Source organism: Telmatherina bonti, assembly GCF_933228915.1.
Source record: "Telmatherina bonti genome assembly, chromosome: 8".
Classification (NCBI taxonomy): Eukaryota; Metazoa; Chordata; class Actinopteri; order Atheriniformes; family Telmatherinidae; genus Telmatherina; species Telmatherina bonti.
Genome location: NC_136626.1, coordinates 11,655,662 through 11,799,840, shown reverse-complemented (window position 1 = coordinate 11,799,840; position 144,179 = coordinate 11,655,662). Strand labels below are relative to the sequence as shown.

Genomic DNA, 144,179 nt, shown 5'->3' with positions numbered 1-144,179 from the left:
GAAACAACACCGCCAGGCGATGACAGCGACTCCAGTCACTCCGCAGCTGATGAGAGACCGGCTGCTTCAGGCCATCGATGGCCAGAGTAATGTGAGTTTGTCGGTCAGTTTTAATGGGAACAAACCAAACAGAGAGAGAAGGGGAGACAATAAAGGTCGAGCCAGACAGAAGTTCCCCCACAGACGGCTGGCGAAGTAGAAACTGTGTGCGACGACTTATTATTTGCTTGCTAATTAACTGGCTAGCATTTCATGTGGGGGAAAGTTACAAATACCAGACATGCCAGAGCCTGGCAACTGCCTACTGGGATTTAACATAATGCAGACAAACTGGAATATCATTTATGTGTAGTTTCACATGTTGCAGTCATGATTTGAGCCAAACTACGACGTGGAGGGCTAATATCTGTCCACTAGGGTCCTGAGGTGGCAAACAGAGGCACCTTTCTTACACAAGCTTATAGCTTACAAGGAGGAATCTGCCTCTTCCTAAACATGTCGTGATGAATATTGATGGATCCAAGTTGCAGCCAAAATACACAGCTCCTACTTATACTTTAACATTGGTATTATACCACCAGCTTCCATGTATGTGTGTATATATATATATATATATATATATATATATATATATAAAAATAAAATATGGGCAAACAATACAAGTAAGTAGTACCTATTTGACAGCATGGCTTGGAAAAACAATCTCCCGACATGACGATTTAAAGTTATGGATTTCTTAAGTCATAACATTTTTTTATTCAGTTCTCTTCTTTTTTCCTTTTAATCCTGGTCAATCTCTTTTACCTTCTGCAGATTCCTGGTTAGTGTTTTTTTGGGTTCTGCATTGTCTGTAGTAGTGTTTTTTTTGTTTTTTTGTTTTTTAAACCAAACAAAAACAACAAAATTTTTCTTGAATCTCTTGGTTACCACTTACTACAAGTTTACCAAGTAGATATGTTAAGTTTATCCACACCAATGCACCACATTAGATTTCAGACATCTACATAAATTGCTTTTTCCTTTTTTAACTTGGGTAAAATGGTACATTTGCATTTCTGTTATCTCAGTTTGTCATACCATATCTGAAACCAGTATCAGTATATCATTTCTAGACATACAGGTGCACATTTGAAAGTCTATTCAAATGTCTTAATCCTCTAAAGCCCCTTCCTTTTTCTTCTTCTGTCCAGATTTAAGCTGTTAAGCAGAGAAAGAAATTTGCATGTGAAAACTGAATCATCAAGGGAACAAAGTGGTGTACAGTTCCACTTGGGTGCTGTTATGGTGTCCATTGATATGTTTCAGGACTGTGCAACTTGTGTCTTCTCAGCAGATATGCAACATGGTGGTGGTTATGGAGGTGATATCTTTTTTGGAGAAGTATCCGATTACCAAAGAGGCATTGGAGGTTTGTTATTTTAAAATATATCATCACTATAATTCACTTGAATCCAATATTTCAGAAGCCGGATCACATCTGGTATTAAATATCGGTTGTGTGACTTCACAGGAAACTCGTCTTGGGAAGTTAATTAATGATGTACGAAAGAAAACAAAGAATGAGGACCTTGCAAAAAGGGCCAAAAAGCTCCTCCGGAACTGGCAGAAGCTAATTGAGCCTGGGAAGGTTGAGTTGCTATCCAAAGGACTCACTGAGGCATCATGGTCTTGCAATGGTGGTGCTCATCCTTGCATCTCCACTCCAGCCGCCACGCCACCATCAGGTAAAATGGGCCCAGAGTTGAAGAACAGAAATGACTTCAACAACTGCTCTCCAAGAGTAGAAAAACCAAGTAACAGGAAACGTAAAGGTGAACAGAAACAAGGACAGCTATTCCCAACCAAGATACTCCAACCCGCTCTCAGTGATAAAACACAAAAGTCAAAACAGCTGCTGAGCAATGGGCTGGGTGGCAGCTCTGAAGTTATTCCAAATACTTGTCCTTATCGTTCTTTGGATAGCGAACTTCCTGAGCCTCTGGACAATAAACTAAGTAAAATCCCCATTCATGCTGTAAAACCTCATCCAAGTGTCCAGGTATCCAGCAAGTCTCCGAGCACCTCATCCTTGTTGAAAGCATCAATTCTCCAACAGCAAGCCAGACAGGAACAAACTGCCTCAGGGGGGCAGTGTCGACCCAGAAGCCCGCGCTGTTCTTTGCACAGTCCTCAGACTTCAAAGCATGAAGCTGTTGTCAAACAAACTGTAGTCCCAGCCCCTGGGCCAAGGTCATCTGCTCAGCCTTTCAGTATATGTGTTCCAGCTATTCAGACTGATGGTTCCTCGTCTGCAGATTTGGATTCTCAAAGCACGGCATCCAGCAAGGCCCTTCATAACTCGATCACCTTACCTTGCAGTGAGGGAGCTGGTTTACAGGACGAGGGTCCTGCTAACAATACAGAAAAGAGGAAAAAACAAAAATACAGGCCTAAAGACTATGCAGTTCATTTAGATGGACAAAATGTTGAAGATGGCACCAGACCAGTCAGGTTAAAAGACAGAAGACTCACATTTGATCCTATAACGGGTCAGATCAAACCCTCTTGCCATAAGAACTCTTCCCAGGAGGGGGAAGCAACACTGGTGTCCAGCTCTGACCTGCGTTCAGAACAGCTGATGCAGAACCCAGCGATTCCTCCCAGTCCATTTCAGCAAACTGACTGGAAAAAGTTGTCAAGAAGCGAAATCATCCAATCATACCTCAACCAGCAAAGCAACATGCTGACTTCCTCAGGCGCCCATACCCCCGGAGCACACTTTTTCATGAATGAGTTCTTGAAAAAAGAGGATTACTCTTTTAAAGATGCAAAGAAAACATACAGTCTGGTTTCAGACATCCCACCCAAGGAATTACCAGGAGTTAGTAGAGAAATAAGCAATGAAGACCTGAATAAATTACACACGCAGCATTGGTCTGGGGTTAATGGGTGCTATGACACAAAGGGTAACTGGTACGACTGGACAGAGTGCATCTCTTTGGATCCACATGGAGATGAGAGCAGACTGAACATACTGCCCTACGTCTGTCTGGATTAAAACAGAAGTCAGGCTTCTTATTGGAAGTTATGATTTACTTTCACTGTGCTGCAGAGTAACTGTTGTGTGAAGTTGCTTTTTCAACAAAATGAAGAAACTGAGTAAATATGCTGCCTATCTGGGTGTTGGAGCACAGGAGGTGTAATGAGCTTTTACACTTTGTTTGCAGACGGCATAGGAAGGAACGTAAAGGCTATGCATCTTTTGACCATTTATTTACTGGAAATATAATTACTGTACAGCTTGAATTTACATGGTGCACAAGCAGCTCTCAACACCCATCATGGTCCGTATAGTGGGGAGATCATTGACAACATATTTTATTCATAAGTTAATATTATGCTGTCTTCAAGCTTTGTGGAATGTGTCTTTATTGAATTCCCCCCTTCCAAGCATGTTTGGTGTAGTGCTTTATATTTTATTTAAAATTTGTGTATTTAATAAGCCTTTGATTTATTTTTTTAAACCCTGACTGATGTGACCTTTTTTGGAAGTTGTATATGTTTCTTGAATGACATTTTTGTTGTTAAAATGAATACCATTATTGCCAGTTCTTAAAACTGACAACCTTCATCTGTTAGTCCACTCATTCAATTTATCAGCATCACTTTTAGAACCGCTGTTCCCACCTGACATGCTTGCCTCACATCAACTTTAAGTAGAAAGACCAAACAAAGCAATCCTAAACCGGTTTGATATTTTCCTGTTTGCTGTTACAGTAGCATGAACCTGTCAAACGTGACAGCAGGGGCAAGATGGAGGGGTGTGGCTGTCATGCATGATATTTATTCATAATCAGACTCCTTTATAATTGTTAGAATTGGTTCAGTGATGCAATTGTTATATTCCCCACACTATCCCTGTTAATGCACCAACTTACTGTACTTTACACAGATAAAAAATGTTCCAAATTGGCACATTTTAACATGATGTGCTGATTTAGATTCTAAATGTGCATTTTCCCTTTACTCTGTATTTGTAAAACATGCATTGGAATAGCAGAGCAGCTTGTGCTCGCTATTTGCATCTTTGTACTGTCAGGAAAAACTGCTAAACAAATTTGAGATGCTGGATAAAGTACTTAAAAGCATTCCATTAGATATTATTTGCCTTATGGAAACATGTTTTCCCTGAAGACAGCCTTAGTCAATGTACATATGTTAAACTTTTGTGTTCAGTTGAATGCAGAAGGAAGCGTTCGCTACCTAGTCCTTTAAGTGGACATGCTCATGTGTTGATTAAAAAAAAAATACTGAAAGAATTGTTTTCTTTTGGAGAGATTTATTTTACATATATTGATACTTTATTTTACAATTTTTCTGCAATAACAGACATTTCTAATGTTATTTTGGTTTAGAAAAGCTGAATCTTTTTCGGATTATTTTCCTTCCTGCTAAACACCTACTTTAACTATAATGGTGAATAAAGAAATGAGCAGCTTTTTTTTTAGGAACATTTTTTTAAGGTTTCGTTTTGTGATAAAATATTTGGTATGCTCATAAAGCATGCCTGGTTTGATAAGAATTTGCTTTTTTTTTTTTTTTTAATGTTTGCATTATGTAAATGTATATGTTATTTTTACATTGTATTTTTTAAAATCGATTATGTAAATATGATTCAAAAGTTCAAAAGGAGTTGGTAGAAGCATGAGCTCATATATAAACCAGCCCCAGTGATGAAGCATCAACAGCAACATAAGTAGCTGAAGGTATAACCAGTCTCTACAAGTTTTTCCTCAAATTCTGTTGGTCCAATATCTAGTAAACCTATTTTTATTTTATTTTTAGAACAATTCAGCTATTTTATAAAGTTTTTTTTTATGTGGTTGGCTTCAAAGAAAAGTAACCCCCCCCCCCCCCCCCCCCAAAAAAAAAAATCAAAGGAATCAGCTTTAGTGCATTTCTTGCTGTTGTGAGCGATATACTGTGTGCAGTATATAATTTCTATATAAAATTACACTTTTTGGCCACAGGCAACCCAGACTTCATGGTTATACACCTCTCCAGGTTGTACCTCGATGTAAAGGTGACTTATCAGGCCTCCCAATTTTGTGTGATGTGTTATAGCAGAAAATAGAGACAAAACAAAGAAGTTCATCAGGTTAAACGCTATTTTAATATATATATATATATATATACATATATATATATACACACACACAGTTGTGCTCAGATTTTTAATACTATTTCATCAAATAAGGGAAAAAAACAGCTGCCTGTCAAATAAGCTGAAATTGACTAAAGTAATAAATAAAACTTTTATGAGATTCATTACATTATTTTCTAATTCTGGTTCAATAGAAATTTTTTTTAAAAAAGCAAACAAATAAGATCATTCATTCATCACTCAAACTAATATTTTGTTGAACAATCCTTTGTTTCTGCAAGAATCAGGTGTTTTCTGTTCCGCTCAGTCAGACTTCTGCACCTGTTGACAGGTATTTTGTCCCACTATTCAACAGAAAAGTGCTCTAATTTCTCCAGGACCAATTTGTTTGTTTGTTTTTTCTTTCTTCAACTCAATTAAATTAAAAACAAAAAAAACAAAAAAAAAAACTGTCTTATATTACTAAATTATATTTTGGCAAATTTTTAGTTTTTGTTTCTTTTTTAAGTCTCCAGTTATTTGAATGACTGTTGTAAATTCAGCATTTTCTTTAATGAAAGGGTATGAATACATATGAGAACAACTGTAGATAGATAGAGGTTTGATTGTTGGGACCAAAAACATTTTAGCCGACACTTAAATCTCTTATTTTGACAGCTCTGACCGGAAACTCGTCTATTGTTGTGTGACGAAACGACGGTGGCCCCTCCCCCGGTGCAACCAGACACTCCACCAGTGACTCGTCACTCCACGCTGGAAGATGGCTTCGGTGGAGCGGACCCCGGTCAGGGAAGGGATCCGGATAGTTGTATTGTGTGTGTTCTGGTACTCTGTGAGCTCTGGAGGCAACGTCATAAACAAAATCATCCTAAATAACTTCCCGTATCCGGTGACAGTCTCCCTGTTTCACATCTTCTCTATCGTCGTCTTCCTCCCGCCGCTCCTCCGAGCATGGAGCGTCCCCAAAGCAGAGCTGCCGAGCAGGTACTACAAATGGTACATCCTGCCATTAGCATTCGGGAAATACTTCGCATCGGTGTCGGCTCATTTCAGCATATGGAAAGTTCCTGTTTCATATGCGCACACTGGTGAGTCCAACAGTTTTGTGTTTATGTTCGTAAAGCCGACCTGATGATGTGTGCGTACCGTCAGCTGGTGTTAGCTCTGCGGCTAACACTGGACAACTGGCAAGACGGATATTTTTGTAGCTTGAGAACCGGGCCGTCTTGTAGGTCGTGAATAGAAAGGCATTCGCGAAGCTAATGATCTTATACTGAGCCATTTAACTGTATTTGACCGGCTTTAGACTCTCTTTAAGAATAACGTGTTAGCTAGCTAGCCAACTCAATTAAAGCTGACATACAACGTAAGAAGGGGAGGATCCAGTCAACCCAGTTGGCATGGCTAACAGGGTTCAGGTATGATCCCAGTCTACAATTCTGATCTCTAATAAAACTGGATCTTTGAACCTAATGTAATTGAGGAGACTGAGGGGGGAAAACCTTCAACAAATCTTTTGATCAGTATTTTAAATGTATATGTTTGATAAACCTGTTTAATTGCCTTGTTATTACAGGTTATATTGTATTTAGCGCTGGAGTTCATGCGCTTTTTGTTTTGTTTTTTAATGGAACAAAAATGTAAAATTTTCAATTTTGTGTACGTATTTTAAATTTTTTTGGCTTTATTTTTTAAACATGTAAACAAACTGAAACTACACTATAAGTTGATACGTACCTTTAAAAAAACTAAAAAATATTAGTATAAACTATTTTAACAATTATTAAGTCCAGAAAGCTGCAGGATAAATAAGCTATTTTTTAAGATCAAACTCGAAAGGCAAAATATAGAGCATAAGGCCAACATGACTATAAAGCTTTTTTAGCACTGTTTAGTTTTAAAGCTTCAGAGCAATTTAACATTTGTGAATCTTGCCATGCTTATTTCAGGTCTGACATTGGCCTGCATGATAAAATGGAGAGATTAGATACAACAGCAGAACTTCTCAAGTGCAGATCTTTTGCTTTGGTATTGCACAAATATTTGCTTTTAACTTGTACCAAAATCAAGTTTATATTTTTGCTTAAATAATTCTCACTTTAGTTTATTTGTTTAGTATGAAACTTATTTTCTCTAATGTCAAGTGTCCATTGACAACATTTCCCATGGTATTTGAACCCAATGATGAAGCCTCTTCTCCCAAGTCATTAAAAATGAATTCCCTTTGTGATCATAGATTTCACTCTCCAATAAATCTTTTTGCCACTTCATGCCTGGTTAACAAGATAAATCCCCTCAGTATTCCTATAACCTCTTGTATCTGTGTTGCCTCGACAGAATATTACCACTGGTTTGTCAGTTCAGCACAGCCCTCCATAATATATCTGTCATAAATGCTTGGAAATTCAGTTTTGCTCAAGTGTTTGTTTGTTTTTTTTAAATACAGATGTGTATGTCATATTTCATGGTTATTTTTGAGGTTTCAGCTCTCAGTGCTGAGAAAATATTTCACATTCTAGTAAGAAATATTTCTCAATAGGTGTTACTTCAAGTTCAGTGACTATAAAGAAGCAGAAGCCTTCAAAACAGAACTTTTGAATACTGTTGTATTTATTTTATTTAATGCACTACTGAGCTTTAATCTGAGTTTTTAGTTAGTTTTTATTTAATTATTTATTTTTTTTTATTATTTTTATTTTTTTATTTTTACACTTTATGCTAATGTCAACTATGAGTGTGTAATTATTAGACTTCCTATTTCAGAGTTACACAATAGCCTTTAATACCCAGTGTAGGAGCCACTGTTTAAAGCTTAATTTTAAAAGTATTATTTTTTATTTTACTGGTTATCTTTTGCATTTGTTTTAAAAGTGGCAAATCCGGTTTTGTTGGTTTTAAAGTCTGAAAATATGTGTTGATTCTATTGAGAACTCAATGTCCCATCAATGTTGTTTTTACACATCAAGATAAACCTAATAGTATGTCAGCAGACGTTGGCAGTACATTTGGGGCTTTGACATAGGAGGATATAGGAGCATGTCATTGTTCACCATTCACACATTTACTCTATTTGTTACTTTTAAATTCTGTCATTTTTAAACTGACAATATCTCTGTTAATTTCACAGTCAAAGCCACAATGCCAATATGGGTTGTACTGCTAACAAGAATTATCATGAGGGAGAAGCAAACTACAAAGGTGAGTAGATGCAGCACATGAAACACAACAGAAAGCTCACTTTGCTCCAGTCTGTGTCAGAGTCAGCAGTGGTGATGTGGCACAGGAGTCCACTGTGCCTGTACTACAGCTCATATTACAACATGTGCAGGGGCTTTTGTTGATGAGACTTTTTGTGGGTGTGTGGAGATCAGGGGAAGATGAGAAGTTCTTATTTACATCAGTGGGCCACAGATTTATCACTTGATAAATCCTTGACTGAGAGATAAAGAGTTACATGCACAAATATTTGTTTCCTAATACAGATTTATGAGCATAAAGAAACATTTTGGGAGGAGATATCTATAAATGAGCCAGTGGTTTAAATTTAATCAGTCGCTTACAAAGTAGAAATATGCAATATATAATATATAAGCCCTATTTAAAAACAAAGTTTTGGTATTTTGTTAAATGTCTTTTAAACACAGTTGTATGTTGTCATCATTAATGTAGGATCAATAGAATAATTTTCCCTGCAACATATTTTTAAAAAAAAATACACTGAACCATTTCCCAGCTAAAGTTATTCTCAATCATTCTGCAAAAGACTGTATTGGAAATTATGTAACTGTAGGGATAGCTTTTCCTGCTAACAAACAAACAAATAGCAAAGAATTTGTCGTTTATAATGCATAATGGGATGAAATACTTAAAATCTGGAGAGATTTTTATTTAAACAAAAAACAGAGCAATGACAGGGAAAAAACTTATATTTAATGTCAAAAATCTTAGTCTGCAGGCAGCAATGCGTTAAAAACACACCTGAGTGGAAAATGCCAAACACCATTTTCACCATTTTCATTCAGAATTTAAACTTTCACTATGCAACAAAACATTAAAGTCGGCGACATGGCTGTCTCCTCAGAGGATTTTTTATTGTATTTACTTCAAACCTCAAAAATATGTCGATTACTTGACATGAGTAACTTGATCTGTTGTATGTGATATGTAGAGCATGCAAAACGACATGCCCAGACACCATCTTTTATTTAATTATTTTTCTTATTAATAGAAAACCTTGTTTTCTTTCAATGACTAAAGTCAAACCACACACTAAAATAACGCTAAGGCGCTGTAAGAAAAGAATCAGTGGATTAAACTCTGATTAACTGAACATTTTTAGTATATTATGAGAAAATATGGTAAAGAAAGACCTTTAACTGTTGATCAGCTGAAGTCTTATCTTAAATATTCATATTTAGCAAGAACAAGAAAAAAATACCTTACGGAGTGACAGCTCTTTAACTTCTCTGTTCCCAAATGTTTGAGTGCTGTTAATAGAGGAGGTGACGCAACAAGCGCTGCTACTGAATCGTTTGGAATTTATTGCTGATATCTCGTGGTGGAAAATCAATTTGAAAAAAAATCAAATATCTGGATTTTTTTGCTTCACGATTTTAAAATAGATTTTTCTTCAAATAAATACAAATAATCCATGATAAATTTGTTTTACAATTTTTATTGTTTTTATTAATCTTTTTGCTTGTCTTCTTGGGCATTAAAGGGGCAGAATGATGGTCTGGCTACTGTATTGTTTTTTTTCCTAATTGAAATTAAGAAATAGAACTAGCTAAAAAAAAGTTTTGTACATTCTTTATTTTGTTTTTAGTCCACAGAAATCAGCAATATCGAAGAATTGTGAGAATCACAATTTAAATCGAATCTGCAACCAAAAAAAATCAGAAGAGAATCGAATCGGGACAAAAACATATCCTTACAGCCCTGTTGATATCAAATGAAAAATTCAATGAAATTTTTATTGTATTTTTATTGTAAAATTAAGAAATGGTTTAAATTATTTGTGCTCCATTAAATTTTATTGTTTTTCCTCCCAACTTTTACTGTAAAGTTTGTTGTCTTCCTAGGATTAGGTTTAGGATTTTTTCCCCTGGCGTAACCTTGCCTAGTTTAGCCTACAGAAACACGTCTCAGGCTTCTTATAATCTAATAATATAACAAAAGAGGGCTCTAGCAAACAAAAGTCTAAATCTTCTGGACAGCACAGAAATGTTTCAGAATTTTTTATTCTGGAGAAACACCTTACAGTCAGTGTTTTTTATGCAAATATGAATAAGAAGTCTTGTGGCTCTGACAGCAACTCGAGATGTTTACCTTGTAGTTAAATATTCCTACAGGATGGGTCCACAGACAGAGTACATGCTGAAGGTGTGTCCCTGTGTGTAGAGATCCTGTTTTTAAGCTGCTGTATAGTTCAGTTATAAAACCACAAAGTTAATGACAGACACTGTAATCCCAACTGACTGGATAAGTTTATTTTTAGCACAAACCAGTGTTTTTTTTCTTTTTAACTCACCTTTTCTCACACTCAGTGGCTAATTTACTTATGTTTTCTTATTTTTACACCTGTTTGCTTGCATGTGATGCCTTATTGGAAACACTTCTCAGTACAACAAGGCAGATGAAGAAGACTGCACCCTCCTCAAATACACTTGTGTAAATTCCTGTGGGAATGTGTTTTAGATAATATTTATATTATATAGGTCAGCTCAGGTATGACACATAATACTACATTAGAAAAAATTCTTTAATGTTCAGTGTTGCCTGTCAACAGAGTTGTGTAAATTACAGTAATAACAAGATGAATTTAACTTGGACAAGATTCAAACTTTAAAGTATGAACAAGTTTTAACTGAGAGCTTCATTGTCTATCCTGCTAAAATACTGCTTAATAGTTAACCAGCATATTAACAGGGCGATGTAAAAGGCCTCCAGCGTTCTCCTTAAGAAGTGTGATTAGGTCAACAATTACTAATTTTATTTTAGCTGTTATGTGTTGTTGTTTTTTCTTAAACAACCACGCTGAGCGATAAAGCAGAGAGTGCTGACCTAGAGCTCAATACTTTGTGGTGCTTTCTCAGTTTTACTGAGTGGGTGCTCTAGTGGGTTTCATAACAAAAGTAAGCCCATTTTAACTTTCCTACACTTATATGCAAATTAATTCTCACATCTGTGGACGTTAGCCCATGCAGTGTTATCCCTCACGGAAGTAAAGTAGATGCAAATTCAGTTTTATCTGCAACTGTATTTGACTAGATTTCTTGTTTTCCATTATTCTTCTAGAGATGCAGATGCGACTTTTCAAATCACAACAAATAAATTGTTAGATTTTTCTTTGCTACCGATCAGCAAAACTATGCCACCATGAAAATGATTAGCTAATGTTACAACTTAGATAAATGAGTTTTATATTTGGAAGGAGGGGAACGAACGTTTCAGCAGCATTTCAAGTTTTTCCGTGTATCTTGTGCCAACCTTTAGTTTGCTCATGATAAGATGCAGCTGTCCTTCCACTGCCACTGTATCTGCAGTCTCTCATGTAAAAGTAGGTGACTTTTCTGCCTGGTTAGCAGGAAAACATGAGAGACCTTTAGCATTACCTGGAACTCTGTTTGTACTATTCAGAATAACCTCAGATCTTTATTAAGTCAAAGTTAACGACATAATCTGACTAAACTAATGAAAAACACAGGTTTTGATTTTTTATTTAATTGCTTTGGAATAGCCGCTCACAGTACAGGCTGGTAAAACTGAGTGAATTTATTAACACATAACTTTTTTCTTTTTTAACAAAAATGGTTTATCAAATGCTGTTTATGAGACTCCTTCAGCCTTAAGAAAGATGATTGTATCGCTTTTCTCAGCCTGCGAGAACTCAAAATATTTATGTTTTTATTGAACAACCTTTTTCAGGGGATGCGTCATCATTTGGGTGAATGGAAGGATTTTAATTTAACTATTCCAAAACATGAGTTTATCCCCTTTCAACCAGTTTGTTTGTTTGGGTATGTGTTTTACCTGCTTCCTGTCATGGACTCGTATCCTGACAGTAGAGAGGTTTTTTAGCATTTTTTTGTGCAGTTCTTGAATTGTTCCTTCAGTTATTGCACACCGATCATGACCTGATGTTGTAAAGCAGCTCTTAATCATGATCCTGCCTCCACCATGCTTTGAAGTTGGAATAATTTGAATTTCTTAAAATGTACTTAAATGTATATCAGAACATTTACTTGTTTTTTGGTGCCCTTCATGTAAAGCCATTCGTGTTGTGGGATTCTTATTGTGAATTAAAGTTGGGATGCACCGATACCAATATCAGTATCAGCTCAATACTATGTGTGTGTACTCATACTTGGTATTAATAAAAGTGTTCCAATACCACACTAGTCAAGCCAGCGCAGATGTGTTTGATGACATGCTTCGGACATATTTTAAAAGAAATAAATGCCTTGAATTTTTTGTTACACTAAAAGCTAGATCTTTGTTTCAAAACCACACATTTATTGTTGTATTTGGGTAAAATGTGCCAATTCAAACTAAAACTTGTTAAAATTGTTAGATCTGTAATGTTATATTTATATTGGTGAGGTAACTTAAGAAAGGATGGATAATTTATTATAACCTAATGAAATCTTACACACTTATAACAGCAATAATAACCATAGTCACAATAATGTTCATATAAACAGATTTGGTATAGACAAATATCGGTATCTGCAGATATTCAGTGGAAAAGTGGATCGGTGAATCGCTAAATTTAAGGTTTTCTATGAACATGTTTGAACTAAGGAATATTCACACTAATTAATCAGAGTTTTGGAATTTTAATATTTCATTATTGGAATAACTATTTTACCATCAGCAGACTAGTTAATTAAATCCCAAATCAGGGCAGTTTTGCATTTAACTATAACAACCAAAGTCCTGCAGTCCTTCTTTATAAAAGACTGAAATGAAAACTGACTAATTTTACTACCAGAAAAAGAAGTGGATGAAATGCTGCCTGCATTTGTTTCCTCAGCCTCTGCCTTCTCTCTCTCTCTCTCTTCTTGTAGGTGTACATATCTCTCATCCCTATCATCGGTGGAGTGCTGCTGGCCACCGTGACTGAGCTTTCCTTTGATGTCTCAGGATTAATCAGCGCTCTGGCTGCCACACTGTGCTTCTCTCTGCAGAACATCTTCTCCAAAAAAGTAAATTATCCTCCTGTTGGTATGCAACAGATGATCTCATGCTCCCCTTTAAAACTCGGTGGATTCTCTAAAGAACATCCGTATGAATCAACAAAATTTCATTTTGAGTGATTATGTATCTGAATGATAGTTTCTGTTGTATTCTGGGTGTCTCTTATAATCTGGAGCAAATTGATCCGTTGCTGCTATTGCAACTCAACGATTAATTCCAAATAAAAGTTAAATCCGCTTTAAACAGATGAAAAATGACCATGTAAACACCTAATTCCAAATGGAAACGATAATTCTGAATTAAATTTAATTCCGAAATAAGTGACTGGTTTCTTCCCATTGTAAATTCGAACTGATTAATTCCTCCATCATGTAAACCAGGGGTGTCGAACTCCAGTCCTCGGGGGCCGGTATCCAGCAGGTTTTCGTTGTTTCCCTCTACAAACACAGCTGATTCAAATAAAATGGATCCAGCAGCTTCTTGTCAAGCTATTTATGAATTCCAGTCAGGTGTGGAGCATGGAAGCAATAATAACCTGCAGGATACCGGCAGCGAAGGACTGGAGTTTGACTCCTGTGATGTAAACGTTAATTCTGCTTTAAGTTACCTTGACCTGTGCCGATGATGACACATCCGTGTGGTCTTCTACCTCCCATCTCTGGTACTTTATCTCCCTGCTCCTCCTCAGTTGCAGAAAAAAGGGAAGTAGGATGCTCGTGTCGAGCTGCTGCTTAAAAAACATAATTAAAATCAACGCGAAAACAGTTCTTATTATGTAGTTTTGTATGTGATTTTCCAAAAGACAAGAAGCAGGAAGAGGAGTTTGTTTATTTTCAGCAGACTTAAGTACGTCACGTCGGCCAGGATTTAAACTTGACTTTGAGGGCAGAACTAAACTGGCATTTCCTGTTCAGGACAAGAAGAAAAATGTAATTTTTTTTTTAATTTTTTTTTTTAAATCATTACTTTTAAAGGTTCTACGCGACACCAGGATCCACCACTTGAGGCTGCTGAACATACTGGGATTTAATGCTGTGATCTTCATGCTGCCCACCTGGGTTCTGGTAGACTTCTCTGTGTTTCTTGTGAATGGAGATCTGGTGAGTAGCAAAGACGGCACTTTTTGGAGGCGTTTCATATTCGCTGTGGTGGCCAGTAAAGTATATACAGAGATGTTTCTATGTCCCAGCTATTTCTGATGCAACTGCTTTCCTTTCAGTCGGACGTCTCTGAATGGACGAGTACCTTCATTCTCCTACTCATCAGCGGCATTTGCAATTTTGCCCAGAATGTCATCGCCTTCAGTGTTCTTAGCCTTGTCAGCCCACTCAGTTACGCCGTCGCCAATGCTACCAAGAGGATTATGGTGATTAGCATATCTTTGCTAATGCTGCGCAACCCAGTCACTCTCACAAATGTCCTCGGGATGATGACGGCCATTGTTGGGGTTTTCCTTTACAACAAGGTGAGTCATCCTAACCGCTTGATGTTAGCTGGTCAGGCAGTAATGGAAAACATAAAGCTGAATCTAGATGTGCTTTAATACTGATTATCCTCCCAAGCAATTATGTTCCTAGCTTCTATGTGTACTTTTCTTTGTCATTAGGCCAAGTATGACGCCAGCCTGGGGAAGAAGTTGCTGCCAAGTACCAAGCAGGATCTGATGTCCTTTGACAACCCAGGGCGGGAGAAGTTCCAGGCCAATGGGTCAGTGCCTTTCTCCCACGGCTTGGAGCAGCAGCACAACTTTAACAACGTGCTGACTGACCACTTCCAGTACAGCCGACAAGCCTACACGGCAAACTACAGCAGCAACCACCAGTATGTGGTGTAACGGAGGAGTCGGCCATCTGTCTGGGTAGCTGTCATAGACATTACTGTGTGTAGCCGCCCTCCCAGCGGCTTTTACACTCACTCCAAACTCAAGACTGAAGGCAAGTGCTGTTTGTCTTGGAAGGTAAAAGTGAGTTGGTTATGGTGAGCCAGAGTTGTGAGCTCTCCCATGCCTGTTCTCATCTAGACTTCATATTCTTACAGCCATGCTGTAGGTCGTTGTTTATTTATTATGTTGGTACTGACTGTATGAAATGGCTTGATGGGAAAACAAAATGTATGTCGGCCATTTGCAGACATAAAAGTGTCAGATTAAGTCGTGATCTGCAGAAATGTGCCACATCAAGTAGACATCTTGGTTTCTTTACTTCTTGGAATCGCATAGTCTTGCTCTCACAAGCAGCCATAAATATTTTTTGGGGTTATATTGTTAATTTTCAGTCACCTGTAGCTGTTAACTGTTTAATTAAGTTTGCACAAAATCAAGGGTCTGTTACATCTGCAGTGAGGAAAGTTGGATGAAAGGCAGTAACATTATTTGAATTTCTGGTTATTCAGATGGTTTTCAGTGAATAAATCTTGATGGGACTTTAGGAGCATCATTGAATGAATTGACTTTGCTTAGATTTGATTTTTAAATATTGATTAAGATAAAAATGAAAACCAAATAGTTAAAGAAACTTAGATATGGATATGTTGTAGACTACTGCTAGTTTTTTTGTAAGGTTATTGTAATTTTGGATGCCTGTTGACAGTTGAGGTGTGATATTAACTCCTGATGCTCTAAACTCAAAATGTTAAGTTCTGCAAATCTTATCTTACAGCAGAAAGACCAGAGTATCTTTACATCCTGACGCTAAAGCTTTGTCAATCTGCCCCAACTCCTCTGCCTTGGTGACACCAACATGTGGTATCGCCCACAAAGTAATATGGGTTTCTTGGCTTCACTCTCATCCATCAAAAAAGGTTTATTCACTGTTGTGGCACATGGAAATTCCCGACTAAGTCCCTGTTTGCAGCGGCATCATGTGAGAGGAAATTTCAGGTCAAGAGATCTCGGTTTAAGTTCATTTTGAAGTTACAGATGGCTGATATCTGTTGCAATCTTACATGTATGAAAAATGAAGTGTTTTTTCTCTGTGGAGCATTGTTGGAGTGTAGATTTGCTCTGAGGGTCATATCGGTGGGTAAACTATGTTTTAGCTGTTCTTGCAGCATAAATCTAAAGCTGGTGCTCCTTCTTGTTTGAGCGTTGTCAGACTGAAGCACCTCAGCACCCACAGAATGGATTGTTTGTAAAATAGGTACACTAACATTTTTCAGACTTTTTCAAACCTTTTGGGATCATTTTCATCTGATAACCTCGTCGTTTCTGCAGGTTTTGTCGGCTTAAACTGTACTTTTGATTAAAACTGGTTAACAAATGCAGACATGGTATGAATTGCTGTAGAACTACATGTAGTAGTGTGAATGAGTACGGCCATGTTGAGCCTCTAGTGCGGCACGCATTGGCACAAGACTTCTTTTGACTGGTGTAAGCTCAGCTGCACTTACTGTACGTCTTTGTTCACACTGAAGTGTCTGATTTCAAGAAAAATGTCAAAATTTGAAGACATCTTCACAGTCCCTGCAAGAAGCTGATACTTGTAAACGCCTTGCACAGCTGGATCAGTGGACTTTAACCTGGCTAGTTTTTAATTTGCTATTGATGAAAACTTAATTCTGTTCAAAAACCTTCTGACAAACTTGTTTTTTTTTTTTTTTTTAAATCTCTGAAAGAAGAGCGAGGTGAGTTTTGTGCTTAGCAAAGGCCAGTGACCTCTTTTAAATCTGCCCTTACTCCGAGTTGAGATGGTATTATATGTTATCATGTAAAAACTTAGCATATCAGTAGATTTACCAAAACAGCTGAAATGTGCGCCTCACACAGGGATTTATTTGCTTCTTTGTCTGAAAGGCAATGCGTAAAATAGAAGTATATCCTCTTTACTGTCAGGCATTAAACAGTTTGAAACCTTTTTTTGTAATGATCAGCAAAGCTTCCAAAGCAAAGGAATATTATGTCTCCTGTCTGGTAATTTTAATAATTTATTTTTGTTATTCCCTGAATTTAAGCTGCTCAGATGTTCTTCTTTCACACAAAGTCAATGTTTGCACATCTTGAAACAAAATATGTCACTTTGATGGGAGCCTCCGTCAGCCATGTTTGTGGATTTCAACACATGACAACATCTGTGTGACCAGGCAGATTGGAGGAAAATGAGGCATGTTTATAATTCGAGGTTTGATACTGCAGTTCTGTGTTCACATCTTCACTATCATCACTGTTTCCAGTGTACGTATGATTATTATCATTTGTTTCTTTTTTTTTCTGCATAACTTGCTCTTTTCCACACTCCTTTCCATATGATTCAGATGCTTGAGGTGCAAGGGGACGTAGTTTAGCAGAAAATATTGTTTCGCTCAAACTCTGATTGTAATAAAATGGCTTTTTAATTACTTTTTTAAAATAATTGCAACAGTCACAAAATTTAGTCTGAAGAAGTTATGTAGAAAAAGATGATTGATTCTGGGCTAAACTTGAAATCAAGTTCAAGTTTTTATTACTATCAATTTGTGTTATTAGATTTATTTGGTAAGTGATTAGTCACCTTTTGCAATAAGCTACAACCTACAAGGATTGTGTATCTGTGGAATGAGCAGCACAGCTTAATGTGTTATTAGTATTCCTCAAAAATGTGCCAAAACTCTTGTAATATCTCCTAAAGCTACTCACTCTTGTTTTGAGATTCAAGTCCTGCCAGATGTGTGAATCACAACTGTATGACTGGCACCTGATGGACAGAAACATCTGAATAAGAGTCTGGGGCCAAATGCAGTCTGGGACTAGAATCTGAGACTTAACTTAATCCTCCTGGATGACAGCTCTCCCCCCGCAGAGCCAGAGTCATCACAGAGGACCTCCAGAGTTTGGGAGGGGAAAGGATGAACTGATATGCTGTCAGTTCAGACTTCAACCCAAGTGAACTCATGTGGGATCCGTTTGGTCCAGTTAGCTAGGAGGTCATTTGCATCTGCAGTCCCTGGGCGGGTGAACAAATGAAAGGTTTATGCAGAATATAAAAACAGGACATTACATATAACAGCCGAGAATTTTATAAACAAAATACAGATAAGAAAATATAAAACTAGAACATATAAAATACAACATTATAGTCAGACAGGTGTAAAAATATAGACTGCAAGACACAAATAGTGAATGTAAATAATATTTAAAGGCCCTGCTAAGTTAAAGCACCAGTCCTGAGTGGTTCCACAGACCAAAACCAGCTGAGGTGCTTCATTATGGTTCCAGTCCTCTGTGGATTTTAGCCAAATTTATTGTTTTTCTTTAAATGACATAAACCTGCCAGACCCTCTGATACGGACAGGAAGAGAATTCCACCACTTTTAAAGAAAACAGTGATTTCCCCAGGGGTCACCAGCACAGTTTTACCTCTATCTGAGTTCAGGCATGCTCTACAAGCGGGGTGTGAGGGGGAGGAGCCAAGCTGCAGTGGCTGTATGTGGACCTGCCACATGCTACGGACATCTCAGACTGTATGATGAATAAAGTCAATAAATGACCAACACGTTTTTTTTTCTTTTGCACTGTGGGAGAGGGCAATCATCCAATCCACTCATCAAATCAAACAAATAACAGGTTTGCAGGACATTTCTGTGTGTTTTCGGATGCTTCCAACACAACTTACGTGTGCTGCTCATTCCACAGAAGCACCATCCTTAAAAACATTATACCCAGTTGTAAAATTGACTACCTGGATGTCTAATATGACACCAACGGGTGCAATTAATGGCAACAAAACAAAGAACCAAACACAAATTTCTTTACTTTTGTTCTCAATGCATCTTCGATTAATGGGGAATATTATTTATAACAAATCATTTTTTTGTAAGTAATAGTGATTAAATAAAGCACCACACATGGGCAATACTGTGAATTTCTACAGTAACAGAAAAATGACTCAGATGTCCTTTTTTTTTTTTTTTTATTGAGTCAAGACTTCTGCAGTACTTGTGTGTCGATTGGCATTTATTTTGAGGCAGATATCTGTTGATGTTGTATTGCATGAAACTATGACGTGGAAACTGTGCAGCCCTTTACATCATGGCACAGTGCAGCACAAAAGCAGCAAAGAAGACTAAATCTTACCATTAAGATCTTTTACAATGTAGCAGATGTCTACAGGAAGTAGATTTTATTTGAGTTTTTCTTTTCTTTTTTTTTTTAACTGTTTTGAAAACCTCAGTGTCGTGTTGATGACTGCATGATATCAGTGTTGCTTTAAGCAGAGCCAGGAAGGGATTAAAAATCTGCCTCTTCTTTATGGAGTTGTTTGGTGTTAAAGACTGGCATATTCCCTCATCTTTATTTGTAACACGTTTGGATCAGGTCCTCCAAGCGCTCATTTCAAGCACCTGTGGCAAACAGCAGATATTTTGCCTCCCCAACACGTTGGATATTTGGTTGGAGTTGGTAGTCTGTGACTGAAATGCAGCTTAAAGATGAATGGAAGTTATGTTAGTTACCAGGAAATATTTTTGCTGAAGCGTCTTCCTAGTTTTCACCATAGTTGTAAGAAGAAAAATCCATAACTAGCTGCATTTTTACCTCATGTACTACTAAACATGAGTTCTGTGCAATTTTGCTCTTTGGAAGTTAAACATAGTAAATTATGTTTTTACCTTATTAAAAGGCCAAATACTTTTAGAAACAATTGATTCAACATTTGCATCTTGAAAAAGCGCTGTTTATAAGACAGATGCATTAAACGGTCCAAGTGAAAAGTGACATATCATGCAGTCTCAGGTTGACAGAAAATTTTTGAGAATATAAAAAAAAATCTGTTGTCCAATTGTAAAAACAGGAAAAAAAAAGGTTGATTGAAAAATAGATTAAACATCTGAGTTGCGTTGTGTTTTAGGAGCAGTTTGATGCTGACACTGGTGTGTTGAGCATTCCCAGAAAAACGAGACACGGACGTGTCAGCTGTTGGATTTCCAACACAATGCAGCAGATTTAATTGTTTTTGTTTGTTTGTATGTCTTCATGTCCTCCTCATGTTGCCAAAAGCACAGCGTAACCCTTCTCATACTGGTGCACCACAGGACAGAGGCCTTGTTTGCAGGTGGGCGAGATGGAAATGTGATAACGTGTAAGAGTGATGCATCACTTTTCACTGTCATTCTTCATGTTTGTTTGTTGGTTTTCCTGTACGGTGAGCTAACTGGGAGAACAAATTGTTGGCTCTCTTGTAAAGCTTTTCACCGTGGGGGTGTAAAAATGATAAAGGTAGTCGGGAGGGGAAGTTCTTTGTAAAAACTTGTATAATAATTATTATTTTTGTGTCTTTAATGGATCTTGAGAGAATTTTTACTTAAACTATGTTTATAGATTTTTATTTATGATTTTCAAAAGGTACAAAATGTACAGACGTGCAGCTATGCATGTTCTTGTCTGCTTAAGTTTAGTAAATATTTTTCAATGTTGGGGAGAAATAAATGCATCATGGAACACAGCCTGCCGATTGTGTTTTCTTTAACTCTAGTCTGCAAAAATGATCAGCTGCTATACTGCTTATGTTTTTTTTTTTTCTTTTATTCTTTTTTTTTTTTTACACCAAATTCTACATTTTGTAAAAGGATACTCATGCAATGTGGTAAATGTTTTATGAAACTACGTATAAACTACAAACAAGAAGCGACTGGTTAAGATTGATATTTTAAAAGGGATAATACGACTGCAAAGAAAAAAACAGCTTTTTTAAAGTTTTTGTTGCTTGAAATTTGGGGGGAAATTATGTAGGAAGTATAGTGACTGCTTTCCAATTTTTGCTTTGATTTTTTTAGTTTTATACTGGATTTTTCCCTGTATCTACTTAAAATGGAAAAAATCTGAAGTGGAACTGAGAACCAATAAATGCAGCCCGGAAACACAAGAGACAGCATTTCTGGACCTTGTGTTTAATTCTTCTTTGTATATTTTTTAACTTGCATCTACCTATATATGCATTAAATTTTATTCCTTTGTCTGTTTTTCAAATCAAATTCATGTTTAATAAAACAAAAATATGTTTAGTTTTCATTTTAACAAATAATGACAACTTAACATTTAAATGAACACTACTGCAGCAAATGTGTTCATGTCAATTATTAGTACATGTACTTTCCTCAACTAATAATTTCAACTGTATTAACTTCAGAGGCTCAGAAGATGGAACAACTCAGAGCAATGTGAATATTTTCCATCATTGCAAAATCAACTAAAACTAAGAATATTGTTTCTGCCAGAGTTTAAACTGGAATGCCAGCCAGTAGGTTGTCCTATATGAGGTTAAACCAGTTCTGGGACACCTGGTTTGATATGATTGTAATCGAAGATACCAAACCAGAGGGATCAGAAAGTTCTGTTTTCTGATGTGTTTTCTGCCCCCTAGCGGACACAAATAGACTGCAGCAGAAATATTAGTACTGCTGGTGTCAACATTTTTTTATTGATGCAAATTTCCATGAATTGCTGTTCTTGGTCATGCTTGCTTTCACAAGCAGTAATTGTGACAAATATCCACTCAATAATTTATCGCAGTCTCTTCCTTCTAGTTTTTGTTTCTCTTTCTAGGAAGCTGTTTTCTGTGTGCTGCATCTTTTCCCAAACATTTCAGAAAAAAGGAAAGGTGGCAGCAAAGTATCTATGGTGGACTTGTAAACATCTTAGACAAAACCTGCAGAAGGAGCTCAGTCTCTGTTCAGATTGTTTCTATATTTTAACTGCTTAGATAAGGAACCATGTATTTGAGCCATTTTAAATTCCTTTGAATGTCTTTATATCAAATGTGAGTCCATCTCATTGTTATGACTCCTGAAAGGATACAGATTCACACAGCACGGTTTGTGCTGATTTCCCTCACAACACAAGTAAAAGATGACACATAGGCTCAGATTAATAGAAAACTTACTTTTAAAATACAAATAGACAATAGCAGCATGTATTATTTTCCAAAATGTGTGTTAAAATACACACATTTTCATCTGAGTTTTTTGTGAAACATGGTCTAATTTGAATTTCTTTCTAATGTTTTCCTTGTTCTCTTTCACAGAAAATTATTTTTTTCAACGTTTAAGATTTTGTTGTTTTCTCATCAAATTAAAAAAAAAACTTGATGTGTTCATAACTGATAGAAAACATTTTTATCTTTCAAAGTCTGATGCAAAGGGAGCAAATAACAGGGAAGCTATTGAAGGTAAATCTCTTGATGTGCATAACATTTTATTTCTGATGGAGAAAATATAACTTCACTGAAAAACAAGCTGTCCTGAAGGAGCCGTGGTTGATAAAAAAAAAAAAAAAAAAAAAGCATTGATTGATATGATAGAGTAGGTATGAGAGATACTGATAAACTAAATTTAACATGGAGGACGAGTGAAGCTGTGACTAAAGCCATGAACAGACTTTATAACAAAAGTCCCAAAATAAAGTTGCATTTGTGTCTCATTATTGCACTTCAGTAACAACATAGGAGTCAAACAGCTTATCTCAGCTCGGCAGGAGGTGCATGCTGCAATCACAGCACTCCTCAAGTTCATTTAATAAATAATCCCACAGGCGCTCTGAGGGTCCTGTGCAGCCGAGGGTCCACACAGTCCCCCTCATCTTTGTGTCTCAAACATTCATACATGTCACACATGTGCTGAGTCTGCATTCAGCAAAGATCCTTTGTGTCTTGTGAAGTGAATCTGACCGTAGCAGAGAGCTGAGTGATAATGTTTGCATTGCACATCAGCTGGGTGAACACGTGGCTGTCCATCATGTTGTCAGAACACAACAGAGTCATGTGTGTTGAGGGTGGTGCAATGCTGCGAGTGCGGCTTTTCCTCCTGGTCATACTGCGTAACCGTCGGAACAGGGACCTCCTGAGGAGGATGTAGATCCAGGGGTCCAGGATTGGGTTCACTGAGGCCGTCCTGATGGCTGCCAGGTCTGCTTTGTGGTTACTTTTTAGGCGGTTAGCAAATACACGCACCTGTGGGAAAACAACAAGAAAATAAATAAACAAACACACAAAAAAATAAATAAATAAATGCTAATCTTAATCATTTAAGGCCTGACAGATGAAAAAAAATATTAGAAAAGTGCATTTTAAAAAAAAGAAGTCTTTATTGGCAATTTAACATAACAAAATAATTAACTTTTTTTTGGGGGGGGGGGAAGACAAGCAGTCTATCAGATTGTGCTCAACAGGATTTTAAGCAAAGTTTTTACTATAAAATGTTGCAAAATGTCTTAGAAACTATCAAATATGTCACTTTGGGGCTCTATGGGGTTCATGGGCGTGATGACTCAGTGTCGTTCAAGAAATGTTTTCCCAACTCAGATCAAATAAAAGTTTTTTCTCCCAGAATGATCAGAGTATGAGAAAAGTCTAGTTAAATGTCATCATCTTCACTGGTTCCCTAACACATGAGTTTGACCATTAGGTGTTCTGTTTGCTGCGTTTATCCAACCAACCAATGCCACGCAACACCCCCCTCCAGTAACTCACCACTAGCGGAGCTGAACAGGCCAGAACCACCAGAGAGGTCATCACCAGCACGGCCATCATCTGCGTCTCCGCGGCGGAGGACAGCGCTTTCCACCTCTGGCACACGCTTGCTCTGGTGACGGGCCGCTGCACCGTCCTGCGGCGCATCAGCAGCAGCGCACCGCACACCGCCAAGTTCAACACGATGGTGACCAGGATCAGGAACAGGCTGACGACGCCATACAAGACGGAATAAGCTGTAGCCACAGGGTCACGTGACCTCCAATCGATGAAGCACCAGGTGCCGGATGGCTGCAGCTCACTCTTCGCCATCCCCATGATGGGGAGGCAGCAGAACAAAATGTGACTTATGTAAATAAATAGAAGGAACTTCTGCGCAAAACGCCGCTTCACTCCCCACCGCTGGTGGGTGTATGGGCAGCAGATGGCCAGATACCGCTCTGCTGCCATGGTGCATATGATGCTTAGCCCAGTCAAACTGAAAAAAAGCAGCAGAAAAGAGTGAAACTGGCAGACATGCCTGTCCATCAACACATGCTTGTCCAAGTAGTTGGCTATGGTGAGCGGGCTGGCCAAACAGGTGCCCAACAGGTCCGTTACCGCCAGTCCGCACACAAGCGTAAAGAAAGCGGATGATTTTCTGTCCTGTCGTGACACTGAAAGGACAATTATTGCGATCACATTCCCAATGGCACCACCAGCAAACATAAAAGTCGGTAGAGCGATTTCTGTCTCAGTCGGACGCTGGGATAGCGACTTATTCACGGAACCAGATCCGTGCGTAAAGTTCTGGCTCTCCATCGCCAAATACTCCCAGAAGTTGATGTCGTTCATTTATTTCCTTTGGTCTATATTGGGTCAAGGACCGTATTTCCTCTTTAACCCCCTGCAACAGATGATAAGAAGTCAACAGGGGAATGTTCTGTGGAAGTGCCATCCCCACTGCTTCCCCCCAAAAAATCAACCATAGACGTGCCTGCGCGCAGCTGTTAGATGAGAAGGGGGTTGTTTCTTATGTCTAGTACCACCCAGTCTGCTGAGTTTTATGGATGGGAATGTTGAGAGAGAGGCAGGCTTAGCTTGGCCTACAGTTTACGCTCCAACTATCAAGTGCAAGCGTCATCACTGATGTGTGATATTTGCTGCAGCTCTAGGAGGTCAATTTGTGAATAGCTGAGTACAGACAGACGATAATGAAAGAGAAGAGGCCCCAGTTTCACATATCTAACCCGTCTATTTAGCAGGATGATGAGTAATCTTCAGAAGTCTTAAAGGAAAACATTTTTAATATTTTTTTCTACTATTTTAAAGTGTTGTTTTTAACCATTTCCTCTTCTCATAATTGGAAATTTCAGTAAACCAGACAGAACAGAAATCAAGCTAAGTCCTAAAATATTCATTTTTGTCAGGAAGGTCCCAAGATAACTGGAAACCGAACCAAACTAAACCCTTGCTGTCTGACCTTCAAAATAGAATCAACAACAAGGTCACAAAGAACAATAATACCAAACTTAAGACGATTTAAAATACTCTACAACGAGGTTGTGCAAATATGACTATCATAAGTCAGTGATGAGAAGAAATTTCACAAAATCAGTTTCAGTCCAGAGCTATGTTAAATTTCCTCCAAGGCTTTATATTAGTGTTGGGAGAGCCTGACTTTCCTCAAGCTAACCACAAGTCTCAATGGGGCTGGTGTCTGGTTTCTGTAGTGGCCAATCTATGTGTGAAACGGATGTCACGTGCTCTCTGACTCCCTCTTAATTTGAGCCCAATGAATCCTGGTTTTGTCAACTTGGAATATTATTTTTCCGCAGGGAAGTTAAAATCTACTGATGTGAGAAGCTTGTCATTCAGCATATTGAGGTGGTCAGTCAAGAACCTGGAAATAAAAGAAAAAAAAAGCCGAATAGCCGAATTTGTAGATCTGTGTGATATCTTGCAATTTACAGAGATAATTTACTGTTATTTTCTATGACACAACAACCTAATCTCAAGGCAGAACATTAAAAATTCTGCTGATAATGAAATGTAGGTTCAACGTCAGTCTGTTCTGGTGACCTGCTGACCTGATGTGTCAGCTTGTTTAGACTCCATTTAGTCTTCCTGGTCTTTTCTATGTAAAATCCCTGAATCACATCACATTTTTGATTTTCTGTACTTGCCATCTGGTAGTGTCAGATTTCATTTTCATATACAATTATATTTATATATAGTTATAATATACAATAACATATCTATAACAAATAGATATCTATATGACGTAGCCCAGTTAATGTTTCGGGGAAGCTGGAACCTATCTCAACAATTAGCAGGCGAGAAGCAGGGTACACCCTGGACAGGTCACCAGTCCAACAGGGCCAATACATGTAGCCAACATATTCATCTGAAAATTCTGTTTATTCTTTCATCCTAACCCCAAACAGCTAGTAGAAATCTAAAAGGTAACCTAAACTAAGACTAAAGCCAGAGGTTTAATGAGTTTTGGTTTTAGAAATGTACTTAACAGCGTAGTGACCCACAAATACAGGTACATCTCAAAAACTTAGAATATTGAAAAAGTTCAATATTTTTTGTCACTCATTTCAGAATGTAAAACCCATATATTATATAGATTTATTACACATAGAGTGAAACATTTCAAACATTTGTTTCTTGAAATCTTGATGATTGTGGCTTATAGATAATGAAAACCCAAAATGCAGTGTCTTACATGACTTAATGCATCAGTGCGGCGTGGCAATGGAAGCGATCAGCGTGTGGCACTGCTCAGGTGTAATGGAAACCAAGGTTGCTTTAATCGCACCCTTTGGATTGAGGAGGATTCTTCAAACCCTCTCCACAACACAGTGAAGAAACAATAAAGCGTGTTCAGTGAGAGGCTTCTTCAGGTCGCTGTAAGACTGAAAAATACAGAAGATTATTCCTGCCAGCAGCCATCAGCCTCCAGAACAAGACCTTCTCTAGTTAATTATCTGCTCCAATATTGAATTTCCGACCCTGCGATGGACTGGCGAGCTGTCCAGGGTGTACCCTGCCTTTGGCCCAAAGACTGCTGGGATAGGCTCCAGCTTCCCCGCGACCCTTCAATGGACTAAGGGGTTAGGATAATTAACATTGAATTTCCCTTTGGGGATTAATAAAGTATTTTTCATTTTTATTCATTTTCTTTTTTTCAGGTCATCTACATAGTTGGGTCTGGTGTCTCTCATCTTCCTCTTCACAATACCCCACAGATTCTCTATGGGGTTCAGATCAGGTGAGTTTGCTGGCCAATCAAGCACAGTGACAACATGGTCATTGAAGCAGCTTTTGGTACCTTTGGCAGTGTAGGCAGGTGCCAAGTCCTGCTGGAAAATGAAATCTGCATCTCCATGAAGCTTGTCAGCAGAAGGAAGCATGAAGTGCCATAAAATTTCTTGGTAGATGCTGTGTTGACTGTGGAGCTCAGAAAACACAGTGGACCAACACCAGCAGATGACATGGCTCCCAAATCATCACTGACTGTGGAAACTTCACACTGGACTTCCAGCAACATGGATTCTGTGCCTCTCCACTCTTCCTCCAGACTCTGGGACCTTGATTTCCAAATGAAATGCAGAATTTGCTTTCATCTGTGAAACAGTCCAGTCCTTTTCCTCCTTAGCTCAGGTGAGATGCTTCTGAGTTTCACATTCTGAAATGAGTGATGAAAAACCTTGAACTTTTTAATAATATTCTAATTTTTTTTAGATGTACCTGTACATCGATACACTCATAAACACATTGCTGAATGTAATGAGGAATATTAATTGACTGAGTGTAATTATTTTAAAAAGAAACAGACATTTGAGGAGGATCAGATTTAAGCACAGTACTTTATCATTCTTAATCATTAATAAATCACTTCAGAATTCTCAGTCAGCAAATCTTTAATTCAGTGTTGCTATTCAAATTAGTCCTGGAGAGGATAATTTTTCTCTCCTTTATATTTCCTAATTTTTCCCTTCTAGATTTGTCCTAATTTTTAGCCAAACCTAACCAGGCAACAGTGGTTGTAAAATGATGGAATGAGATAACATACCTTGTAAGATGGTGTTCCCATCCCACCCTGCTACATGACGTATCCTTACATTCTCTGCAGATGTTTTTTTTTTTTTACATGTCAAACAAACACGTGATTACAGCTATGAAATCATACATCATCACAGTTTACATATTCAGGAGGAAAAGTAATTTAACCCTATCATGCATGAATTAATAAAATAAAAAAGAAATGCAACATTTTTTTTAAATACAGTATTTTACCTCTACAGACATATGCAATAATACTTTTTTTTTTGTTGTTTATTAGTGATATTTAGAATTTCTAATGGTTTATGATTTATTTGAATCTATTCTATTAAATATCTATAAAATATGTAATCACAATTATATTATGTAAATCGTCTAGAAAATATAGCAGTATCATTTTCTTTTACTATTTATCGCAAAGGCAAACTTACGTAATTACGTTATGTTCAATTATATCATATATTTATTTCTTCTGCAGTGATTGGAAACATATTGGATGACTCACTAACATCCACTGAAGTGGTTTATTTACAAAAATATCATCGTCATTCATAAATGTGCAAGAAAAAAAGCCTGTACATAGGTTTCCTCTATATGGCCACTATGAAAGGGTTAAATTATGTCACAAATCAACATGTTTCAGTCACACAAATTTCAGACCTTAATTGCTCTGGCAAACTTGAGACATGTGATAAAATTATACCTTGATGGCGTTAGCTCCTCACACGTTTTACCTGCAGCAATCATTAGTGGTTTTCAGATTTAGTCTGCAATAAAAGTCTAAATTGTGTAACCATCAATAAAATAACCTCAAATATTTTTTTCAGATCAGCCTCATATATCTGCAGTTTCTTCTTTTGTTTCTAATCTGTGAAATATAACCATCTCAGGACTTTTGTTTGACTGAAACAGGGCCTTATTTTCTCTTTTTTATTTTTATTTAATTTCTTTTAAATGTTTGATTTAAGCCAGTGTCTACAGGCAGTTTTTATCAGGAATCCTGTTAAATGAAAACAACTTCGACCGAAACAAACTGAAACATATCAAGTTTTTATCAAAAACTATCTAACAAAAATATTATGTGAAATGGAAACAATTTCTTCCAGTGTTAATCCCACTGCCTTGTTTTGGTTGATAATTTTGGCATGCCAGACAAAAGAGTAGTCCACAGCCCCCACCCCCTTAAAACAGATTTTACGGTAAATGGTTGTGGGGACAGCAGGAACATATAGGACGTCAGTGCACTTAGCCGGCTCTGACTCTGCAGCTATTACACATTCACTACAGCATGACTAATGTTTACAATGAGGAGCAGCAGAGAAGGGTCTCTGTCTGCAGCCGACCTTAAAAGACAAAACACGACACCTATCTGAGAGGTAAGCTGCTCATCTTCGCTGCAGACAAAAAGTGCCATAAAATTTCTTGGTAGATGCTGGTAGATGCTCATCTTCGCTGCATCTTCGCTGCAGACAAAAAGTGCAGCAATGTTAACAGCGATACGGCAGAGCACTGTTATAATTTAATGTTTTCTCGTTTTCTACAACAGAGGCTGCAGTTTTCTGATAATTCTAATCACATGTTACTGAAAGTCTGAGCATATCACGCATGACGTTCTTGCCTCTGAATGTAGAAATATCAGCAAAGGAATTCCAAGAGATCATTTTGCCCCTATAACGTAATGATTGTTGGTATAAAAAGGAGCTGGCAGACTGAGAACAACACAGAGATGCCAGGGCTCGGAAACTCCAAGCTGACTTTAATACCCTTCAGTTCACCATGAATCATGGGATGTTCACATTGCAGAGTTTATAGTGATCTTGCATGTCTAAACACAAAGTATTTATTAAACTTAAAATATATGGTCTCTGTCTGTGGTCTCAGCAGTGCTCAAGCTGTAAAGCATGCTGCTAGGAGTAATCAGCCATTAAAAACATGCCATGATCCCTATAAGGTCAGAAAGGTGTTTTTTTCCCTCTATAAAAAGCATCCCTGCCCTTCCATAACTAATGAGTCAGTGCTTAAAGTCATCCACTGTTGTTTTAACAATAAATGTGGAAACAAGTCTCATTGTTTAGTTATTATTTTCTCATACTGGTGATCAAATTACAGCTGCAGATAAAGGCACCATATCACTCTCTAAATCCTGATTGAAAGTAGATTGAATCTTCCTGTGGGGATTAATAAAGTATTTTTCATTCATTTAATTAATTTATTCATTCTTAAAAACTCCTTTCTGCCGACATGCAGAAAGAAGGCAGAATGCACAGCAAGGAGAAACCCCTCTCTAAAGATAACAAAACCCATCTATGTAGAACTTGAAACCTAAATACTGTATTTCTTCTTTGGCTGATCTGTACAAATAAAAAGAATTAGAACAAGTTTTTCAAGGATGTATGCCAAAGTATTTGTTGAGATGGGCAAGATGTTTAAAAATTCAAAGATATTCCATCATTTTAGTCCAGATGCTTCACTGGTCCAGTAGTAGAAAAATGTAAACTTAAAATTTACATTTTACGTTGGACATTTCTGCTTTGGACAAAGCAGAAATGTCCAAAGTCAGTCCTCCAAGGCCTCTGTCCTGCTGGTTTTGGATTTTTCCTGCTGCAACACACCTGAATCCGGTTAAAGCCGTGTTTCTCAGCTCCGGTTCTTAGGACACCCTGCCCTGCATGTTTTATAGGCAACCCTACTTTAACACACCTGAATGAAATAAAGGGCCCATTAACAGGCTCGAAGAGCTTAATGAGGAAGTTAAACACTGGGTTAAACACTGGGTTAAAGGCTGTAACTGGATTAATATGCTATAATCCAAATGCTGCTCTGAAGAAAACAACAAAACAACAACAAAAAACAAAAACAAAACGAAACAATTTAAACAGAAACAACCAAGCAGTGATATAGACATAAACACCACAGCAATGTTAACAGCGATACGGCAGAGCACTGTTATAATTTAGTGTTTTCTCGTTTACTACAACAGAGGCTGCAGTTTTCTGATAATTCTAATCACATGTTACTGAAAGTCTGAGCATATCACGCATGACGTTCTTGCCTCTGAATGTAGAAATATCAGCAAAGGAATTCCAAGAGATCATTTTGCCCCTATAACGTAATGATTGTTGGTATAAAAAGGACTTCAGGGATTTGTGAGTGGAAGCAGAAATTGAACTGGTGAACTCTGCTATTTCCTGGAATTAAATCAAGAGGATCTCCTGGGCTCTCAAGTACAAGGAAATCCAAAGTCAAGAGATGGTCAGGAGTTACATAAACACAAGTTAGGCTGACATTAATTACAACAATTTAGCAGAGTTTAATATAAAAAAAAAAAAAAAAAAAAAAGCTTACAAAAGTAAAAAGAACAGTAAAGTCAATAAACGTCACTAGATGATATGAAATCACAAATAATGCTGAGAAAGGAAAGAGTGAGATATAATTTACCAGAAAAAGCTGAAAAAGTTTAAAATCAGCAAAGTCAGCTGTGGTTAATGGGAGCTTGGACAGGAATGGACTGTCAAACAGCATATGTTAAAGTGATGTTGATGGATTTATTTCAGAATAATCTAACCTAATTTTTTATTCACAAAGATTTCCTTCACAACAAAAACAAACACAAAAAACTCAAATTCCAACCATTAAAATCAGTTCTTTTAATAAATATAACCCACATTATCCAATGTACTGTCATAATTGCAGGGCGGCTGTAGCTCAGGAGGAAGAGCAGTTGTCCTTCAACTGGAAAGTTGGGGGATCAATTCCAGAAAAAGATTAACAGGCCGAAGTGTCCTATGGCAAGACACTGAACCCCAAGCTGCCCCCTGATGTGCCTATTGGGGGATGAGTGTGTTGGATGAGTGTGTGTGTGTGACTGGGTGAATGTGACAAATAGTGTAAAGAGCTTTGAGTGGTCTGTATGACTAGAAAAACGCTATAGAAGTACAAGTCCATTTACCATAATAAAATAATTTGTTTGTTTAATGACGATATTTGCTATGCATTTAAAGGCACAAACTGATGAAGTCATCTTGCTGAGAGATTAAAATGACATTAACCACAACAAGCCATCATGAAAACTGTAATTCACTGGTGAGGAAGCCTCAGTTCATGCAATGCCAAGCCTGAACGAAGACCATCCTGTTGCAGGCCACCCACGTTCAACATTTCTTACCTCTTACACATGTAAGTACTGTTAAGTGTTTCAACAATCCTAAATCTTTCAGCCAGATGAGGCAATAGAGTGCTGTTTGTTTTTTGGGTTGGTGATTGCTCAGTGCGCACAGTGCCCCTCCACATGTCAAAATATCTGTGGGCAGTCTGGAGCCACACATAACCCCTGATATGTGTTCAGGTGCATGCTTACAGAGAAAAAGAGAGAAAAAGGGCTTCATGTAGACTGCTGCATGACTGTGTTGTGTTTGAATGGCTGAATGAGAAAGGCATGGTGGCAGTGCTTTATCAATGTTGAGCATTTAATAAAGAAAAATAACTTCTAAGAAAGGATAATTAAGGACTGTAAATGGGATGAATAAATTGAAATTCTTCTTTAGATTTTGCAGCAAGCTAATGTAGAAAGGCTAAGACAAAGGATGTGTCTTGTTGGTCCTGAATTCTGTCTGTAGCGCCTGAAGTCAACTGAATGATGACTCTATAGTGCCGAAAACCAAAGTAATAACATCCAGCAAAAACAATGGCTTTTGTCCTGTCTGAATTCAACAGTAGAACATTTTAAATCAGGTTTTTATTTCTCCAGGACAAGTCCGTCACCTCAGTAACTTCTTTATCATTCATTGATGAAGAGCTGAGTGTCATCAGCATAACACCGAAAGTATATCTTCATAAATATATATTTAAGCTGATAATTAGATCTACTTGAGTATTGTTTATTTATTTATAGAGCACATTTAAAACAAAATAGCTAACTAAAGCACATGGCATGACACACAATAAAAAAAGCAACACAAAATATTCCAATAAAAATAATTAAATGAAGGTGAATTAATTACAGTCAAACGTCAGTCAGAGCAAACTGGTCCTCCATAGTTTTTAAGAAAAGTCGTACTAGAATATACACATCTAATTAACAACAGAATACTGTTCTCTTTTGGGTTTGACACCACTAAGCTGTGATCTCTTTTGGAGACCAACGGTGAAAAGAGGAAAGCTAAAAGCAGCGGTTCACAAGATTTCATAGGTCGGTTAGTTTATGGAGAGAGGAGTTCAAACTCAGGTGCCAATTCATTCAGAGCCTTAAAAACATAAAAAAAAAAAAAGATAACACTTCTAAAATTAAATGGAGATGTAGAGAAGCAAGAACATGAGTGATATTTTGTCTGTTTTTGGTACCAGGTAAAAGTCTGGCAGCTGAGTTTTCAACAAGCTGTAACGGACTTTGCAACACTTGGACTAAACTATTAATATATCAGGCCTGGTGTTGAGTCCTTTGTTACTCAGCAGGGTAAACCGAAAAGGCTTGGTGTAAAAGATACAGTGTGAAAGAATGACTGACATCTTGTGGTAAAGATGGGCATTGATGGATGCTGGCTTTCAGTGACCAAAACTCTTCCAGACAAACATGTAATTGTACTGTTTTTAGGCACGCCAATTAGTGCACCACAGGGAACTACTTTTAGCCCCTTTAAAGGTGTTTATTATCCCAAATGATGCTCTTGTATCTAACAAACAAAGCCGGCACGCAGAGCATCTTCACCTCACACACTGAGTTGTTTGTCCTTTCAGAGACACTGTAGCAAAAACAGCAGTACCAACATGACAGCCGCCATTTATGTGACAAGAGTTTAATCTAAAACAGCATAAAAACATAACAGTTAAAGTGATTAGATACCAACAGAAACAGGTTTTGATGGTATCATTTTTTATGTCATTGGCATTTGATTTTGTTCACACTGAGCCTTTGAGTGGGTTTTTGACTGATGCGTTTCCTGCTTGACTTTTTCTTTTAAGTATAAAGAAACACACACACACAAAACAAAAAGACAGAAGCAACAAGAAACAACAGCATAAACTGATAATTCTATTTAATATAATTTTTCAAATTGTAGAAATAGAAAAACTGGAACTACTTTAACATAAAATTAAGCTAAAAACATTCAGTTTCACTTTAGATGAAAGGAATGATCAATAGATCTTGTTTATAGTTGTAAAGCACAGCACCGTGGTGTGCTTCAGTCAGACATGTGTTAAAAGTTTCTTGCTGTTAAGTGAGGACATCATTCCCAAAGCAATTTTAAGGATTTTTATGTAAAGAAATTTTAAAATATGTGGACATAAAACGTCCAATTTTCATGCTTGCTATACATAATACATTAGATCTCATGGTACAACTTTTTACCTCTGAGCGATTCAACCTCAAAATCAAGCAGCTGAAGACAAAGTGGCCAACACAAGTCCAGGTCCAGACCTCTGATCTGCAGTGTCTGTGTGTCAAATATCTTTTGAACTTTTACTGTCACCTTTGGGAAATGTCAACATAACCGTCATCTTTCACTGGCTGAAAATGAAAACCACTCTGTGTTGTAATAAAAGTCTTTGAGATGACCTTTTCCTGACAGTGGTGGTTTCGATCTTGCCTGGTAATGTAAATTAATTTTTGTATTTAATTTCCTCAGGTTACAAGAGTTTCTACTGCACTGCCAGAACTACTGCTCTGACCTAAAAATTCTGGGTTTGTTTACTATTGTAACTTTAAAGCATTCCCTCTAATTTAAAAGAGTTCTTAGGAAAGCGCCTCTTAATCTCAGATAAAACACTTCCTGTTTTAGAGGGGATTTTAACATATCAGCCACGCTTCCTCAGAAAACATTTCTGCATGTGGAAACTTCTTTGCTAATGCATGTTTCTTGTCAAAGTCCACATTTTTTTGTGGCCGTGAATCACTTGCATAATGAATCCTTATACCAAAAAAGGGGCCTGATAATTGGAGAGAAAGCATTGTGTAAACAAAATGTGGACTCCTGAAATGTAATAAAATGTAACTACTGGAAGCACAAAAGGCTGCACATATGAAACAACACGGAGGAAGAAACCTGGAAACCTGTAACACATTTCAACATTATTGTTAAATCACTTTGATTTTTTCTTTATGGCACCATCTATAATCTTTTAACTTTAAAAAACAAGCTAAACCGTTTAGATTTTAGATGTTCAAATGATAAAATCTGAATTTTATTGTGTCGTCAAACTGATGCAGCAAGGACCTGAAATGTTAGGAGTCATGTCTGAAGGACTTGAGGTGAGTCACTTCTCAGCTTGTGAATAACATTCTCTCTGACAACATATAAAACTGAATAATTCAGTCATCTCTGGAGGATTCTCTGTCTCTGATGTGTTTACACTTGGCTCTTTTTTCATACGTTTTTTCTGCTTTTGCTCTTCAAGATTCTATACAATGATATTAAAAACACCCTTTTTCCTTGATTTGCTGTTATGTTGTTTTCTACTACCTACCATCCTTGTAGAGGTTTTCAGCAAGCTCCAAAATGTTGGCATGTCCTTTTTCATTTGAGATCTTTTTTAAGGAAAATAACTCTAAAAAGCCTGTCCTTTAGGGAAACACATGACCTTGCATGCATCCTCTGTAAGGGAAAGTGCTCAGTAAAGACCATACTTTCTACTGAAGCCTCTTCTGCCTTCTAAAAGAGTTCCCATGCATGTGAGCCTCCCAGCGGATGTTAATATATCACCAGTGATTCTGCAAGCTGACCTTTGACTGAGAAGTTTAGGCTATTAGACAAGCCAAGCCGCAGTTTCACAGAAAAGACAAGCAGGTGAGGTTGATGAAACCCTTTCTCTTCTGCAATTTTAATAAAAATCACAGATTCGTTTTTGCATTTCTAATGTTTCTTGCCTTGCACTTCAGCAGCTGTAAATGTTTGCATTTCCGGGATTATCTGAAATAGCTCATTTTAGCAGCAATGCAAAGTGATGACCACCCTGTTTTCACAGGATCCCAAGGCCCCACGCTCTTCATGTCCACGCTGACGGGATCATGATGGAGTCAGAGCAAGCTGCCAGGATTTGTCCGGCACCAGGCCAAGCTGCTGTTGGAGCCGGGCTGCCTTCCAGCACAAGAGGTACGATTCTTGACTACGGTTCCCTGTCAGAGTTCACTCCCACAGAAAGTTATTTCAGACTTGAAGAATACATTTAGAGGAAGAATAAAGTCAAATGCAACTCTGTCATGTGGAGTGAGAGTGTATTCAGACAGAAAGTAGAGTATTAGTATCTTACATTGTTCATACTGTTATTCCCTTCGGACTCTTCCCTGATTCTGCATGCTCTGTACTTTTAAAAATGACTCCTTTAATTACACATAAATACTTAATCACACTACACTTTTATCTGTTCTGTAAAAGTAAACTTTTTCTTTTCTCTATAAAACTAAATTCCACTTAAATAAAGATGGGATTACTTGAGGGCTGAAGAAAAAGCAGCCTTGTCAGTACTGGCATAGTAAATTTGTTATGTCTGATGGGAAATGAGGGGCTTTTCAGGTATGCCTTGCTGTTTTGTTCTTCTTTGTTCCTCCTGAATGTCTATCTGGAAGGTTCCCAGCATTTGTAAGATCATAACAAATATACTTAATAGTACCTTTCTGGAAATCTCTTCACAGATTTCCAGTTTTCATGTGTGTTTAGTTGTTGAACAAAATGTGATCTTACAGGAATGTCCATTTGCAAAACGACACAACACTGGCATGTTAACCATTACCATTTCATTTTATGGGAATATGATCACATCTTTTTCTATTCCTCTTCCTATAAAAAGCAAAGTGCACCTGCAGGAGTCACACTTTTCTAATAACACTCTGAAGGAAGCACTGTAAAAGAGTAATAAAGTGTTTTCTCATCCTTGTGGTTTCTGTGTGCAGGAAGGGTTAATAGACAGATTTGCCCCATACACTTAAATTCCTTTGCAACTAAGTTGCAGTGGTCATTTTTCTTGTATGTTCTTTCAACACAGCAAATTTGCAACAAGCAGATGAGTTAAAATGTATCAGAATATGTGTAAATGTGTGAAATATAGAACAAACTTTTGCCAATCGCCTGTGAGTCATCTGTAGTGAGTTCAACTGCTCAACACTCATAAATCCTCGAGATAAATCTCTCACAGTTTGTTCCACAGTTTGGTTACATATCACTTTAATTGGGGTGTTACAGCTGAAACATTTACAGAAGCCAGAAAAATCCTAGATAGATAACAAACAAGTTCACAAAAGTGTTTGGTGCTGCTAAAAAATGACTCAGCTTTCAAAGTTGTTATCTGCTCAAATGTTTGCACATTATGCTCATCTATCATTGAGCTGCTGAAAACTATGTTGAACCACACTGTGTGTCATGAAATGAATCCACAATCTGGTGTGTAAAGTAGAAGTATAAATAAAGTAGAAGTCCTGCCAGGTTGTTGTATCTATGCATTTAGAACGGGTGTTTTCAGGAACAGACTCGTCTGCCTTGCAGTGGAGCTGAGCTGATTTAATTCCCCTGGTTTAGTGGCTGGTTGGAATAGCTGCTGGACAGGAATTCTACTCTCTACTTCTACTTTATACACTTCTGCAATCTGCATATGTTTGAAGGGATGCAGAGATTTCTGCTGCCAGAGCAGGTCAAAGTTTTTTTTCCCTAATTTTCCATTTTATTGCAGCTTCATCCTGTCAGCATTTTCTCATCATTCCTCTGTCAGCATGATATCAGAGAAGCTGGTTTACTCATGTTTGATGTGGTTTAATCTCATGTTTTAAAAGTCAAGCAGGCCAATGGAAAGACGGAGACAGCAGCCCCCCCACCTCCAAACAAAAAAACTAAAAAAAAACAAAACAAAGGGAAACTTTAGTTATAAGTCTTTAATGCTGTATAATGTGGAGGACATTGACGTATTTGTGCTCAAAATCCTTTTGAAGTAATTCAGTAAAACCTTTGACAGAACAACGTTGCATCATTCTGGAAAACATTTTGTCATTAGTCTTCTGTTGAGATAACTGAATTAATAGGAGGGATATATTGTCTTCTACAACAAATTTAAACCAATGATGATTAATGAACTTAATGTGAAATTTGTTGGAATGAATGAAAGCATGATGGTGGGAAATATTTGGATGATTCATCAGGTAACACACTTCCAAACTGTAAAATTAAGGAAATTGCCTCAATGGCGGGTAACTTGAGTTCTTTTCTCAGTTGCTAAAGAAATGCCACACGCGTGCCACGACATGTGACCAAAGCGAGTGTCAAACGGCAGCTTATAACACGCTTCCAACCACCCAGTTTAGCGAAGAAATCTTTTCAGTGAAAAATGGACGTCTTGATGACAAATTGCCTTCCAGCAATTAAGATCGCCGTCGTCAGAATGATTTAAAATATCACAAATGTTGAATTTCTGGCAAACTGGAATCCTTATCATTGTCTGGAGATACAAAGGTTTAAACTGGCCAAGCTGATTGTTGATTTCTGCACATGAAGAGTTGGCCAAATTGTTTGACAATAAGTCTGGATATTTGATACTGAACTATGACACTGAAGTTTTGAGCATGTCCCAAATCAGCTGAAAACATAAGGTCTAAAGTAAATAAATGAAATAAAACACCATGATTCAGATTTCCACTTAGTTCTAGACCAATGAAGATAAGAGATAAATTAATAAAGATAAAGTAAGAAGTAAATTCTGATTGAGTCACCCTAAAAGTTACCTGCTAAAAGTTAAAAGAGTTGTAAATAAAAGTTAATGAAATCTGTCCGATGTGTTCTCAGACTAGACGTGACACACAACCCCTCCAACATTTATTTTTGTCATCGTGCAGATTCTTATTACTCTCAAATCAAGTCAGGTCCTTAGTTAATATGTTAACGAACTAACAGTAACCCACGTACATCAAGCTGACACAGAATATCTATACTTAGGTCAGTCAACAATATTCTTTCTCACCAAATGAAAGCATTTGATCCATAATTTCATGATGTTTACTCCATGACTTATGTTTTTCCAGTGAGACCTGTGAATATGCATGTGTGGATGTGTGTGTGTGTGTTACCATCAGTGCGTGAAATAGAGGTCGAATGAGGGCAATGTACACAATTTAGGCAAAGCTTGAAATTCCTTTGGTGTTACATACTTAAAATAATAATGATGATGGCATGATAAAGACTCTGGTGCCACAGGAGACAATATTTATGATACACCAGTTTGACTTTTATAATGCCAAAGATATAGAAAATGTTACTGTTTCATACTTTGAAGAGCTGTTTTTGGTATAATACAATACCAGATTTCACACAGTAACATAAATAAAATGTTAATCTTCATGTTCTGCTTTGGTTTACCTTTATAATGCTTTGTATAAGTAAAAAAATAGCTCTACATCCTATAATAAAATAATGTCCTGGACATCTGACGATTTGTTTTAGTGGATATTTAACTTGTAATTGTATATTACTGCACAACATGATGACTTATCATTCTTTTAAGTACTTCACAAGATGATGACTAAAAAGCTTGTGAACTCTTGCCTGACTCCAGCAAAACTGTTCCAACGTTGACCTTTGATATGAAAACTAGCATTTCCCTGATCACTAGATTACAAGTTTTCATTTAGGAAATGAGATGAAACATTGACTCGGGATCAGCTAAACACTGCATTTATGATTTGCTTACATAGAGAAAAACAGATACAGGGCATATAAACACACATTTTCGTATTAGTCAGCTGGAAGCATACCCAAATATTTACTTATGTTGTACACAACTTCACATGTACTGCAGTCTGGGCAAACACACACAGAGATAAACATACACACTATCATCAAGCAAATACAAATTCATTAGCAGCATGAATACGAACATGGCTTAACTGGATTACAGCTCACAAATATTAAGGATTCTCATTACAGTTTAGTCATGCACACATTTTCTTGCTCATAGTTTGTCCCTTTTTTTCTCTCTATGTGATTCCCAGGTACTTCCAGTGACACTTCATCCCGTTTCCATGGGGACGGGGTTCGTTACAGGGCCAAGTTGATCGGTATGGACCCGGTACCCGAAGCACAAGGAGAGAAAATGTGCTGGGACTCCATGATGAAACTGAAGGTATCCTCCTCCGTTGCCAGAATAAGTCTGCCCCGTCTGTTCATGTTTGAAGCTGTGTGAAAATAATCTTATTTGTCCTTCGTGTTTTCAGTCAGTAAGACAGTTTACACCAGATGTTTGATGTTGAACAAAGAATGAGATGAAAATCTAACATCAGTGGAGTCGGGCTGGAAAAAGCAGTTTCTTTAGACCAATATTTCATTTAAACCTAAAACAGTCTTTCATTGCTAGTCAAGAGGCCAACAACTACATGATAGTCTTCAAGATCTATGCTGACCACAGGTGTAGAAAACTAAACTACTTCATTTTGGCACGTTAGCCTTGTCTCTGCTAACATTTACATTTTCAGTTTGCAATTGATACTTTTCTGACATGTAAGACTGAGGCAATAAAAAATCTTTTGGCTTGTGTGTAAGCATGTTAATTCTGGGAATTTGGGAGGATATGAAGACACAAGACACTGTGGGACTGTCCTTATCATGTATTTAATTAGAACAAAGTGGATAACCTCAGCCCTGCGATGGACTGGCGAGCTGTCCAGGGTGTACCCTGCGTTTCGCCCAAAACTGCTGGGATAGGCTCCAGCTTCCCGGTGACCCTTCACTGGATTAAGCAGTTAGGATAATAAATGAATGAATGAATGAATGAATGAATGAATGAATGAATGGATAACCTCAGCTGACGTAAAATATCATCAACGTAAATGTTGCACAGAAAGATGCACATTGAAAAAGTAATACAGCAGTTTTGCGAGGTTGATGGTTTCTAGCTGTTGGGTCAGGAAATCTGCCAGTCCTGGACTCAGTTCTGGACTCAGTCCTGGACTCAGTCCTGGACTCAGCTGAAGCTGCTGAAGGTGGAAAGGGGGGGGGGTGGTTAGCTTCAAGTGATTATCGTCCTTTAGCTGCTCAGATGTATTATTAGTCACTCCATGTGTCAGACAGGAAAACAGTTTGAACTTTTACATACAGTAGCTTGTTGAGATAACACAACCACCAAATCAACAACGTTAATTTCCTGGATTTTGTCCCTGTTGAGCTTTTCTGTGCAGAATCTTCAGCCTGTACATCTGTCCTCCTTTTTTTCCTTGTCTCTGATGTGGTCAAGTCTCCGTCACACTCACTGGTTTCCTGTGGTCAAATTTTCAGATGACTCTTGTTTCTTTTGGTCGTGTGCTCAGAAGTTTTGTCATGTAATATGGGGCCCAATACTCTGAAAATAATGCACAATCTAAATATTTACTGTAGGACAGCTCATACCAGATGCATATAATAATCTGCACTTATTAAGACGTCTACCCTTAAAACATTGATCACTTTAGCAAAAAAAACAAACAAAGAAAAACATGGTAACGTGACTGCTTTCAAAAATTGGCTTTGACAACCTGACATTTGTTTGACTTTTGACTTCAGGCCCTCCATTCCCATGAGAGTGTGTGAGTTTATATTTTCCTTTTTTGGCAGAAGCTTCAGTCTGGAGGGGCTGAACACTGAGGGGAAACAGTGCAATTTAAAAATCTTGCCCTAATAGAGTTTATTCTGGTAAACATAATGTGGATGCATTGTGGAAAATGTTAATAAAAACAGACAATGATTATTTTCAAACATCTAGAAACAGTTCAGTTTATTTTGTAATGCCAGTTCACAGGACAAATTATCTCAAGACACCTTTCAAATTATATTCAAATCCAGTTTTAATCTGAATATGTCCATTTCATTTGCAATCTTGTTATAAAAGAATGAACTCAAATAAATTATAACCCGGGCTGCTCTATGTCGTAGTTATTAACACTACGGTCTCACTCACAATTGTGTTTTAATGATAACAGGTTGCCTTGCTTAGGAATACCTCTGTGTGATTCAATCCTCCATCCTTGGCTTGCAAATGGTGACAGTAACGAGGAAAAGCTGCCTTTTAACAGGAAAAAGGCTTCGGCAGAAACCGACTCAGCTGTCTTGATAAACTGGGAGTGGAGACGACAGGGAAGAGGGTCCAACCTGAGCCATAACTCCAGGATTGTTTACAGAGAGTTTACTTGAAACGACAATAGTACAGAAACAACATTTTAGATGATGTAAAGATGAGAAACTGTTATTACCTTGAAAAACAACTCATTTAAAAAAGTGAAACATTTTGCATCTAGTTAAATGAAACACAGTCAACCCAATAAAAATAAAATATATTACATCATAATATCTATTAATCTCAAGTTATCAAATGTGACTTAATCTTTTAAGCATGTCAGAAGTAAAAGTTTCACATGCCATGTGCATTAATGAAGCTTCATGAGTTCAACCTTAAACATGATTTTTTGCATGACAGTTCAGATGGTCTCTGTCCATGCTCGTAAGGGGGGACCTGTGCTTTCTGTTTTTTTCTCTGCAGTTCATATCAATGTCTTATAATTTTACATGCATGTTTGTGTGTGTTTGCATGCGTGTTAAAGGGTATTGAAGCAGCAGCAAGGAAACAAGGACGACACAAGCCGAGAGTTTGGCTGAAAATATGCTCCACTGGCTTGAAAATTGTGGATGAGAAGACGGGGGTGAGTCGCTTTGAATGAAACTGTCCTGGTCGTTTTTCAGTCCCTGAACTGCAACGCCACCGTCAGGTTAATGGATAAGGTTAATTTAAGTTTCATTTCTGTTGAGGTCGGTTCTTGTCAGGTTTCTGTGTTATATTTTCTCCTCAGTCTATTCTTAATTGTCAGTTTAGGCTTTAACTTCCTATTCCTATTTTACTTTCTTGTGTGGTTCTCAGTAACTAATCTTGTTCTTGTTTTATCATTTGTCCCTCAATATAAAACCTGTATGCTTTTATTTTTACTATGTCAGCTCATTGTTTGCTGGTGTAGTCACCTGCCATGTTAGACATCAAGCCATTCATGTCTAAGTTTTTAATTATGAGTTTACTTTGCTTCAAGTAACTATTTTGTAGAACTTTGTGAATCCCATCTTTGCAGTCTTAGTTTAATTTATCAACCTCTCACCTGTAGTGTTTTATCTGGGTCCTTCCTTTATTTTCACTGGATTGAGACAAATACATTCAAGAGTAAATATTACTTCCACAGATTTATTGACGATTTTGCCCCGTTAAAAGATATTAAGCTTCAGTTGCTTCGTAGTAGTTTTCTTTCTTGGTAAATTCTTTCCAAGTCAAATGAAAATGTCTCTTTTTGTAAAAGTTTGTGAAAATGTCTCTTTTTGTTCAAGAAACTGTGGTAGTTTCTTGCCTTCCCCTGTTTGCAGCCATCATTTTGCAACATCACTAACCTTCGCCTGCACTTAAAAAAGAAGAAAGCACTTTGTAGTGATGCTTATGTGTTTATTCTTGTTGCACTTTTTGGAGGTTTTTCTTGGTGATTCTTTTAGCCTAACATGTAACAGATACGTACTATCTCAGCCATATTTTTAAAAAATCTTTGTATTATCCATTTTTTCAGCTTGTTCAAGACCATGACAAGAGCAAGATCAGCTCACTGACAAAGGATGATTCAGATCCCAGAGCTCTGGCCTACATCTACCAACACGAAGATTCATTCATCCTCTTTTACTTCAAGATGACTCACCTGGTAACATCACAGAGCACTAACAGAGAAATATACAGGCTGTTGTGGCCTTTCCTGCATACACTGAAACAGAACAGTTAGCTTCAGATGTGACAAAATCTCATGAATCCAGAAAGAAGATGGACGGTTGTCATTGTAGAGTTTTGTGTATGCCACCATGTAGTGAGTTTGCTTAGTGTGTAATGTTTTATCTGTGTCTATAAGGCTTATCCGGTCCTTCTTGACATCAAGGAGGTTTGTCAGAGAGCGGACACGGTGAACCCACAGGAACCTGCTGAATCACAGGTCAGAAAAAAAATCTCCATAAGTCTTTTTTAATATGGTTTTAGTTTGTTTATTTGTTTTCACCCAAGAGTTTGTTTTTGTCTTTATTTTTTCCACCCAGAACATCTCCTTAGTGCCTTTAAATGACAGCTCAGATTCTCCTGCTCAGGTAAATGAAAGAATAGAATGTACATATATGTACACATATATATATATATATATATATATATATATATATATATATATATATATATATATATATATATATATATGTGTGTGTGCGCGTGTAGTATGATAGTATGTATGATGTAGTGTATATACTTACTGTTGTTCGATATATACACCTTTTGAAAAATCATGAATCTTTAGGTCTGTTAAATGTTTATCAGTAATTTTTTTTTTGTTGTTGATTGTGTATTTTTCTTTTTCATCCCAGTAATGGAAGTCATATGTCTCCTGTTACGTTTTAGGTTGCAGCTCTCAAAGACGTATTTAGTCCTCAAGCTGACTCTTCAGGAGAATTGTCAAACCAGGTATCAAAATGCTACATTTGCCATGTGACGTTTTCATTCTGCCTCACAGAACTAATAATCCTTCAAAGAAATGGCAAAAATGTTTGAAGTCATATGTAACCTGGGGAGGTGTTGACGGGATCTAAAACTACTGGAACATACATTTGAGCAATTTAGTACTTCTGAAATTTATAGGGTAATATAGTTAGCAGTCAGACTTTCCAATCTGTTGAACAATAAAAGTAAATCTCTACTTAAATCTTGCTGACTGCACATAAATGTAAATTATTTCAGGTGATCAATAAACATGCAGTTTTTTCCTGACACAGAGAAAATGATTGTTATATTAGCTAAAAACAACAGTTTCCTCATTGTGGTTTAAAAGCGAAGGTGAGACTGAATACATTGTTTTGGGTGATTCTGTCTACAGAGCTCTTCAAGAAGTGAACTGATGGAAGTGTTTTCCCCTCAGCTGGAGGAACCTTTGTCAGCCACTCCGAGCTCATGTGCCTATCAGCCAGGTTAGCATGAACACACTGTGGGACATGCTAGCATTTTGTTTAAGTTTTTTTTTTTGTTTGTTTTCAGGAATTACATGAACCCCAGGGATATCTGGTCTATTATTCTTATTCATATCTGGAAGACACCAGTCAGTCATGTGAGTCTGAGTTGAAGCTCAGACAGGAAAACCAGTCGACTTTGGCACAAATCACCTTCAGAAGAAATGGGTTTTTTTTGGATTGCAAAGAGCTGAATGCTTTTTTCTTTCTTTTTCCTTTTACAATTACCATGAACTTTGTCTAACTCATATACAGTACACCAAATGCAAATAAAACTTTGTAATCTGAGTCAGGCTACAGGCATTTTAACTACTTTGTCTTTAAGACTGATGTCCATCAAAACTTTACGTGAACTAAGTGACTTCTGGCAGCCTGTAAACTGGGAGCCGATAAGGGAAAGCATAATGGGATCCCTTTAATCAGTATGGATGGTTACATAAGTCTTTCACACAAATTCTCTACATTTTTTGTTGGAAATGTCTGGAAGATTTTTGTATATTTTTTTGTAAAAACGTTAATTAGCTGATATTTAGAGATGATGGGAGAAGTTGTTTAAAATTTTTAGCTGACCAAATGATTGTGACTAATTGTTTTGGCGTGAACATAAGTTTTGTTTGATTGGACTGTGATAAAAGTAATCCTGTGTGAACATTTATTTATTGTTTGACCTGTAAACTACAAAGGATAGAAACTGATCCTCATTATTTTTAATAGTATGAGTTTCAGAACAGTGTGGCTTTTATTTGCTTCAGATTTCAGAAGTCTCTTGATGTCATTTATTGTCTTTCAGAAACTCCACAGCAAACCCTGTCCAGTGCTCAGATTCTCTCCATGTTCCCCACTCACCCAGTAGGGGGCTCTCCATACTCCTTGTCAGCATACCCTCCCACTGGGATGTCCTTGGTTCAGCAGGGGCTTTTGGAAAACCAGTGGGGAAGTCAGTGGTCCACCATGCCAGGTGGCATGCCTGCCTTGGCACCAGCAGGTGTTACAGGGCCCCCTCCAGGTGGCCAGCAGCCTCAGAGCATCTTGCTCCCTCAACCTGGGTTCATGGTGGGAGGAAGTCCAACAGGCTGTCCTGCTACACCTCCGTACATGAATGGATACCCCAACCCTTTAAACTCTCCTTACCCCTCTTTGGCCACAACAGGAGCCCTGGGATCCACCAGCTTGGATAACCAATCCCTCCTGTGATGAACTGGTCAGAGTAAATCATGCCTGAGACGGTTGTGAATAGCAGAATGATGTAACAATATTTCCGTCCTGACACAGTGTTTTGCAATTCCGGTCCTGAGGAACCAGTATCATGCATGTTTTAGACGTGATCCTGAATCATGAACTTCCTCATCAAGTTCGTGTTGGCGAGTCCTTTATTTTATTGTGTTAAAGTAGGGTTGAAACATGCAGGGGGTCCGGAGGACCTGGATTGAGAAGCACTGTTCTAAGAACATCTTACAGTTTTATTTCTGGACACTGAGTCATCAGGTATGATTAATGGCAAAATGAGTAGTAGCTTGTTAAGTAACCACACAAATATTTTTTCAGATGTTAAATGCGTTTTAATCCAGAATTTCTGTAGTTGATCAACATAAAAATGATTAGATTTGCTGCTTTAAATAGAATCTAAAGAATGAAACCAGTACACAATGCCTTTGTTTTGTGTATTTACTATCAGGATAAACTAGAAATTACAATAGTTTGATGATTTACTCATTGAAATCTATGAGTTAAAGAGTAATGTTATTTTTTTAAGGTAAAGAAGTCAGGTGTGACTTTTGAAATGGCTTTTGCCTTCTTTTTTGCTTTTCATGAAATGCAATTTTTCATGTATATTTTAGATTAGGTATGATAATCTGCCCTCTTTCAAGGTTTCCTTAATAAACAGTCTGATTTTAGGAACTTTTCTTTTCATTTCTTTTTTAACTCCATCTAAGATATTAGTTTTGCTAACTGTAAAGCCCATCAGGATAATTCACAACTTATGATATCTGACAGCATAAACTCAGTTTGTACAGGATGAACGAATTACGGAAATGTACATTTTTGCTTCACCTCACTTCATCTTCTCTTAATTGTAAATCTATTTTGTTTTTCAGTTTTAAAGCTGGAGCAAAGACCTTAACCATTAAGTTAAGGTTTTTGCTTTATTTCTTTAGTTTCTGCACTGCAGATAATAAAGTTGGAAGAAAACAGAAAAATGCATACTTTGTAAGTAAGGGGAAAAAATTGCTCCAATTGTTATTTTAAGAAGAAAAATAAATCATCAGGATGACATCACTGTAATGTTTCAGTCAGTTACTCCCTTGCCCAACCAGAATTGCAGCACATTTCCTCCTTTGCAGTAAGTTTAGGTCATGTAACTGAGCGGCAGCATCAGCCTGGAGACTGAGGAACTACTGGACATGGAACATATCAATCATTAAAAAATCAACACTAAAGGCAAACATGGTAAGATAACTTTCACTGTTTTTATTGATCCTAATAATAACCTATTACATTTTTTATATACATATATTAATATATACAAATATAAATGTAATCACTAAATGAATCTATCCAAAACTCTTTTAGTGCACTGCTCATACTTCTTTGTGTGTGCTGGCTGTCTAATTCTGGTAATTTCCTCTTGACCACCAAGGTCTCTAAGTATAATTAAGTGTCATATGAAAACATTCACCAGGTTTTTCTTTTGTTTCTGTGTGTCTAACCCCAGTGTTTTTATAGCTGTAACATAACTCATTGAAAAATAAATGTTATTCATGGTGAAAACGGGAAGTCAGCTTGGTAAAAAAAAAAAAAGAAACACTCGCGCTGCAGCTGATGAAAGAAAGCTTTATTACAGTGCTATCACTGGTTGATCATTCACTTTGTTCAAAGCACCACTTCACTTCTACTTATCTGTTCTCCAGTTATGAAAGGAAGGGATGGCTGCAAATTTGTAATTAAATTCTCTGAAATGACATGTTGCATTTCTGCAGTGTCATTTTATATTACAAAGGAAAGTGTCAGTGATTGTTGATGTTCAGTTTTTATTCTGAAAATGCTTTTTAATATCATGAGGAGACACCAAAACAAACCAATTATTTAATTAATCAGCTGCATCTGCTGTTCTGTAACAGAGACAAGTAAAGTCATAGTTTACATGATTTTATTTGTAGAGTGCATTAAAAAAATGTTGGTTCTTTTTTTTTTTACTTTGCTCTGTTTTACTCACACACCTGCTCTCTACAGCCTGTGGTGAGACCGTTGTCTGAGTTAATGTGTCACAGACGCAATACACACTCTTGCAGAAGCACACATGCCGTCTCTTTTGCAAGAACTTACTGACTTAAAGTGGAACCCCGTGCGTTTTTATGTGTATGCTTTGTGGTGAAGGCATGCTTCCTTTGCTCTCTGTAACAAGAAAGAGCATTACAGTAAAAAGACAGAACAGAGCTTGCAGTTTATTGGTGCAGAGGGCGCTTCCATGGCAACCACTGCAGGATGCTAGCTGAGGTAGAGATGTGTGGTTGTGAGCACTTCCTGCTCTTTTTTTCCTGCTTATCCTCTGTTTGACTTTGAAATCTGAAAAATCGTCTTATTTTGCGTAATTCCTTTATTTGTTTAAAAGTAGAGTGGCAAAGTGGTAAATAAAATGTTCTTATTGTCGTTAAAGATCATTTAATGTCAATCAAATTTAGGTTATGAGAGCTCTGAAAAACCATTACTAGACTCTGCCTGCTGTGTTTCAATTGAACCAGTGAAGTCATTTTAGTTTATAGAGTGCAATGTTTACAAAAACTTCTCTTCGCTTTACTCTGAGTCTTGACTAGATACACAAAGTTTCTCTCAGGGAGAAAATCCATTAAAGGTAAGTTGTTTTTAGATATGTGGTTATAAACTGCATGAAAGCCATTTCTATGTAAACAAGCTCTGGTTTGCATGTTATTGGCATCATGACTTTAAATAACCAAATCACATCTGGAAACAGCTGTCCTGACATAAAAAAATATATATCAGTAATAGACTAAACTGTTATGAGAATATTATAACTCAGAGGATTTTTTCCACCTCAGATCAAATGTCATCAAGTCAGGATTCTCATACGATGGAAGGAAAAGGGCTTTATTATTGAACATGAAATGCTTTCAATCATGCATGAATGTTTAAAGTCTCTATACAACAACGGCTTTCTTTAGTTCAGATCAGACTTACACTCAGTTCACAACATAATGAAACTTTACGAAAACACTCGGGCTACTTCCTGGTTGAACAGAGCTACAGACATGGACAAATCTGTTACACATACATCTGGTGATAAGAAAAAACAAAAGTCACTGAAGTTGCCAAGATAAAAACTGACCAAAACGTGGGCTGCATGGTTGTTTAGTGGTTAACACAGCAGCCTCACAGCAAGAAGATGGCTGGTTCATGCCTTGGCTGAGCGGAGGTTTGAAAAGTGTGGAGTTTGCATGTTTTCCCCATGTATGCATGGGTTCTTCCTGCTACCCACATGACATGTGTGTTAGCATAATTGCTATAATAAATCTATGATGTCACACATTAAGTCACTTTGGATTAAAGAGTCTGTATGTAGGTTAGAATAGAAACTAGTAATGGATTAAATTGTCCTGAAAATGAATCAATGAATATCAGACATTGTTCTTGATTTGTTGTTCAGCAGAATCATTTTAAAAACAAAGTAGTGAAACAAGTCTGGATAAAAATGATGGCATCCTTCGAAAAGATTTAAAATAATTTGACCATAGTTTTAAAAAAAAGGTTTGTCATATAATCAGAATCACACATCCTTAAATTTATGATCAGCAAGTCAATCAGAAAGAAAAATCTAGATAAACTTGTTAAATATAAAGGCTATAAGGCCATTTCTCAGAAACTTGAGGTTCCTGTGACTACACACATTATGTCATTATGGCCAACACGCCTGGAAAATGTATTAAAAAATTGAAGAGAAGGATAGTTCAAATGGTAACTCAAGATCCCGCAACATCCTCCAGGTTCTATTCTATTCTATTCTATTCTATTCTATTCTATTCTATTCTATTCTATTCTATTCTATTCTATTCAACAGTCATTTAGCAGACCCATTATCCAAAGCGACTAACATCTGGGAGTGATAACAACACAAGTAAGAAATCCAGCAATAGAGGACATCATAGATAAGTGCTGGTCAGACGCTGGCGAGTCCAGTTGGACGCAGGTGTTGTAGTGCTGTTGGCAGTCGTTTTTTTTTTTTTTTTTGTTGAATTAAAGCTGAACTTCTGGGTCAGATAGCACCATTGTTATTATTACTGATCACCTGCAAATCCATCCAGAGATGGGTAAATGCAGTTTCATGATTAAGTGGATAATAGTTCTTCTTCTTGTTCTTCTTCTTGTTCTTATTGTTGTTGCTGTTATTATTGTTATTATTAATATTATTATTAACAAGATTAAAATCAGTTGAAATGTGTAGTCACAGCCTTTGTAGCTGACAGGCAGATTTCGACACATAATAAGTTCAGCCTTGTTGAAAAGCTCCGCTGGTTAAATGGAGGTTATGGAGGATAAAGTCCTCAGTAGCAGCTAAGCTTTTGAGTCCAGTTTTATAGTCCCATTTTCCACCTCTGCTAACTGCTAGTGGTACCTGTTGTGTAATTACCAGCAGTTCTTTGTTAAATATGTTGGCTTAATGTATAAATTTGTAAAATTCCATGCAGCAGCTCCTGAAAATTTCAGAAAACAATAAAATGTATTTATAGAGTATACAAGAGTGATGATGATGATGATACAGGTTTCTTATCGAATATTATTAGAGCTTTTTGTTAAGGGATTAAAGAGATTTTAATATTGTGGAAACTTTTATAAGATCACCTTGTTATACAGTGATCTAAGTGCAAAAATAGAGTGCACATACATCATGGAGGCACCTTCAGTCAGGGAAGTTCTAATGTAGATATAGAGATGAAATCTTACAGTATTTATTCGCTTCTTGCAATATTTTTGTGAGAACGTGTTGAATCTAAAGTAATTCTAGATATTTTAAGTCCAATTCTGCAGCTCTGCAGTTCTGAATGTCAGTCAAAGAAGAAAACAAAATCAAAAGAACCTCTTTTACATAATTTCCAAATCTACGTCAACATCTGTGCAAACATTCAGCAGCTCATTAAACACATAGGTCCAAGTATTTGGCCTTATGGGACCCCTACTGAACATTTTAGGTATGAGGATTTGACACCATTGACATATTGTTTCCTGTATGAGCGATGTGAGGTTATCCTTTTCAAGCTATTTTCTGAGAAGTTAAAAATAGGTAATTCTTGCTAATAAGACATATTTTTCATCTAAAAATATTGCACCCACATATGCTTATCTAAGTAAGATAATATCTTTTCAGCAGATAAAAGAATCGCAAATTCTGTAGAATGGAGGTCACAAAATCCAAACTGGCTAATGTGATATTTATACATCATCAAACAGTATAATATTCTCTGCCATATAGCTACTGGCCTAAGTGTAGTGTTTCAATTGTATAACAATTACAAAAAGACCAGCCAATTAAAGGGCCCAGTCTATCTCAAGAGATGAATTTGGAAATTGAGAAAATGACAAAAGATAATGATGAAAGACATAAGAAAAGTTACTGTAATTTCCTACTTCAAATCAAAATCAAAGATACTTTATTCATCCCCGAGGGGAAATTCAAGGTTCAAGCCAGCTCGTCCAAGGTTTGACATACAGATATTTAACATTTATGACAAGTTCACAGAAGTTTACAGCTTAGGCCCTGCAGCCAGTTTTACTGGCGCCGCCTTAGAAATGAGGAAAAGATGATATGAGGAAGGATGGGTGGGTGTTGGAAAAAAAAAAGAAGTATCTCTACACTTCACCTAAAGGAGGAAGGATAAAGATGCAACAAAAAAACCCCCACATCTCTAAACAAAAGCACAAATTCAGACAGGGTGGGGTGGGGGGGGGTCTCCCAGACAGCCAAGTGAGGTCACAGCCAGCCAGGCAGCATGCCCATCCCACTCGCTGTCCGTGAGTGGAGGGAGGGGCGAGGTCCGGAGAAGGCGGTGAAAGATCGGAGAGTGTGTCTGTAAGAGTGGGTGTGAGTGTGTGTGTTCAGTGAGTGAGTCTTTGAACTTTCCCCAGTTCATCTGTGACACCTGAAGTGAACGCGGCCTTGAGAGCTGAGTTCAGTTTAAGTTCCACAGGCCTGAGAAAGGGGAGGCGTTAGGAGGGGGCCTGAGCGTCAGACAGCATTACATTCCAGGAGACGTGATAACCAGCCTGCCCAAGGCCAGTCAGGGAGCCAGGTTAAGATAACAGCTTTGTTTTGGGTCAAGCTAAGCTTCATTTGGCTCAGCTTTGAGTCCTTAGTGGTCTCAGTCGGACTCCAAAACAGCCGGATCGGGGGTCAGTTTCCACCAAAACAGAGCAACAGCTCCTCCATGATGTTTCCCACCTACGGATGAACTCCAGAACCGCAACCAGCCTGCCAGGTCAGGCCAGACTGGCATCCAGTCGTGGTCCAGCGCTGTCACGCATGAGTTCGAGTGCTAGTTGCTCGGCATAGTCCATCACAGATCTTCCAGAATTTGCGAGACACCAGGAAACCACACACACCAAACAGCAGAAACCCAGTTATCATAAATCCAGTTGTGTAGAAATCCTCCACAGAAAGAAGCAGCAGGCACATGACCTTCATCTCGTACCCAGCAGCATGCCTTCTGTCGGGACCTGCGGGCTCCCTTTCGCCCATTCTTTGATTTGATGAGTTGCATTGAGACCAGCTGACCAGATCCATGATTTAAATTCAGAAGGAAATGGAGCAAAAGGCTCAGATAGATAGATTGACAAAACAAAGAAGCAGCAGGTCAGAGTGGGAACGGGAGGGAGAGAAAAAGCGTCCGTCTTCTCCCAGAGCATGCATGTTTCTATGTTTAACAGGGGCGCCACCAGGAATTTTGGGTCCTACGAAAGACAATGCCATAGACTCCATGACTTGATCGCAAAATTTAGATTTTTGTTTTTGCTTCAGTTGCTTCAAGCTGATAAAAAAAATTATAGCTTTTCATAGGAATAATAAAGATCTGGGGCTGTGTTTAACCCTTTATGGGGCAAGTGACTATTTTTGAACACTTTGTTTGCTTTCATATTCAGCATGAAACTTTTTTTTTTTTGTCAATGTAATGGACAATTTTAGATTACAATTTCTAATTTGAAGGTATTTCATTGAGTGCCCTATAAAGGGTCAAATCACAGTGCATACATCTAACTAGGTTATTTTAATATAAATGGTTTATCAGTGTATATTACTGCTATATTTTATTACAAACTTTTAAAAAAGTATCTATTATTCTCAATGAAGGTTTAATGATTTTATTACATAGTTTGTACATCTTTTTGGGCCCCTATCAAGCCATGGAGCCCTTAGATTTTTCCTAACTTTTCCCCCCATATGGCGCCTCTGATGTTAAAACGTACAACCTTTCAAAGACAAAGGAATAACTTTTGTTTTATATAGTTCTTACATAATATATCTTAACTTGGTTTAATTTGATTCCCAAAAAATTGTATGTTTTTCAAAATTTGTTAATCAAAAGAATAGTCCTTACATGTTAACATCTTGACAATATACTTGTATTTCTTTGCTTCAGAACAAAATTAAATTGAGTAGTTTTGGTTTTTAAAGGTTAACATGCTGTTACTTTTCATGTGAAGACCAATTTAGATGAAATTGCACTGTATGTGCTAAAGCGAGCTTAAAAACCCTGCAGCTCCTTATGAGACTGGTTATTATGAACCTTCATACTATATTTGATGCTGTCAACTAAAAAAATCTAAGCATTTTCAGAAGCTTGTCCTAATTTAGTGACTGTACTTGGTGAGTAGTGTATTTCTTCCTGAACTTAGCCAGGTTTTATCCTGACCTGGAAGGAACAAAATGGAGGAATGAAATGTTCTCATGTTGGATGACTTGGGCCACCATGTGGCTTCCCTTGTGTTGCAAATGCATACAAGACAATAGAAAGTGTTGGAAAATAATGTTGTGTCAGATTGATTTGTTTATCTCATTTTGACTGTCATGAAAAGTCTTCATGACATTTAAATTATAATAAGCTGTTCTATTATTAAGATTTCTATGGATCTACAGCAACAGTCTTATTTGGTTTTAACCTCTTCAGAGACTTACAGTTTGTGTGCGTGTGTGTGTGTGTGTGTGTGTGTGTGTGTGTGTGTGTGTGTGTGAAGGAAGGTTTTGTGTGTTGCAGAGAGACTTATTCACTCTTTGAACATCAAAACCAGGAAACAGAGTTGCAGTGTGCATTCTCACCTTGCAAAGTCAGTGTAGGAGTTTGACTAAAGCTGTATTCAAGCATGTGTGTGTGTGTGTTGAGGGGGGGGGGGGGGGGGGGGGGGGGGGGCATGCATTGCTCTGAGCTGCACTGCTAACTTCCTGCTTCAGAGTCGGATGCAGTTGAACTTGTGCTCTTGTGTTATTTTCAGGAGGAGAGTGTTGATGTGAAGGCTCTGAGGGCGAGGTTCAACAAGCCCAGCACCTCGGACACCAGCAGCCGAGACAGTGGCTCACCAAAGTCTCCACGGCCTGGGTATGGGAGAGCCATTCTGCCTCAAGCTGAGAGCGACTTGGCCAACAGAATATCATCAGTAGTTCCCCCAGCTGGACTTAGCCCAAGTCTGGTGAGGTTCCAAAGGGCAGAACCAGCCTTCGTACCCTCCAGACCTGCTGGTTTCCCTCGACCACCTCCCATTTCTGCTGTCAGAGCATCGATTCAGCCAGCGGACGCCAACAGGGTCAAGCAGACGGGGGAGATGCTACAGAACATGATGCTGAGACACCAGAAACCTCCTGATACCAGAATGACTGCCCCCCTTGTTCCAGTTTTAGGTCACGGTCCTGGAGCATCTCCCACTTCCACACCCCTCCCTCTCCGTCAGCTGCCCCGTCAGAAAAACAAAGGAGATGTGACTCCGCTCAGAAGACCGCTACCTCCGGAAGGACCCCAGCCGCTGAAACCCAAACGACCTCCTAATGTTAATCTGGAGCTTTTTATGAAGTTGAAGCGAAAAGTGGATCTTCCTCCTGAAGGGAAAAGTAATGGTATGTTGTCAGAAACATTTTTCTGGATTAATGTCTGTTTTGCAGATGATTCTTTTTATTTAAGATAATTTGGCATAAAACAATGACAAGTGCAAGACATGTCACAAGAATCAGCGGGTAACTTGGTTCGTTTCCTGTGCGGTTGTATTTTTGACTTGGCACAGTAAGTAGAAAAGAGCGAGCAGTAATTCACTTGAGCTGAGTTAATTCAAGCAGCTTCACTTTCAGCCTCAAATCCAGCTACAAATGTTCCAGTTAAATGTTTTCATGATGTTTAAAAAAGGTTTTTGACCTCATTTGTCCATCCATCCATTTTCTGCTGCTCATCCGGGGTCGGGTTGTGGGGGCAGCAGCCTAAGCAGGGAAGCCCAGACTCCCCTCTCCCCAGCCACATTTGCCAACTCTGCGGTGGGGATCTCGAGGCGTTTCCAGGCCAGCCGAGAGATATAATCCCTCCAGCGTGTCCTGGGTCTTCCCCGGGGTCTCCTCCAAGAGGGACGTGCCTGGAACACCTCACCAGGGAGGTCCAGGAGGCATCCTGACCAGATGCCCGATACACCTCTACTGGCTTATCTTGATGCAGAGGAGCAGCGGCTCTACTCTGATCTCCTCCAGGATGACCGAGCTCCCCAGCCTATCTCTAAGGGAGAGCCCGGCCACCCTGCGGAGGAAACTCTTTCAGACGCCTGTATACGAGATCTCGGTCTTTCGGTCACGACCCACAGCTCATGACCATAGGTGAGGGTAGGAGCGTAGATCGACTGGTAAATTGAGAGCTTTGCCTTCTGGCTCAGCTCCTTCTTCACCACGACAGACCGGTGCAGAGTCCGCATTACTGCAGATGCCGCACCGATCCGTCTGCCGATCTCATCTTCTATCCTTCCCTCACTCGTGACCCCAAGATATTTAAACTCCTATACCTGAGGCAGGACCTCACTCCTGACCCGGACAGGGAAATCCACCTTATTCCGGCTGAGGACCATGGTCTCAGATTTGGAGGTGCTGATTCTCATTCCAGCCGCTTCATGCTCGGGCGCGAATTGCTCAAGCGAGAGCTGGAGATCACGACCAGATGAAGCCAACAGAACCACGTCATCTGCAAAAAGCAGAGACCCAACCTAATTTGTCATCTTTCTTTGTGGATGTTTTCATGGCTCAGGAAGAACAAGTTTCATGTCAGGCTCAGCAGGCAGGATGTCTTCACCAGCAGTGATCGGTCCACCAGTGCTTCCACAACGACCAACCAGACCTAATAAACCCAACAGACTGCCACGCCAGACCACCTCCATGTGAGTGTTCATGACAGGAACGTTATCAAACCTTATTAAATAAACAATATCGCAAAAATCATACATCCTAAAATCTATGGATACATTTAGTTTTACTTTTTGCTGTGCTATGTTATGTGTCTTTGTTGGTTTTCGACTCCTGTAATGAAAACATAGCAGCATTACAGTCAGAGTTAATCTATATTAAAGTTTATTTACTTCTTTCAGAGACTTCGAGGATGATCAGAGTGTCTATGATGATATTGGAAGCTTTGAAAAAAATGGTAACCTCTCCCCTCAAATCACCTATTACATCATTTGTTTTTAAAGCTAACCCTTTAAAGCCTGTAAATACATTTTAAAAGTACATTTTTAAAATCATATTGACACCTTAAAACGTGTGCTGTTTTCAAGTAAAGAACAAATTTGTTTGCTTATGATTTTGCAGAGTCATTCAGTGAAAACAACTCTCAGAGTATGGATGGGGTACGTGCAGAAACTTGTAAAAGATAGTGGAAATGACAAATGAACATGAGCGTTTGTTCTTTACATACAACAAATACAGTAATTGATCTGTTGAGGCATAAAAAAACCCTTTCTTTCAGGATGATGATAATGACGACGAGGATGTGTATGAGGACATTGACGAGTAAGCCCTTGATTAAAATATTATTATTTAATAAGTTCTCTGCTGGTTGTAAGATGCAACTGCAAATGCATGATGTTTCTGCATTGTGTGGTGCTGCGGTTTTTTGCTTAAGCATGTGCCGCGGCTGCACTGCTGATCAACCACTTCTGCTGCTGCAGCTCTTGACTTAAAACACTGCAAATGCTGAAAATGGTGTTTAAGAGATAAATTGTTTTGCGTTTATCTTTATCTTTAAGTGTTTCCAGTTGAAGCAGGATATTGTGAAAAAAAAGACATGTAGGTTGAAGACATGGAAACAGAAAAATGTGAAACATTTGGAGGCAATTTGGATTTTTTTCAATAAGCATATCATGCAAAATGAGCATCATTTTATCAAGGGAATTTGGTGTTTTGTACTTTTTTAAAGAATAAAACTTAAGAGACAAGGATTAGTAAGTGATTAACTTATGAGGTAACAAGCTTTATCTTGTTCTAACATTGTTTTGTTATAGGAATCCAGTGCATTCAAAAAGCATGACTGTGGAGAAGAAAGGGATGCAGGAGCATCAGAAAAAACAAAATGAGCTGAAGAAAAACTTTCAGGTGAAGAAGCAAAATATCTAACGCAAAGATCTGACTCACTTTTTTTCTGGAACCATGAGGTCCTTTGCACTGTTGTTCTCATCTAAATCGTCTTGTTAATAAAAATTGCTAATTTTTTTCTCTTTGCTTTTTATCTCTGCAGTTGCAAGGTGAGGTAGAAGTTCTTCATATGGCCAAAGTTCGGCATGACTGGTACGGAGGGGGAAAACTGGACCTCAGTGTTCGACAAGGAGAGAGTGTGGAGATCATCCGTGTGAATAATAACCCTGGAGGCAAATGGTTGGCTCGTTCCATGAGCGGAAACTGTGAGTGTCAGTCAGTAGTGTGCTACATGTCTTCAACTCTGAACTACAAAATGAAACCAGATGGCAAAGCTGAGATGACTTCTTTAAGACAGGACTGATAATGTTTTCCATCTACAATCCCTGTTGGAATTCTGTGGATTAAATTCAGCTTTTTAAATCTACAAAACCAGCGTTAAAAACTTTCATCTTTCATAGGCAAGCTGATAGAATCCAGTTTGGAAGTTTTTTTTGTAGCCCAGCAGCAGTTTTTCTCATCCTCATACGAAGGAGTTTCCATCTTACTAATCCATCCCATTTTCAATGTTCTGGCTTAAATTAAAGAAAAGAATGCATTTCTATCAAACTTATCTCTATGTAGTTGTATCGGATCATCTAATTGCTATCCTATCCTTAGCTAACTCTTGTATCCACGAGGATAATTTCAACTTTCTTTAGGAGATATTTTATGTGATTGTTGCATCTTTTAAAGACGGTTGTCCAGCCATGGCTCCCATTTTGCAATGTAATGTAAATAACATTTAAAGGGTCAGGATGTGCAGATAACTGTGATCTTTAACTACCAGGTCAAAAGACCTAGCTGGTTTTGACTCATAGCCTCCAGCTCTATTTTATTATCATTTTAACTGTTTCTAAGAAACAGGACAAGATATCTAATTTCAACCCATTTTCATGCCAGAACCTGTTACAGCTGTGTTGTATAATAGTAATGATAATAATAATAATTATTAATATTATTTTTATTATTATTAATATTACTTATGTGTGAATATGCCCATCTGTGTTATTATTTCACATTGTAAACATGGTGTAAATATGCCGTATTTTGTTAATGGATGCTGCAGAAATGAGTTAAAGTTAGAAAAAGATTAATATTTGGAGGTCACATGTCACTGCGAAAGACTCTGAGTTCCAGTCATATTATATAATAAATAAGACCATGTTATCAGGACGGGAGAGGAGAACTGGTCCTGTTGTATCAGGACCAGATGATACAACAGATGATACAAGGATTTGGAAAATAGCACTGCAAATCGACAGACTAGACAATGATTTGGAATCAAACAAAGGAAACCAAGTTATTCTGAACAAGCTAATGGATAAGTGCAGAGCAGGTGTAAATCAGAAATAGAAACCAGGTGCAATAAAGGCAGAAGTAAAACTAACTAGTGAAATGTGTCACAGTGTTTGCCTGCTGTAACAGAGAGATTAGAATCTCAGGACTTCCAGATTGTGAGGGAAAGTCTGTTTTTAATGGACAGAGCGGAAATTCAGCAGAGCAGAAATAACCATGCACCACAGCGGTTTATGTCAGCGCAGCTCGAACTAAAAAGTGATGAGTGATGATGTTGATCAAGCCAGGACCTTTCCTCCTGTGACCGGTAAGTCTGTGTGACTAATGTCCAGTGACTAATGGAGTGGGAAAATACAGTAATAAAGTACAATAAAATTATTATTGGTATTAATAATGAATGAGGTGATAAAACACAATATGTCCATCAATGGAATAAATAATGGCAATAAGCTGCTAAACCATAATAGAGTCAGAAAATGTCACCAAAAACACACCGAAGCCAAAACATAAAGCTCAACACTGATCATACAAACACAGACCAAACCCTGGTAAAGACTGGGCTCCATTGAGGTCTGGTTGTTAGACCAGGGTCTGGGCTAAAATAGATTTCTGGTCATAAAACAGTCACACATCAAAGATACATTTACTTTGTTTGACAACAATGAGTGCATTACAGTTGTCAGAAAAAAGTTGTGTATTTAGTGATGCCACACCACCTTTTCCATACATGAATTGTTGTTTTGCTTTATCTATGTTAATCGTGTGGTTGTTGTTATTAAATGTTGCCAGGTGTTGTAAAATACTGCTTCATGGACCACCAGAATCAACAGGCATGTCACTGTATTTGCTTGCTGTTATATTGATTTTAAAAAAGCCCTCCTTTCAATGACATTCAGTCATCCTGAGAAAAGTCCTAACAGGAAATAATGCCATGAAATGTGTTGGGAAAAGAAAAATCTTGGGTAGCAGAAATATTTATCAACAATTTGTGCATTAGATCATAGTACAGCTGACAACAGCTGGATTTTCTAATGTGTTTCCTTACAGATGGATATATCAGCAACACCTGTGTGGACATTGACTATGAGGCAATAAAGTCAAGATTGCTCCCATTAAGAAAACCAAACACATCGGAGTTACCTCCTCCACCGCCAGACCCCCCACAGCTGTTTCACATGGAGTCCAACAACAGAGACAGGTTACTCCTCTTGTGTTGGATTTTTTTCATTAACATAAAAATAAAAACATTTCAGCTGTTTGTCTTCTCATATGTGCTTGTTGAATTGCTTTTTCTAAGTTTTAATTGTTCCATCTAACATCTTGTTTGTGTTTCTTTTGATCTGCAGCTTGTCGCAAGATGACGGTGAGTGACAAAACCACACAGAAATATTATCAGCATATCAGAATTAGTAGGTTGATATTATAACACCATATTATGCAGTGGTGTCAGATTTATTCATATTATTTACTCATGCAAAAGTAATAATATCACACTGTTTTTTAAAATAAGTTGTACTTTTTACTTATATATTTTGTTCTTCTGGTAATATCTGTGTTTTTTTTATGAACAAAAGACACAATCATTTAAGTTTCAGACTGACTGTTTCTGTCCACAGATGAGTATGATGACGTTCAGCCTTTACCTGATGATTTCCCTCCACCCCCGCCTGAAATAAGGTATCTGTTCACCTTAGATTGACTGTAAGAAAATGAGACAGATTGGAAGCATAAAAATCTCTGTTTTATACAGTAAACTATTAACATGTGACACAAGGTGAAATAAGTTATTATAAAATAGGAATCGTGAACTCTGGGCTTTCAAAGGCCACTGTTGTGGATGTTTTAGATGTTTTCCTGCTCCAACACACCTGATTCAAATGAAGTGGATAAAAAACTTGAGCTCAAGCTCTGCACAATGACTTATTTATATTTGAGTCAAGTGTTTTGAGGCAGAAAAACATTTAAAACCTTCAGTAGTTTGAGATCCCTGCTGTCAAATGAAGCCGTCCACTTCAGGATAATAACTTCTGTGTCACGGGTCTCCAACTCCAGTCCTCGTGAGCTGCCATCCTGCAGGTTTTAGTGTCTGCCTGCTGTGACACACCTGACCCTGGTTCAGGAGTGGCTTGACACGAGGAATGGGACATTTGTAGCCCATGGATTCGTCTGTGCGTAGCGGCTCTTGATGCGCTGAGTAATTAGTATTAATATGCTTGGATCCAGCACTCTGTGAACAAGCAGCTTCTTTAGAAATGACTTTTTATGGCTTTCCCTTCTTGTGGAGGGTCAATGATTGTCTTCTGGACATCTGTCAAGTCAGCAGTCTTCCCCATGATTGTGTAGCCATCTGACCCAGACTGAGAGACCATTTAAAGGTTTAGGAAACCTTTGCAGGTATTTTGAGATAAATAGTTGATTGGCGTGTAACACCATGACTTTCCAAGACTGAAGTTTTTATATATTCTAATTTTCTGAGACACTGCATTTTGGGTTTTTATTATCTATTAGCCACAATTATCAAAATTTCAAGGACTGAATATTTGAAATGTTTCACTCTGTGTTTAATAAATCTATATAATATATGGTTTTCACATTCTGAAATGAGTGACGTAAAATATTGAACTTTTTCACAATGTTCTAATTTTCTGAGATGTACCTGTATATGCTTTCAGCATGATTAAGGTTTTTCTTTCATAACCAAGCATATCGCTTTATCTATCTAGCAAAACCTTTGCTTATGCACATCTTTGCCTTCATGTGTGCACAAAGGTTCAGTCATGAAACTACACACAGTTTTGTGCATCTGAAGCCGGATGTTGTTGAAGAACAAACATTAATTGTTTTGCTCCAACTTGTTTTATTCATCGCTGTGAGGCAACTCATGCATTTGTTAACTGATTGACTGACACATTGCAATGTAATGTTTTTCAGCATGGATCCTAAAGTGGAAAAGGAGCTAAGGAAAAAATTTAAGGTACAAATACATTTTTTACACCAGATTATTTAGTGAATTAAGGAATAAAGGAATTAATGTTGACTGCAGAACAGGTAGTTATTATAATAATTATCATGTTTCTTTAATTTGCTGAGCTGTGAATACCTAAATTATTTGTTTACTACATATATGGGGAAAAGTAGCCCACAACAAAACTTCATATACACAAAAAATGTGATTCATCATGTCCATTTATGATTATGCAAAAACTGTTCTTCTTCTCCAGTATGACGGACCTTTCAGAGTGCTGCACTGCATGATGGTGGATCCTAACGGCATCATAAAGAAACTAGGAAGTAAAGACCTACCTGTGACTCAGGGAGAAATTGTTGACGTCATCCAACTCACCAGCAGCAAGAAAGCTCTGTGTCGGAATAAGTTTGGAAAATGTTCGTACATTATTTACATCAATTTCAGACTTTGTTTTTCTGTATTCTACAGCATAAGCTGTTTGTCAAAAATAACTGATAATAATAATAATGGTGATAATAATATTAATAATTGTATTCATAGCTACCTCTCAAGACTCCATTTTGTAGCATAGGACTTAACTTCTCACTAACCATTACTATGTTTATTAAACAGCAATGTGGTTTTGTGAAACAGTTTTTAAACCCAGGAGGAGGACACAGACGTCCATGTAGAATCAGCCTTTCATATAGAAATCTTAAAGACAAACTCTTTTTTTTCTTTTTAGAAACAACCAAGCTGCTCTTATAAAAGGTTACCCAATATTTAAAAACTCTATAATCCTTTAATAAAAAACCCTCTAAAGTAGATAAGAAACCTGTATCATCATCATCAGTCTTATATACTGTGTAAATATAATTTATTGAGTTTCAAACATTTTAGAAAATTTAAAGTCTGCTGCATGATTTGAAAAAAATTAGTTATAAAAAATAATTAGTTATCAAATACATTTAACAAAGAACTGCTGACATCTACACAAAACACAAAACATCTACACAAAACGAACATGAGCAATGAGCAGAGGTGGATGTGTAGTGCCTTTCAGAAAATACATCTTTAACAAAAACATGCTTTCTGCTGTTGGCAGATTATTACGGAATACTTTATCACTTCCAGCCAGAGAAAGGTTCAGTCTGTCTTATTTAAGAAAACCTGAAAACAATTTTCCTTTAGATTCAATCAGTTACATTATAAGTTGCACTTGATAATTTTCAATAATTTATTTAATTGACTGGTATAATGTATTTCATCATGGTGATGTGCTATGACTTGTTTCAATCTACATCTTGCAATTAAATGTATTTATGTTGAGCTTTTTTTATTTTTGTAAATAACATCAACCTTAAAAGTGACAACAGGAAATTAGTTAATGGCCAAAGTCTAACCCAGGAACACTGAGCACTGTTTTTAATGTGTAAATAAAATAAGAAAAGAAAAAACAGGCACTCAAATACTAACATTTGTTCAGTGTAAACTAACCTTCATCCGATAAAACCTCAGATACCCATGCAGAACTAGATAAAGCATGAAGACCGCCATGTTCTAGATCACAGTACAGCATCGTCTCACCAACTTCCTACATCAGGGGTGTCCAGCTCTGATCCTCGAGGGCCACAATCCTGCAAGTTTTTTATGCTTTTTTATCCCCGCTCAAACACACCTGACTTAAATTAATAAGTCATAGTGCTGAAGTTTTTAGGCTGTTAGATCCAATTAATTTGAGTCAGGTGTGTTGAAGTAGTAATATATAAAACATGCAGGACAGTGGCCCTCAAGGAACAACTTTGAACACCCCTGCCTGGCCTACATGGTAACAATATCTGTTCATATTTCATGAATGTAACAACTGCAGTCGAACAGCCAATAATGATGAAGAAACCCTGATGAAGCTGATGATTTGACTCAAAGTTGCTTATTTAGGTTTTGCAACCTATAAATTTTGGCATCTCTGTTCTGAATTCTCTAATATCCCCTTTGGTGGAATCCTCGAGTCCACCAGCAAATATTACACTCTTGAAGAGCTGGTCAGCTGTGTGAATGGTAGATTAGAAAGAACGTTCTCAGCCTCAGGGGTGTATTTTCAATCAAGTTCGCTACATTCCTGTTGATGGAGCAAGAGCTTCTTATATTACTTGATAACTGTTTGCTCATTAGATTCGCTTCCATTGTGGCTTCAATGTTTATCACAACGAATAGTTAAAAGCTGGAAAAAGGATAGTTTCTAAACAAACATGGGCGCATGCTTTCAACTCCAGATTGCTCCTCAAAACTCACCTTTTCAAACTTGTCTTTCTGCAATTATTTTTTATTTCTTCTGTAAAGTGCTGTGTCCAAAAAGTGCTATATTAGATAAAGTATTAATATTATTATTATTATTATTATTATTAACAAAAGCAGCACAGTACACAAGCTTCAAACTTCACTGGTGTAATAAAGTGAATACTATGTTTTATCTACACAGATGGTTATGTTTCAAGAGGTCTTCTTCTTCAAATGTAAGTAAATTCTCTCCCAAATTTCTTTAATTTATTTTTTTTGTAGCGTTTGAATACATTGATCTGTTTATTAACTACACTAGAATCAGATTCAAATGGACTTTACTGATCCCAGACAATGGAAATTGCAGTTATACAGCAGCGTTGTGGAAAGAGAATTACAGTAAAATAAAATGTTGTGATGCAATAATATTATAAATAGATCACAATACACTTAACATAAAACTCTTAAATATACTGTATCTTAGCTTATGATGCAGAATTTATTGTAAGATGTGTCAGTTTCAAAGTTGCACCCTATTTATTCAAATACTTTTAAAATAGTAAATAAAATTTAAGTTTGATCACTTTTTACAGAAACATTGTTTAGTGTGTTTATATAATAAAGCCATAAACCTTATATGTTGACTTTTCTAGGGAAGGAGATGTATATGATGATGTGGATTATCAAGGTGGTAAGTTTATAATGTCATGTCTAAAATTGGCTGCATATCTATAATTTTAGCCCACATATTCATTTGGATATTTGTCTTTAATCTGAGCAGATTTTTAAGAATTTTCCTTTTTTTTTCCAGATATCTACGACAATGACTCTCCTCATGCAGATTTTTAAAACATCTCAAACTAAATACAGAGTTATGAAACAAGGAACTAACTATGTACAAACTAAAAACTGAAGCTGCATATAGAAAACTATATCTACGGCTGGGTGTAAAGAATTAGACTTAACTAAAGACAGAGATTCCACTGGATTCAAACTTTTTATCAAAATCCAGATAAATATATTTAAAATATCTTTTAGTTTACCATACAGATGAGCGGGATTTCTGTCCAGGTAATAAACAAACTATAACCATAAACTATAACTATAAACCATCAAACTATTAAACTATTGATGCATTGTTAAAAACTTGAAGTGAACAAATTGAAAGCAACATATAGAAATATCTGTGCTAATGCACTCATATTACAGAACGGTAATTTAGTGACATGAGAACACACACACACACACACACACAAACAGATAGGCTGAGAATGAGAAACGTTTTTGTTACAATGTTTTTCAAACTGCTTGTATAGAATGTTAATTACACTATTACTACTGCTTTGTTTATTTCTAAGCTGTGGAGATAATTTAAAATAAATTGAATTTCTTTTAGAATATTGTCTGTGTTAAATTGTGCTTTTTCAAGAAATTGTACTGGTATTTTTAAGGATAATAAGTATATTATTTACTGAACTTAGCTGCCCTCTTGTGTGATGAATGAAAAACACTAACTGGGACATGACTTTATTATACCAACACGTTTTGAATTTCTGCTTTCCATCTTATACAATTCATTCCTTTTCTGTACTGCTTCGTCCAATTAAGCACTGCGAGGGGCTGGAGCCTATCCCAGCAATCATCAGGCCAGAAGCAGGGTACATCCTGACAGGTCATCGAGATGTACCCCTGTTCGCAGGGCCAACACATCTCATACCAATACACTAAAATTACTTCAGACCAATGAAACTAGTGAAATATCTGAAGGAATATTTTTTACGTTTGCCAGGTGTAGTTTGAAAAATGTTTTTGATCCATAGCAAGTAGGAAATTTACAAAACAATATGTAAATTTATATGTTGACAGTCCATTATCATACATAAGAAAAAATTTATTTTTAATTTTTTTTTTATTATGAATAACAGATTTACAATAGAGTGCATTTATATCAACATATAGCACATACGTCCCACAAGAGAGGAAAGCGTAATCTACCTCAAAAGAAACAGCACAGAACACATATTGGAGCTGATAAATAATTCAAGGCATTTGCCAAATTTTTCACTTGTGTTACGTCGTAGAGATTATGAAGGGACAAACATCGATGTGACGATCTTTAATCCAGCTGAAGTGATGGATGAGCATGCAAAAGGGAAAATTAAGGTTTTTTTCTAATAATGGTAGAATAACCAAGGTGACACGAGGGATACTAAAGCAGCTCATGCTCTGGAACAAATGCCAGAAAAATATAAAGAGGAAAGCTTAAACAAAAAAAAGAGGTAAAAGTGTATCAACTTCTTGGGTCCAAACAGCTGGGGAAAAAAAGTAAGGATTTTTTAAAAATATAACCAAAATAGAGCATAACTGCAATTAAGATGACCAAAAGAGCAGAAAAGTATGGTTAGAAGTTTGTAGCTTGAAAAGTGAACAACCCAGTGGGGGTCCACTCGTCGCACACTTTGATCATGATCCAAACAGTCTATAAAGAAAGAAGACATTCATCTGGTTAGAAAAGTTCAAAGCCCACTTTTACAAAAATTTCATAAAATAAATTAAATGACACTTCATCCCCAACCCCATCATCCTAATGTCACATAGGACCAAAGCTTAGTTTTTTTCAGAGTAATATCTTTGTGGAGCAGAGGAAGCTCGTGTGAGTGAAGCGCCGTCATCATCCTGTAAAGCAGCATGAAGTATAAAAGGGGTACTCACAAGATCATACAGAACATGATGAAGATATTCCACAGGGCGATGAAGATCCTAAAGTATCGCAGGCTGAGAAGAAATTCTCTGATGTTGTCACCTAAAAACAGCAAAGATGGAAATATTCAGAGAATTACCTTCTGCAAAAGTTACAGATACAGCAATACTAGGGGTGTGACGATATGCTTTTGTCCCGATTTGATTCGATTCCGATTTTTTGGGTGCCGATTCGATTTAAATTGCGATTCTCACAATTCTCCAATATCGCAGATTTTTGTAAATTAAAAACAAAAAAAAATGTATAAAACTTTTTTTTTGCTCGTCATTTTTTCTTCATTTCAATGAGGAAAAAACAACACAGTAGCTAGACCATCATTTTGCTGCTATATTGCCCAAGAACACAAGTAAAAAGTTTAAAACAGTAAAAATGACAAAAATTTTTATAGTGCATTAATTTTATTTAGAAAAAAAAAAAAAAAAAAAGAACAAAAAAATCCATTTTAAAATTGTGAAGAAAAAAAATCCCGATTTCCGATTTTTCGATTAGATTTTCCCACCCCTAAACAATACTAATAAAAAAACAAAACATTTTGAATATAAAACTAGAATGTTATATTAAAACATGTGCCTCGTCGAGTGTCCAGTTTGCTACTCTTGACCATCCAGGACACGGAGAAAGGTAACCTTGGGGTGTTAGAGGGTATTTGGTAGGGGTGGGAAAATCTAATCGGAAAATCTGGACTTTTTTCTTCGCAACTTTAAAATAGATTTTTTGCGAAAAAATCTATTCCCCCCCATATAAATAAGAATAATCCAAAATGAAAAAATATTTAAATTATTTTTATTGCTTTTATTGATCTTTTTACTTGTCTTTTTTGTCATTATAGCAGCAGAATGATGATCTGGCTACTGTGTTGTTTCCTAAGTGAAATCAAGAAAAATGGCACGCAAAAAAAGTTTTGTACATTTTTTTTTCCCTACAAAAAACAGCAATATCATATAATCACGAGAATAGCAATTTAAATCGAATCGGCACCCAAAAAAAATCGGAATCAAATCGGGACAAAAGCATTTCGTCACAGCCCTAGAATTTGTTATTGGTAGATCTTTGGTATCTGTGGGCTTGGTGGTGTCTCTGTTTTGGACTTACACCCTACTGATACAATCTGATCTCATTTGTATGATTTGAGAAAACTTAAAGCCAGGCAAAGCTAGGGCTGTAAATCCTATTCTTTGAGATCATCCAGAATAGGTTTTGCAGGGTCTACAGCTGTCCTGCTGGGGGAGTCCACTACTGCAAGAGGAGTGGTATTGCCACGTGGTGTTACTGGCCCACAACCTTTAGGTAGGTGTAAAGTGTGTGCTTATGAATACCAAGACAAAAGTTTCCCCAGGAGAACAGTACTGTAACAAGACAACCAAATTTCCTCTCTTGCTGCCATTAACAATTAAGTGTTTTAGCTGATCATTTTATAACTTACATAATATCTAAAAAGCATTTAAAGTGTTGAGAAATTAACCATTTCCCCCAAACAGCTTGCTGGGAAACATCAGTGCTTCAAGAAGGAAAAATTCATTAATACATTGTGGCTTTTCTGAACCCTTGCAAAGGAAAGTGTTTTATACAATCGTTAGGAAAACATGATTAAAAAGTTATCTTTAGTGGATGAAATTGTTAGTAAAATAAGTGTAAATCTTGGTATCCGTTTGGTTGATATAGACACTCCCTAATTACAAGCCCAGGTTTACCATTCAGTTCTGTTCCGTAATTATAGGGTAATTAATGTAATGACACTATATATTTTTCCCCATAGTAACATTTCATTGCAACTTCCGTACTTTGGCACAAACCACATACTCAGATGCAGTTGTTGATCCTAAAATAGTCCACAATCTAATTAGTTTGTACTTTTTTCTTGTTCCCCTTTTTATTTTATTTTATTTTATTTTTTATGTTGCAATCTTCAGTCTGTCTGCTGGAGAGGTTAGCCTTTTTAGAGACAATACCTTGTAAGACATATTTGTCACACTTAATGTCAATGAATCAATCAGACTTTTTTCAAAAGAAGATTTCTTTCACACCTGTTGTTGGCGCTCCGGAATCATCTCCAAATCCCTGCGTATCTTTCCTCTTTCTGCAAAACATCCAGTTTACTTTAATCAGTTCAGAGCTTTCAAACTTTACGTGTACATGCCTGAAAGGTTTAATAATAAGCCACCTTTCATACTCACAGCTTGAAATTCAGCACCGCCCCTGCATTCACCAGTAAAGTCCTAAAGGACAGAAATACTGATGCAGTTAATTGTTGTCATTTACATGATGAGCTAACTGTTAGCTGCTGCGCTGGCATTAGCACAAAGCTAGTTAGCATTTCCTGTCATACGCCGCAATCCTCTCACTAAAACAAGACACAACAACACAAACAAAACCACACAACTCACACAAGACACCTTGCTACGTAAAATTGGTCATAAAATGAATAAATCACCCGAATATTAACAGATCCCCGATCATCTTGTTCCCGTCACATCACAAGGGCTCTACTTCCGTGTTCTGGACGCAATCACAAATTTGACCAATCACATTCCAGTATGCTGACAACGACAACTGCGCTTTTTCACGCGTTTAATGGTCCCACAGTCCCACGCTGTTTGCGCTAAATATGGAAAATAGAAGTAAAAATAAAAATAAAATAAAAAATTAAATAAAAAATAAGAATGAAATAAAATAAAAAGGGGAACAAGAAACAAGTACAAATTAATTCAATTGTGGACTATTTTAGTATCAACAACTGCATCTGAGTATGTGGTTTGTGCCGAAGTAAACGGAAGTTGCAGTGAAATGTTACTATAAAAAAAAAGTGTCATTACATTAATTACCCTATAATTACGGAACAGAACTGAATGGTAAACCTGGGCTTATAATGAAAAAATTTCTATATCAACCAAACGGATACAAAGATGTACTTTAATTTACTACCTATTTTGTCCACTGAAGATAACTTTTTAATCGTGTTTTCCTTACGATTGTACAAAACACTTTCGTTTGCAAGGGTTCAGAAAAGCCACAATGTATTAATGAATTTGACCAACTCTTGCAAGTTTCAACAGTCAAATAAAATACTAAAAGAATATATTTGATACGCCTCTAGATAAACGAAACTGCACCGATGATCAATTAAAAATTAAAATAAAAAATATTCATTCTCTAGAGATAGCCTATAAACATGCAGGAGTTGCCTTTTGGTTTAACTCTACAAAACTACTACTGACCAATATCTTTTTGAGCAAAAAATAAAATCAAGCATTAAAACAACCATTTGGGAAAAATAAATTCCATAAGATGCTTGTCAATTTTATTTAGGCTTTTTTTTTTTTTGAGAGAAACTACCTTTTATTCGTATTGATTTAGCGCCCTCCTGTGGTGTCAGAAAGCAATGTTCTTTATATTATATCCTACATTTTAAAATATGCAACAGTAAAATAAATAGATAAAAAATAGATTTATTGCACCCTAAAAATACCCCAAACTGCGTTTCTCTTCATCTAATCGTGACTACAGCCTCGATCTCAACTGTACCATCTGCAAAACACTAAACGATGGGATTGGAGACGATCATCTGTCAGTCAGCCTAGAAGCAGGATATGATCCGGATTATGGCGTGTTTTTATAAACGGGTGTATTAATCTTTGCCCGTATTAAGCGGTGACACGAGTTTTATTATGTCTCCCAGCGTCATTAAACCTCTAGAAATGCGTTGTGGCCCACTTGAGAAGTGATTATGATCCAGACAGCAGGACAAGCCTTTTGTTTTTCTGTTCGATATTCAGGCAGCTGAAGCTCCTGTCGTCTGAAGCAGCTGGCGCGGAGCGCAGATGAGGATGAGGACGATGCTGCTGAGGCTGTGGACATGAATGGTATTAATAGGAGGGCTTGAGTGTCACAGGCTTTCACTGTTAAGACCGAGGGGCTTGGTGGAGAGTCGGTGGACATCGGGCTGGCGGGGGGCCTCTGATCCAGACTGCGCAGTTGGAATAAAAAGAAAAACACAGGGATTCTGCTCATCAAAAAGCCAACATGGATAACGTGCTGGCAGTTCTTAATTTGGGCGATTTTGCCCAGGCTTTCTCCAAAATGGGAATGTTTCCCGTGTTTGATCTTGCTTACTACATCGTGTCTATCCTCTACCTCAAATATGAGCCAGGTGAGTGTTTTCTGTTTGCTCTTAATCAATATTAGTTGTTGAATTAGCAATTTGTTACTTTATCGTATGATAAATATGATCTGAATCCACAACTTACTTGGTATATGCGCCACATTTAGCAGACATGTCTGAATTGAAGACAGAAATGTATAAAAAGTAGACTCTATCTAAACATAACATATTTAAAGACTTGTAATTTCACTTTAAACCATTAAAAACTTAGTGATAGTGATCAAAATATTTAAGCAACAATAATAAAACCACTATAACTGCTATGATACATTGCATTAAATTTTTGATTAAATACATTTGGTGGGACAGGGAGACCTTACATTGCCTGGACAGTTCTGCAAAGACTTTGTGTTGAACTTATCGTTATAGTTCCTTATCCTTTTAAAGCACAACCTGTTACATAAACTCTGACATTAGCTCTGCAGCTTTGTTCTCTTTCTGAGAGGTATTGTGAGTTGCAGCTGCAGACTGACCTCTTTTTGTTGGAAAACACCAGAGGAGATTAAACTTTTCAGATTTGGGTTGACAGTATCAAGATTTAACCCCTTTGAGCAACAGGGCCTGAAGGAGGATGAAACCTGAGAGCTCTGTGCATACCAGCAATAAATAGAAGAGCCTGAAATAGAGCGAGTCAGTGTGCCTCCATAGCCCCTCTGCTGCACTTCATTTAGGCCTCAGTGAGTTGTATTAGCTATAACACTAAGAGCTAAATTTAATTTAAAAGCACAACCTTATCATCAATGTATTTAGTCCAAGAATATGTTCAAAATTCACCTTCAAGAGAAGGAGCACTGGTTGCTTTATGTCATTCAAATTAAAACCTAAGTTGAGATATCACCAAGTGCGTAAAACAAATTATGGTCTCTATGGAGACTGACATGTTTGTTGTGCGTCTTTAAAAACATTTTATCTTAATTGATTTGTGTGTATTTGGAGGATGGAGCCAACACGTGATCATTGCCCAGGTTTTCCTCAGTCATGGTGCTCAGGTCTCTTTGCAGTTAACAGTATTTCCTCAAACTTGGTTTAGACTAATTATCTGGGGAGAGTTATTGAACGCTCTCTGTTTCGATTATTTATCTACAGTATATTTTAGTAGAAGTTAACCATGAGGGTCTGTATGTTTGACGTTAAAGTAAAACAGAATTTGAACTGTCTTTTGTGATGTGTGAGTGAAGGTTGAACTAACGTAACATGCTTTTCAGTGGTCAGAAGTTGGGTTAAAATGTAACACAGGCACCAGAAGAGCAAGCAGGTTTCCTCATCTTATGTGATAAATTTGAATTGTTTTATTTCCATGTAAACGGTTAAATAAATTAAATTCTTCACATTAACAGGCATGCTTGTATTCAAGTGAACACATGGATAAAGTTATTTTGCCTTAGAAAGTTTTAATGATGTTGATGCAGCTCTATGCTGGTCTCCAGGTCACCTTGGTGGGTATATTCCACTTAAAGAAACAAATCAAACTTGAGATAAGGTTTGTCTATAATTTATTCATGAGTGTTTTGAAGTTAGTGTCCTGTCCTTCAAGCTCAGGCTGCTGTAGCATGTGGCTTCCTCCATGACTGAAACTTTACCTCATTTTCATACCTGAAATTTGACAGTCAAATCCCTTGTGTTGACAACATTTACCAGTTAACTTTTAATTTCCTCCTTCATGCATGTGTCGGATTCAGAGGCTTCTAGTTCACGCTACATGCTCCAAGAGCGTATGAATGAATCCTCAGGTTGGAGACAGGAGAGGCGAGTGTAGGGTCAGAGGTCATGACAGGCCTGACAGTTGCAAGGCAGGAGGAGCACTTTAGCAGAATGTATTTATAGGCAGGATGACATTTCTCAGGATCATATTGCTCTCACACTAAGCGCCAGTCGCACCGCAAAACCCTCGCCCACCTGTTGTCGAAGATTTTTGCTCACGTCTTGATCTGCTGCTCTGTAACAATGTTAAAGCAACAGAAACTCCTTATTCACATCAAATATGTATCCAATTTTTAGTTACATTTTTAGTCACATTTATGAAATGTCTTAATGATGGTTTATGTGAAGACAAACCTCATATAAAACTGAAGCAAAACATCCAGAGTGCAAATAATAACAATGAAATTAAAAAAGAACTTCTTTCACACAAAATTCAGCCAAATGCAAAATAAGCATAATGAGAGACGTACGACTCAAAACAACCAGTTAGACCCACAATAAACTAGTTAATACATCACTGTATTTAACTAGATGTAATTTACCAAAAATAGACAATTAGTTGTTTAAAAAGAAATTAAATTACTAAAAGTAGATGGAACAAGCTCAGATGGGAAAAAAAAACAAAAAACAAAACAAAACAAAACAAACAAACAAAAAAAAACAAACCCAGAATTGGGCTAAAAATTCAGATGCAAAGAAACAAAAATGAGGCACAAACTTTTTAAAATGGACCCTAGAAAAAAGCACAAGTTTTGTGTGTTTTAACTCTTTCTGCAGGGATTGTGGGAGACCTTTTTCATCTGTCTTCACCCACTTTCATAATCCATGTTTATGGGAATAACAGGACTCAATTATATGGGAATAATTATGGGAATAACAGGAGTTTAAATAGCTAAACTGAGTTTCATCTTCTTAGCAGCAGCATGACAAAGTTCCCTTTTTTCAGAGTTTAGATTTAAAATACTTTACCCAAGTGTTTTCACTTTATGCTTTGTACTTTTACACAAAGCATGTGATCAGGCATTAAACCTCAAATTTAAACTAAATTAAAGACCAACATTCACATGGGATTTATTTGCACAAACCTATTTGCATCGTGAATATGTTCTATCCTTGAAACGGTTTGGTGGCAACATTTCTGAACTGTAATAAAAACCAAAACGGTTTGCAGATCATTTACTTTCTGTACTTATCTTATAATTCTGCATGTTGTACTGTGATTCTGCAATAATGATAAAAATCTTTGAGCTACCGGCTTGGCTTTGGAGACATCATGGACTTTAGTACAACCTGATTCAGGGAAAAAAAGGATTTGATGAACAATTTTAATGGATCCCAGCCTTTATTCTATGCCCTGGCACATTGTCAGTCAGAGTCACCTGCGTAAAACATACTGTTCCTAAAGATCTGCTCAAGTTTGCAACCTCTCAATGCTTATCTACTTTGAAATTAGTTTTTGATAAAAAAAAAAAAAAAAGAAAAAAAAAAAAGCATACTATCAGGGTGTGACCTGAAATGTTTGACTGGGTGGAGCTGAAGATACAGCTCATAGACCCACACAGAATCCACTGATAATAGGGCTTTAATGGTGCCAGTAGCAGTTGAGTCTTAAAAAGCTAAGAAGGATTACTAGAAATATATTTTTTCTGGCAAAACAATCAAACATTTGTGATTTGTCATAAAAAAGACGATAACCACAGTTTGGTCATGTCTGAGTAGAATAGGAAGGATTATGAAGCACCTTTTAAGACAACTGTTATTAATGTATTCATTTTTATCAGTGATTTATTATAACTGATATTTTACACATAGAAATTACACAAAGGGATAAAAAAAACTTTAGGCAACAGTTTTGAAAAAACAAAAAACACCACATCATTACAGGACCAATAAACAGTTTAATGTCTTTAATATTTGTCAAGTTCAGAATACATTATTTGAAAAACATGTAACAATTTCCCTTTTAGAACCTCTGCGACTTTGTGAGTTATTTAACTGAGAAATAAGCTGTCTGGTTATAACAGCTTCTGTTGTCCGGTGGTGCGTTTTGGCCATTTTTATGCCACTGACAGCGTGTCTGCTTTGTTCCAGGCTCAGTGGAGGTTTCTCGCAGAAGTCCTGTGGCCTCCTGGCTCTGCGCCATGCTCTATTGCTTTGGTAGTTACATCCTGGCAGACATCATGCTTGGAAGCAGCCCCATCGACTATTTCCAACACAACAGCCACATCCTGCTGGCCTCAGCTGTCTGGTGAGAAAATACCTGGAACGAGTCTGCTTGTGTGCCACAGGGACTCTTATCTTGCTCACATATGGATCAATGTGCTTTTAAAGCCCCTTTTATCATTTAATAAGTGTTTACTTTACTTATACTGAAAGGAAGCAGAAATCTCAGCTGCAGTGTCCACTACTGAGCCTTAAATTCATTCATCAAAGCTTATGATATATTGTGGTAAAAACAGGCCATCCTCCTCTCTAATCCTGCAGCTTTATTAAGGTGAAAACCAATTCATCACCGTTCACCACTTTTCTGCTTTACTGTCAACACAAACAGGTATCTCATCTTTTACTGCCCGCTGAACCTCTTCTACAAATGTGTGGCTTTCCTGCCTGTCAAGCTGGTGTTGGTCGCTCTGAAGGAGGTGGTCCGCACACGTAAGATCGCTGCAGGTGTTCACCATGCTCACCACGCCTACCACCATGGCTTCTTCATCATGGTGATTGTTGGATATGTCAAAGGTTGGTGCTGTTTGATTTTCTGCAGGTGTGAATGTCTTTATGATAAAACAACACATTAAAAACCCACTTATGACGCTTAAAACCAGCAAAACTCTCAAACATGAGTTGTGAAGATCTTCTGCTTGGTGATTTTCTAACTTACATTTGGAGGGCTTAAATTGGTTTTCATTTTATTAAAGCTGCAGAATAGTTTAAAGAAATCTCAAGGCTCAATCAAATAGCAGCTCTACAACTGTGAGGCCTGAATAAAAATGCTTTCAGATACTTGAATGAGAGACCTTTTGGAGATCCTTGCAGAAGTGCAGGCTGAAAATGGCCATGATTTTTTTTTTAAATGAAGTTAAAGAAGTCACAATTTAATTATCTAGTTATCTCAAACTACAACAAAGCATGCTGTGTTGTCATAATGAGTTAATGTGTGCCATTGCTGCACTTATTGGAGCAGAGGGAGTCAGTAAACTTCTCATCTAATCCTGCTATGAGGAGAAAATATCTGCACTATTTACACACTTTCAAGCTGGAATCAAACTGGTTAGGTGACCTCCCCATCACAGATCTGGATTAATTTTAGTCATGTGAATGTGCTACTATTGGAAACATTTGGTCCCAGCTGTGTTTTTATAACTATAATTGAGTCTCAGTTTATTTTTTGCTTGTATTAAAACTATTTTAAACAAACTAAGGGGCAAATCTGGCATCTGTTTGTGAAAATGCTTCGTACTCTACTTGCAGACAGTCTTGTAGTGTTGCTTGGTGGATCTGCAGTCCTTGCTTGCTGTGGATCTCTGTGCAGTGCTGACAGCTGCATTAAGTGATGAAGTGCAACACCATCAGCAAAGCAGCCAGATTTAAACATGAATGAGCTGCACATGTGCACGCCTGCAAGGTTGTATTACCACCAAGGCAAATGCCCCTTGAAAACTTTGACCTCAAATAGTCTGCACTAATTTGATTGAAAAAAACCCCCACTTGGAACTAGATTGCTAAGCATTCATCGGTTGCACGGACAATGTAAAGTACGAGCTATTTGTGCTCATAAACCCTCATCCTAAACTGCATTAATCATAAATAAAGAGTGGTGTCAGTTTATCTTGCTTTGGTATGTCACATACATGACAGGAAAAGTAAAGATTAGCTCCATGAGCAATGATAGTATTATAGTTCTAACTGCTAGTTAGTATGAACTTTTCAGGAACTAAAGTCTGTGAGATCAGTCAGGTCAGTGGATGTGAAGCAGCACAAATACTTTAAAGGACACTTTTCTTGAATTTCAAAGTTTGCGTACAAAGAAATGGTTCTAGATAATATGTTAAAAGCTTTCTCCTCATCTAGTCTCCTACTGTCCTGAATGTCATGGAGAGGCCCTGCAGGCATCCGGCCTGAAAACACTGAGAAGATAAAGCCAGATAAAAGCAGTGACACAAAACCTTTTTGTGTCCTAATTTTTTTTTCTTTCTTCTCTATTTTTATCCTTCTAGGATCCGGAGTGGCTCTTATTTCCAATTTTGAGCAGCTGCTGCGAGGTGTGTGGAGGCCCGAGACCAACGAGATCCTCAACATGTCATTGTAAGTTCGTGAGAGCACTACCTCCTGAAGCCTGTATTTATTTCAGATGGTGTGCTTAACTTTGTTTTCATAAGGCTTAAATGTGATTATGATAAAGTAGCATTCAGCACAGAACACAATCATGAGTTAAGTTTGTTGGAGCCACTTGTGCTGGAGTTCAAATAGTTGGCAGACTTGTGAAGTTTGATATCAAGCTCTGCAGTTATTCTAATTAGGTCTGATGTGTGTCAGGTGTGTTGCATCAGGGAAACTCCTAACACTTGCAGGACTGCAGCCCTTGAAGACCAGACCTGCCTTCCTCAGTGTAGAATTTGGCCCTTTGACAATATCGCCTCCCTGTGGCAGCATCTGAAATGACACTTTAGGAAATCCTGCCAGGAGATGCTCACTGTCAATACCAGGAGAAGCAGAAGAAAGAAAAAAGAAAAAAAAAGATACATGAGTATCAGTTTTAAGAATAAAAGCTTTACAGAGATGATTTTAGAAAATAGAAAAAATGTTTTGTTTTGGTTTTTTTTTTCTTTTTTTTTTTAATCTGCCAAACCTTTTGTCAAACAACCAATTAAAGTGAGAATATATTTAAAACACAGCAGCTTGTTGTATGTTTTACTGACAGTCTGTTTTTGGTCTTGACAGCCCGACCAAAGCCAGCTTGTACGGCGCCATCCTCTTCACCCTGCAGGAGGCTCACTGGCTGCCAGTGTCTAAGAGCACCCTCATCCTCATCGTCACCCTCTTCATGGCCACAAGCAAGGTAAAATCCTCAAAATCCTCATTGTGTGTCATGCTGCATGGGAAGGGATGAAGTTATACATCATTCCTGTTACCATCCAGACCACTGGCCACTTCATAGAGAATAAACACTCGAGCAAGTTAAAGCTTTAGCTATAAAAAAAAAAAAAAAAAGACAATCAGAGTCAAATAGCTTTAGAAAGCAGCACAGAAATAAACAATTGAAAAAAAAAAAGGTTGTGGCCATGAATTTGTAAATGAAGATGAATATAAATACGGAACTAATTATTTTTATCGTACTACTTCTGCAAACACATGCAGTGCATACATACTGCTAAATGTGGGTGAAAGTGCTCTAAGGTTTACTTTAATTTTGCTGAGTTGGTGTGAAATATCACAAATGTTTTGTAATGTACAGAAAATAGATTGGCAGTAAAAAGCAAAAGTGCATGCATTAATATCAAAGTGGCATTAAAGATTATGCAGGAGCCGGATTAGATGACTTACACCCATGTGAGAACATGTTGCTGTGCAGCGAGTGTCATCATTTCTTATGCTGTTTTGACCCTTTAAACTCCAGTTAGTTGGGGGTTTTCTGCTGCAGCATTAACTGATGACAACCAAAGGTAGTGGACTTATTATTTGGAGCTAATAAAAGATGAAACACACAGAAAAGACGGAGGCTATTAAAAGAAAGCATGCTTACAAAACATGAATTGAACTTTTACATGGACTGAGAAGCTTTTCAAAATTTAAAAACAGCTGCAGACAGGATCCAGGTTATTGTGTTAACATTATAAACAAACCTGATATTTACAGCCTTTTACCTTTTTTACAAAATAGTCTCCCATGCTGACATATTCCAAGTATTTAGGGAAGCCATGGTGGTGTTTATAATGCAGCGTATATATCGATTAATCAATCTGATGCTAATATTGGTTGGAAATACCTTTTAAAGGTATACAGGAACAAATTCTGGGTTAAAGGTAAATTTTCTTCTGAAGCACATTTTAATATAAAAGAAAATACACTGTGCTCTACATATGTTTTAACTTGACACCTCCATATATAGTAGCTTAAACTAACTGGGATGCATTTGTCACTGAGTTGCACCTTTCACTTACGGCATACATCTGTTTCCTCAGGTTGTGATGACCGCCCGACACTCTCATGGCTCTCCCTTCGCCCTCATTGAGTCCTGGGTTTGCCATATCCTCTTTGGCTCCCCTCTGGGTGGTGGTGAGGAGGACCACCATACTGCCACCGCTGTCGCCCCAGCCTCACCTCTCAAAACCAAGGAGGAGTTGAGTGAAGGTGCTCGCAAGAGGAAAGCCAAGAAAGCCGAATAGGACACCATGCTGCGCTGATTAAACTGCATCTGACTCGCCCTCATGTCGTCCACATGACGGGACTTCCTATTCTTTTCTAAGGAAAGGGGCAGTTTGATCTTTTGCCAAATGAGACCCTATCTATTGGAGCAATATGGTGCTTTTTGCATTTTACATAGCTCAAGGACTCTGTAAATACAAAAGCAAATGTTTCACACTTCAACCCAACCTGGACATTTTAAACCTATGTATTTATATATCTGTGAACATCTGCATCTGTGTGGTGATGCACCACCTGGAGCTGCAGCATTTACTTCACATCAGTAGTTGTGCTACCGACTGACGAGGTTTTCTTTTAGCCCAAAATATCTAATTTCTGTTGTTCATAAAAACCTATTTCAGTAAAGAAAGAAACAAATTAATCTGAGTCCCAATCAGAAATTCAAATGTGAATAAAGCTTTATGTGAACGAAGATTTCAGCTTTTTACACTGACATGAAACCAACTTCCTATCTTTGAATAAAACAAAGAGAAACACTGAGTCTTGGTGCTGTCTATGTCATTTTTATGGTGGCTGCTCTAGTGACAAACATAATTATCTGAATATCTGAAAACGATTACATTTTATGGTGTGATGCCCGATGAATTAAACCTTTTTATGATGAGTGCTGACGAAAGAAATATATTTATTTTAATCATGAATCATTATATATTTTTTCATGTCAAAGTCTTGTTTTAGGGAAATAAAGGGAAGTATCTGGCTGGATAGTACTTTGTTGTAATACCACCATAGAGGACTAGGGTCACCAAAGTGTGTAGGCAACCCCACAGTCCAACTGGAGAAGAAGAAGGAGCAGAAGACAAAATTCTTCTCCAAACTGTGAAGGTTGCAACAATGCTACACATGGACAGCACTTAGCGAGTTACGGAAATAATTTTGAAGCTATATTTATTGGTAAGTGTATTATTGCTACCATTAGCATAGTAGCTTTAGTGTTGTAAGTTTGGTCATGAAAGAACCAATAGGGCTAATAATAGTAGCCTGTGAAAGGTTTGTGCCTTGTTAAGATGTAGTTTTGCTGTTTTTTTTTTCTTACTTTATGTCAGATTTACTGACATTTGAAAGACTAAATAACAGAATTACCCCCTTTTTTTAAACCCTAATTTGAACATTTGTAATTTCATCCACACTTTCTGTAAGAAATAGAGACACCAGGTGAGAAAAGCAAAACATCTATTGAGCTAGTGTTTAAGTTGTTCATTTCTGGGTTAATGTAGAAACTTATTGATTTGATATAGTTGACCACAGAGGACGAGCTAAATCAGTGGTTGCACAGTTTTAATATTAAGAACAATACTGCCATTTATGTTTTGTTGAGGTAGTCATACTGAACATTAAATCTGTAATTCATTCATTCAAATTTAAACCTTTAATTTTTTTTTTTTTTTTTAAATTAGCATCTTCCCAAACCAGATTTTATGTGTATGGCTTCATTTCCAACATTTATATTTGACAGTTTTTCTACAGTAACAAAATCCCGAAAAGTTTATGAAATACACATGTAAATAGTGACTGGTGAGGGTGTCAGAAGTCTTCCGTTTGTCTGCTCATAATACAGCTCTGTTTTTTCTGCATTTCTAACATTCAACAAAAGGAGTGGATTCATGGAATGTGCTGGAACCTCAGTGCACAAAGACAAGAGCAGAAACAACTTTCGATAGTCTGTGATCTTTAAGCTCTCCACATTGGAAACCATTGAGCCACCATAAATACCAAATGGGTTCAGGAGTACTTTTGAAATCCATAAACACTGTTCTCATTAAAAAATGCAGCCTAAATTTGTATCACACATGGGTAAATTTGCCATCACGTATGAACAGGAATGCTGCAGGCGTATGGAGGTCCATCATACTGTATGTCTGAAGGTCCCACTGAAAGACATATGCTGTAATTTTGGTGAAGCAACAACCATTTGTAAGAGCAGCCTAATTTATCTGATGATGCAGTCATACATAAATGTATCTCATTAGTTTCCACCACATAAAACAAGAGAACAACAAATATGAAACTACTTAAAAGTTCTTTTAAAAAAAAAAAGAAAAAAAAAAAAGAAAAACAGTGTTCCCACAGACTTGATTAATGGCTCTTTTTTTAAAAAAAAATTTTTTTTTTTTTATCTTGAATCAGTTAAGCCTAAATTCCTTTTGTTAGAATAATTTTTTTTCATGTTTTTTCATGTTGTCTCTCCATACTTCAGCTTAACAACAGAAACAAGCTGCTGTGTTTGTTTTTCCAGCAGAGGCCCACGCTGAGACTTTCCTGCTCGCTTGGACATGCAGCGAGTGGTGGAGATGGAGAACAGAGAGGAACGAGGGTGCTGAGTGCTTGTCAAGGTGGCGTGGACTAAAACCCCAAAACCCTCAGCATAAAGAATGTAAGCAACATCTGCTGATGCCATTACTGACACACACACACACACACACACAAGAGTTCAGATGCAGTTGTAATCATCCAGTAAACACGCGGTTGCATAAGAAACAGTCTGGATATAAAGTCTGCTTCTTTAAATTGCTTAGAGTTTCATCTTCATTTATTCAAGGCTGAAGGGAAATTTTTTATTTTTATTTTAGTCTTTTCAGTAATGATGAAGTTTTCTTTTCTCTTTCTTCACTTTAGCTCCCATTTTTATGGAAGATTAAACCAAACAATAATGACTTAAGTTGTCTAAGACAAAAGTTGAATCTTATAAAAGCATGGCTGCAATTATACAGAATAAATATGAAACTGATTTATTTATAAATGGATAGATCGGGTCGGACAAAAGAAACATTGATTTTTACAGCAGCAAATGCTATCCACAGCTTAGAATATGTTACTAAAGAGTATATAAATAAACTCGTGGAAATTAATAAACAGAATAAAGTCTGAAGATAAAATTAATGTAAATATATAATGAATTTAACTGGAAATCATAGAAATCTCTTGCTATCCAATCTTTAAATGTATATATAATATATAATATATAATATATATATATATATATATATATATATATATATATATATATATATATATTGTCTTGTGGTTTATGTTGCACATACACTTGGCCCGTAAATGAGAAATAGTAGATTTATAGTCAGTTCTAAAATATTTTGGAGTTGTTTCCAGGAAGAATAGTAATAAATTGATGATGACTTGGCCTGCATTCGGAAGTTACAGTCAGAACTTTTCCAGGTCTCAGGTTTTACCGTAGAACACAATAAAATTATCAACTGGTCCTTAAATAGATCTTTAGATCCGATTAATACAATTGATTACCAGAATTATGATGAACGACAACACACAAATACGTCATTATTTATTTGACAGCAATGGACAAGAATGCAGAAGCAGTGTGAGAAAACAAATCCTTACAAGCAGCTGAGGGATAAAAAGTTATAGCTTGCCAAAAGCAGTAGCCAAACTACTCCTGGACTGTTTTTACAGTTGTCTTGAACAACAACGAAACAGCCGTTAACATCAATATCCACAAAACGTGCTGATCTTCATCGATGCAAGCATCTTGCCACAGGAAGCATCACGAGTAGGAAAGGTTGATGCTTCCATCACACACTGTGAAGTTGTGCAATCAAGCTTCTTCTCATTTGTGTGGGAGTTTTAGGAGAAGGGATGATGGAGATGTAAACTGGGAAAGGGGGGTGAAGGTGGGGGAATAAAAACCGAAGCAGAGGAGGAAATGCTCCAAGTGCTTTGCTGGAACCAGGTTTGCAGGAGGAGCACTGAAACCGAGTCGAAGGAGTGAGCAAGAGAGGAGACAAAGCTGCTGCACCTGAACAGATCCAAGCATGCTGTGGTTTCTAGAGCTTACCTGCCTGCTCTGCCTGGGGGGGCATGCCGTCGCAGGACAGGGAGGTGAGAACTGTCTTTCTGTTTGTCTTTTATCATTTACTACTCTCAGCTGATTAAAAAAGTCCACATTGTGCATGTAGGTGCAACTAATACACTCAGTACAGAGTCAAACAGGGCAAATAATTTCTATACATTATATCATCCCACAGTAACAAAAAACAGTTTAAAATCTGAAAAAGTGCTGATTTACTTACTTTTAGTTATTTATCGTTAAAATTAGTATCTCATTAAACAGGTAAGAGACAAGATTGTCTCATAAAGGGGAACCAGCGTTTGAACTTTATCTATAAATCGTAAAGTAAACAAAGTAAGGAAAAACAATCACCGTGTTCCCCCCAACGTCCTGGTTTTGACCCTTCGATAAGCAGGGAGAGTGATTTATTTCCTCAATCTTTTCTTTTGCTGTGGAATTCATTCAGTAAACACAGTTTCTGCTAATGACAAGAACATATTTCCTCTACTTTGTGCTCAGGGGATTTGTGCCCTTGTACAGCTCCTCTGGGGGAGGGGTTGGTGTGAGCAGGGGTGCAGCACTGGGGTCTTTGAGTTAATCAAGACCACCAGAATGGGCTACACAGAGTCAACCTGACCTGAACTCAAACAGCAGTTCTTCATGGTATAAACACGTCTGTCATTTTGAAGGTCTTTTAAAGCAGCAATAATTTACATTTCTATAATAAAGGTGGAGACTGCACTGACTTGTAACCTGAACATGAAGCTACGCCTTGTTGGTTGCTTGGCTCTACATCTGTAACTTTAGACTCAGCAGTACTGTTTATGGCTACATCATGTAGCTTGTTTTTTTTTTTTTTTTTTTTTTATAAGGGAAAAGGTTCAAATTCCTTTATACATGACCTGATCAGAACCAAACAGTGAACACACATTGTTAGCCACGAGCTGCTGAATACAGTTAGCCACATGTTTCCCACAGAAATTGGTACAAGCCGGCGGCATTGAACTGAGATAGGACTGACAGTCACCAGGTCATAAACACGACATCAAGATAATAAAAATGTTCCTCTGAAAAATTATCTGCTAGCTTAAATATCAACCTCAATGTCTCATGAATGTTCTGAACTGACAGTATTTTATTGTATGAATCAAACATTTCAACCGTTACACAGAAAGGAGGAGAATTTATTCCACTTTTACTTATAAAACAATCTCTTCAGCATTTCTAGTTATAGGTGTACTGTTTGATGGGTAGCAGATGGTTGAGAAGTGGATAAGTACCATAGAAAACCCAGATCTTTTTCAATCCTGGAAAGCTTGTAGTCACAACGCCCACTAGTTTAATCTCTGTGAACTTGTGAGCCCAAAAATATGTCTTCCAGAGAATTTTCTGTCAGGCCATATCTGCAGAATCATTTAACAGCTGGATTCAAAATATCGCAGACTCTAGTGAATGCGTGGGTCGTGAATTCAAACAAGGCCTTGGTGGCTGAGGAATGCCATGTATTAGACTGTGGTATCAGACGAGATGGTTTATCTAGTGCAGGACCACCACTGCCCCCCACATGTCTGTATTTACTCCTCAGTGGATTTCTGGTCCCAGATGTTTGGCCAACAAAGCCTCCACAGAAAAAGAATATTTTCAAAGCAAATCTGGTTTAAACATTTATTGTGCAAATTTGTTGTTTTTAGCATTAAATCATTTTTGTTCTTTTAATTTTGTGTTCATGGTGTCATTCTTCTGTTCTTTTTTTAGCTTATGCCAACTGTGAGCCAGTTATTTCTACCTCTTATCTTTAAATGTTGAAATGCAAAACTAAATTAAAATTCAAATTGAGAAATTATTCTAAAAACAATAAATGATAAGCCATAAGAAAGCAGATGCTTTGCATGATACCATAATGAATGGACGAGAAATCCTTTAAAGGAAAAAAAAAAAGCAGAGATGGTGCAAGCAAAGTGCATGAGGTTCGATGGGACATTGCAATATGTAATAGGTATTGATATTCTTAATAACACCATGTTCTTGATCATAATGCAACTTTCATAGAGCATCATCTCACCAGCTGAGTGATGATTATTTTGCCAAAAATGAAAACATTTTAGGGAAAAGATGTGAAAATTATTGCACCACCAGATGTGATAGCTGTGCAAAGTTTATTGGCCAATAATGCTGAAGAAACAAAAGAAAATTGTGATTTGTCTTTTTTTTTTATTAGGTTATCAATAAAGCAAAAAAAAAAAAAAAGTGCCCCCCCTCCTCATTTCTTTTAAAGGTTTCATTTACATGTGCAATCCTTTTCCCAGTAGACAGACTGGGAGTTGCAAGCTCCAGCAACTTCACACACGACAGGGTTGTCCATCTCTGGTCCTTGAGGGCCACAATCCTGCATGTTTTCCATGTATCCTTGCTTCAAAACACCTCACTCAAATAATCAGTCACCGGGAAAAACTTCATTGGCTGATGGATCCATTTCACAGAAACGGAGTGTGTTGGAACAGGGATACATCAAAAACCTGCAGGACAGCGGCCCTCAAGGACATACTTTGGACACCTCTGATATGTGGTAACTTAATGCTGCCCTCTTGTGTTTACACAGTCTGCGTTTTCAGATATAGTCAAGGTAAGCACACATTTTCAGCGTCCACAGCCTTTCATATTACAAACATTACTACAGTTTTATCTCTATTTACTTGGATAATACTAAGAAACATAAAAATATTTGTTTTTTATGCTGTTGTAACCAACATCTTAGGTGTCATCCCCGTAGATAGATAGATAGATAGATAGATAGATACAATAGATAGATACGGTAGATGGATGGATGGATAGGAAGGTAGGTCGATAGTTATATATAATCTTCATTTGCTCAGAAGCAAAATGTATAATGTGACCACTTTGAGCTAGAAATTTACTGCATTATCAACAATGCCAATTAAAACTCAAATAATAAAGAAAACACATCTAGCTTTGGTTAGTTTTTAGTTTAATATGAATATTTAGAACTGTCTTAAGATTTGTCTCAGTATTGAGATTTCACCAGAATCCAAACTCATTAAAATAAACAACCAGTTTAAAGTGGTTCTTTTCTAGGTCCAAATTACTGTAAATACTAAGGACAAGTTTGATTTGGAGTATTAATGTAGACTTGTAATTGGCGACAGCAGATTTGTAACAGCAGTTTTCTAGTTTTTAGTGAAATAAACAAACTTGGCAGATACTAAATCTATCGACAAAATTGCTGAAAACCAGGATAATCAATTAAATGAAAAAAGTTTCATTTATGAATTAAAAAAAGCTGAATTTGACCAACGTGAAACTTTATCAAAATATAATAATATGTTAAAGATGTATGTGTGTGCTGCTTAAATAGAACAAACTTTGCTGATTTAAAAAACAAAAACAAAAAAACAACCAACTAATTAATGGCATGGGTTGTATTTTCTTTCCAAATCCAGATGGGGAGATCATCATTCAGATTAAAATGACTAACCTCGCCTTGGCTGAGATTAAAGAGCTGCTGAAACAACAGGTAAACATCTTTATTATTAAAACCTGGCCTCAGAGAAGTTGCATTTTTGCTGTTTAAAATGACAGAAATTGACTCTGCTTTGTAAATTTAGGAGAAATAAACTTGTATATCTTACAGATTAAAGAGATTGTATTCCTGAAAAACACAGTGATGGAGTGTGAAGCCTGTGGTGAGTTAATCAGCCTCCTTTAACATTTATTTAGTTGCATGATTTTTTTACAAGATTACAAGGCTCGTATATTTACATTTTAGATCCATATAATTTTCCAATTTTTTCAAACTTTCAATTCATCTCAATTCAATTCAGCTTTATTTGTATAGCACCACTTCATAACAGTGTCATCTCAGGGCATTTTACAGACACATCGATTCAAACTAGTTCATGATAAATAGCCTAGAAAACCAACAGATTGCATTGAATCTTGAGTTTGTTCCAATCCCCCGTCCTGAGCTGCAGGAGGTGACAGAAGAAACGAAGGCCATCGTCACTAAAAAAGGACTAGGATAGTGTGAAAAGATGTGTTTTGATATGAGCATCATGTCCTCACCTAAAGTTCACAGCATCCATCAGAAGAAACTGGCAGTATTAAAATAGAATAACCAATAAGGTGCTTCTGAACCGAACCAGGATCTCTTCTCTCCTCAGGGATGGGAGGTAATCCAGTTCATCCCTCCTGTGTTCCCAACCCCTGCCATCCTGGGGTGGAATGCAAGGAGACTCCTCAGGGTATAAAATGTGGACTGTGTCCTGATGGCATGGAGGGTAATGGGACCCACTGCACTGATGTGGATGAGGTACACAGAGATGATTAATAAGCAACTATTTATTTCTTCTTTGTTTGTTTCTTCATTCTAATAAATGATTATCACTAATTAACATATACAAAATCTTTTAAGTCTTGTAGGTGTAGTTTTAAAAAGGTAACATGGACTTAACAGCTTTTTAGCCATGAAAAAGAGAAAGATAGAGGCTATCTTTGAAAAGTAGTAAATTCCACTGACTTTTCATACATCGACCACATCAACAATAACAACAACAGAAACAAAATCAAGTCTGATATTTTTTCTTAGAAAAAATGTCCTTTCTAAGAAGCATGTCTAAGTAGCCAATTCACTGAAACAAGCTTTTATTAAACACAATTTAATATGCTAAAATAAATCTACAATATTCACATTATTTTACATTAATTTGATCAGATGTTAAGCCATCCATTTTTTCTTGATATTTTCCTCTTTAGGAGCCAGACGTTCTTTTAAAGAGCAATCTTTAATTGAGCAATAAGTCAGGTTTTCTTAAGGTCTGTCAAAGTTTTCCTTTGGACACTGGCTGCTTTTTCTAAAAGTTATGTTCAGTCCAATACTTAACAAAAAATGATTTTTTTGTATAAGTGAAAAGACAAAGCTGCAGAGCTTGATGACCATTCTCTACAGTAACAGTGATCATTTACAACAACCAACATACAGCAAACCCTCTCTGGGCTCTTTAGTTATTCTTTAGTCACCAGCTCTTCTGGTGACTAGTTAACTGTAAGGAAACAATATATAACTTCCGAAGTGGCTGCAAAGTTTATTGACATTTTAAACCAAACTGCGTCTCTCGTTTTACCTGCTACATGTGATTTATTGTAGATGATTTTAACTGCAGATTAAAATCAGCAAATAATTCAGCAGCTCCACTTAGAACAACAACAATGGAGAAACAAGAAAATGAAAGAACTTCAACTAAAATGCAGGAGAGCAAAAAGGCAATGAAAAAAAACAACTAAATTTACTATTCATTGTTAAATAGCAACACCATCAAACAGGCAAGAATACTTTTAATTTCTCAATTTGCATTACTAACCATAAGAAAAACCTCAATTTCCTTTGAAAACCACTGATGCTATTTAAATGTTGATTATCTTGATAAATGCCACCATCAGATTCCGGATGTGAGGGTTTTGTAGACCACTTCAGAAATAAAAATGAAGAATTTGTCTTTTATCTCAGTAAAAGGTTGATTTAAACATGTCTGAACTGTAGTTTTTACATGAGGAAACACTGGAGAGTTTTGTCCTGGTTGATGCAAAAGTGCTTGGTCGAGTTTTCTCCAGCTTTTTAATGTGTATAAATCGTTTCCATAATGTAAAGCACTTTGTGTTGCACAAAAAGTGCTTTTGGAATACATTTTAATTTGATCTTTTGATTTGACTGTATACTAATCTTTACAATGACAGAGTTAAGATCAATTAATCCATACTAGTCAGCAAAATACAAGTTATCTGAAAGGTTCCTTGTATTTTGCATTTTGAATTCCAGCCCAGGTAGAATACAGGCTTTGTAAACCTTATTCTATAAACTGTTGTTCACATTGGTTTTCCTGATCTAATTAAATGTTGGATGTGAAGAAACAAGAAGATGACTCTGATCCTCTTGTTGGATGTGCTGAATGTCTCAGGATGGGAAAGATGCACTTCTCTATCTGTTTCTTTTAACCATACAGCAGCACCTGAGTATGGGGGTCAAATGAGCCAGGATATATGCACACACCAGGGTGAGACAGAACTGAAAACAGCCATCTGTTTGATCCTGAAGTATATGTGTCTGTCTTTATTACCAGTGCACAGTGATGCCCTGTCACATGGGTGTTCGCTGCATCAACACCTCCCCTGGCTTCCGCTGTGGCTCATGTCCAGCTGGATACACCGGACCTCAGGTCCAGGGTGTCGGCCTTGCCTACGCCACTGCCAACAAACAGGTAACAGCTAGCACACATTGGCACACACAGATCTAGATAAGAACCTTAATCATCATCTGTGAGTCTCTTTCTGCTTTTAATTCATTCCTAAAAAATGTATCTCTCTAGACTGGGACAACTTCATCTTCTCTCTTTACCAAATTGATTATGATATGTTGGTAATAATTTTATTTACTTGTGTAATTACTTGTTTTGTCTGTAAGTTGTCCATGAGTTCTGTGAAAGGTGAGCAACAGTACTTTTTCAAACATTTAATCACCCAGATTGTCTAAATTCATCCTCAGTTACTATTAATAAATTCATTTAATTCTTTTTAACTTTTTATTGTTGTTGAATGTTTTGCCTCTCTGTTGGTCTTAAGGTGTGCAAAGATATCAATGAGTGTGAAGGTCCCAACCATGGCTGTGTGGAGAATTCTGTGTGCATGAACACACCTGTGAGTACAAAAGCAAAACACTGTCCAATCTCCTGTAAATAAATTAAATACTAGCAGACATAACACATAAGAGAAAAGGATTTCAGGACACCTTTTATTTTAAAGTTTTGCTAAATCTTTTCCAAATAATTCCTGAAGTGCTGCCAATAGGCATTTGCTTCTATATTTAGTATAAAGTGTGGAATGAAAGGTAGTGCTTGGTGAACTGGTGATGTATCTATATATGCATGTGTGATTTATATTATCCTAATAAACATGTTTTAATTTTAAATTTTAGTTTCATCCAGCCGCCCCATGAGTAATAGGTTTGGGGTGACGGGGTCAGGGTCAGCCAGGTCTGATGAGACATACCCTAAAGGCTTTGAGTTGACGATGCCTTCGATCTCCACCAACACCGTCTGAAAGACTTCAGCTGTTACAACCTGACAAGCCAGTGTTGATGTTAAAGCGGCTTTAATCGATCTAATCTCCCGCTCCCAGGACCCACCGAAGTGAGGAGCACTGGGAGGATTGGAGCAGAACTTCAGCTGGTACTCTGCTAGTCGGGTTTGTAGAGATGGATGCAGGGCATTGAAGGCTTCCCGTAGTTCGTGATCTCCACCTCGGAAATTAGTGCACTGGTCGCAAAGTATCTCAGCGGGTTTCCCACGTCGAGAGATAAACCTTCTCAATGCCATCAGAAAGGAGTCGGTACTGATGCTGGATAACACTTCAATATGGACTGCTCTAGTTGTTAAACATTTAAAGAGCAGTCCCCACTGCTTCTCGTGACGGCGGCCTATTCTGACCTGCATGGGTCCAAAACAGTCCATGCCCGTAGAAAAGAAGACTGGCTGTTGTAGCCGGAGGCGGGACATGGGGATGTCACACATCTTTGGATTGACTGGTTGGGCTCTCCATCTTTGGCATTCTGGACAGGACCGCTGCTCACGTCTTACAACTTCACGGCCCCTTAAAATCCAAAATCTCCTTCTAAGCTCTGCAAACAGTCTCTCAGAACCTGGATGCTTCAGCTCATTGTCCGTTTGCCTGATGATTAATCTGGTTACTGGATGCTTGGGCTCCAACACAATTGGATGTTTGATATCAGTTTCCAGTCCATGACAGCGTCTGAGTCTCCCACCAACTCTAATGAGCTGTAGGGACTGATCAAGTTCAGGAGAGAGTGTGTAAAGGCGACTCGAGGTGTGTATTGGTTTCCCAGCTGAAAGACACTGAACTTCATCTGGAAAACTGTCTCTTTGAGCGGATCTCAGGACGCAAAGCTCAGCTTCCTTGAAGTCATCTGCAGTGGGGCTTTCTTCCGAGGCGCTGGCTGCCCCGTGAAGACGTGTAGCAACATCCTTTACAAGGTTGTGGAAAGTGTCAAACTGTCCTACATCTGGCACTGGGTCCATGCTCACGGATGTAGCCAGACATGTTACGAGTTTTCGTTGCTCATCCATAAAGTCATCACATGGAGGAGGTGGATACTTCGGCCATTGCTGTAGGGAAAGTAACAGGAACGGGGGTCCACTTGCCCAGCGAGAATGGTTTGTGAGCTCTTGTAGCCGTTTACCTCTTGTGAGGTCATCTGCAGGGTTATCTGCTGACATCACATACCTCCAGGCCTGGGTGTCTGTTAGCTCCTGGATCTCTGCAATCTGTGTGCCCACAAATACCTTAAAGTGACATGAATCAGACTTGATCCAAGTGAGGACAGTTGTGGAATCTGTCCACATCACAACGCTTGACAACGGTTGGGTCAGTTCTCTGACAAGTAGGCTGGCCAACTGTGCTCCTGTGAGGGCGGCACATAACTCAAGACGTGGCATAGAGAGTTGACGTTTGGGAGCCACCTTGGAGCGTGCTGTCAAGAATGCAACTTCTACATGCCCATCCGTATCTTCTGTGCAAAGGTATGCAACACTGCCATACGCCTGTTGAGACGCATCACAGAAGATGTGTAATTCTCTGCTGCATTCAGGTCTGTCTAGCACTGGACTGACGTAGCAACGGTGAAGACTGGTGTTTCCCATCTCTGGCAGTTCAGATTCCCATGCCTTCCAGGCAGTGAGTAGTTTGCTGGGGAGCAGAGGATCATCCCACTCACGTTTCTTGTTTCACAGTTGCTGAACAAGAACTTTTGCTCTTGTGTTGAATGGGATCAGGAACCCTAAAGGATCGTATTGACTGGCCAATATTCTGTAGATATTTCTCATTGTTGGTGGACTACTCTCAAGGTGCCTGGACTTGTAATGAAGAGTGGCACAGCCAGCGCAGACCTAAAGCGGGCTCTTGGGGGTTCATCTCTGTGTGATTCAGCCACTGTTCGCTGCTCTCTGATCTCAGTTCCTTTGGGAGATGGCTGATGAGGCCCGGCTTACTGCTGGCCCACTGCCGAAGCTCAAATCCCCCCTCCTTTAACAGAGTGTTCAGCTTGTCCATGACGTCTTTGGCCTTATCCATGGACGAGAAGCTCTGTAGCCAATTATCCACGTAAAAGTGCTTCTCAATAGAACTGCGCAGGTCATCTCCCTGCTGACTGTGGTCATGGATGTGTCTCTGGAGAGCATAGATTGCACAAAATGGCGAACATGTGGTCCCAAATGGGAGTACCTGCCATTCGTACACTTTGGGATGAGCGCCTCTTTGCATGTCACGCCAGAGAAAGCGCAACAGTGGACGGTCTTCAGGTAGCAGTCTCACCTGATGGAACATCCCCTTGATGTCACTGCTGACAGCAATAGAGTGCTCTCTAAAGCGTACCAGGACACCAAGGACTGAGGCACCCAAATTCGGACCAGGCAACAGCATCTCGTTCAGGTTCTGTTCCTTGTAAGTGAAGGAGCAATTAAACACAACACGATTCTTATTATTGTGTGTCACCATGTGGTGAGGGATAAACCATGACTCACTTGAGGACCTCACCTGCTCATCACTTACTTCTTTGGCGTAACCTGCTGACAGCAGCTTCATGATCTCTGCCCGATATGCTGCGGCCTTCTCCGGGTCACGACTGAGACGTTTCTCAGTCCCTCGCAGACTGTTAAGAACTACTTCAGGTGGCACAGAGAGTGTGGGCATATTGTGGACACGCAGGAGAGGAGTTGCATATCTGTCAACACCCTCCACCTTTACTTGCGTAGTCTTCTCTTCCAGTAGATCCAAAGCTTGTCGCTCTCAAAGATTGAATGATTAGCTTCTCACTTCTGTACGGCATAACATTGAGTTGCCATAGCTTTTCCACATGGCTGACGAGCTCTGCAGTAGGGGAGGCAGTGGACAGAAAGAGACATTGCTGAGACTGACCTTTCAGATGGCACGAGGCAACCGGTCCTTGAAGTGTCCAACCAAGCCTGGTCTTGACAGCTGCAGGGCCTCCAGGTGGACCTAAATGCATAGGCTGGATAGGAGTCACTAAGTGCGGACAATCAGAGCCAATCAGTAGCAGTGGCTGAGCATTTGTAAATGGTTGCAGGGGTAGCTTCTTCAAATGTCTGTACTTATGCTGGAGTGCTCTCACTGGGTAGGAATGCTCTGCCAGCCCAAGCTCTTCTGCGGTGAAGGCCTTTTCAATGGTGAAGGTCTTTGATGGATGGCTTACTGGTGATATTTTAACCATCACTGATGCCCCTTTTATTGTTCTCAGCCCTTGTCTCACTGTTCGTAGCGATAGATACTCTGGGGTCCCTTTTAACTTCAACCTCCGGGTGGCTTCTTGCAGCAGGATTGTCCTCTCAGATCCATCATCAAGGATGGCAAAGGTCTCAAGTGTGTGCTCACCATTTTGTAGCCGGACTTTACAGATCTTCAAAAGAACCTGGTTGCACCCTGCTCGCCGGTCTAGATAGAGAACATCAGCAGATGATGTATTATCTGACTCAGGGGTATTTGGGTTTATTGATCTTGATGCAGCTGCTCGCAGATTTACTTCATGCAGGGCCTCCAGGTGCTTACCTCTGCATATCTTGCATTGTGATCTAAGTCGACATTGAGCTGCTTGGTGGCGCCTCCCACAATGCCAGCAGCGGTTGTTTGTCTTTATCCAGCTGGTCTTCTGTTCCTTAAAAGAAAGAGATAAAGAGAAAAAGAAAGAAGCTCAGTGTATCAGGAAATGTCCCTCAGCAGTCTAAACATATAGCAGCATAACTAAGGGATGCTAACCATCCCTAGCTATAGGACTTATCAAAAAGATAAGTCTTCAGCCTAGTCTTAAAGGTGGGGAGGGTGTCTGCTTCCCTAACACTAACTGGGAGCTTATTCCATAAGAGAGGGGCCTGATAACCAAAGGCTCTGCCTCCTGCTCGGCTCTTTGAGACTCTAGGAACCACAAGTAAGCCTGCAGTCTGCGAACAAAGTACTCTGGTTGGTATATAAGGAACAATGAGGTCTTTGATATATAGTGGTGCCTGGTTGTGGAGGGTTTTATATGTAAGGAGAAGGATTTTAAATTCTATTCTAGATTCAACAGGCAGCCAGTGAAAAGAGAAAAACTGGAGAAATATGATCTCTCCTGCTGGTTCTGGTCAGGACTCTGGCTGCAGAATTCTGGATCAGCTGAAGGCTTTTCAGGGCATATTTAGGACAGCCCAGTAATAGAGAGTTACAGTAATCTAGTCTCGAAGTAACAAACGTGTGAACCAGTTTTTCTGCATCACTCTGAGACAGAATGTCCCTAATTTTGGCTATATTACGTAAATGAAAGAAGGCTGTTTTAGTAACCTGCTTAATATGTGGGCCAAAGGACAGGTCAGGGTCAAATATTACTCCAAGGTTTCTCACTGTAGCACTGGAAGCTAAAGTAATGCCATCCAGGTTCATTACAAAACCGGAAAATTTAGCTCTGAGTTTTTCAGATCCAACGAGAATTACTTCAGTCTTATCTGAGTTTAAGAGGAGAAAATTTCTAGACATCCAAGTCTTTATGTCTATGAGACAATTGGGCTGATTTGTTTCATCTGGTTTAAAGGATAAGTATAGTTGAGTATCATCTGCATAACAATGAAAGTTTATTCCATGCTGTCTAATAATTTTGCCTAAAGGGAGCATATATAGCGTGAAGAGTACTGGTCCAAGTACAGAACCTTGAGGAACTCCATGACTTACTGTAGTTTTGGAGGAGGACTTGTCATTTACATGAACGAACTGAAGTCTATCAGATAAATATGATTTAAACCAGCTTAACGCTGTACCTGTAATTCCAATCACCTGTTCTAGTCTTTGAAACAGAATGTTATGATCGACTGTATCAAATGCAGTACTAAGATCAAGCAAGATAAGTACGGACACAAGTCCTTTGTCTGAGGCCATAAGAAGGTCATTAGTAACTTTCACCAATGCTGTCTCAGTGCTATGATGAGCTCTAAATCCTGACTGAAACTCCTCGCATAAATTATTTCTGCTCAGGTGGGCATGTAGCTGAGCGGAAACTATTTTCTCCAGAATTTTGGACATAAACGGGAGGTTAGATATAGGTCTATAATTTGCTATCACCTCTGGATCCAGAGATTGCTTTTTAAGTAAAGGCTTGATTACAGCAGTTTTAAATGATTGTGGTACATATCCTGTCACTAAAGACATATTGATAAGACTTAGTAGTGATGTATTAATTAAAGGGAAAATGTCCTTAAAGAGGCTCGTTGGGAGAGGGTCTAAGATACAGGTGGATGGTTTAGATGAAGCTATTATTTTAGTTAATTCAGAGGGTTGGACAGGACAGAAACTATTTAGACACAAGTCAGATCCTTGTTCTAAGGATGCTTCGGAGACCACAACAGGCTCAACATTATAGGTAGAAGGAAGAGTATTGTGAATTTGATCTCTAATAGTGTCAATTTTATTCCTGAAAAAATACATGAAATCATCACAGCTAAGTGAGAAAGGAATACATGGCTCCAAGCAGCACTGTTGTAGTTCTTTTAGCAGCTTTCTTGTCTTTCTTTACATTGCCTCTGTTTCTCTGAGTACCCTCTACTGTGTTCATTTGATCTCCACTCTCTTGAATAACCAGCTCATATTCAAGCCACTCTGCAAAATCTCTGAGTGATGGCACTCCACTGTTTTGCGGGTAGACATGGCGACGGAAGGCAGCACGTAGGTCTTGAGGCAGCTTCTTTAGGAGTCTCGCCACATGAGATCCACACTGTAGTTCTACACGACCATCTTCTCCAAGCTGCTCTAACATGCCTACTAATGCTCGGACTCTGAGCGCGAACTTTCTGAAGCCTCCCATGTCACCGGAACAAATATTTGGCTCATCCATCAATTCTGCTATTCTTTGCAGGGACAAGTGGTGAGGCTGACCATAATACTTAATGAGTGAAGCCATAGGGTCTGTGAATGGGCGAGGAGAGTTACAGTAAGAGTCAGTGATCAGAAGAGCTTCCTCAAATCTGAGGTGATCACATAACACCTGATACTTAAATCTCTCTGTCACGTCAGTTGGAAGAATGTTGTCCAGAGTCAGTCTAAAACGTGCAAATTGCCTGGGATCAGCACGTGTAAACTCAGGTATTGATGGTTTGGGGCCTTGGTACGTCTTCTCTGTTGTAGCTGGAGGCTGAGTTGTTGTCGACACTTGCCCTGGAGGGAGGAGGCTGCTTCCCCACATGCTTGGGATGTTGGAGCGGCCTGCGGTGCACTATCCCGAGGGTCTGCATTTGTGGTACCTGCTGCTTGCTGAACTTGTACATTTCTCAGACGCTGAACAAGTTCTTGGACAATGCTCGGTTGTTGTGAGGGTGAAGTGGACGCAGGAGGAGGAGGAGGATCAAGTTGGTCCATTGGGAGGAAGACTGGAGGTGGGGGTTAGAACTTCCTGGCTCCATAACCCACAAGCTTCTCGTGGACAATGTAGCATTGCTGTGATCCATCTGTCTCCTTATATCTGTAAGCATCATCTGAAGACGCCCGTTATCTTCCTGGAGTTGCTGCATAATGTTCATAACCTCAAAGGGGGTACTGGATAATGGTGGACCAGTATTTCGAGCTCCATAAAGACCAGAGGACATCTCGCTTCTCTGGCCTGAGTGTCGCAGAAGGGGCGTCATCTCGACGTATCCCTCACTAGCCCTGTACTGCTCTGGCAAGGAAGGTGGCAGTGTGTATCCCTCGTAGTCACTCATCCATTGTGGTGGTCGCACAGCCCTCCTTGGACGGGCGCCACCTCTCTGGGAATCATAATCCATCCTCACTCCGTAATCACCTGGTCCCGGGTTTCGGCACCAAATTTTGTAATGGGGACTTTCCTACGCTGATCTGGTTCAGTGTTGTTGTGATCGCGGAGTGTGCATTGGTTAAAATGCAAGAAAAAATCCAGGGGAATCCTTTAGGCTCTTTTATTCCCAGCCATGGTTCACATACTAAATGGTACATACATGTGTGGGTGTGTATGCGTGTGGTTCTGTAACACACAAAATAAAGAAGATATGAGACTAGTAATAGAAACTTCACAGATGATAAAATCACAACCAAATTATAAACAGAAATAATGCAGGTCAATTCCAACATAAAGAAGCAGTCATGCTCTGCTTAAAGGCACTGGATAGGCCTCAAAGTAATCACCATTAATTGCCTGGGTCTATTCAGAATTCAGAAATAAGATTGAGCACATTGCTGATGTCTGGCACCATGTACAAATCTAACATAGTGGGCTATTCCACCCATATGAAGAGGTATACACAATCAAATAATATATGTACGAAGTCTGCCGGACAGTCGTGGTTAGCTTACACATTAGCTTTGGTGCAGGAATAATCAAGAAAAATAAAGCTTACAGCATAATCATAAGACCATTAAACTTATGTAAAACCTTTTATATCACACTAAGACACCCACCTGTCTCATGGACGCACACTTAAAATAAAAACCCACAAAGAACATGTGACCATCCCCAAAGCTTAGGACCAAACTAATAAAAAACAATTATTTAACATTTTAGCCCACAAGAGGCCGCGCCCTCTGGTGGTCGGTCTGAAAACTGCACCCAAGGTACAATGCAACCACAAATAGTCCTAATAGAGTCCCGTCTTCTTAACAAGCACATTAGCTTATCTTATCAAACAGTTTATATGCTTAAATATGTTCGATCAAACTACATAATCATACACAGAGAAGATAACCCTTCAGTTGAAGTTGTATCAACACTTTTTGCTGTTTCTGTTGCAGATGTCTTTGACTCACGGTTTATTCTTTCTTTTGAAATGATCAGACTAAATTTGGCCACGTGTCCTCAGCAGAAGGTCTTGCCCAGTATAACAGAATCTTTTGAGTTAACTAGTTAATTTTATCACAAACTGAAGCATCTTTTTCTTTTGTTTAACCATCACACTGATAATTTAGAAATTATGAAAAAAATAAAAACTATCATTGGATGCTTCACACGGCAGTAAGTTTTAAGTTATTTTGACACAGCAATCTTACAGTTAGCAGACATGCTCACCTTGATGCTGTGTGCATTTTTTCATACTTCTCTGTATGACTAGGGCTCATTCAGATGTGGTTCCTGTAAGCCTGGCTATGTTGGGGATCAAAAACGTGGCTGTAAGGCTGAGAGGGCCTGTGGGAACGGTCAGCCCAACCCCTGCCATTCCAGCGCTGAGTGCATCGTCCATCGAGAGGGAACTATTGAATGTCAGGTAAATCAAACTATCAGAGATGTCACATTTTCACTTCAATTAACCATAAAGCAATCAAAGCACTTGTGGAAGTTCACCTACTTGTGCTAGGTGTGACATTTCGGGAGTGTTTTAGCTTTAATGGCAGGTAGGACACAGAAGTTTAATAAAACCAGGCTGTAAAGCTTCAGAAACATTTTCTTTCTTCACAGTGTGGAGTTGGATGGGCTGGTAATGGCTACTTTTGCGGTCCTGATACTGACATTGATGGTTTTCCTGACAAGAAATTAAATTGTCCAGAGAGGAACTGCGACAAGGTGATATTTCCACAAATTAGTAAAATGAACATGATCATCAGCATAAATCATCGCGCATGTCAGAGGTCAGAGGTTGTGCGTACACAAAGCATCCTAAATGAATTAACAGTGAGCACTTGTCTTTGCAGGATAATTGTCTCACTGTGCCAAACTCTGGCCAAGAGGATGCTGACAATGATGGAATTGGGGATGCCTGTGATGAAGATGCAGATGGGGATGGGATCCTTAACACACAAGTTTGTGCACAAACAAAACACACAAGTGGATGTGCTGCATTTTTTCCACATTTGAGTTCTTGCAGAGACTAAAACATTGTTTTCACAGGACAACTGTGTGCTGGTGCCTAACGTGGACCAGAGGAACATTGATGAGGATGATTTCGGCGATGCCTGCGACAACTGTCGTGCAGTAAAGAACAATGACCAAAAGGACACAGATGTTGACAAATTTGGTGATGAATGTGATGAAGATATTGATGGAGATGGTGAGATTTCTGTACATTAATTTGACAAAAACAATCATCTTACTTCTTTCTCTCCACAAAGTGACACTTAATAAACTTAATTTTAAAGCCTTTCATCTGCGTAGACTTTAAATACTTATTGAGAAAGCATTATTTGACTTGTTCCTCATTCACAATATTCATCATGTGATTGCAGGTTTCTTTTAATAAACACTGATGTTCTCTTTGTTGTCAGGAATACCTAATCACTTGGATAACTGCAAAAGGGTTCCCAACGTTGACCAAAAAGATCGCGATGGAGACAAAGTGGGAGATGCCTGCGACAGCTGTCCTTATGTTCCCAACCCTGACCAGGTGAAGGCATTGTTCATTGATGGGTTTTAAGTCAGAAGAAAATGCTGCTACTGATCTGTTTCATCCATTAAGCCACAGATGTCAAACTCCAGTCCTCAAGGGCTGGCATCCTGAAGGTTTTTGTTGTCTCCATGCTCCAACACACCTGACCAAAACTGAAAAACAGGTTATCAAGAAGCTGCTGGATGCATTTGATTCAAATCAGCTGTGTTGGTGGAGGGAAACAACAAAAACCTGCCGTATACTGGCCCTCCAGGACTGGAGTTTGACACCCCTGCATTAAGCTATCCATCTTGCACACTTCATACACCAGCGATGTCCAAAGTCGGTCCTCAGGGACTGCTGTCCTGCAAGTTTGCAATGTATCCTTGCTCCAACACGACTGGGCTTACATTAAAAAGATCCAGAAGCCGATGCAGTTCTACACAATGACTGATTAATTTGAGTCAGGTGCATTGGAGAAAGGATGTATGGAAAACCTGCAAGACTGTGGCCCTAGAGGACCAGAGCTGGACACCTCTGTCATACACTGAGCAGCTCAAAGTACTGTACAAAAACAAGCAATCCATTCACAGACCTCAACCAAACTACTGAAAAGATTTTTTTTTGTTATAATGGGGATTATATTAAAAACACAATAAAACTGAAAGCATTTCAACCAGCTTGAACCACACGGTCTTGTCGGATAAGAAAATCATCCCTGCTGTGGTCGTTGGTGATGCTGACAGTCACTCTATTTCACACGCCTCAGAAAATATCATGCCAACAACAACTACTGTCTATTTTTTTTAGACTGATGTCGACAATGATTTAATCGGAGACCCCTGTGATACCAACAAGGACAGGTAACGTGTGACCTCATTGGTAATTTGCACATATTTATCTAAACTGCGTTTTTACGTTAAAATCTGCACCATCTCTCATCTTCTCCAGCGATGGTGATGGTCACCAAGACTCCAGGGACAACTGCCCAGCCGTCATCAACAGCTCTCAGCTGGACACTGACAAAGATGGAAAAGGAGACGAGTGTGATGATGATGACGATAACGACGGCATCCCAGACCTGCTGCCACCTGGTCCAGACAACTGCCGTCTGATTCCCAACCCTCTGCAGGAGGACTCTGATGGTCAGAAACACTTCAGATAAATCAAAGTCAAAATGACTTCACCTCATACTCAGAAAAAATCTTTCCCTCCTCACAGGTGATGGAGTGGGGAATGTGTGTGAGAAGGATTTTGACAATGACACCATAGTAGACACCATCGATGTTTGTCCAGAAAATGCTGAAGTTACCCTCACCGACTTCAGAGAGTACCAGACTGTCGTTCTGGACCCTGAAGGAGATGCACAGATTGACCCCAACTGGGTGGTGCTTAACCAGGTCAGAAATACCAGAACATTTTGTGTCAGAAAACGTTCTGTCAAACTATGTTTTAATTAAATAAACTGTTCTGTTTCTGCAGGGAAGAGAAATTGTTCAGACTATGAACAGTGACCCTGGGCTGGCTGTTGGTAGGTGTCTGGTTTTTCAGTAAATAGTATAAAGTTTCTGGAAATCTTACATTTCTGCTCTGGCAAGACAGCAACCTGAAATATTTAAGCTTTAAATTCACAGAACATACAAGTGACATTTAATCATGAGTTTATGTGGAGAGGTTGTTTGACTGATGTGTCAAAATCTAGATGACGAAAAACAGAATTATTTATTTGCTTTGAATTAATAAAAAGGTATTGATCAGAAGTTTTTAAAAGCACACTATTCTGTGCAGTTCTCTATGTCAGGACATTTCCTAAAACTGTTTTTATTCACATAATCTCTTATCACAGACTATGAAAACAGTTTTATACTGAGTTTAAAGCGTCCATGTGTCCTGTTTTCATGTCTGATATCTGTGTGCAACAATCTATTCTGCAGGTTACACTGCATTCAGTGGTGTGGATTTTGAAGGTACGTTTCACGTAAATACGGTAACAGATGATGACTATGCTGGGTTCATCTTCGGCTACCAGGACAGCTCCAGTTTCTACGTGGTCATGTGGAAGCAGGTGGAACAGATCTACTGGCAGGCAAACCCATTCAGAGCTGTGGCAGAACCTGGCATCCAACTGAAGGTAGTCCACTGCTCTACCAAAAATAAAAAATAAAAAAAACTAAACAATTTATGTTTTCTAGGAAAACAAATGAATAAATATAAGCTGTAACTAATTTGGCAAAAAGAAAATTAAAACAATGCTACCTTAGGAGTAAACTACAACTTAGAAATCCAAAAGATGCACTTGAATATGAGGATAAGTTATACTCAGATCAGCAAGTTAAACCTAGTTGGTACATCATATACTCTATTACTAGTCATAATATTACCTTTAATATTGTAAAAGCTAATATCAAAAGCTTTTATTAGCTTTTAATATTTGAAGCTAATACAACTATGTAAGAAGTGTATAGCTACTCATCCTATATAGACTTATAACTATTAAAAGTTTTGAAACTTACTTTGTTAGAAAATATTTGCATGTGTACTAAACATTTTACAAATGTTTTTGTGTACTGTTTACATTGCTACAGCAGCTTTTGTCTTCATCTTTCTAACAAGCTTATTTTAGGTCTTATTGCTCAAGACCAAAATTGCTTTTATTGGTAAAAACGGTTCAGTGTAAGCAAGCTGCTTATTTGTTTGGTGGATACCACTGAACACTGGAAAATAATCTGAAACAGAAAAAAACCTTTAAAACAAATAATAAAAAAAAAAACTTTGACACACATGGGAAGGGTGAAGAAAAAGAAAACAGTCCAGATACTCAGACTTATTTATGCTTTTTGAACAGGCAGTAAAGTCAAACACAGGTCCAGGGGAGAACCTGAGGAATGCTCTGTGGCACACCGGTGACACCGGTGATCAGGTGAAACTCCTGTGGAAAGACTCTCGCAATGTTGGCTGGAAAGACAAGACATCATATCGCTGGTTCCTCCAGCACCGGCCAGCTGATGGTTACATCAGGTACTGATGGAACTTCAGGATTAATTGTCTTCATGATAATAAAGGTGAACCACTGTGGGCCCCTGAGGCAGGCTCTTAACTCAGCAGCCCACTGCACCTAGTGATGGGTTACAAGCAGAGGACTAATTTCAGAGTGTCTCATAAGATGCTAACAAACAAAGATTTTTTCTTTGTCCATTGCAGTTTAGTTGAAAAGAAAAAGACTGGCCTAATATTCATATGTTGAGTTGAATTTGGTTCTTTCACTCATTTGCAGTCTTTGTTTAGAGCGATGCTTCATGCCTGCAGTCATGCAGGCTGCTCTGTGAGGTTTTGCTTAAGCTCTTATTTTTTTTATAAATAAATCAGCTCCAAATAGGAGTCTGTTTGTGGGGAAAAAAAACAAGACTATTAAAGGTTGCTAGATTTACTTTTTCATAGAATATAAAATTAGACATCATATGGGTGTTTTTATATTTCAGAGACTGTCACATACTCATAAATGCAGAACAAATTTGTCAAGCTCACAAAGAAAATATATTTGCGGTATGTTTTCTGTCGTGTGTTGGTTTGCAGGGTCCGTTTCTTTGAGGGACCTCAGATGGTGGCGGATACAGGTGTTATCATAGATGCCACAATGAGAGGAGGCCGACTAGGAGTCTTCTGCTTCTCCCAAGAGAACATTATCTGGGCCAACCTGCGTTACCGCTGCAATGGTGAGTAATGCATACGCAACAGTCCAAACACTGCTCTTCCTTCTTTATCCACACTGTGGCTGTGCTAGAACCTGACTAGGACTGAAGTTAGCACAACTTTCTTCTCAATGAAAAAGAAAGCTGTCATTGCAAACAAAAGTGATTTTTTCCCCTCATAAAACTGTGCCTTGACTGTCATTATTAGTTACAATATTAGCTTTTAACTATGAATACTATATATGTCTGTCTGTGTCTCATGTCTCTTCTTAGACACTCTTCCTGAGGACTTTGACACCTACAGAACCCAGCAAATCCAGCTCGTAGCCTGATGACAACCAACAAGCTCCAAACATCACACTTTCCAACGCAAACCAAACTCCATAAAAAAAAAAAAAAGACTATTAAAAAAAAGTTCAAAGACAGATCCACCAGATGTGAAACCTGTTCAGTTTTAGGATAAAACTGACCAAATTAAAGCTGTCAAGTCAGAAACAGTAACATAACATGCAGTTTTAATTGTTAAACTATTTCCAAATAACCTGTAATAGTTTTACAAAGTGCACATTTGTAAAGATTTAACCGTCTTTAACAAATAAATTTGGAATTTAGTAAATTATGGTGGTGCATGAAGTTATTTTATGAAAGCATGATACTACATATTTAAACATACTGATAGCAAAAGTAAAGAGCTGATTTAGAAGAGTAGCTTTAAGCAACAAAATGCAGGATGCAAGTAAAATGCCCTTAAAATAACCACTTCAAAAAGTGGTCATTTTAAATGGTTAAAAAAATGCCTTTATTTCTAAACAGTATATTCAAAAGAAACAGTTGGACAAAAACTATAAATAATCTACACCTGATAAGAAATTAAAAATGCTATGAAAAGCTGTAGAATGACCTCTAAAAGGCCAACAACTAAAGACTTTTTGTTTTCTGTAAGTTTGTTTTTAAGCAAGATTACTTTATATTTCCATTTGTAAAGTTTCTTGATGTAGAAACAAAGACTTTGTGTGTATTGTTATACTCAAAGCTGTATACATTCCTGGTTATGAAAACAAAATAATTGGTTTGAACAAAAATCATGGTGGATTAAAGAAGATAGATGTATTCAGGTGGTCATTTTCTGAGTTTAAGGTAATTAAGAGGTACACTTCTAAAATGATCAATTCCTTTCCTTGTGTGACTATGACTGCTACTTACCGATTGTAATTGTCCATTCATCTTCTGCCGCTTATCCGGGGTCGGGTCGCGGGGGCAGCAGCCTAAGCAGGGAAGCCCAGACTTCCCTCTCCCCAGCCATATTTGCCAACTCTGCGGGGTGGGGGATCCCGAGGCGTTCCCAGGCCAGCCGAGAGATATAATACCTCCAGCGTGTCCTGGGTCTTCCCCGGGGTCTCCCCCCAGAGGGACGTGCCTGGAACACCTCACCAGGGAGGCGTCCAGGAGGCGTCCTGACCAGATGCCCAAACCACCTCAACTGGTTCCTCTCGATGTGGAGGAGCAGCGGCTCTACTCTGAGCCCCTCCCAGATGACCGAGCTCCTCACCCTATCTCTAAGGGTGAGCCCGGCCACCCTGCGGAGGAAACTCATTTCGGCTGCCTGTATATGAGATCTCGTTCTTTTGGTCACGACCCAGAGCTCATGACCATAGGTGAGGGTAGAAACGTAGATCGACTGGTAAATCGAGAGCTTCGCCTTTTGGCTCAGCTCCTTCTTCACCACGACAGACCGGCGCAGAGCCCGCATTACTGCAGACGCCGCACCGATCCATCTGTCGATCTCGCGCTCCACCCTTCCCTCACTCGTGAACAAGACCCCGAGATATTTAAACTCCTCCACTTGAGGCAGGACCTCACCCCCGACCCGGAGAGGGCCATCCACCCTATTCCGGCTGAGGACCATGGTCTCAGATTTGGAGGTGTGCCGCTTCACACTCGGCCGCGAATCGCTCAAGCGAGAGCTGGAGATCACGACCAGATGAAGCCAACAGGACCACGTCATCTGCAAAAAGCAGGGACCCAATCCTGAGGCCATCAAGTCGGATCCCCTCAACACCTCGGCTGCGCCTAGAAATTCTGTCCATATAAGTTATGAACAGAATCGGTGATAAAGGGCAGCCTTGGCGGAGTCCAACCCTCACCGGAAACAAATCCGACTTACTACTGGCAATGCGGACCAAGCTCTGACACCTGTCGTACAGGGACCGTACAGCCCGTACAAGGGGGTCCGGTACCCCATACCCCCGGAGTACCCCCCACAGGAGACCCCGGGGGACACGGTCGAATGCCTTCTCCAGGTCCACAAAACACATGTAGACTGGTTGGGCAAACTCCCATGCCCCCTCCAGGACCCCAAAGAGGGTATAGAGCTGGTCCACTTTTCCGCGACCAGGACGAAAACCACACTGCTACTCCTCAATCCAGGATTCGACTATCCGGCGGACCCTCCTCTCCAGGACCCCTGAATAGACCTTACCAGGGAGGCTGAGGAGTGTGATTCCCCTGTAATTGGAACACACCAACCGGCCCCCCTTCTTAAAAAGGGGGACCACCACCCCAGTCTGCCAATCCAGCGGTACCGCCCCCGATGTCCACACAATGCTGCAGAGGCGTGTCAGCCAGGACAGCCCCACAGCATCCAGAGCCTTAAGGAACTCCGGGCGGATCTCATCCACCCCCGGGGCCTTGCCGCCAAGGAGCTTTTTGACCACCTCAGCGACTTCAGGCCCAGAGATAGGAGAGTCCACCCCTGAGTCCACCAGCTCTGCTTCCTCATCGGAAGAGGTGTTGGTAGGATTGAGGAGGTCTTCGAAGTATTCCTTCCACCGACCCACTACGTCCCGAGTTGAGGTCAGCAGCTCCCCACCTCCACTTTACACAGTATTGATGGAGCACTGCTTCCCCCTCCTGAGCCGCCGGATGGTGGACCAGAATCTCCTCGAAGCCGTCCGGAAGTCTTTCTCCATGGCCTCGCTGAACTCCTCCCATGCCCGAGTTTTTGCCTCGGCAACTGCCGAAGCCGCTTAGCCCGCTGGTACCCATCAGCTGCCTCCAGAGTCCCACAGGCCAAGAAGGCCCGATAGGACTCCTTCTTCAGCTTGACAGCATCCCTCACTGCTGGTGTCCACCAACGAGTCCTGGGATTACCGCCACGACAGGCACCAACGACCTTACAGCCACAGCTCAGCCCATTCGGACTCAATGTCCCCCGCCTCACTCGGGACATGGTTGAAGCTCTGTTGAAGGTGGGAGCTGAAGCTCGCTCTGACAGGGGACTCAGCCAGACGTTCCCAGCAGACCCTCACAACACATTTGGGCCTGCCAGATCTGACCGGCTTCCTCCCCCACCATCTTAGCCAACTCACCACCAGGTGGTGATCAGTTGACAGCTCCGCCCCCCTCTTCACCCGAGTGTCCAAGGCATGTGGCCGCAGGTCCGACGATACGACTACAAAATCGATCATCGAACTGCGGCCCAGGGAATCCTGATGCCAGGTGTACATATGGACACTCTTATGTTGGAACATGGTGTTCGTTATGGACAATCCATGACGAGCACAGAAGTCCAATAACAAAACACCATTTGGGTTCAGAGGGGGGGGGGGACCATGCCTCCCAATCACTCCCCTCCAGGTCTCACTGTCATTGCCCACGTGAGCATTGAAGTCCCCCAGCAGAACAATGGAGTCCCCAGAAGGAGCACCCTCCAGCACTCCCTCCAAGGACTCCAGAAAGGGTGGGTACTCTGAACTGCTGTTCGGCGCATAAGCACAGACAACAGTCAGGACCGGTCCCCACACCCGGAGGCGGAGGGAAACTACCCTTCCATCCACCGGGGTACACCCCAACGTGCAGGCGCCAAGCTGGGGGCTGATGAGAATGCCCACACCTGCTCGGCGCCTCCCACCATGAGCAACTCCAGAGTGGAAGAAAGTCCAGCCCCTCTCGAGGGTACTGGTTCCAGAGCCCAAGCCATGCGTTGAGGTGAGTCCAACTATATCTAGCCGGAACCGCTCAACCTCGCGCACAAGCTCAGGCTCCTTCCCCACCAGAGAGGTGACGTTCCACGTCCCTAGAGCCAGCTTCTGCAGCCGGGGATCGGACCGCCAGGGTCCCTGCCCCTTGCTGCCGCCCAGCTCACATTGCACCCGACCCCTACGGCTCCTCCCGCAGATGGTGAGCCCACGGGAGGTGGGGCCCATGTAACGCTTTCGGGCTGAGCCCGACCGGGCCCCATGGGCGAAGGCCCGGCCACCAGACCCTCGCTCTCGTACCCCGCCTCCAGGCCTGGCTCCAGAGGGGGGTCCCGGTAACCCGCGTCCGGGCAAGGGAACATTCATGCCCAGGTTGGTCGTCATCGTAGAGGTCGATGAGCCATGCTTAGTCTGGTCCCTCCCCTAGACACCTGTTTGCCATGGGTGACCCTACCAGGGGTATAAAGCCCCCGACAACATAGCTGCTAGGATCTTCGGGACGCACAAACCCCTCCACCACGATAAGGTGACGGCTCAGGGAGGATTGTAATTGTGATTTCTCATATTCATGACAAAGAAAACACGCTTATCTGTTTATTACAGGACCATTTGTCTACCACATGGAGCTGCATCTAATATGAGTAGTCTTGGTTGACCATATTTTTAAAATAACTTTTACCACAAGTCATTTCACCCATTTGGATGCCTATCATCCTATACCTGGGGTGGAGACAGGCATGTTCAGTCCTAGAGAGCCACAGTCCTGTAAGGTTAACAGATTTCTCCTCATTTGCTTCCATAAATTGAGTCCCTGAGCAGAATTTGAAAAGCTTTTGGATGCTTTTAATGTGAGCCAGGTGTGTTGGAGCTAAAGATCTAAAACTGGCAGGACTGCAGCTCTGGTCCTACACACACACACACACACACACACACACACACACACACACACACACACACATATATGTTTTGGTTGCGTTTCCCCACAATGCCCTGCATTAAATTCAATGTCCTTTGCAACACATTCAGGTTTATTTGATGCAAACTGAGACCAACATTTGTAGACAGACCAGAGTTCATTCCTTTTATCTGCTTTAGTTTGTGCGTTCTTATCTTCCCAAGCAAAACAGACTCTCCGAGCAAACAAAGTCACACATAGAAAGTAAACACTAGCTTTTAATGCAATGGGTGCCGTTTGGATTGCCTGCTCAGCCATAGTGTATGTTAGCTGCATGTCAGACAGTCTGTGCAATTTTGAATTATGCCTTTTAAACTCTTCAACATTGTGTTGATTATATTAAAGACATTTTAGGACTTGCAACCTACCCCAATGTGTTTGAAACCTAGTCCAGGGGACAGATGAAGTTAGAAAACAACTCTGGAGCTGAAAAATCTCAAGAAAAATGTCCTTAACTGATAAGCATGGGAGTGGATTGATCATGCCTTGTTGCAGCCAGCAGCACTGGAAGCATTTCACCTACGGAGGGAAGAACAGATTTAGTAGAACGGCAGCTTCAGCCAAAAGCTGAGAATGAAAATTTGGTAGTTTCTAAAACTGGATATTGATATTACACACACCTCAGGAACCACAATATTTAACCTGAAAACAGGCAAGCGGGAGGACACTAAAAAAAAAAAAACAGAACTTCATGGCAAACCCAAATTATTTAAGCATTTTGCTTGTGAAATTAATGAAAACGACCCTTACAAACTTAAAATCTTCACACAAGCTACAAACGTTTTTATAAGTATTAGTTTGTTTTTCATCCGAATCTATCAAAAATATAAACATCCTAATTTCTTAAAAGCCTTAAGACTGAACCATCATGTCATTTACTCTCAGTATCTCAAACAGAAATCTTAACCAGAGGCGCCTCGTCTTTTGTTTTGCATACATGAACTATGCTACATATAAGGCCAAACATTTAAGTACCAGACATGACTTTTTTTGGGTTTTTTTCAAACTCAATAGTTTTTAGTGGAAATCAACATTCTGAACATTTCACAAGCATGCACATATCCAAAATAATCTTTTAAATTTGCATTGGAAATACAGATTACAAAATAGAAAAACAATAGCAAAGACAATATACAACAGGTTTGGAACATCATGCATGTCCACAGCAACACGCTGTGATGTAAAATGATATTAGACAACTTCTTTTTAAATAATCTTCTGCAAATCAAGACTATGTGGAGAGAAAAATCTGTCTTCCACATTCAATTTAATTGAAAGTTTTCTTTCATCTTATAAACAAATGATCACATGAGTAGAATCACATGGCAACAAATAAATAACTACAGGTCTGTTACTACGACTTACAGGACAACAGTGATATAATGCGTTTCTCACTATAAGCTTTAAGTGGAACTTAAACTGCATTTCCAGAGCCTTTTACAAGTTTCCACGAAATGCAGTCATTTAGAAAACCCCGATGGTATTAAAGGGACGCGTTTTTGACACCTACAACTTTCTGCATTACAGACAGCAATAAATCTCAACTTCTTAATTAAGACATCTTTAGACATGACTTTTGTCTCTGCATTGAGACAAAATCCAGTTTCACTGCTGTTTTACAACACAAACAGACCTTGCAGAGAAGTGCATGCATGCAAGTACATGACTGGTGTCAGAGCAGTACAAGCAGATGAGTCTAAACTAACAAAATAAACTGTTTACAAGATCATTTGTGCATCTTATGTAAAAAAAAAAAAAACAATCCCAGACAGCTTAAGTTTTCTTTCCATATTTCAGCATTTAGTCAGGAAAAGACATGCAACTTCAACTCTGATGCACAAATCTCACTTCTTGAGCTGCCAAAATCAAGTGTTTTTCTAGTGTTACATTAGTTGTTAGCAAAGCTGTGACAATGAGTCAGTCAGCAGAAATGTTGACAAGAGTCTCCAATAAAAGATGCTTTATCCACCACAGTTATTCTATATTATCTTCAGATTTTAGGCATCTGGGGAAGATTAAGTTAGTAATCTGAAATGTAAAATTCCAGCTTCTTTCATGATGTGAGACTGCAGTGCAGCGTCATCCGTACTGTTAGCAGCAGCGTATGTGGTTAAACATACAAACAGCTTCATTTAGGTATTTATGAAGTTGCAGCTAACAACTAAACCCAATATATGTCACTGCAAGACTTTCATTTGAGGGCAAAATATGAATACATTCAGAGTTGTTTAGGAGCACATCTTGTTTCCCAGCATCCCAAGTTTCCCCCAGTTCTAAATTTGATCAAACCCATTAGATGTTATTATTCTGTTTTGGTCAAAGTGGACCAATCGCAAATAAAACATTAGGAATATTATCCAGTTAGACACTGTAGTAATAACATCCCATGTCATGTTGTGTGTGATTAGTTAGCCTCTTCTGTTTTAGCATTTTAGCACTAATGAGTTCCCACAAAACCATCTCCTGTTAACAGAATACAGTGGTGGTGGGCAAAGAAGTGGGGGACACTAGGACTGTGGGGACCAGGAGCAACTCCGGCTGTTCCTTTCCAAAACTAGAGCACAAGCTGCCCTGGAGTAAGCCCTTTCTAATTTTGCATCCCCATCTTTACAGATAAAACAAAAAAAGACAAGCCAAATTATAATTTAAAAAGGAAAATAGAGCATTAATCTTTTCTTATACATCAAAATATCTCTGGTGTAAAACAGTCAGCATTCATTAGACAGAACTGTCCCTGCTCAAACGTCAGGGAGTCACAAATAAAGTGCAAAAAGCTAGTGGACTTAACACTGCACAAAAAACAGCAGGGGAGGAAAAATAAACAAAAAAATGAGAACAAAAACATTTACACCCAGAACCCAACATGATAGGCAACAACAACAAAAGCAGAAACATATCAGTCCTAAAATACACTCCACTTCAGCATTGCAAGATCAGAGTCCTGTACATAACATGGGATAAGAATCTGCTCAATGTGTCCATCATGTCATGCAGTCGACTGCGTCACACAGAAGCTTCAGAGGTCCACAAATGCAAACGGTCAGTGCACGTGCCAAACTGCAACCTTGACAAGACAGGGCCTTTCATTTAGTCAAGAAAGCCAACAGATTGTGCTAATGGAGAGGAGGAGCCCGATCGATTGTTGGCACTCATATGCAGAGAGATGCTACAGTAGAAAGAGAGAGCGGAACAAGCAACAGTCTGAACCGAGGGCGACTGAAGAGCTGAGAGAGAAGGGCCCTTATCCAACATGGACAGGGCCAAACACTCCAAACATCGGCTCATTTGGCAATAAGCTAAAACTAGGACACTGCCACAGAAATTACATTCGTTTATCATTCATGAAGTAGAATTGTACAGAGATGGACATAACAGAGTTACTGAACAGGAGTTCACTGTTAAACAGGAGAAACCCATACATGCATCTCTTCAGACTTTGTGATAGCATTATGTTACACAAATCAAACCTGTGGAGCTATAGAAGGCCTTCATTTAGAGGTTTGGACTGTCAGTTTAGTCATGCATTTTGTTTTAACTATAGTATGTACAAAGTTGGTGTGAATGACTAGTCTTCAGCTGGATGAGAGAAAGTAAATGATAGGAACACTCCAATTACTGTTTTTTTTTTTTTTTTTTTTTTGCAACAAAAGAGTGAAGTCTGACACAATGTTAAGTTTCTCTGTAAGGTGTGCAAACCTCTGGAAACATTACATTTTTAGACATTTCAGACACTTAAAGGAAAAATCCAACATCATTTATAAATGAAAAAATATGTTGTTCTGGAATATAGCCTTTTTTGACATCTACTTTAAGATAAGTTAGAAAAAGCAGCAGTTTTGTAACACGAAGAAATCAGTAGAAAAAGCAGACGCCTTTGAAAAATTATTTTTGAAGAACTTTGAAAACTTTAGGATGACTGGAAAATTAAAAGGCTGAATGACTGGTTTGCATAAAAAAAGAGCTGACATATAGAAATGAAGCTGAATTTCTGCTTCCACCAAAATCTTTTCCCCTTTCATCAATAATTTAAGGTACGATTTCACTCGTTGATTGTCATGTCGCCACCACAACCCTCAGTTTCCCTCACTCATATAATCAAACTCATCTAAATTTTCTACAACAGATGAACATCCTGAAGATTTTCAAATACAATATAACGGTGAAAACTTTGTGGAGCCCTCTGGGTCCTCAAAGATCACCTTCCAGATTTTGGGGGCCTAAAAAACAAATAGGGGACAAAATTGATTAACTTCTATTGGCATCTGCACTATTGAAAAGGGCTCTTCCAAACCAAACATCTGCAGCACACAAAAACACCTGTACTGTTTAGAATAAATCTAGTTGAACTGGTGGAAAATGTTGGACTTTTCCTTTAAGGGTACTTTGTGGTATTACTTGCATAGGAATCACAGGTGTATTAAAGGCAAAGAAAACCGCTGATGGAGCTTTACAGCAGACAATGAACACAAGTTGCCCAACTGTGAAGGTGAAATCCAAACGTGATTCCTTTCACGAGGGGAATGGTGGGGGGCAGGACAGTCTTCCCATCAGCGCTTTAGTTGAGTAAAAACATCAGCACATGTGCGCACAAACATCACAATATACCAAAAATGATCCTACACAACTAGATTAGCCTCTCAGGGAAACTCTGACAAAAGGCTGAGGCAGACTTCTTGGCACTGAATGAAGTTACTGTTTATCCTGTCAGTTGTAAAGATGCACACATTTGGCAAACAGTCATTAAAATTGTAAACAATTTTGGATCAAGAAGTTCATACCAGTGATTATTACCAATACCTTTTCTATATTACTTGTGTACTCACAAGACTGAATGAAACAGCGCAGGTTTTAGTGTTGCTGAAACACTGCAGACAATACTTAATACATCAAAAACACTCGTATTCTTTCCTAAGAAGAACCTATAGTTACTATTTAATCTATCTTATCCATATGGTTTATATGGACATAATATGAAATGCTTTTTTATAAATTCTCATAAAATTTCTTCTTTGCATCTGAAAAATCAACCTTTGGAGGCATTGACACTGCTTTTCCATCAATCATTAACTCACAACTGATGTGTCAAAGGTCAGCTGCATTTTTGTTAGAGATTCCCTGTCAAGGAGCAAGAAACCTCCCCATAATTGCACTCCTTCTCAAATACTATAAACCTTCTGAACTTTCTCTTTTTTGCCCTACTCAAAAAAACAAAACAAAAACAACCAACAATTTGGTTATAAAGTGTACCGCTACAAAATACAGTACGTTGATTTGTCAAACCTTACACAACATGACCACAATTATCACTGACCAAGAATTCCTCTTAAATACAAGAAAATTTTACAATAAGTTACGAAAATACGTTATCACATCAGACACTTAAGTAGACCAGTAAGATGCTACTGTAAGGCAAAATCAGGTGATTTCACAGTGACGACTTAAAAAGATTAAGATTTTAGTGTTCTCTGGTTTAAAAACAAAGTGCCTTCCTTCATTAGGACGGACATCAGTCTCAATTTTGATGCATTTTTCTTGCGTTCTGGTTAAATAGGAATACCTGATAATTTTCTCAGAAAATGTTGCCTCCAGTGGACAAAGCCAACCCATTTCTGGAGCACACAGCCTTCTCTGAGGAGGTGCTAAAAACTGTGATATCTGGATTTGACTGTTGGGCTGCAGCACATCAACATCAGAGAATGGCACATCTAACACCAAAGAGCAACTATGGGGAGGTTTTACACTCCGTCATTAACCAAGTAACTTGACAAACACATCTATAAATATGTTAGCAATTAATAAATAGACAAAAATTACATCAGTGCATTTTCTTTTTTACACTACACCTACAGACTACAATTTGGCATCAAATTTAAGTCATGACATTGAATATAAAATCTTTAACCAAATAAATAAATGTATAAATACAAGAAACATAAAAACAGATAGTACAAGATGAAAATAACATTTGGTTGTCAAAAATAAAGCTCTGAGTGTGAGATAGAAAGCTGTTATGGTGTGATGGGATAACCTTTCTTTTCATTGCAGGGTAATGAGCAAACTGGCTATGTTTTGTTTTTTTCCCGCTCTTTCAGACATAGCCACAACAACAGGTATTGTGTCTTAGCAGCTTTCTGCTTCAAGCAAATATCAACTGAAGAAATAGTGGATATGAAAAGAAAAAAAAAGTCAAATGTGCATTTTTGGAATATACGTGGCATGTAATGAAACACTGTTAACACAGTAGGCTAGCGAAAGCACTGAACGACCAATCTCATTCAAAACGACGGCGAGCCCATTCCCCCCCAATGGCCACCAGATGTCTTTTTCCCTGTTATCTTTTGGTGGCGCATCGTTTCAAAGGGCTTCACGAAGTCGAGGGTGAGGTCGGACAGCTGGACAGCCATGCAACAAGGGAAAGGTTTCATCCTGCCCTTTATTTCTCTCCATTCACAAGTTAGTTTTTTTTTTTTTCTTCTTTGTTCCAGGCCAAAGTCAGTATGCAAGTTACAGCCTGTCCATCCTAAATGTGTCCTCAGTGGCAGGGTCAGTGAGCACCATGTCAGGGTCATTGAGCATGTGCAGACCGTCCAGGGTGAGAGGATCAATTTTCAGCTCATCCAAAGGAAACTGAGTGTCTGCATCAAAGCTGACGTCACCAACACCCGCCAGAGAGTTGGTCAGCTCTTTGGAGAGACTCGGTGGAGACTCACCTGTGACTGAAACACAGGACATTTGAGAAATGCAGGTGGGCTTTGAACACATTTTTAAGGATTCAAAGATAAACCTGAGGTCATATTGCTACAATTTCTTTTTTTTTTTTTTTTTTTACTTGCACCATTAACGGAATTATTCTAATGAAGAGTGAAGTTCACAGCATGAGGAGTCGGCACTGTTCAGCATTTAAGGAACACTAGTTTTTCCAAAAGTGCAAACAAATAAGAATCGTCTTCAATCAGCCACATATAACAGGCCCTGTCTCATAGTAAAATCCACAAACATGATAAAGGAAGCTATGTGGTCATACTGTAGTGATACAGGCTACTAGAACTCTCTAAGATCAAATTTTCATATGGCTGAAGTTTCCGCAGCTCATCAACGCCTCATTAATGCGTTCTCATGTAAATTAGTGCTATTAAAGCTTTCCTGGAAGAACCACACCTCCATTCAGATCTAACTTCCTCCTCAGGTCTCTGCTATAGGTTTTTAATGAGTTTGCTAAAAGAAATTATATTTGTTATTAAATACCATCATGTACACCCTTTTTAACTCTCTGATAGCAGGATGATTTTGATCAACAGCTGTCAGACTGATCAGCTCATATAACAGACAGAGAAGTTTCCTTCCACTGATCTGTGCCGTCAAATTTCAGCAGAGTAAAACTTCAGGGACTTCTAAACAATCTTGTTTTATTCTATGAAGTCTAGAAGTGGACATACGAGCAGTTATTGCACTCAAATCGATCTCTATGGCAATGTGTCCAGGTAAAGACACACGCACACAGGCAGCGCATGCACACACCACCTAAACAGATCAGAACTTTACACAACTCAGCTAATGCAAAAAAGCTTGTTCCTGCACCATAGTAAAGCCATTTTTACGGATATTTTTGGTGTAATGTATTACCCAAAAAAAGCTATATTGTCACGGTAACCTGTTACACTGAACACAACGAAGAGCTGGCAACAGTGTGACTGCTTGGAATAAACAAACAAACAGACAAACATGAATAACAATGGAAAAACAGCGTCCAACTCGGTGAATATGATGCTAAACCTTCCTGTTGCTTATCTGTGGAAATTTAAATCAACATGGAAAAGGACTAATATTGAAAAGAAATTACAGCGAGAAGACAGGTTTCCTTCATCCAAGGAGAACAAACAAATGCAAATGCGACTAAGCTGTCCAGCTGTGATAATTATAGCAGACACCATAAGTGTGTACATAGGTGAAATCACATCTGTTGGACTACCTGTAAGGATGATGTTGGGGATGTTGCCATGGGTACTGTAGTTGAGCTGCTGTGAGTCCTGTAGGCTACTCCCAGTGAGACCCATCATGGCTGCCTGTGTGTAGTTGAGTGTGGAGCACTGGTTATAAAGGTTGGAGGAGCTGATGGGACCTTCAATCATGTTGAACTGTTCAAGCTGAAATAATAGGATTATAATGTACAATCAGAAAGAAAATGTGAGAAAATCCCTTCTGTCCTGGGTACATTTAAGGCTACCTGGTGAGACAGAGCATTGGTCTGCCTGGACGCCAATTGCTGATCATAAAAGGAATCGCCAAATATGCTGCCCACCACAGGAATATGCTGGAGGGAGAGAGATGCAACACATTTCAGAACAAATGGCATGGAAGTGACTTTAATACAGAAAACTAAATTAGCAGAAAGGGAGGTTATCCAAGCCCACAAGCAAACATTTCAGCAATGAAGAAACAAAAGACACAAGCAAAATACAGTCACAACTTCAAGACTGAGCAGTGAATAAAAGCGTGTGGATCTCATGATTATGGCTGTCATGGCTAAGAAACAAAACAGTCATACAATATATGAACAATGAAGAATAATAAACACAATCTTTAATGCCTGGGTGTTAAATTTGAATTTAACACACATACACTTGATAGCTTTAAATAAAACTAAGACATAAAAACAATGAGCAGGAATGTGAACATGAAGTGTGATTTGAAAAGAAAACAACAGTGCTTTGCATCGGCCATGGCAGCCCAGTTCATGATGAAGCAAAATGTTATTGTTAAAGGGAAACTTTGGCATGTTTATCTTGGGTGTTACTCTGAGATCTGTCTCTGTCTCTATGGATAATGCTAACGCTAACCTCAACACCACCTTTGTGACATAAAACACTTCAGGAGGAATCTGATAACAGGGGTGGTGAATGAAAATTTGGAGTGGCTGACAGAAGATGTTTTTAAAAATTACATGAGTCACCACCATAGACTGTATATAAAAAGATGGATGTAGCCTCCATGATATCACCCATAGGTTTCTGAAAAGCTGAATGGAAGCTCGGTGGGCGGTTCCTACCATCGCCATCTCGGCAGAGGCAAGCGTGACGTTTCGCCCTGGAAAATATAAATATGGGCAAAGAGGTGGACCTGAGAGGGGAGCTGTGAGCGTCATGGTGGATGATTGACATTGAGCAAACTCCGAGCTTTCTGTAGCTAAGAGCTAACCGAGCTAACCCGGAGATAACAGGAGCTAACCAGCTAACAGAGGTAAGCGGGCTCAAGCTAAGTCATGTTGTTAACCGGCTAAAAACCGCGGTTGTTCTACATTTGTTTTACTTGAAGCGGGAGATCGGGTACCTGTCAATCAAAAGGACATATCCCTAAATATGCCGAATTTTGAGATTAAATTACTTTTAAACAGGCGAGTTAGAAAAAAAAAAACCCTCTCCTCCCCCACAGTTGTCATGAAGGTAAACCTGACCTAAATAACCGAAAATGGATTTTTGAACCAGGCTGTAAACATCTTTATTTTTGCTGTGAAGTTGGTCTTTTTAACATGGGAGTCTATGAGGATTCGCTCTGTTTTTCAGCCCCTAGTGGATGAAAGGGGAACTGCAGTTTTATGCACTTCCACATAGGCTTCACTTTTAACCACCGGAGGCTCCGTCCATCGTTTATATACGGTCTGTGGTCACTGTGTGAATGGTTTTATTAAACAGTGAAGTAGATCCCTGGTCAACCTTTTCCATCAGAAGTCTCTAAGTATCACACATGGCTTTATCCATGAAAGCTATGCTTTTTTTTTTAAATTAAGGCTCAATTTCTGTGTGAGTAATTGGTCTCTAATAGTATGATGCACAGAATTTGCAATAAATTGTAGACTTTTGGTTTATCCTGTATAAACAAACGAAGATGGACATAAGAGAACACAACAGACATAAAGCTGTTTCAAAAAAGGCTAAAATGTCATTCAGGAGGCAAAGAAGACTGTCAAATAAAATGCTGAATCTAATATATTTAGTATTTTGCACAAGGCACTTTTTTATAAATGATCTTTAAAAAACAACCACATTCTCAGCAGTGATAATTAAGTTTAGTTTCTGAAAAAAGATCATTTGTTTTTAAAAGGCAAAAAACACAACTTGAGCTAGTTGTGGTGAACACTGGGAAGACCTGAGGATTAAATGTTAAAATTTTAAAACTAACAAATGGTCAGAGCCTCCTTTTACAAACCATCAGCATGTTGTCATGCACACAGTGAGCAGTGGAAATAGTGATGAAGAAATGAGTTATGCAGTTGCTGACACGGAGTGGTTAACTGCTGATACACAAGATGAAAAGCAGCCTAACTACAAAGCCTTCCCCCAGAAGTGAAGCCCTTCTTCCCCAGACAGCAGCTAGCTCGGTGGGTGGGCTCTTACTTGAGGCGAGCCTCCGGGGGAGAAGCCTTGATTGGAGACTGGGGAGGTTGGAGACTGAGTGGCTGGTGAGCCAGTCTGATTGCGGTACTGTTGGAGGGAAGAGGGTTAGCTAGCACTATGCCTCATGCCTGTCACACACAAACCTTGAAGGATCAAAAACTACCATCCACAACCACAGTGGGAAAAATATGTGGCTGGTTATTTTTTCTATATTTAGGCTACACATCAATATCTTTACCTTTAACAGGCTGTTGTCTAATAGAGAATCACAGGAACTTTTCTCACCAAAAACAAGAATAAAATCCAAAACAGTGTGCCAGATGGCAAGAAGTATTTGTTGTTTTTATGAGCCAGAAAGGTACGTATTCACACCACCCGGGGCACATTCACACCATGGTAGTCCGGGGGAATCGGTTTTAAAGAGCAGGAAATTCTGAAACATGGTACTTTGTGACGAGCTGTACAACCTCTCTGTTGTTCACTGGACGGACCGTTTACATTCAGACTGCAAGCAAACTGCATCAGCATTCACTTGATGGGTCTCGATCCAAAACATCCGTTTAAACTGACCAGAGTTCACTTTTTTTGTCCACATCAGAGCCATACTGGGCATTTGCACTGCTCCAAACCAACTATACCATCTGTGGGTTTGTTATAGGGGACCAAAAAGTGCCTGTGTGAATGTGCCCCAAGAAAACCAGTGAGCAGAGTACATTAGCATGTACTCTGAATAGCTGAGGAATTATCTGAAAAAAGTGGCAAAACCAACAATAAGTAAAAGGATCCCAGTCATTTTAAAATCAGGCTAATGTGTCCACTTCAAGACTTCTTCTTTCTTACCGAGCTGATGCTCATGCTGGCAGTAGTCTGGCTGTCTGGAGAGGGGCTGCTTGCCGTAGGTGCAACAGAGCAGACCGGAGTTGGTAAAGCAATGAGCTGGATGCCATGAGGCAGGGCCTGCTGCTTCTGGAGGTCACTGATAAGCTGAGCCTGGGCCTGAGCGGTCAGCTGGTTGAAGAGAGGGTACTGGGCAAGCTGCTGTTCCAGGGTTAATGACTCCGCTGGCAGAGCCTACAGAAAAATGCACACAAACTAGTGAGGTATATCCTCCAACTCATAACGGTGTTTCACAATGATCACTTCCAATGTGGTGAATGACCACTCTGGATGTAAAAAAGAGGAAACAAATTACTATGAAGCTTCAGTTTTGGACAGCCCAGCAGATCCTCACCTGTGTAATATTGACAGGGGAAGAGAGAGTGGGTGACAGCTGCTGCGGAGACTGTTGAAGGTGGAGATCTGAGGTAAGGGTGAGTGGCACCACTGTTGGCTGCTGACGCTGTGCTGTTACAGTCATGGTAGACTGAGAGGAGGTGGGGATCCCTAAAGAGGAAAGAAAAGAACAAAAATAGATGAAGACATAAATGATTTTTACTCTCACTGTGTGAAGGGGCTAAGCCAATATTTTAAGCCACTGGAACGTTGAAGATCCGGATGTTTTGCTGACTCACTTTTACCTGGTGTGGGTGATGTTAATAAACTGTCCAGATGCTGCTAGTTACAGTTAAATGCCAATTTATTTTCCAGTTCATTTTCTATTATGTCCAGAAACAAACTGCATTCTGAGCATCAACACCGTGTTCCCGGCAAAGTGGTCAAAACAATTTCCTTTTCGGCCTAACACACACCCTACACACACTATTTTCTATTTCCTGTCTTATAGTGCAACACATGTACCAAATATATATATATATATATATATATATATATATATATATATATATATATATATATGTATATATGTATGTATGTGTATTTTAGGGGTGAGAAAACTGAATTGAAAATTCAGAAATTGGGATTTTTTGCTTCACAATTTTAAAATTAAATTTTTTGTTAAAAATACATATATTTTTATTCAAATATATCAAATTAGTCCACTATAAAATTTTTCTTATTTTTATTGTTTTTATTGATCATTTTACTTGTCTTCTTTGGCATTATAGCAGCAGAATGGTGGTCTGGCTACTTTTTTTTTTTTTAAATTTACAAAAATCAGCAATATTGAAGAATTGTGAGAATCACAATTTAAATCGAATCGGCACCCAAAAGCAGCCCAAAATCAGAATCGAATCGGGACAAAAGCATATCCTCACAGCCCTAAAATATAAGATATGGGCTTCAATTGGCCAATACACTGTAAATGCACTGACTCATTTAATTAGACAAAGGAAAACAGCAGGAAATACAAAATGATCTAAAGGTACACTTCCACAAATTCGTCCAAAATATTCATCTCCACATTTAGGATTATAAAATTTTGAAGTATAAGGTGAACTCTTGCTTTTAGACACTGCTGTGTCAAAAGTGGAGAAAGTCTTACTGCACGGCCTTATTGAAGTAAAAAACATTGTGGCACCTTCTGACCTTAAAACTCTGCTTTCCAGACTCATTTGAAGGCACAGTGACATTTTTTATGTGCACATCTGGAGCTGCTGTTGCCCAGCAGTGCCCCGAGGCTGAGGAACCTCACAATGTTTTTCTTCTGGGATGCTGTGTGATGTTACAGCATTGTTTCGTTTTACACAAACATGACAGGGATGCCATCAAAATATCCATTGTAGAGCTTTATAAACATTTACAAAAACAGCCGGGAAGGCCTGAATTGTTCCACGGTTCCAGGTTTCTACAGAGACGTACTATTTTTAGCAAGCAAACAGCCGGTTTGGGGTTGATGTCTTCTCTAGAAATAGGGATATTGCAAAAAAGGTAAAACACATCCAGTGGACAGAGAGGGGAATGCTGCACAAAATGAAGAGCAAGTTGGCAAGCTTACAGCAGCAGATGACATCGAGTGAGTCACACTAGGTGTTCCAATATGACAGGCAGTAAGTAATTGAGGCTTTGGAGCCAAACTGATCATCGGCTCTGAAAGGCTGAACACTCGGGAACCATGACAAAGCGTCCTGCAGCCTATTAATCCAGACTCTACACTCATGCCAACAACGCATGGGCTTACAGTCGAGTTGGTGATGCAAGAGTTAGCAACTGGCCTGGATTCACAGTTTAAAAAAATACTACTGATACAGTTTGGAGTGTTTGTCAGAAACAGTTTCCCTGTAATGATTTTAGGCTGTTTGCAGTAGAATCTATTATAGTTGACATCTGAGATAAGCAACGATGTTGCTTTAAAATTAAATGTCAGTGGCTGGCAAAAATCCAGTCCTTTGCATCCCTAGTTGACGACATGTTTTCGTCCTCGTTTTGCTGAATTGTCTTTCTAATTAATAAACATGAAATAGTGCTTCTTACCGTGGCTGGCAGCACTGATGCCCAAGTGGGTGAGGTTGGTGGTCAGGCTGCCTGTACTGTTGGCTGAGCTCAAGGAGGGGAAGGACACAGTGTCCTCAGGGTCCAGTGGAGTGGATAATGGAGGAGGGAACTGAATGTTAGTCAGATCAGGCAGCGAACCTCCAGTGTTGTGTGCAGCTGGGAGCACAGATGGGTTCAATTCCTGGTCCGGTGATGGAAATATACTAGAAAATACACAATCCATCTATCATATACAAAGGGTAACAACTCAGAACAAACCATATACACAAGTGTTTTGTTCACTAAAGGCATCAACATTTGCATTTGGTCAATTCTGACCCGACCATGTTGCATTCATATTCTTTTTAATTTTTTTTCTTTAAAGAATATGCTTTTAAAGTAGTAGCAGGTCATTAAAAAGACTCAAACATAACTTTTAAAGATCTTTTCCAGATAAAACTATCAATATGTAAAAAATTCAAAATGAAAAAGAAAAAATTAACAAAACTAAAATAAATCTGCCTCTTAAGCTCTTATATGATAGCAATAAAATCTAGACCCATTCTGATAAACATCTTTAAAACCATAAATACACATAAAGTGTGATGCTTTAAAAGATGCATAAAAGTATTTTGTAACTGGAAAGATATTTCTAATCTTCCACTTCAACTTGTGGTAATGATAAAATCCCAGATTCATGAAACATTAACACAGTATTTGTAGTGATTTGTAAAAAAAAAAAAAAAAACATTTGCTGTGGTACTAAAAAGGAAAAAACGAGGACTCTCAAAAACACGCACAAAAAAATAAAACACAGCCCACATGTCACGCCTTGCATCCATTGCCTCGTGTCTGAGTCCAACTATATCAATCCAAATTCATTTATAAAGCATTTTATAAATAAAAAAGTGGACCAAAGTGCTGTACAGAACAATAATGATCAGTCTAAATATCATAGTAATGGCTTGTCATTTGGAAAATTATCCTGGTTTACTGGAATAGCCTCACAGTAATGGAGGTAAATGTGCCTTTCCTGAACACTTGCAACCATTTTGAATTGTGACTTTTAGTGATGTAACTTGACAGAATAATAAAACAGTAAACTAAGAAAACTTACTTAATTCCTGGGACATCACATGTATTAGGTTTTGTTGTATCATCCTGAGAAGAAAATATAAACATGAGTTGCAATCATGGATAACAAGCAAACACTTCGGAGCCCTCAGTATCGCTGGTACCTTCTTGTCATCCCACAATTGTTCCTGTGGATCCTTGTCTGCATTTGACTCTGAATTCTCCGTCCCAGGTACCGTCAGCAGCAGCACTAATTATCAAAACACAAAACAAGGTTGCTTGCCTAGATGAAATACACAATCATTTAAAGAAATGTGTCATCAGTATCGGAGCCAGGCATGTAGAAGATAGTGGTGCCATTGACCAGATTCTTAAGAGTCTAAAAATATCTAAATGACCACCAGACTAGAGCTGCACAATGTTTGAGCATCATCATCGCAAACATGTGTGCAATAGTCACATCACATGCAATGAAGGAGGGCAAATTAACTTCATCTTCTCATCAATTTTAAGGGTACTTGACACACAAGTTTGTTTATTTCTAATGGCAATAAACAAACCTTTATGCTAAAACACAAGTCACGTTTGCACATTATAGACCAAAACATGTCCTCAGGACCGAGCACAATTAAAGCAAGCAGTAAAAGATAACCAGAAAAGCTCTCGATACAGACAAAAATCATACTTGTAACATTCACAAAAAAAAGTAAAATTAGTGCAGGCTATTTGTTAACAATGTGGCAGGAGTGCTGCATAACTTAAAGTATTATTCAAGTTGTGTATTGATAATCCCTGTATTTTTTTTTATTTTTTTTTTATATATGGCAATACATATCCCACAGAGTTAGAAAAATATCATGCACCTCTACACCACACGGACTGAATGGATGCCAGCTAACCTTGGAATCACTATGTATAAGAGTATCACACGTAACTGACATAATCAATGGATAATTAGACAGTCGATGGATAATCTGTTAATTATAGATTGTGCTCTCCAGGACATCCTGAGTCAGTTTCATTTAGACAGGTCACATTTCTGCAGCAAGCTGAGTGTAGTACCAGCATGCTGAAACACTTCTCTGGAGATCGGTATCCATTTACTTCATCAATATTTTACAATGAGTCTACTTCTATGTGGCATCAACCCTTTCATGCTATTTGAGGTTTGCCACATGGATTAACACATTACACATTAAAAAATAAAATAAGCTCTGTGTGTTTGTAACTGTCTCTCCGGGTACTCCGGCTTCCTCCCACCATCCAAAGACATGCATGTTAGGTTAATTGGTCACTCTAAATTGCCCCTAGGAGTGAGTGTGAGCGTGAGTGTGGTTGTCCGTCTCTGTGTGTGGCCCTGCGATGGACTGGCGAGCTGTCCAGGGTGTACCCTGCCTGTCGCCCAAAGCCGGCTGGGATAGGCTCCAGCTTCCCCGCGACCCTGAATTGGAATAAGCGGTTCGGAAAATGAATGAATGAATGTTTGTAACTGGATGCTCCTTTACCTCGTTTAGGCTGCAGCTCCTGTGATCCGCCTGAAAACACTTCCTGGGGCTTTGGATTCATGGCGCTCTGATGCAAGGCTGAGTCTGAATTTGTCCTGTATGTGTTAGTTGAAAATGAGAATCAGCAAAACCACGGCAAAATACCAGTGGAAGTATGCCAGTTTTCCAACACTATTTTTCACAGATCACACACCTATACTAAAATGGTTTTGTAATTATGTCGTTCAGCCTGTGGCTGTTGTGCTTGGTTGGATTCACACGACTGCACAAAGACCTGAAATGAGCAAAAGGAGGTGGCTTACCTTCTCCAGCTCGTGTCTGGAGGTGGGGAGAGGTAAACTGAGCTGTAAGGACAGCTGTCAATGTGATTGTAGTCAAGGGTAATAAGGTTGGAGAGATCAAAAAGCAGATCTTGGATAATCTGTATTTTCATCCCACTTGGCTGAACTCGCCCAACACCCGGCACACAAGCGGCACAGGTGTCCAAAGACTTGGATGTTTTCTAATCTAATAATGAAATCCATTTGGAAGCTTAATCCCAAGTGCAGCATACAGTACACACAGCACCATTCAATATCGGGTTGTCAAGCAACCAGTTTACTCATACACTGTTCAAAGTCTGTTCGCAGAACTGTAAAATGATACCGCTCTATCAACACATCTATGTTATGCATTAAGATGGCTCATGCCAGCTAGCGATTGACCTGGAACAAGTGAATGTAGAGGTATTTGTTCATTTGAAGGGATGTGCAGTCACTTTAATTATATATTTTTTAAAATATCGTCAAGCAAGTAATAAGACTACACAAAATATGGTAAAAATCTACAGAGAGCTTATTTAGGAAAATGAACCTGCTTTTGGCCAAGTGCACATGGAAAAATTAAATCTAAATATATAGCCAAAGTTGTTGTTAATACAGATTTTATCAGGTTTTTCTGCCTCAATTTTAAACCTGCGGGAGAATGAAAAAAGCTGGGCTAAGGATAATAGACTTGATTAATTCCTAAACTCAACACAAATTATTAAAAGACTAAAAAATATAAGGATTTCGAGTTCATATCAAACAAAAGTAAGAACAAAAACAAAACCTGATCCCCGCATGCTGCAATTAAAAGGATATTTGGCGACCATGTTTGTCAACAGAAAGCGGCCGGCGGTGAGGAGATGTGATGCGGTTCCGATCACGGTAAACGCGCTCCACCAGCCCATGATGCCTGGTTGTCCGACTGGTATCCAACACAGAGTTCTGAAGTGGAAACACCAGGAAAATGAACCCAGAAAAATAGCTACCTTACAGAGAAAAACTTCAAGGATAAATGGTGCAAATGTGTTTATTTCAAAATGAGTCAAGCCATGGGTGCCCCATATTGATGCCTGAGTTGGCAAATGTATTTAAAGATGGAAAGCCATGACAAGCAATGGTATACTTTTAAAATTTAGGAAGCAAATTACAGTGCTGGGAAAATCTTAAACTCTTTTCTTCCTCCACTCTGAAATCATCATAATAAAACATGGTGAAACATGCAGCCTTGACCAGCAAGTACTTTCTTAACATTTCCCTTTTGTCACAGCCAAAGAAAAGCTTGGAGACTCCAATAGCGTTTTATAAAAGGGAATGTCTGTTTTTAACCAATTTTTCACCAATACGTTAGACAACTGGATCCTGCGTGTTCAATATTCACCAACAGCCGACAAGGGTACACTGATCTATTACAAACGATTAAATTACCAGCCAAGAGAGGCTAAGGGCTCACCTGAAAAGGCAGGTCAATGTTGCCATTTCCAATCTGATTGACATTGGGCAGTGAGCCTCCATAGTACTGTCCACGATTCTGCCCTAGTTGCAAATACTGGGTCTTCTGTAACTGCAACTGTGCAAAGTAAAATTGCATGAAAGCATGAGTGAATGACTAATCCAACTTACAAAAATAAACAAAAAACAATAAGTTAATGAATGATGAATGAAGGATGCATGCAAGTCTACACTGGTGATATGCAAGTTTAATGATTCCATTAATTGACAGATGTGACATGGTGGGACAGGCAAAAGAGGATTTTCCATGATAAATACTCAAGGCACAGACGACACAAATAATAAAAATAAACTCAGCTAATGACAGTGAAACCTGATTAACAGTTGGTTTTATTAATTAGATTTCTCATGTAAAAACTTGGCTATTACTTAAACCACATGTCTTAACATGAACATCAGTCACAAAAAGTCATGTATGTTGCTAGGAAACACCAGGATGTCTTGTATACCAATAAAAAATTTGTACTACAGATATATGATGATCAGAAATAATGCAATGAATCAATGTCTGGGTGACAACATATAAAATAAATAGATAATTAGATAAATCAGGTAAAGACCATAAAACATTTTCCTCTTGCAGAAAATAATAAACAGTGAAGCTAAGGCGTACACCATTAAAGTACACTTCCATATAATTTCTAGGAATCAGATTCACAATTGTAAGGCATATTTCCGGCAGAGCAGACTTACAATAACAACTGATTGATTTTCCAAGTAAAAAATAAAAATTAAACAGTATATATGTTTTTTTTTTCTTTTAAATTATCAATATATGAAAACTCTACATAGTCAGTGGATATGTTGCAGGCAGCAAGAAACTTAATTTTTGGGGTATAGACTGCCTTATACTTTTTTTCTTTCAAAAAAAAAAATCCCTGATGGCCTTGTTTTATGCGAACTTTGGGTAATCTACTCAAAAATGTAGATTGTGTATTGTATATAGCAGAGATAATCCACTCTGGTTGGAGAATAATTGGATTTATATCAGGTGTATTGCATCAAAGAAACTTCTAAAACCTGAGTGACACTGGCCCAAGACTTTCGGAGCTGGTGATTCCTTGTATACCCTTGGCAGCAAAACACATTTAGACAATGCATTGGTTTATTTTCCTTTTTTTTTGTTCCATGGTATACATTTTATGACGGTAAGAACATTTAAGAAACACCAAACATATTGTAAGATTGGGGTGTCCAAACATCACAGGAAATGTACAAAAAAGTAAATAAGGCTACTTCAGGCATGGCTTGTATATCTTAATATGTCAAGGGAGGTGAATTAACTTGAGATGTGACAAGATTTTTGCACAAAACATTATAATAAAAAAAAAAAAATTACATATCATTTGAAAAGATCTGCATAGACAATTCAAGTATTCTTAGTATGCAGCTTTTTTTCTTTTCTTTTACAAAAGACAGAATTTTTTTTCTATGTGCTCCCCAGAAAAGCAATGGCTCTTAGCTGGGAATGTTAAAATTGACATTTTGATTTAAAAGAAGAAACATCACACTGAATAGGAGCGTCAAATTTTTAAAAAATTATGTTAAGTGGTTGTTGCTAAAGCTGAGCGTACCCAGTCCTTCTTCCATTGTGCCAGAGTTCAATCTTTATGGTCCCAAGCAAATTGAAGCCTTGTCCCTGGTTAGCCTCACTAATTAGTAATTTTCTTTCAGCTATGCAGCTTTTCAGTCCCAATCTATTGGGCTCCCTCGGCATTGTGGGTGTGTGTGGAAATGCTCTTAATTTTACTATTATAATACCCCTTAGTTCTACTGTTGTTTTTCTTCGATTTAAAATAATCAAATGTTTAAGTTATCACAGATCGCAATCATTCAGGGTCTTATTCCAACCACATCTCTTCCTTGAAGATGATGGTGATTCCACACTATCCTTTCAGTTTTTAATATGATGTTGGACAGTTATTGACCCAAAGTTAATCATTTCTGTAATCTCCTTGGATGTTTTCTCTGCTTCATGCATGCCAATGATTTTATCTTTTATAAACGGATTAAAAATTTCTCCACAACTATGTGATGTGTCCTTCCACATGGTTTAAGGAAAGGCTACCCATTAAATCAGTTAGGGTTAGATAACTTTTTGCCAGCTGCTGAAACATAATCATCCATGTACTAATTATCCAACAGGAGGCTTGTACCTATTTGCTTTGGTAAATCCAAGTGACTTTTTTCTGGCCAGGCATTTATATCAGATTTGTAATAACTCATAGAAAGCTTTTTTTTTTTTTTTTTTTTTAAATTACTCCCATCAAAAATATTGTGCATCCCTAAAATGACATAGAAAGCAGCTGCAAATCTTAATGATTGAGAAGCTGGACCAAGATAATTACTCTTTTCTAACCCTGTCTAAAATCACTAATAATCACCATTACAGTGATTTTATGCATTGATTTGTCAATTTACTAAGTTATTATATCAAAGTTAGTAGGGCTGTGACGATATGCTTTTGTCCTGATTCGATTCGATTCTGATTTTTTGGGTGCCAAATCAATTTAAATTGCAATTCTCAAAATTCTTCAATATTGCTGATTTTTGTAGATTAAAAACAAAATTTTCTTTTTTAATAAAACTTCTTTTTGCTAGTAATTTTTCTTGATTTCAGTTAGGAGAAAATAATCCAGTAGCCCGACCATCATTCTGTTGCCATGATGCCCAAAAAGACAAGTAAAAAGATCAATAAAGCCAATAAAAAATAAAAATGGATAAAAATCCATTTTTAATTGAAAAAAAAAAATCGACTTTAAAATTGTGAAACATAAAAATCTTGATATTTCAATTTGATTTTGCCACCCCTAAAAGTTAGTCTAAACAACTAATGCAGCAAACTAATCTATGGATCTAACCACTGAGGTATTATATTAATAGTAATGGATAAAAAAGTTGTCCATATTGACGCGCTTGGACCATATACAAACTGTACTTATTGCGACAGTAAAACAATGTCAAAGGAGCCAGTTTGTTACCGCAGGCTCTGTTTACTTAAAGCTTAACTATCAACTAATGTGACACGGATGTAACATCACCACAGGTAAATACCATAGACTGGTCTATGGTAAATACAGGATAGCTGATGGGGGCGGGGGGGATCCACAGCTGGAGAAGCTGCTTAACATCTGATTGGATAGCTAAGGCTCCCTTAGCACTTCCAAATACCCCAAATAGTGCTCCAGTTTAGTAAGTATCTGGTAACTCTCCGAACAGGTTGTCGTGGAGTGATTAAATGGTCCGTAAGCGGACGAAATGTGTGCAGCAGCAGCTGATAACCAGCCACAGACAAACAGCAGGTGCACATTATTCATAGCTGCAGCAAGCTAGCCAAGCAAATTACCGCTGCATGCGAGTTGTATGTTGTATCTGAGATAAATGCTGGCTGTTTCAACAACATGGGACCTCAGTTTGTGATGCTGTATAGCTGTAGCTAAAAATAGTAAAATGCCATAAAGCCACTTAGCAACCCATCATCGTTTATATTTATCTCCGCAGTGTTCCTTAATTGCCACACAGCGATGCAACAAACTGAAAAGCTTAAATGTTAAGGTCTTACCCGTGCAGCTCTAGTGATGTTCAGGTCTTTCATCACTTCTTCGAAAGCAGCCGTTTCTTCTGCCTGCTTCTGATTATGCAAAGCGATTTTTTCGCTAAATTTGCGAGGATTATTAGAGGACGCCATCTTTCCCTCTTCTTCTCAATGGAATGTTACGCTACGCTTCACGTTAGGGCCTTCCAGTGTCGTCATGACGTACGGTGGACGTGTCTATTAATGTTGCTTTCTACTTCAGCTGTTGCCAGAGTTTCAGGCAGGGTGAGTTTCAGATAAAATAAGAATCGCCACAGGGGGGTTTGTGCGCCCTAGATGCTTGCTATAAATAGTAACATGGATAAATAAATAAATGAGCATGGGTACTGTCTTGGAAATGAAATAAACATCCAGAAAAAACGTAAACAAACTGATTTGAAAAGCAAACATTTTTGCAAGACACTACTAAGAGACACGGATTTATTTTATGCATTGTTCACAGTGGTATAATATGTAACTACTTTTTAGTTTGTAATGTATCAATTCCTTTTCTCCTCAAAATGTATTAACAAAAACAAAAAAAACGTGTGTGTGTATATATATATATATATATATATATATATATATATATATATATATATATATATATATGTGTGTGTGTGTATTCCAGAAAACAGTATATTGATCTGAAATGATCAGATTCTTCTGTGATATTATTCATTGATGGGACTAAAAATACTAAAAAACAATCACATGTTCATAAATGAATCCAAGTCACTTTTTAATCTGTAGGAAAAAGGACATATGTCCTAGGATTTCAACTTAAAGCCAGCTTTACCTAGAAGTTGGCACAAACTCAACCAGAATAGATCTTTTTCAATTCTTCTGTTTGACAAGCACAAAAAAACCCACACATTTTGCATGTAATAAAAGAAAAAATATTATAGATTTAATTTAGAAACCTGTTCATTTTATCATCACATCTCTAACATAAATAGTTCAGTCTTTTATCTTATGAGCCATAAATGACCTCTTGGTTGAACATGAGGAACTGTTACACAAGGGATTAAAAGTAGTCCACTGTCACGCTACTGTAGTCACTGCATGAGTTTAGTGTATTTCAAATTTTATTGCACACGGTTGATCTTCATAAGTTTCCTGGAAGAGCAAAACAGATTAAAAGTATGACCTTCGCCTACTCCTCTACAGTTTGGCTACCAGCCTCAGGTACGTGTGGGTGATGCTGTCATCTATCTGTTGCAGTGGGCCCATTCGCACTTGGGTGCTTTTGGCATCATGGTGGGAAACACTTCTTTTTCCATGTCTCCAGTGCATTCAACACTGTCCTGTCACATTTGTCCGTGTGAGCAGTGCTCTATCTGGCAGGGTAGTGAGTGATGTAGGTGCTCCACAGAGAACTGTGATGTCACTCTTCCTGTTCATCTTGTACACCACATACTGGACACCAGTACATGCCACCTGCAGAAGTTCTCTAAAAAGTCTGCAGTGGCGAAGTGTATAGGTGGTGGACAGGATGGGAAATAAAGAACAAAACAAATTCAACGAGCTGGTCCTGTGTTTGGCTGCTGGTAGGAAACATCTGAGGCTGCGGACAAACTTATAGATAATCCTGACCAGCCTCTCCAACACACAATGGAGCTCCTAGTAAATAATGCAACATGAGATTTTTCCTGCCAGAGCATGTCAGACCTGGTTAACTTCACTTCCCTTTTCTACAAATATCACTGCACCTGTACGATGTTGAATCCTATATTTTTCCTAGTTATAGTTTAAAGGTACACCATATAACATTACATATTATTACATTATATTACACTGCAATTTCCCAGTATGGGATCTGTAAAGTACATCTGATTCAGTAGGCATAACCATACAATTCCTTTAAATATGAAAAAGTTTGACAAGGGTATATTTAAAACATCATGACCCTTTAATAAACAGAACAAAGTGACACAGCTGTATACATTCCCCTTTGACTTAAGCAGTTTTCATTGTATTGCACTTCAACAATATAGTGTGCTTTCACTTGTACAGGTAGAACAAGACAGTAAGGCAGACAGGAACATTTTTAAAGAGGGCTCATGTAGGTAGCCATGCTATAAAAAAAAATTAAGATTCTGGATTAACAAATAATTTTATAAAAAAAAATTGAACACCTGATGAACATGACTTTAAAAAGTGCAATAAATGATGAAAAAGAGTTCTTTGAGTGAACTACAGATTTGAGCATTTCCGCAGTTACATTTATAAAGATCATCCGTTATCTTAAATGTTACTGTAGTCGACACTGAATAACAATGCTTGTTTTCCAGGACATGAAGAACGCCACACACCAACATTGCAACAGACAAAATCAATTATTTATGCAGCTGCCATTAAGAGGTCGGCACTTCTATGTTATATTAACTCTGAAAAGTAAATTGAAAAACCGTATTGATGGGATTTTTAGCTCAGGAAACATACATAAGTTACAAATAACACAGTTAACACTATAAAAGACTCTAAATTATAAAGAATCTTTTTTATGCATTACTGAGTCTTGATATGTGGGTTGTGGATGAGTACATATGAGGAAACATACTTTGAGTAATATATCCATCAAGAATTAATACTTAAAATCACAACTGCACCAAACAAACTGTTGAATGTCAGACTTTAAACCTGTAGCATCTATTCAGATTTATGATAGGAGAAATCCATTTGTGCCTTTTTTAAATGTTAGCCAACAATACTAAATATTTTTGTAAAATAAAGTGCTATAAATGAGGAAATGCTACTCTAAAAGAGAAATCCTAAAACCATTTATTTCCAGTTCATTTTCTTGTGATCATCCATTTGACCAAAAAGCTGAGTGTACAAGAGTATTACGACTGCAGCGCTATCTGTACAAACATTAAATAAATCTGGTATGAACTGGTTAGATACTTTTCCCTCCTAGATGCAGCAGCATGTTGCTCAGCTGTCAGTGTTACCAAGTTAAATCAACACATGCTCCTGAGATTTAAAAAAGTCAATAAGTAAAAATTAATTTGTAGCTTTTCAGGTCATTCTCTCAAAAGTATACACATGATGTTCACACCTTGAGATGACTCAACGATTCACAGAAAGGGCACATGGAATAAAATGTTCACAGTTACAGGTCAGATGGTTAGCGCTGTGTAATAAGTTGTGGAAGTATAATCGGTGTACAAGCTATACCAGCAAAGGATTCTGGGAAGTGCAAATCCCTCTCCCACTCGTCTGTCTCTGTGTTGTAAACCTGAACAATGCTTGTTACATTATTTAGGTGCCAGTTATAACCTCCTACAATATAAATCTTACTGTTCAGCAAGCAGCAGCCTCCCTCAGATTGCCCTGCTCTCATAGGACTGACGGTGGTCCACTGGTCATTTTCTGGAATGTAATACTCAACAGCCAGCACGTCAAAACAACGATCCACATGGTCCATGCGACCACCCAGTGCATAAACCCGGTCCCGTATACTGATCATGGCATGCAGCACCCTGGGTTCATTCATGGGGGCTCTGAAATCCCACTGGTCTGATGCTGGGTCATAGCAGTGAAGAGATTTCTTGTCATCTAATGAGACACCATAACCACCTGAGACATACAGCTTTTCTCCACAGGGAGTGCCAGCATGACCCCAAAGCCTACGTTTTAACGGTTCCACTGAAGACCACTCATTCTTCTTTGGGCAGTAGCACTCTACTGAAGACAGACTCCCAGATCGATTTCGCCCACCCGTGGCATAAAGCTTTCCCTGCAATACGTTAAGCTGAAACTGGATCCGAGCCTCCTGTATGGACTGGATGCGGAGCCACTGGTTCAGATGAGGATCATAGCGGAAACAGCTGTCTATTGCCCCCTCGCCACTGCGGTACTGCAAGTGCTGTCCGCCAACAACATACACAAAGTTGTCGAGGACGGCAACACAAGCATGGCTGCACCCAATTTCCATCTCAGTCAGTTCTTTGAACTGGCGAGAAGCACCATCAGGGAGGTAGTACACCTTGGAGCTCACTGTGCGGTCATTGTCGGTGTATGGTGTCCCACCAAAGGTGATGAGCGATATAACGTCAGAGCGAATGAGAGTTCGCGGGGACTGCATTTCATGTTGTCGGAAGGGAAGGATCTGGTAATTGAAGGCCTCAAGGAGATACTGACGGCACAGAACATCCTCAACCATGAAGTCCACTTTCTGAACACTATCCACCAAATCTGAGGAACGCATGAGCGGGAAGCGCACGTGGCAGAGGACATTGCTGGCTTGTGCTCGGCGGGACTCATCATACTGGAGCCACCTGATAGCAGCATAGAAGAGGTTAATCTCACTACAATTCTTCAGCTTGTTGCTCTGAAGGAAGAAGATGAGGCGCTCCATGGGAATGTGTAAAAAGTCCTCCTCCTCTGCAATTTGGAGGAAGTGGCGAAAGGTGAAGGCATCCACTGACTCTTTGAGTGAAGACAAGCTGAAAGTGGTAGCCATCTGCCCAATGTGCAAGCAGGTCTCGACACTCATCGCTGACTTAAGGAACTCCTCGCACAGCTCAACAACAGGAACCATCTGGAGAAATACAGCAGCCCCGAGCACATCTTGAATACAGTCCAGGTCTAAAGTGACTTCTGAACTGTAGGCAAAGTCAATGATGTGCTTTAGTCCTCGGGCAGACAAGCCTTTCAGCTCAATTGTATCTTGGTTGGACTCCTTCATGCCCCCGGTAAACATAGCTCTGAAACAAAAAGGGTATGAACGTAAACTGCATGTCATTTCATAATAATTTAATAAATCCACCTTTTCTAAACACAGATTTAGAAATGCCACAGAAGACCCTGAAAGAATTGTCTAATGTGTAGATCACTGTTTAAGGTGTAAATGTTGACAGCATAAAAACATCTAGCTGCGCATCATTCTTCTCCATAATTACCTAGAAGTGTGTTTAATTCTTAGTGTTTTATATCTTCCTCACACTATTTATGGACTGCAGATTACAATAACTCATCATTGGAGCTCCTACAAATGCAAATTCAGTGAAATGCACAAACTTAAAAAAGAACTCTGTGTAATAAACATTTTTCCCCCCACCTGTGTATACCTAAAACCATTTCACAAAACAGTAAATAATATTTAAAATGTATTGTTTACTAAAACAGTTGCTCTAAATAAGATAATCGGCTAAGTGCTGCCGATTCAAAATGGGTCGGTGTAAACTTTCATGCTCCAGACTAACCTGAAGTAATCACTACAGGCGGCCAGCACTGCTTTATGGACCTGGAAGCGCTCCTCACTGACGGCCAGAACAACATCAAGTAGTTGACCCTGAGCCCGCAAAACCGACAAGCCCTGGAGGAGTGTGGTACTGTGGCTCGGGGCTGAGAAAGTACAGCGCAGGGTGCTATTCTTGTTAGCCATACTGGAAAGAGAAAAAAGGACTTGTCACAATTAGTGACTCAAGACATAGTGTCCCTTTTTTCAGATTAAATGCATATGTTCTAAAATTTACCTTCTCTACTGATGAACATATTTTCCAGTTACATCTAGAATTTATTTGATCCAGATGGCATGTGTCTAGACCAATAATATGTAGCTTTGCAGTGTCTGGTGACACATTGATGGAAATTTAATGTATTTTATAACTACTACTGGAGGAGATGCATTTTGTTGGTGTATGGGTCCTTTGCATTACTGAAAATGTGCCCATACTTTCAATGAAGACACAATTACAAGAAAAAAAGATGACAGCATTCATCGCAGACACTTGACAGATGAAAATAGGAAGCACAATCACAGATGAAAACACCACATGTTGGCCACCTGCAAAACAAAAACTAGATTTTCAGAATCACACACATATATTTTTATTTTATGATTTTTTAAATTTAATTAATTAATTTGCACGTTAGCTTAGAAATGTATGCCTTTGATAAAGCCTGTCTGGTCAGGGTGAATAATGTCATGGGATATTTTTTCAGTCCCTCTGGCTAAAACTTTGCTGATTATTTTCACATAAATAAAATTGAATGGTAACTAGATGGGAGTCCAGAGGCTTTTCCTGGTTTTAATGGTAATGTAATATTAGCTAAATTCATATTTGAAGGTATTTTTTGTCTTTCCTTTATTTCTAAAACAATGTTGTGAAATATTGGAGCCAGTGTTGTCCAGAATTATTTGTAGAATTCAGCTGGGTAACCATCTGGACCTGGTGCTTTATTTTTGGCCATGTGCTGAAGAGCTTCATGGAGCTCACTGACTGAAATAGGTGAATCTTAAGACATTTTGTTTTCAAGTTTTAATTTTGGAAGATTGATTCTCCTAAGTATTGTTCAATATTCCAGATTTGTTGCCATTTTCAAAGTTCGCCAAGTGAAGTTTTTGCACCAAGAATTGTGGTTTTTGATCGATTATTTCATTCTGCTCAAGTTTAGCTTTCTTTAAATTAAAAAAAAAAAAAACCTATATCAAAACAGGGGAAACATTCAAATGTAAACATCTGATACTATGTGTTTAAAAATAAATCAAAGAGGCTAATGCTTTTCCTGACATAATTTCTTAAATACTCAGAAACACTACCAGATATGCGGAACTGTTGTAATGAGACTGCTTCACAAGCAACTCCAGATCAGCTTTCATTAAGCAGGCATAAACTTGCACCCAATCATACAGAAAATATCGAAAGTGCATCCTAGCAAATGTAAGTGAAAGAATAATCACATTGCACAAAATCAATTTTAATCTCAATCAATGTGGATACACGTTTCTGTGGTTATAATGTGTTGAAGTTAACCTGTGAAAACACCACAAACAGTTCACATAAAAGACACCAGCAGTCGGTGCCTGGAGGCCTGAACTCCGCCTCGCTGTTTCCTGGATTGAAGAGGCTATCCTATAAATTTCATACACCCGCCTGGCCCTCGTCCAAAAGCCATTGACACTAACAAAACGGACACACTGTGGTACATTAACTAAACCGTGGATGAACATCACCACCAGCCTGGCTAACTCACCTGCTCTGCAAATTTTTCGAAGCGAAATCGCCTCCATCTGACTCCGCCATCTTCTAGCACAGCGCGCCACGCATCGAGCATCTTCATGAATGTTAGCAGGAGTTCGCCGGCATAACTAGCCTGTTGGATGGTTGTAAAGGTCTGGGAAACGGTCTGTTGTTTTGACAAGGATGGTGAACAGCTGTCTGAGTGGAGGACTATCGTGAACACGGTAATGACCTCTTCTTCTGCTGGATGTTCGTCTCGCGACCGGTTATATTGCTGGATTTAAGTCACGTGACCTGGAAGACTTGCGAAATTCAGATGGGGAGACTCGGCTTCAAAACAGCGCAGTGGGTGACATGGGGGGGGGGGGAAAGCACGTAAATTTCGGATACAACCTATATATTCTGAATAAAACAAATTTTTATATAATCTGAATTATTTATCCGGTGTTGACGTCACAAATGATCTCGTGCTGCAGACTTCCTATTATACTGCAAGCCAAATGAAAGCCTTTTTCATAATTAAATTGTAATGTTTTTCTTTTCTTTAAGCTAGAATTGATCTTGATTTTAATAGTTTTTTTTTATCTGTTATTTCCCTGTCCTTGCCTTCTTTTAATTTTTAATGCTTATTTTATAATCGTTTGTCTCTGTAAAGCACTTTGGATCACCATGTTGTTGAAATTTGTTTTATAAATAACATTTAGATTCCAAACAAATGTCCATATCCTTGTTTTTAAATATATTAAATAGTTGAAACACTTGTTTTTTATGTGGTTGTTTCTACCTGTAAATAATTTAGTTTGCCTCTCTAAACCCTGCTATCCTGCTGCATCTGTGGAATAAATAAACTATATATTTCTTACCTGTTAGAAAGTGGTAGATGCAATTTTGACATCAATCTGCACAAGACTGCTAATTACTCATTGATTTGAATCAGGTGTGTTGCAGCAGGAAAACTCCAAACACTTGCAGGACTGCAGCCCACGAGGATCGGATCTCCCCCGTCTGTAGTCACGACCTTCCTGTACTACCGCCTTTTGACCACTGGGAGGCGTCAGAGTCGCGTGTTTACTGTTGTACACATGGACACATGTTGACAAATACAACATGGCCAGGTTGTCGGGAGTAGTAAAAGTCATAACGCAAACATAGAACATAGAAATGTTTGAGTAAAACTTTTCAGTTGCTGGACGATATGTAACTTAATTAAGCTATTAAGTATAGCTAAATTAACACACACATACACACACACACATATGTATGTGTGTGTGTGCGTGTGTGTGTGTGTACAAATTATATTAAAAGCTATAAAAGAATTAGCCTAATAACTGAATGATATTACATGCTGGTTCGCTCAAATTGAGGGACCAACTCTTGTGCAGAGGCCAACATTTTTTTTATTACTCCATTTTCAGCCTTAGGCATGCACATTATATCATCCCAAACAAACATTTTTTTTTTTTTAAAAGAAAATTATGAACTCATTTTGAAATTGATAGAAGTGGTACAATAACACTGGTACAATGAGTATTTATTTTCATGGTCTCAAGTAAATCTGATCTTACCTTGAGTTTAATCCTAATTAGATCATTAAATACTGATAAGCAATATGAGCCAAATGCATGGGTGATAAAAAAAAAACAAAAAAAACATCATTACTATAGTTCATTTATACACACACACAAACACAAAATGCAAAAATTTTAACCACAGATTGTTTATCAGATACATCTGCCTCTTGTCTGTGGCCAAGCCCTCAAACAGAATTTTGATGTAGTGAGAGATAAATACAGTCAGCACACGTTAAAACAGAAATACGTCTTTGCTGACTTGATCCCCTTAAACCAAAATAAAAAATGAAATAGCAAAAAGGCCTCAATGCCTTGCAGGGAAACTAATCTGCATTATGGTATAAAATGCTAGAAGTTGGTCATTTTATTCAAATTAACAGTTTTGTCTGAGCAAACTAGATCCACATGAGCCTGTTGGGTAGTGAGTAATCTGTTTTTTCACCTTACATGAGAAATGTTTTTTAAGGTCAGTGGAGTTTTTTTTATGACCACTTCCTGTCTCATGGTTACCTATACTCATTTTTGTTTTTCAGGTTTGTTTTCTCTCAGTCATCACATCGTTTCTTTGTCTTTGTTCCCCCTCTTTTTTAACTGTTCAAAAGTTAGTTCTTTATTTGAACATTGTTGAAACATAGTTCTTTTAGTGTTTTCATCTTTTAATCAAGGGTTTATTAATCATTCTCTGACAGAGTTAGATTTGGATGTTGTCTTGCTATGACTTATCTTAGCTATAATACTTACTTAAATCAAATACTGGCTCAGCTACATACAAGCAATCACCACTGGAAATAGAAAAGGGTGAACAAAATGAAAGATTGATCAAACATTCGAACTTTTTTTAAATAAAAGAAAACATTGACACACTTACAGATGTTAAAAAAAAGAACTAATAGAACAAAAAAAATTCAACAAATCAACTAATTTGTCAACTCACTTGCAATTAGCTGTGATGCAGTAAAATGAAAACACTGATTTAAGATGAATCTGTCTTTGCATCAAACACCAAACCATTCCTATATGTCAGCATTTCAAGTTCATTGTGCACCTGCTCAAAGTTTGTGATCTCTTGTTTTCTCAGTGCCTTTTCTGTGCCGATAGGGCCCACAGACTCATCGCTGGATCCTTCAGAGTCACTCCTCTCATTCTCCACGTCACTGTCAGTCATTTCATCCTCTTCCCTTTTGGAGACAGTGTCTTCCTCTGAAACGGTCTTCATCTGATGCAGTGTAAACTCATGCACCTCCTCTTTCCTCTTTACCTCCTGCTGTGGTTTACATATAGAGAAAACAGATTCAGAGTTGTGATTCACAGAAAACAAAGTGCAATGGGCCGTGAAGTTCTGAGCATGTTGGTAAAGGTGATTACAGGTTTGAGACAATAGAGGAACAGCAGTTTTTGGTTTAAATTCAGAGAAAAAGCCGTTTCTGTGACTTGAATGGACACATATTATACATGTTAGAGAATAACTCAAAGCATTTAAAGATCATCCTGAAATGTTGCACCACGCTATAGAATAGCTTTTTCTTTTTCTTGTTAGGGATATTTTGGATGGCTCAGAAATAGATATCTAATGAAGCATCAGATTACATTAAGCCTTTAGGATAAACCTTTCTATAATACTGCAACTTTTTAAAATAAGTATGTACAGTGTATTAGCTTTGAAGATGAAACATGGACTTCACCTGTGGATCTGATTGCTAGGTACCTAATTATTTTGCCTTCATGAGAGATATAAACTGGAATAAATTGTTAAATTTTGGGACAAGTGCAAGAGAAATTTGACACCAAAGAAGACAGATGTCTGTGGATCTAGTTTATACACCCAAAGTTACTGAAGGAGCAAGTTAACGATCTCTGGATCTTACTGGAGTTACAAGGTGTAGACCAGAGGAGCTCCAGTTCAATCCTTGAGATCTATCATCCTGGAACTTTTAGATGCAACGCTTCTCCAACACACCTGAATCACATAGCTGAATTCCCTCATTTGCATGTCATCAAGCTCTGCAGAGGCCTGGTAACAAGACATCCATTAGTTTCAGGTGTGTTGGAGAAAGGTTGCATCTGAAAGTTGCATGATGGTTGATCTCGAGGACCAAACTTGGGAACCTCTGGTGTAGACTAGTTTAAAACTACTGCTAGTGTTTACCCACCTTACCAATTTAGTGATGAGCTATAACAGGGTTTCTCAGTTCCGGTCCTCAGGATGTTTTGCCCTGCATGTTTTAGACATGTTCCTCCTCCAAAGCACCTGAGTCAGATTATTGAATTTCCTGATCAAGTTCTTTGCAGCCTGTTAATGAGCCCTTTATTTAATTAAGGTTTGTAAGGTAGAGCTGCCTACAAAACATGGAGGGCAGGGGAACCTGAGGACCTGGATTGAGAAACACTGAGCTATAATCATGAAGAGAAGAGAACTGCTATTGGTAGTGATTGTCTGTACCATCAACTTGCTATTCAATTCATAGCAGGTTTTCCAGAACAACAGATTTTCTAATGTTAACCAGATTGGATTTTCATATCAATAAGCACCCAACCACTCAGCATATCCTTAAGATTATAATGTCATTTTTTCAGACAGCCACAATTTTAAACAGAAACAGACTAGTTGGATATGTGTGTGAAAACATAAACATGTACATGTACACACACACACACACAGAGATTACTCGCAAGTGGGTTGCAACATTGACCAGTATCACATTGTTCTTACAGGTGGCAGGCTGGTAAATTTTGAGGGTCCTGCAATTCCTGCATGGATTAGACACTGATGTCATGAAAAAGACATTTGACTATATTTGCTTGCATTTGGAGTAGAAGTCCCTAGAATGCGCTGTGGCCTACAGCTCATTTTCCCAGGTAATGCCATTCATTGCACTGACCTCTTTTCATTGTTCCACAAAACATAACTTGACTTTTTTTTTTTTTTTACAGTTGTCAATTGTCACTATTCTCTATTTAACAAACATATACTGTGTTGTTTCAGAGCATTTGCTGAATTAAAGCAGAAATGAAATGAATGGACATAAGAAGCTATTTGTAAAATAATGGACAGACTTCACAAACAGATACATTTAAATAAATGTTTCAACTTTTATTGAATACTTTTCTCATATTGCCTAAGGTTATCAGAGACTTAAATCTTATATAAGATGGGCACTGATCACTTTGTCCTCAAACACACTCATAGTTCTGCTTTATGGTCAAATTAAAGGTTTGTGGTTTCTCACCTCATTTTGTTACAGATTTCTTTGGGACTTTCCTTCAATTCAGTTGCTTCCCAGTGGGGAAACACCTTTTGGCATGCCAAGTGATACCACTGCTTCCTTTTATGTGTGTTCCCTTTCAAGTGATATTAGAACATCTCCTTTCTTCCACTACAATGTGATAGACTGACCGCGTCATAAGAAAACTGTTTTTCATTGTTGTTGCTCATAACCTCATTGGTTGGGCTACATAATGGTGTGGTGGTTCAGCTCCTTGAACCTTAGTTCACCTTTCTGTAAGGAGTTTGCATGTTCTTTCCATGCATGATTGGGTCCTCTCTGGGTAAATCAGAGGCTTCTGGCTTCTCTCACAGCCCAAAGTTTGAATGTTAAGTTAATTTGAGTTTAAATTACCGCACAACCCTGAGTTGTAGTAAGTGGGTACAGAACATAGATGATGGGTACAATGAGTTGTGTGTGTGTGTGTGTGTGTGTGTGTGTGTGTGTGTGAGAGAGAGAGAGAGAGAGAGAGAGAGAGAGAGAGAGAGGCGGTTAGGGACTATTCTGCATTTTGGATTATTTCATTTTAGATTTTTGTCTTGTCATTTTTGCTTTGTTAATAATATGATGAAACAGTGTGATGTATCATTTGTTGTTTCTCATCTGAGGTTTTTTCTTTCACTCTAATAAGAATATTAAATTAAACTCTTGAAACTGGAGATTTCATATGTGATTACTTAAAGATCTTGAGTTTGGGTTTTCTGTTTTCTCTTCTTTTGGATTCTTTTTATGTCCCTCTTCTGTCCTCTCCGGTTCGGTCCAGCAGTACATACTTTGTAATACAAACAGTTATGCAATATAAATAGAAAAATTCAATTAAAATCCAGAATATCAAGGGGAGCATTATATCTATGATGTTTCCCCTGGCAAAGTAAATTTGCCCAGCAGAATACAGCATCCAGAAAATCCATTTTGCTTGTTTAAATGATGGACAAGACAAAAAAACAAACAAACAAACAAAAAAAGAGATCTTGAGTTTATCGATTATTTTAAAAGAGAATGGGCTATATATGTAGAAAACAACAATTTGCTTGAAACCTCAGTGTGTTCTGTGGGAAGCAGGGAAAGCAGTAATGAGAGGGAAAATCATTTATTTTCTTCTCAAAAGAAAAACACGGAAGCTTCAAGAATCTCAGAGTTAGAACTCAGAATTAAATCACTTGAAGACGCTTAACATATCTCCCAGGAAGAACATGCATTGAACAATTTAAGGAAAGCTAAACTTGAGCCAAATGAAATAATCGATCAAAAACCACAATTCTTGGTGCAAAGACTTCACTTGGTGAACTTTGAAAATGGCAACAAATTTGGAAAGTTGCTGGCTAACCAAATAAAAACAAAGAAAACAACTATCTTGTATATAAAAAGATCCAGATGGAAATTATTAACCATGATAAGATAAACAATACTTTCAAAGAATTCTATAAAACATTTAATAAATCACAAGTAAACCCAACAGATGAGAATATTGAACAATACTTAATCTTCCAAAATTAAAATATGAAAACAAAATGTCTTTAGATTCACCTATTTCAGTCAGTGAGCTCCATGAAGCTCTTCAGCACATGGCCAACAATAAAGCACCAGGTCCAGATGGTTACCCAGCTGAATTCTACAAATAATTCTGGACAACACTGGCTCCCAATTTTAACAATATCGTTTTAGAAATAAAAGAAAGACAAAAAAACTACCCTCAAACATGAATTTAGCCAATATTACATTACTATTAAAACCAGGAAAAGCCTCTGCTTTCCCATCCAGTTACCATCCAATTTCATTTATAAATGTAAATGTGAAAATAATCAGCAAAGTTTTAGCCAGAAGGACTGAAAAAATATTCCATTAAATTATTCACCCTGACCAGACAGGCTTTATCAAAGGTGGACATAAGTATACTAACATGCGCAGATTAATTAACATAATAGATTGTTTGACCCAACATTTAAGCATTTAAGCAAGCAGAGGACTGCTGGACATTACCGGAGAGGATTGAAAAAAGAAGAAAGAGAACTGAAAAAGAAAAAATATGAAAATGAATGAAAAAAAAAGAGAGCGAGAGACAAAGCGAGAAAAACATACATATACATTCACATACATACATATATACATACATAAACAGACACATAAACGGATGTACATACACATACACACACATAAACACATTAATGCCAATCACAGATTCATGGCCCCCCTGCGGGAGGACAAAGCCAACAACTGTCAGGAGCCCCAGAAACAAACACGTTAAATCAGAAACACAGAAAGAAAACTACCTGCTGTTAGTGAATAAACCTGCAGGACGACTCAGTGACTGTGTCTCATGCAGAACGTACAGAGTGGAACAAGTTCAGAGAGGAGTGATCATGCCAATGTTACCCCCGCCTTAACAAGGCAAGGCCAGGGGGACCCTGAGACCAGCAGCCATCCCCAAGCACAGAACCACTACACTCTGGGGCCAGCCATGCACCCACCCAGGAGGTGGCAGAGGACGGCCACAGCTAGAGTCTTCTGCAGTCAGGCGGCTGCACTGATGGTCCAGGGCAGAGAGCGCGGGCAACCCCCAACCCCAAAAGGCAGAGGGCCCAAACAACACCAATGGAGAGCTCGGACCTCCAGACCGCCACCCAGCTGCATCCCCACAGCAACCCCCCCTCACAAACTCCCCCCTCTACACATCCTCACACGCCCCATCAAGCACGCCCCGACTCAACCCCCATTCACACACACACACACACACACACACACACACACACACACACACACACACACACACCCCACCCGACTCACTGCTC

At 38.5% G+C, this 144,179-nt stretch overlaps 10 protein-coding genes across 11 annotated transcripts; 6 read left to right on the top strand and 4 right to left on the bottom strand.

The window, feature by feature from the left end:
* Nucleotides 1–19: 19 nt before the first annotated feature.
* Nucleotides 20–3,037, top strand: LOC306759290 (mediator of RNA polymerase II transcription subunit 26; the record flags this gene model as incomplete). Its single annotated transcript, XM_079244876.1, has 3 exons — nucleotides 20–91; nucleotides 1,331–1,408; nucleotides 1,511–3,037. The coding sequence occupies 3 exons, from the start codon at nucleotides 20–22 to the stop codon at nucleotides 3,035–3,037; spliced, it is 1,677 nt and encodes a 558-aa protein (XP_079101002.1).
* Nucleotides 3,038–5,890: 2,853 nt separating this feature from the next.
* slc35e1 (solute carrier family 35 member E1) lies at nucleotides 5,891–26,975 on the top strand (the record flags this gene model as incomplete). Of its 2 annotated transcripts, XM_079245213.1 has the most annotated exons (7): nucleotides 5,904–6,231; nucleotides 8,271–8,341; nucleotides 13,213–13,350; nucleotides 14,317–14,442; nucleotides 14,562–14,807; nucleotides 14,949–15,049; nucleotides 26,955–26,975. In XM_079245213.1, 7 exons carry the CDS (start codon nucleotides 5,904–5,906, stop codon nucleotides 26,965–26,967), a joined length of 1,023 nt encoding a protein of 340 aa, XP_079101339.1. In that variant the 3' UTR covers nucleotides 26,968–26,975. The 2 variants fall into 2 exon arrangements, with proteins under 2 accessions (XP_079101340.1, XP_079101339.1); XM_079245214.1 differs by lacking the exon at nucleotides 26,955–26,975 and having other exon boundaries at nucleotides 5,891–6,231; nucleotides 14,949–15,540.
* LOC306759477 (prostaglandin E2 receptor EP4 subtype-like) lies at nucleotides 22,913–24,576 on the bottom strand (the record flags this gene model as incomplete). The annotated part of the gene is given in 3 exon segments (XM_079245146.1): nucleotides 22,913–22,977; nucleotides 22,980–23,256; nucleotides 23,776–24,576. Coding segments are annotated over 3 exon segments (1,143 nt in total).
* An 8,855-nt stretch (nucleotides 26,976–35,830) lies between the features above and the next one.
* On the top strand, nucleotides 35,831–46,019 carry LOC306759529 (uncharacterized protein; the record flags this gene model as incomplete). The annotated part of the gene is made up of 9 exons (XM_079245197.1): nucleotides 35,831–35,915; nucleotides 39,791–39,921; nucleotides 42,368–42,466; nucleotides 43,364–43,492; nucleotides 43,694–43,774; nucleotides 43,875–43,922; nucleotides 44,224–44,286; nucleotides 44,696–44,786; nucleotides 45,616–46,019. The coding sequence occupies 9 exons, from the start codon at nucleotides 35,831–35,833 to the stop codon at nucleotides 46,017–46,019; spliced, it is 1,131 nt and encodes a 376-aa protein (XP_079101323.1).
* A 5,804-nt stretch (nucleotides 46,020–51,823) lies between these two features.
* Nucleotides 51,824–64,882, top strand: LOC306759528 (FYN-binding protein 1; the record flags this gene model as incomplete). Its single annotated transcript, XM_079245196.1, has 15 exons — nucleotides 51,824–51,895; nucleotides 54,318–54,933; nucleotides 56,093–56,222; nucleotides 56,430–56,485; nucleotides 56,650–56,687; nucleotides 56,807–56,850; nucleotides 57,342–57,432; nucleotides 57,575–57,737; nucleotides 59,857–60,021; nucleotides 60,426–60,486; nucleotides 61,741–61,783; nucleotides 62,031–62,193; nucleotides 64,236–64,269; nucleotides 64,687–64,724; nucleotides 64,845–64,882. 15 exons carry the CDS (start codon nucleotides 51,824–51,826, stop codon nucleotides 64,880–64,882), a joined length of 1,752 nt encoding a protein of 583 aa, XP_079101322.1.
* Nucleotides 64,883–65,709: 827 nt separating this feature from the next.
* smim7 (small integral membrane protein 7) lies at nucleotides 65,710–69,309 on the bottom strand. The gene is made up of 5 exons (XM_079245415.1): nucleotides 69,226–69,309; nucleotides 68,969–69,010; nucleotides 68,819–68,871; nucleotides 66,746–66,836; nucleotides 65,710–66,512 (listed from the first exon to the last, which is right to left on the bottom strand). Exons 1-5 carry the CDS (start codon nucleotides 69,249–69,251, stop codon nucleotides 66,497–66,499), a joined length of 228 nt encoding a protein of 75 aa, XP_079101541.1. The 5' UTR covers nucleotides 69,252–69,309; the 3' UTR covers nucleotides 65,710–66,496.
* Nucleotides 69,310–70,668: 1,359 nt separating this feature from the next.
* Nucleotides 70,669–79,557, top strand: tmem38a (transmembrane protein 38A). The gene is made up of 6 exons (XM_079245770.1): nucleotides 70,669–70,941; nucleotides 74,746–74,902; nucleotides 75,206–75,390; nucleotides 76,869–76,956; nucleotides 77,593–77,710; nucleotides 78,834–79,557. The coding sequence occupies exons 1-6, from the start codon at nucleotides 70,815–70,817 to the stop codon at nucleotides 79,035–79,037; spliced, it is 879 nt and encodes a 292-aa protein (XP_079101896.1). The 5' UTR covers nucleotides 70,669–70,814; the 3' UTR covers nucleotides 79,038–79,557.
* A 3,226-nt stretch (nucleotides 79,558–82,783) lies between these two features.
* Nucleotides 82,784–103,906, top strand: comp (cartilage oligomeric matrix protein). The gene is made up of 19 exons (XM_079245371.1): nucleotides 82,784–82,929; nucleotides 86,338–86,411; nucleotides 86,529–86,580; nucleotides 87,058–87,206; nucleotides 89,011–89,148; nucleotides 89,510–89,584; nucleotides 98,050–98,202; nucleotides 98,394–98,498; nucleotides 98,627–98,734; nucleotides 98,823–98,982; nucleotides 99,197–99,315; nucleotides 100,108–100,160; nucleotides 100,249–100,442; nucleotides 100,519–100,697; nucleotides 100,780–100,828; nucleotides 101,232–101,428; nucleotides 102,143–102,315; nucleotides 102,871–103,010; nucleotides 103,260–103,906. Exons 1-19 carry the CDS (start codon nucleotides 82,863–82,865, stop codon nucleotides 103,316–103,318), a joined length of 2,244 nt encoding a protein of 747 aa, XP_079101497.1. The 5' UTR covers nucleotides 82,784–82,862; the 3' UTR covers nucleotides 103,319–103,906.
* A 9,481-nt stretch (nucleotides 103,907–113,387) lies between these two features.
* crtc1b (CREB regulated transcription coactivator 1b) lies at nucleotides 113,388–129,705 on the bottom strand. Its single transcript, XM_079244480.1, has 14 exons — nucleotides 129,574–129,705; nucleotides 125,953–126,069; nucleotides 125,311–125,444; nucleotides 124,500–124,553; nucleotides 124,198–124,292; nucleotides 122,857–122,942; nucleotides 122,736–122,779; nucleotides 121,619–121,842; nucleotides 119,541–119,692; nucleotides 119,150–119,380; nucleotides 118,310–118,396; nucleotides 116,143–116,229; nucleotides 115,888–116,062; nucleotides 113,388–114,634 (listed from the first exon to the last, which is right to left on the bottom strand). The coding sequence occupies exons 1-14, from the start codon at nucleotides 129,697–129,699 to the stop codon at nucleotides 114,423–114,425; spliced, it is 1,824 nt and encodes a 607-aa protein (XP_079100606.1). The 5' UTR covers nucleotides 129,700–129,705; the 3' UTR covers nucleotides 113,388–114,422.
* Nucleotides 129,706–131,476: 1,771 nt separating this feature from the next.
* klhl26 (kelch-like family member 26) lies at nucleotides 131,477–136,694 on the bottom strand. The gene is made up of 3 exons (XM_079244745.1): nucleotides 136,570–136,694; nucleotides 134,796–134,978; nucleotides 131,477–134,297 (listed from the first exon to the last, which is right to left on the bottom strand). The coding sequence occupies exons 1-3, from the start codon at nucleotides 136,617–136,619 to the stop codon at nucleotides 132,716–132,718; spliced, it is 1,815 nt and encodes a 604-aa protein (XP_079100871.1). The 5' UTR covers nucleotides 136,620–136,694; the 3' UTR covers nucleotides 131,477–132,715.
* Between the last annotated feature and the right edge of the window lie 7,485 nt (nucleotides 136,695–144,179).

What these genes read in the sequence shown, in the direction of transcription:
- smim7 (XM_079245415.1), bottom strand. Translation starts at nt 69,251, where the DNA reads ATGATCGGGGATCTGTTAATATTCGG. An exon ending in GGGGATCTGTTAATATTCGG is followed by an intron (nt 69,011 to 69,225) that starts GTGATTTATTCA and finishes TCTGTCCTTTAG; the next exon opens with GACTTTACTGGTGAATGCAG. An exon ending in GCGGTGCTGAATTTCAAGCT is followed by an intron (nt 68,872 to 68,968) that starts GTGAGTATGAAA and finishes GATGTTTTGCAG; the next exon opens with AAAGAGGAAAGATACGCAGG.
- tmem38a (XM_079245770.1), top strand. Translation starts at nt 70,815, where the DNA reads ATGGATAACGTGCTGGCAGTTCTTAATTTGGGCGATTTTGCCCAGGCT. An exon ending in CTACCTCAAATATGAGCCAG is followed by an intron (nt 70,942 to 74,745) that starts GTGAGTGTTTTC and finishes GCTTTGTTCCAG; the next exon opens with GCTCAGTGGAGGTTTCTCGC. An exon ending in CTGCTGGCCTCAGCTGTCTG is followed by an intron (nt 74,903 to 75,205) that starts GTGAGAAAATAC and finishes CAACACAAACAG; the next exon opens with GTATCTCATCTTTTACTGCC.
- comp (XM_079245371.1), top strand. Translation starts at nt 82,863, where the DNA reads ATGCTGTGGTTTCTAGAGCTTACCTGCCTGCTCTGCCTGGGGGGGCAT. An exon ending in TGCCGTCGCAGGACAGGGAG is followed by an intron (nt 82,930 to 86,337) that starts GTGAGAACTGTC and finishes TTCCAAATCCAG; the next exon opens with ATGGGGAGATCATCATTCAG. An exon ending in ACGCCACTGCCAACAAACAG is followed by an intron (nt 89,149 to 89,509) that starts GTAACAGCTAGC and finishes GTTGGTCTTAAG; the next exon opens with GTGTGCAAAGATATCAATGA.
- crtc1b (XM_079244480.1), bottom strand. Translation starts at nt 129,699, where the DNA reads ATGGCGTCCTCTAATAATCCTCGCAAATTTAGCGAAAAAATCGCTTTG. An exon ending in CATGGTCGCCAAATATCCTT is followed by an intron (nt 124,554 to 125,310) that starts TTAATTGCAGCA and finishes TCACATTGACAG; the next exon opens with CTGTCCTTACAGCTCAGTTT. An exon ending in CCAGACACGAGCTGGAGAAG is followed by an intron (nt 124,293 to 124,499) that starts GTAAGCCACCTC and finishes TAACACATACAG; the next exon opens with GACAAATTCAGACTCAGCCT.
- klhl26 (XM_079244745.1), bottom strand. Translation starts at nt 136,619, where the DNA reads ATGGCGGAGTCAGATGGAGGCGATTTCGCTTCGAAAAATTTGCAGAGC. An exon ending in TCGAAAAATTTGCAGAGCAG is followed by an intron (nt 134,979 to 136,569) that starts GTGAGTTAGCCA and finishes TTCTCTTTCCAG; the next exon opens with TATGGCTAACAAGAATAGCA. An exon ending in GCCTGTAGTGATTACTTCAG is followed by an intron (nt 134,298 to 134,795) that starts GTTAGTCTGGAG and finishes TTTTTGTTTCAG; the next exon opens with AGCTATGTTTACCGGGGGCA.